Source organism: Eleutherodactylus coqui, chromosome 10 (genome assembly GCF_035609145.1).
Source record: "Eleutherodactylus coqui strain aEleCoq1 chromosome 10, aEleCoq1.hap1, whole genome shotgun sequence".
NCBI lineage: Eukaryota > Metazoa > Chordata > Amphibia > Anura > Eleutherodactylidae > Eleutherodactylus > Eleutherodactylus coqui.
The window spans coordinates 10,345,432-10,470,190 of NC_089846.1; the positions used below are offsets into that span (position 1 = coordinate 10,345,432).

General features: G+C 47.4%; 1 protein-coding gene across 1 annotated transcript; it reads left to right on the forward strand.

Annotated features, from left to right (window-relative positions):
- Positions 1–53,518: 53,518 nt before the first annotated feature.
- NCS1 (neuronal calcium sensor 1) lies at positions 53,519–111,796 on the forward strand. Its single transcript, XM_066580226.1, has 8 exons — positions 53,519–53,868; positions 77,636–77,660; positions 101,846–101,984; positions 103,338–103,416; positions 105,162–105,250; positions 105,950–106,027; positions 106,538–106,658; positions 111,185–111,796. Exons 1-7 carry the CDS (start codon positions 53,805–53,807, stop codon positions 106,634–106,636), a joined length of 573 nt encoding a protein of 190 aa, XP_066436323.1. The 5' UTR covers positions 53,519–53,804; the 3' UTR covers positions 106,637–106,658; positions 111,185–111,796.
- Positions 111,797–124,759: the final 12,963 nt, after the last annotated feature.

Consider the following 124,759-nt stretch of genomic DNA (forward strand, 5'->3'; position numbering starts at 1 on the left):
TACTCGTCCCATGTAAAGGGACCCTTTGTTAAAAGATCGGTCCAAAAAGTTACAAGAAGAGGTCATTTGTCTTGTACAAGCAAGGGAAAGGATACAAAAAGATACAGAGGTGCTGAACGTTCCTAGAGATGCAGCTAAAAGTAGTTCACAAGGTCAATGTTACTGGAACAGTGGCTGCACTACCTGGATGTGGTATAAAGAGGAAGCTATCACCACCAGATTCCTGAGGTGGCCGGTGGTCAGAACCCTCCAGTGACTGCAAAAGACCTGCAGTAAGAGCTGGTGGTAGCAGCACTGAGGTTTCTGTTTGCACAGTAAGGCGCCTACTATATGCTGAAGGTCTTCATGCCTGAACTCCAAGACATTTACTTCTACTGCCCCAACAGTCAAGAAAAGTTGCCTCCAATAAGCTCAAAACCACATAAATTGAGGCGTGGCATTGACGTTATCAGCAGCAAATGCGCGGGAGAAGATTGAGAAGGCAACCGCATTTTCTGCTGGCATTGGGCCTCCTGCTGCCTTTCCCACTTTAAGAAGTGCCTCCTTGGTCCACCGAAATGGGGACACACAATTAAGAGGCTCCACGAGCAGATCTGAATCCGCAGAGGTGTCTGGCCTACTGCAGCAGAAACCATGGGCTAAATAAGCAGGGACACCCACCCAGCTGCCCTTGATTGTATGCCGGAGCTTTGGGACCCCTTGGCCCCACATCAAAGGCCTTGGTAGAGACTCCCCAGACTTGGATTTACAGAACTGGCCAGCTATAAAACCATGGGGTACTGACTGTTGAATGAATCTCTACTCAATAATTAATTCGGGCAAAAGGAGATTCTGGATACCATTGAGGACTTCTTTGTGCATAACCTACCAGAGACACCTCATATGCCACCAATTGGGAGGCCCATAATGTAGTAATCGGAGGGAGATTCATTCAATTAGCTTCCAAAATAATGGCTCAACTGGCAAAGGAACTGCTGCAAAAAGAGGCCCACTATTCTTACCTATTAGAACAGCATAAAAATGACCCCTCTTTGGATCATCTGAAATTTCCAAAGCGTGTACGGAACTCAATCTATACCTAACTACCACAGCAGAAAAACAAGATGGTTGAGATACAAATTCTACTCTCAAGGAGATCGACAGGGTAGATTATTGGCTTGATGCCTGACTCCCAGACCCTTCCTCCCAGCTTTCCCCAAGTTACGCTTCCAGAATGGTAACCTGAGCCCAAAACCCAGTAGAGATCGGAAGACCATTTGGTCAATTATACAATAGCCTTTACACTAAAGAATGGTTGCCACTGCAAATGTGCCAGAAATTGCTCGATAAGGTCCTTCCCAGATTGACACCAAGACATGGATAGTTGAGATCCAAGGGAAAGAGGCAGCCGCAAAACCAATAAATACCACTTTCAGTGGGGGAGCAAAATGTAATCCAGTGCACGCTTCTCAAGAAAGGACATGGATATTCTCGAGAGGGAGGTGACAGTGGAGGAGGCCTGGGTAGCAGTAAAAGCACTTAGCCCCTGGCCCAGACGGCTTCTCAAATATATATTATAAAAAGTTTTTTAACTCCTTTTCCCAACCCCCATATTTATCCCCTACAGCCAAAAAGGCCTTTAGCCACTTCATCCCCAAATTCAAGAAGGATCACTCTATTTGTGAAAACTATCGCCCAATCTCCTTAATAATGACCTAATGATTCTCTCTTAAATTACCGTATATACTTGAGTGTTAGCCGACCCGAGGAAAAAACTGGTAAAACGTATTCAGGCTCTCTATTCATTCCCCTCTACCTCAGTCTGAATTCGTGGCCTTGAGTCTGACACAATAGCTACTGTGACGGGGACGAGGCAGGGATGCCCATTATCGCATCTTCTATTTGCGTTCGCAATCAAAGGGTTAGCTTGTATGTTTAGAGCCAGTAAGAGCGTTAGGGGCATCCACATAGGGAGACATGAATACAAGCGCCCCCTATATGAAGATGACGTGTTGTTGACCATCTGCTCCTCTCTTGCTTCTCTTCCCAATATATTTCAAATTATGGATAAATTTGGAGCGATCTCGGGTCTCAAAATTAATGATACCCAATCGCTGGCTCTAAACCTAAACTTACCCCCTTCCATGCTTAAGCTATTGAAACTTAACTTTAATTTTCATTGGCTCACAAAAAGCCTTCCTTACCCGGGCATACATCTCACCGAGTCTTTTGAGACATTATACCAAGCTAACTTTCCCCCACTGATTGAAAAGCTATCCTTACAGTCCGTGAAACGCTATAGGAAGAGATCTGGTCATCCTGGTATCAATACTCGCTCACTATGTGTCTATGGAACCCAACAGACAGATCTCTGACCCTTCCAGGGAAATCTAGCTTACCATCAAGTATATCTTCTAGCAACAAGCACAGCCCAACTCCCTTCACCCCATGATCTTCTCCTTATGTGTTTTTCCCATTGTCTTCTTTATTTGTTGTTCCCTAAATGTTACTTTTGTTTTTGGTCTACTCGGGCTGATTCTATTTTATATTACTAGGGGCTTATCTAATAAAGGAACAGAACCTTGAGTCTTACTTTACTTTGCTCTGTAAGAAGTAATACCTGGTATGTAATTCTGGGCATTTTGCTTAACTTTGTAACCCCCCGACTATATTCATGAATGTAATGTTGAAGTCATGATTAATATGCTTTGACCTTTTCAAAATTAATCAAAATTTTATTAAACAAAACCAGATAAATAACCACAGAAGTTCTGGAATTCTGTTTGGTGAAGCAATGAAACAAAACTGGAACTTTCCAAGCCTTTGGATCATCGGTATATCTGCAGGAGGAAGAATGAAGCACATGCTGCAAAGAACCCCGTACAGTGAGGCATGGCGGTGGCTCGGGGACGCCCTGGGGCTGCTTTGCTTTCTCGGGAAACCTGCAGCGTGCGGAGGACAAGATGGATTCAATCAAGTATCAGGAAATCCTAATAGAAAACGCCATGCCTTCTGTGAGGAAGCTGAAGCTCCGGCATCATTAGACCTTTCAACAAGCCCAAGCATGCCTCAAAGTCCACCAAGGCTTCAGAAGAAGTTCTGGAAGATTCTGGAGATCATTTTATTATAAAAAGATAAGAACAGAAATATAGTATAAAACATAAGAAAACCCAATGATTGCCGACTTTAATCAAACCAAACCTTAATTCAGGATACAATAAAATTAAAAAATCCTGAAGGTCCAGACCAATCTATACATTACTCCCCAATTATAAGGCCAGGCCCTTGTCATGTTAAAAGATCCAACAAAGATGAATCCTTTTAATTTATTTCCACCTTCAATGTGACCCGTCATCTGTCCAATTCCATTGGAAAACAATCTGAAATAAAAAAAAAAAAAAATGTGGTTGCATAAGTGTTCACACCCTCTTATATTTGGGGATTTGGTGATGTTCAGAATTAGCCAATCACATTTACCCTCCTGATAACTAGTAGTCAGCGCTCCGCTGCCATTATTTACAGGTATCCTGATTCCCCCCCATGTATAAAGCTTGGTTCTTCTAGGAGGATTTTCCTGACATTTTCTTAGTTGGTCCATAAAGATCTTACAGCCCATCAAAGGGGTCTGATTGTTGGAAGGAGTCAGTCAGGAGAAGAAGGCCAAGACATCTCCAAGGCATTACATCTACCATGGAGGACAGTGAAGATGTCATCAAGAAGGGGATTAATAACACAACAGTCACATTACTAAGGATTGGACGGCCCTCAAAAATTGGTGAAAAAAAAATGAAGAAAATTGGTCGGGTAGGCCGACAGCAACATTAAAGGAGCTGCTAAAGTTTCTGACAAGTACTGGAGGCCTCTACCTGATTGTACATCTCTGTATTAAAGGGGCACTGAATCAGGAAATGCTCCATGCTTTCCAGCACATCGCTGCACTCTACATGGGAACAACCCCAGAGCGCCTGTACTATGTTACCCTTCGTTACTTACATACAGTCTCCCTTGGTAACAGCGCCAAGCCAAGTCCCAAAACTTCAAGGGGATCCTGTCAGAATTCAATTAACGCAACTAGCACCAGGTCCCGACTTGGGCACTCCTTGAGTGCCAAGGGCTTTTGGAACGGAGTCAACCAGACTCTATTATCAAGGAGCTTCCTCGATTCCCAGACCCCACTGATGTACGATCCGCAGAGCCAAGGTATCGTAAGCTGTGTGACCTGTGAATATCCTTCACTTTTCCTCCTGTCTCCCATTCCTGGAAGAAGGGTAGAAACTATCCCTGACAGGAGAATACCCATGAAGGAGCCCTCTCCTACCTGATTTTAACACAGCTGTTTACAAGAAACCCCACGGGGTTGACCATAGATAACCCCCCTTGTCTCCTCGTGCGATATGTGACATCTCTCCTAATTAGGTTCAACCTGTTCCCCCACAACATTAGGAAGAACAGGTTGTAGACCTGGGTCCAGAGAGGCTCTGGCAAAATGCATACGCTGCCCAGGTAGATGAATAAAGGGAGCAGGTATGTTTTGATCAGATTAACCCTTTCCGGAAGAGTCAAAGACTACCCAATTTTGCATGGGGTAATCCACCTGGTCAAATTTAATGCTTAGAACTTTAGCAGAAGGGTATCTGGGAGGCAAAAAGTAAAATCCTCCCTTCCTAACCAGAGACTTTCGTACTTATCTCAGTTGATGTCGGAGCTGGATGCTTGGGAGAAGTGATCCATCTCCGCCATCATGTACTCTGCTTCTCCTCTTGAGGATAGAAAGGCAGTTACATCATCAGCGTACATCACCACCTTCCGGCGCCATCTGATCCATGTCCCCCCCTACACCCCCATAGGTTGACTATCCTCCTAAAGAAAAGATCAATGGCAAACACGTACAGCAAGGTGCTCAGAGGATAGCCCTTACGGACACCAGACTCAACTTTAAAAGGGTGGCTGACCCAATCATTTACCAATGGGGAAGTCTCAGCCTCTGAATACAATGTTCTAAGCCAATCGACAACCCACACTGCCCTTGCCAGAAGGCCATACCTCAGAAAAACAGACCATAGGTACTTGTAATTACCCAATTAAGCGCTTTGGCCTGATCCAGGGACAGTAAATACCCCTCCAAGTGACCAGTCCTACCTCCTTTATAGAACCACACTGTCCTATAAAAGGGATGCTTCTACTATATAGTAGCAGGCATTATAAGTACTTGTTCTCATAGTAGGACGTATTTCCACTTTTTAAATTAGGCATGTCAAGGCATCGTGTATTCAAGACTACTGAAGAAGCTATAGAATACCTATATTCAGAGGAAGTGGAAGCAGATATTTTGGCTTTGCCTCCAAATGGTATTGGCCTATCTTTACTAGAATTATTGATATGGCTGTGATCAATGCCTTTATCATCTACAGTAAGGTGTCAACTGATAAGAAAAGTGTCAAAGATTCCAGACGATATCTCGCTGTCACCTACCTACGTGACGCAGTATTGGTCAGCCAATGACCACACAATCTTCAGGGGCAAAAACATTAGATAGCGTGAGAAAAAAAGAGAAAAGCAAGGAAGGTGTCCGCTAACTGCAAAGGAAAACCTCTGACTTTCTGTACACAATGTGATGCTACCTTAAGTACACAATGTTTCCCGAAATGTCATAAATCCTTTTTGTCTGATATATATTGTATATTAGTAAGTTTCTGTCTATTTTTGAATAGGTTTTTAAATATATATGTAAGTATTGTAATCAAAATATTTTCTTAAACGAAAGCCCTGTGATTAATACATTCTTGCACATTAGGCGGCAGTAAATATTAGGACCGCTGAATGTCAGAATTGTTCCTAAATGTAAGTAAATGATATTCTAGACAATATAAACATATTAAACCAAGGATGTGTATCTGCTGTACTGGCACCTTTTAAGCAAAGATATCACTCTGGAGATCTCCTCGCGGCTACCTCCAGTCAAAACAAGATGTTCGAGTTTCCTCCTCAGGCCTTGATACAGGTGGTACCGGCTCAGGCTCCTGAGGCTAGAGAGCTGGCGGAAGAACCCTGCCGCCCTCCTCTTGAACATCTCCCACCACTCTGACTTACTACTACAGAGATCCAGTAATGGTACCTGGCTCTCCAGAAAATCCTCAAAGGACTGTCTTATCTCTGCTTCCTCCAGGAGTGACGAATTCAGTCTCCACAAACCTCTGCCCATCCGGGGGGTCTCTGCAACATTCAGGGAAAACAATTTTAGACAGTGGTCGGAGCATTTCAGCTCAAGGACGCTTCACCTTTTCCCCAGGAACCTCACCCTCTGACTCCTCCAAAAAAGAAGAAGAGAGAGCTTGGAACCTATTGCAGAGGATCCTCCCTATGGATCCTCTTGACCTCATTCAAATCATTCTCCCAGGGAGCCTCAGCCACATGATGTGCATCCGGAACTGGGTCCAGCATTGACCTTCTATGCTTCTCTAGGTGCCTTAACTTGGCAGCCCCAGTATGTTTGTTCCTCCTTGACCTCCAGGCTCCATCGCCTCTGCTGCTCCCTTTCTTCGCAGAAGCAAGCTTACAGCTCTCTCCCATTGCAGCTATAACTGCATTGGCACAAGAGTGTGAACAGCGGCTGTATGAGTGACCGAGGTCTCTACACACAGGTGACACCTGATCTTGGCACAAGATGCCGCAAGATGACTTACCTTGCCACACAGCGTGCACTTGATGAGTTTGCAGGTGGCACTCAAATATGTTGAGTCGCCGCACTTTTACAGTTCTTCAGCTCTCCCTGGTAGTGGTACAAGATACGACCCCTACCGAGGAAGGCAGCAGATGGTATGCGGGCCACCAGGTTCCCTGAACATTTTAGTTTGACCATAAATCTCCAGGCTCCGGACCAGATGCCATGTTAATTCCGGTTCTTTTTGGGCATGTCCACCACCTTACTGTGCCGACTGAGCCGTCATGATGTCATAGCAAGAGAGTGACTCGTTACGAGTCACAACGGTCACTTTCATGACTCCAATTTGGCGGGTTACCACTTGTGCAGCAAAACCTCGTCAGCCGGGCCCGTCCCTCACCAGCTCATAGTCCCCACAAAAGAGCTCAAGGCCCTCTGGGTGAACAAAGCTGATGTCGAACTAAGATGTGCCGTAGGTGATGGATGAGGGCATAGATGTCATCCGCCCTGAAACCCAGCTTCGGCAGAAGCTCCACCACCTTGCCCCTTGAGAGGCACGCATCAGCACCCGGGCATAGGGGCGTACCAGGGCTAGCACCCTGATCTGACATTGCCACCAGACCAGAGTGCTTTGTGACATAAATGTACCTCTCCCGAATGGTGGGTGGTCTTCTTTCTTTCTTTTTACTACCAGCTGTTTCATCAAGTAACTCCTCTCCAAAGTACAGACCCTGCATCCTTTCAGGGGATTCTCGCTGCCTAACTTGTTGCATAATCAAGGCCCCTTCTCTGCTGCTGTTCTGGTCCCCATCCTCAGCATCAGACTTCTCTGATGTGGAGAGCCGGCCATCCTGCTCAGCCAGAATGCTGGTATTTGCAGTCCTCCCTTGCAGCAAGGACTGCTGCTCACATCAGCAAATGCCCTGCCTGCCCTGTGCATCCTCAGAGCTGCTGACATTGTCACTGCTTCCGTGCGCCATTCTGGAGAATCGCTCGTCATTCAAAGGTTTTTTTCTGGCTTGCAGAATTCTCTCCCTTTCGAAAGTTGCAAAAATTGATTGCAAAAGTTTCAGTAGTTGGAAAAGTTGTCTTCAATGACTTTGTTGGACTATGGGAGCTGGATGGGAGTTCCTGCTCAGCTCACAGAGAAGATGCGTAAGGATGGTCGCCCCGTCCAGCACCCTACACTGCAATCTCATCTTATGTAGATTCAGTCTATTGGTGAAAGTATAGGTGTGAAGGGTGGGCTTGCAATAGGGGGAATGATTTCACCCCCAGAGTAATTCACATGCCTGTACTTGAGTGACAGTATGGAAAGAGCGTTAAGGAACTATGTTTTCCTCTATATGTTTTCTGCAGGGATTGCAGCACCTTCATAGCCCGGCATGTGAAGGGTTAGCATGGCCCTTCAGAAACCTGACTTGTGTATGTTGCACAGTGATGGCCAAGATGCTCGTCTGCTTTGTGTGTCACGGCTCAGCTTGAAGCGAGGAGGGTGCTGCATTGCAGTAGTTGTGTGTCTGGAGCAGGGATATCAATCCTTATAGAGGAGGAGACCCGGGAATAATCATGGTTTCCAATACTCTGCGACCTTTCCTGCTGCTTCTTCGAGGCCACATCCTCCAGTCATATATTCTCTCCTCTCTTCTTCCAAATGGGTGTTTGTGTTCCTCATCCACTAGGACCTGGGTGTAACTGCATGCTGGCCCGTTCATAGCTGACGGGGGCCTGACCCTGCGGAAATACTCAACAGCAGAGGCAACAATAGACGATAACATTTATCTTTACAGCACATGTACCGAGCCTATGTATAGAATACAGTGCAGTCACTGTGTACATACATTACTTATACTGTACTGATCCTGAGTTACATCCTGTATTATACTCCAGAGCTGCACTCACTATTCTGCTGGTGGAGTCACTGTGTACATACATTACTTATACTGTACTGATCCTGAGTTACATCCTGTATTTTACTCCAGAGCTGCACTCACTATTCTGCTGGTGGAGTCACTGTATACATACATTACTTATCCTGTACTGATCCTAAGTTACATCCTGTATTATACTCCAGAGCTGCACTCACTATTCTGCTGGTGCAGTCACTGTGTACATACATTACTTATCCTGTACTGCTCCTGAGTTACATCTTGTATTATACTCCAGAGCTGCACTCACTATTCTGCTGGTGGAGTCACTGTGTACATACATTACTTATCCTGTACTGATCCAGAGCTATATCCTGTATTATACTCCAGAGCTGCACTCACTATTCTGCTGGTGGAGTCACTGTGTACATACATTACTTATCCTGTACTGTTTCTGAGTTACATCCTGTATTATACTCCAGAGCTGCACTCACTATTCTGCTGTTGCAGTCACTGTGTACATACATTACTTATCCTGTACTGATCCTGAGTTACATCCTGTATTATACGCCAGAGCTGCACTCACTATTCTGCTAGTGGAGTAACTGTGTACATACTTTACTTATCCTGTACTGATTCTGGGTTACATCCTGTATTATATTCCAGAGCTGCACTCACTATTCTGCTGGTGGAGTCACTGTATACATACATTACTTATCCTGTACTGATCCCATGTTACATCCCATATTATACTCCAGAGCTGCACTCACTATTCTGCTGGTGGAGTCACTGTATACATACATTACTTATCCTGTACTGATCCTGAGTTACATCCTATATTATACCCCAGAGCTGCACTCACCATTCTGCTGGTGGAGTCACTGTGTACATACATTACTTATCCTGCACTGATCCTGAGTTACATCCTGTATTATACCCCAGAGCTGCACTCACTATTCTGCTGGCGGAGTCACTGTGTACATACATTACTTATCCTGTACTGATCCTGAGTTACATCCTGTATTATACTCCAGAGCTGCACTCACTATTCTGCTGGTGGAGTCACTGTATACATACATTACTTATCCTGTACTGCTGCTGAGTTACATCCTGTATTATGCCCCAGAGCTGCACTCACTATTCTGTTGGTCCTGTTGTATTAGGGGGCTATTGTATCAGAGCTGCATTATTGTCAGCCTGAGCTAGTTGCTATTTTAGAGAAGGCTACATCGCCTGCTGAAAAAGCAGAGGATGCTGGAAGATTTCTGCTCTGAAGCCAGTAAATTAGTGAATGTGTGCTCTGGCATAGATAGTGACCCTATAGACATTGTGTGCCACCTTAAGATGTTTGAATATGTCTATAAAGCTGGTAAGAAGCATGATTGTGCTGCCAGCTCTTGTGGAACTATAAGTCACAGCATGCCATCACTTGTGGTTCCGCGTTCGCGGTAGAACCACCGCCTGTCTACTTCTGCTTTCAGATGTGAGTTAATAACCTGCTTTCTTGTGCATATTCTTCCACCCTGCTGGGTTTGGCGATATGACTTACGCCGGCGAGTGATGGCGGTCTGACGGATACAAACACGAGGAAGTCAACGCTCTGGGAGTTTTTCTTAATTAAAATGTATTTTTCCTCCATGTTGCGGGGAGGCCGTCCCCAACCGGGGAGAGTCAGGATTGCCAGGCAACGGCTGTTATGATGCACATTAACTGCTGCAGACAAATGTTTGATGGATCCCTCCCCGCCCCGAGCGTGCAGGAGCCGTCATGTCTCAGCAGGCCGAGCTGCAGCCACGTCTCATGGCTGGTGGGGAACCCCATGTGCCCCTGCCCAGCCTGGACTGGAGGGCGGGCACAGTCCCTCTGCTCTGGTGAGCTGCTAGCAGACTCTGGGTGACAACCACTAATGGCCACCAATACACTGCCCGTAGGGGTTGTCACAGTGACAGGAGCATTAATGTCATGTATCCTCCATCCCTGTCACATGGGGCAGCATCTGTCTCTGGTGTGAAGAATATAAGTATGTTCTCTCCAGCGGTGATGATATGTGAGGAGGACCCAATCATAGGTTAAACCTCAGTGTTATCTCTTCCACTGTCTCCCTTCCTGGCCTCCTCCTCTACATTCTTATCTATCCATCCATCCATCCATCCATCCATCTATCTATCTGTCTGTCTACCTCCAGTCTCTCTCATCCTTTTATTTCCTCTCCTCTTTCACTCCCCATTTCCCTTCTGTCTTCCTCACTCTTCTCTTCTCTCTCCTTTCCCACTTGCTTTTATTTTCCTTCTCATCCTTCTGTTCTTCTTTATTCTCTGTCTCATCTCTTTCTCTCCCCTCTCTCTCCTCTCTCATTCCTCTCTGCCCCATTTTCTTTTGGCCCATCTCTCATATATTTCCTCTCTTTTCTCTCCTGTCTCCTATATTATTCCTCCTCTCTGGCTGCTCTCTCATACCTTCTCTCTCTCTCCCTCTCATTTATTTTCTCCTCATCTCTCCCCTCTTTGGCTCCTCTCTCTTTCTTATCTCTCCATTGTTTCCAATTGTCCCGGTTTCCTCTCTCCCCTCTCTTATCTCTCCTTTGGGTTCACCCTCTCTTTCCTTTCTGTCTATTTTCTCTTTCATTTCCTCTCTCTTTTCTCTCAACCCTTTCTGTCCGTCTCTCTGATTTCTCTCCTCTCTCTCTTTCCTCTCTCTTTTCTCTCTCTCTCCTCCCCCACCCTCTCTCTATCACTCTCTCTCTCCTCTCTGTGTATCTTTTCACTCTTTCTCAATCACTTTTGTCACTCTCTCTCTTTCCTCTCTTTCCCCACCCTCTCTCCATCACTCTCTCTCTCCTCTCTCTCTTCTCTCTCTTCCCCCACCCTCTCTCCATCACTCTCTCTCTCCTCTCTCTCTTCTCTCTCTTCCCCCACCCTCTCTCTATCACTCTTTCTCTTTCCTCTCCGTCTCCTCTCTCTTTTCTCTCTATCACCTTCAGCACGCTCTCTCTGTCTCTTTCCCCTCTCTTCCCTCACCCTCTCTCTATCACTCTCTGGTTTCCTTTCTCTTCCCCGTACCATCTCTCCATCACTCTCCCTCTCCTCTGTCTCTTTCCTCTCTCTTCCCCCACCCTCTCTCCATCACTCTCCCGCTGCTCTCTGTCTCTTTCCTCTCTCTTCCCCGTACCATCTCTCCATCACTCTCCCTCTCCTCTGTCTCTTTCCTCTCTCTTCCCCCACCCTCTCTCCATCACTCTCCCTCTCCTCTGTCTCTTTCCTCTCTCTTCCCTCTCTCTTGCCCGTACCCTCTCTCCATCACTCTCCCGCTCCTCTCTGTCTCTTTCCTCTCTCTTCCCCCACCCTCTCTCCATCACTCTCTCTCTCCTCTCTCTGTCTCTTTTCTATTTCTTCCCCCACCCTCTCTCCATCACTCTCCCGCTCCTCTCTGTCTCTTTCCTATCTCTTCCCCGTACCCTCTCTCCATCACTCTCCCGCTCCTCTCTGTCTCTTTCCTCTCTCTTCCCCCCCTCTCTCGCCCTCACTCTCTCCTCTGTCTCTTTTCTCTCTCTTCTCTCTCTCCCTCTCTCCATCACTCTCTCTCTCCTCTCTCTGTCTCTTTCCTCTCTCTTCCCCCTCTCTCCATCACTCTCTCCTCTCTCTTTTCTCTCTCCCTCTCTCCATCACTCTCTCTCTCCTCCCCCCTCTCTCTCCATCACTCTCTCCTCTCTGTCTCTTTTCTCTCTCTTCTCTCTCTCCCCATCACTCTCTCTCTCCTCTCTCTGTCTCTTTCCTCTCTCTTCCCCCTCTCTCCATCACTCTCTCCTCTCTCTTTTCTCTCTCCCTCTCTCCATCACTCTCTCTCTCCTCTCTCTTCCCCCTCTCTGTCCATCACTCTCTCCTCTCTGTCTCTTTTCTCTCTCTTCTCTCTCTCCCTCTCTCCTTCACTCTCTCTCCTCTCTCTGTCTCTTTCCTCTCTCTATCACTCTCTCTTTTCTCTCTCCCTCTCTCCATCACTCTCTCTCTCCTCTCTCTTCTCCCACCCTCTCTCCATCACTCTCTTTCCTTTCTCTTCCCCGTACCCTCTCTCCATCACTCCCCCTCTGCTCTCTGTCTCTCTCCTCTCTCCATCACTCTCTCTTCTCTCTGTCTCTTTCCTCTCTCTTCTCCCTCTCTCCATCACTCTCTCCTCTGTCTCTTTTCTCTCTCCCTCTCTCCATCACTCTCTCTCTCCTCTCTGTCTCTTTCCTCTCTCTCCATCACTCTCTCTCTCCTCTCTCTGTCTCTTTCCTCTCTCTTCCCCCTCTCCATCACTCTCTCCTCTCTGTCTCTTTTCTCTCTCCCTCTCTCTCTCTCCTCTCTCTTCTCCCACCCTCTCTCCATGACTCTCTCTTCTCTCTCTCTCTCTTTTCTCTCTCTTCTCTCTCCCTCTCTCACTTTCTCTGTGTTTTCCTGAATTGTCATCCCATTTATTAGAGCCGCTCCTCTGTCAGATTGCGGACTGCGCCGAGCCATTTCTGTAGAGTCTTATCATAGAAATATTTAACGAGCGCGTCTCATCGGTTGTGATGGCAGAACGCGGTTCGCCGCGGCTGTCAGAAGAGACAGTGTTGCTTGATAATAAACAGCTCCCCCCCCCCCCCAATAACCGAACGCTGCATGTTCCTTGTGCTCCGTCATATCTGACACCTGCCTGCAGATTATTGCTCTGTCCCATCTCCTGGCGCTGCGGGTTAATACGGTCTGATGTGCGGAGGGTCAGATCCTCCTGCCCCCCCTCCTCCATCCTCCTCCTTGATAGCACATTAGCCAGTGAGCAGATAAAGAGACGTCTCCTTGGGGACCCGACTGTTCTGTTATAATGTAGCTGGATTGTGACAACTCCCCGCTTTTCACCGTACACTTTTATTTCTAAGCTGGGGGGCTCTAATAAGCAGACGGGGGGCTTACGGTAAAGAATGGCTCCCTGCTGGCCGACCATGCATGTCTATGCATTACACCATTAGTTCCATCGTATCCTGGTGGGGACTTTGTAATGAAATGTACTTCTGCACCTTGGGCAATCGCCGAGAGTCCAACTTCTGGCATCACAGCACCGGCTATAAACCAAACCGATGTCTGTATCTTGGTGATGATGTCTGCAATGTGTGCGGTTGGAAAGTCTGACTCCTCCACCCCTCCAGAATTAGATAAGGAACCCCCAAAGTAAAACACACACAATGTAGGACATGTACTTTGTAGACCTGATCCCAAATGTAGCCAGGACAAGCCGGCCCCCCAACTCCTGCCGCAGAGTGTTCAGAGTGCCCATGTGAGGTCCATCGCCAAAAGTGTGGGGCGACGGAAGAAGGCGGCCGGTCTGATGGGTCACATCAGAGGACGGTCGGGTGCGGCACTTACCTGAAAAAGAAGCTAATAAATTAGAATTCGGATGCGACTCGTAGTTGATGTAGTCTGATAGAACTAATGAGTTTGGAGTCCAAATAAAATAGAAGTATGTGATGGGCTGCAGATTTGGAAATAAATGGGTTTTCGCCAAAAAATGTATGATTGGCTGGAAGTGTCTGAGAAAAAGGGATAAGGGTGACTGGGTACCGATATAATGGTGGGCTTACAAGAGGGGGAAGTGGGAGGGAGAGTACAAGATTACAGGTCTAGGAGCAAAAATGGCTTAACTATCAGGTTTTAGGGGAGGGGGGCGGTGGGGGTAAAAGGGACACGTCTACTCACCATTGGTCCGTTGGAGCTTCGTCTGGCTGGAAGCAACAGAATGATCACCAATGTGAACGGATACGTATATGCGAAAAAATGGGCGCTTTTGCTAGTGAAAATGGTGCGACCCGCCATGTCACGTGGGATTTGGTGCGTAAGGGGTTTGATTGTAAAAAGCTAGAGGCGAAGTGTAGGGAGGTTGTACTTTGTATGGGAGGAGTCAGAGAAACGGCTTGTTAAAAAGCAGAAGAAATAACATAATAAATATAATGAAGTGTATTATAGAAAGAGGTCGGGATTGGAAAAGAGGGAGTAGATACATGTATGTGACCACAGGAATGTTACGCCACTCCTAGTGTATATGGACACATGTCATATATATATATATATATATATATATATATATACACACACACACACACAGGCCCAGCATGTTAAGTAGAACCGTGAAAGTGCTAAACCACATCATTCAGGAGGATTCAGTAAAGTCAGAAAATACAAGAAAATAATTAATAAAATTGCATATTTGGGTAAAAACCATCAGATAAGTAAGGTACAGGATGGTTAAAAGCAATGATAGGACAAAAAGAAGAGCCTGACTCTACTATGCAGATGACATACTCCTATATTCTGTAGACCAGCGCTTCCGCACTGACCGCAGTGCGCCCCGGCTGCTGCTGCCAGGTAAACCACTTTAGACTGGATCCACATGGGGCAGATTTGCCGCAGATTTCCCACATGAACCCTCCGCAGGGAGATTCCACGGCGTTTACAGCAGCAGCAGCAAAGCAGATGAGATTTCAAAAATGTCATCTATAGGCTGTCCGGAATTCAATTTGGCAACATGTCAATTTTATCGCCATTTCCGCTGCAGAATTCACCTCTTCTCGATGAGGAGGCGAATTTCACACCGAGGGTGGACACCCACTGGCGTTTTTTTCTCCACTGCTCTGCAAGAGTAAAGTTAAAGTCTCGCAGTGCGAGAAAAAAGCTGGCATCATGCCGGGATATCGCCAGTCTTTTCAATGGGGCCAGCGGCAGCAGCGCTAGCCCCATTGAAGAGAGATGCGGAATAGCTAAGATATAGCTATTCATGAATGAATAGCTAAGGGCTATGTGTCATTGACTGAGCCCTCAGCCAATAGCTAAGCAGTAGCTGCTATTGGCTGAGCCCTCAGCCAATCTGCACAGCCCTTTCAGGAGGCGGGGATTTTTAAATCCCCGCCTGCTGAAAGAGCTTAATAGCAGTGACGGGGAGCCAGCAGGAGGACGTGTCTGAGCGCCGGAGAGGTGAGTACATTTTTTTTTTTTTTTTTACACACTTTTTGCTGATTATCGGGGAAGGGCTTATATTTCAAGCCCTTCCCCGATAATCATTCCGCGGGCCTTGACAAAGCAGTGCTTTCAATGGGATCGGCGGTCCCCGCGGGGATGAAGGAAACTCCTGCCACAGCTGTGGCTGAAGTCCGTGGCATTCTCCCTATGTTTTCAATGGGGCTAGTGCTGCTGCCGCTGGCCCCATTGAAAGCACTAGCGATATGCCGGTTCTATACCGGCGTCTTTCTTGCGCTGCGAGGCAAGAGTTTTCTTGTGCTCTCGCAGCGCAAGAAAAAATAAAAAAATAAAAAATCGCCAGTGAGCGTCCACCCTGAAATACACAATAAAACTCACATCAAAACCCACAGTAGGAAATCCTGGGGCAAAATCTGCAGCATTTCCGTAAGACAGAGTCATCCATCGGCACTGCGCTCCTCCTCACCTCTCAAGGCTTTACACTCTTTGTTACCGTGATTTTTGAGTGCCAGCGATGCTTTTTCCCAAGATTAATATCGCATCGCTGCCACCTGGTTTTTTTTAGCGCAAAAGTCAATAGGACTTTCTAATGTTTAAAACGCCTTGCTCAAAAATCGCAAATTCGTGCCTCGCAATGTGATAAAAAGGAGACTCCATAGGGAAACATGGGCGATAAAAAAAATCATAGAACAGAGAAAGATAGAACATGCGGCGGCGTCTTTAAATTGCAACATCGCAGGAGTGAAAACATCGCAAATGGGAATGAAAGCCTTGAAAATCATTGGTTTAATAATTCTGCGCTTTCCCTCGCTCTCGCATCGCGTGATTTTATTGCAAGTGTGAAGGCGTCCTTAGAAACTCTGGATTCAAGCGCTTGTCTGCGAGGACCCATTGAAATCAATGGCGGCGTTGTACCGCAGTTAGTGCAGTGCTCGGGATGCTGCATGTGTGAGAGCGGCGTTAGTAATGTTAGACGGTGCTGACTGATCCCACGGCGTGGAGGTTGTGGTGTCCGCCGGGTGCTGCAGTTTGCAGGAACATTCCAATAAGTCCATCACAGATTCTGATCAGCAACTCAGAAAGGATTTACCGGGATCAGGGGCGTAACTATAGAGGATGCAGGGGATCCGGTTGCACCCGGGCCCAGGAGCCTTAGGGGCCCATAAGGCCTCTCTTCTCCATATAGGGAGCCCAGTACGATGTTAAAGCATTATAGTTGGGGGCCCTGCTACAGGTTTTGCATTGGGGCCCAGAAGCTTCACGTTATATCTCTGTGCAGCATGGTTTAGGTATGGGTACGGGTACAGAAACAGATAGAGGGCGGCCCTGAGCCTTTAGTTACTCCCCTGACCAGGAGGATCGGCCGGCGGCGCTGCAGAAAGACCTTTTTTTTATTTGTGACATTGTTGCAACATAATTTGAAAAAGCGCCGACTACATTTGGAAAGATAGTATTGCTGTGTGATCTTGATCTCTTTGAGCTTCCTCGGGGCTCACACGGTTTTAAGGGGTTTTATCCTCCTGTATGCTGTTTTGGGGTTTTCGGGGGATTGGACTGGCTAGAAGGGGGTCAAGAAGGAGAATTGGCCAATGTTCTTCTGGTGATTCTCTGCATGGTTGTAGGTCGTGATGCCGTTGTCAGGATTCGGTATTGGCTGACTCATCTTCTTGGATTGATTTGCTATCTGTGGTTTCAAGGAGGCTTTCTTGTATGCTGTTTTAGGGCTTATTCAGACAACCATATGTGCAAAACCGCTCGCCGTAGCACAACGAATTTGTGCATGAACGGGGTTGGATGAAGTAGATTTGCGTGCCGCTCTTCGCATTGCACTGTACTTTTTGCGTATGCAGGGCCAGTTCACATTTGCGCGACATACCTTTTTTGTGGATTAAAAAGCTATTTAGCCTAACGAGGTCCAGATGTGACCTTTTCCTCGTGTTTTGTGCATTGTTTCACACTTCCCCTTGCGTAATTGCGCATCTCTCATAGACATCTATGGAGGCGTTTGCTGCACAAAAAGCAAAAAGATAGGGCAGGTCTTACTGTTTTCCATGTGCGCAAAACCCTCTCATGTCAGCGATGTCTTCGGAATCACTGCGTTCTATTCTCTGTGTTTTTCATGCAATTACCCGCATAAACATGGCGTGTGAAGAAGCCCCGAATCAGCGCTTTAGGGTGACCGTTTTTTTACTTGCCTTCTTTTTATGATCCTACAGTCCTTCCTGCAATGTCTTCTGATGATAAAACCGGCCGTACGGGATATTATTTAACCATTTCTTGCATTGAGCACTTTTATATTGAGGAGATTGTTACAGTCGACCTTCTTAACAAATGTGCTTGTACAGGTACCTTGTTTCCCTGAAAATAAGACATACCCTGAAAATAAGACATAGCATGATTTTCCAGAATTTTTGAGGATGCAAACTGATTTTTCAGGCTTTTTGAGGATGCTTGAAATATAAGCCCTACTCCAAAATTAAGCCCCGCTAACAGTTAATTAAAAAAGTCAATTTAAATAGTGTCCAGGAAGCTATACATGTAAAAAGGTTAAACCTTTTTGAACAAAAATTAATATAAGACACTATCTTTGCTACGGCACTCTGCCCCCCGAGCGCCAGGTGGGGTGCCCTGAACTTCCCGCACCCCACTGTCTCTGCCTACTTGCCTCGGCCCTGGCTAACCCCAGGAGGACAACTGGACGGCGGTCCCTGCGCTGGCTAGGGACCTGGCGACTGACAAGAGAAACTGATGGGGGAACAGAGTGCCGACAGAGGGGCGGATCGAAAAGACCAACAGGACTTACAAGGCAAAGCAAGGCTGGAGATGGAGCTCACAGGCAAACTAGAAGGAGACTGACTAGCAACTAGTACTGACTGAGACAGACTAGACTAGAGGCTAACAGAACCGATAACTGGCAGTGAGCTCAGGTTACTGCCAGCCTTATAAACGAAAGACTCCGCCCCGGGGTGGAGAGTGGGAGGAGCAGCTCCCCCACTACTGCACAAGAGAGGTGGAGGAGTGCGGGCGGCACCCTACGGGCGGACACGCCGCCGCACACCAGCCGTTCCACGTCGCCGGGAGAGCCCCGACGTCAGGGCTCCAGGACGCCGGAGCCGACGCCGAGGTGGCGCGTGCTGACCGCGGGACCCTGCGCTGCCCTGCATGGTAACAGTCTTATTTTCGGGGAAACACGGTATTTCTGTCCTCGTGGCTCAGAGGCCGAGATATTCTAAATTCCATTTATTATTGTTTAAAAAGGATAAAAAATTCTTCCAATCTTCCGTTGAGCCCCAAATAACACGATTGTCAGATCTCTTATAAAAAGTATTATTTTGGGATCAGGGATGGTTTCAACGGCTCCCATACATTGATTGGTGAAGCTCGGCGTGAAACGTGTTCCCATCACAGTTCTGAGTGTTTGTAGGTAAATTTATCAATTAAACATAAAATATATATATATTTAAATTAATAAGATACTTTTTGGGAGGGAAGCATTTGGTCTGGAAAAGAGGCAATCATTGTCAGTCCTATTTCATGAGGTCCGCTCGAATACCGAGGGGTAACGTCCAGCCTCAGGGGGGGCTAATGGAAATGATCGAGTAGCCTAATAGGGGTGGAGCTGCCCTACAAGTAGGAATCCAGTTCTTGAACATATCCATATATTGGGAGAGATTGCATGTGATAGAAGAATTGGTCTCCCAGGTGGGTGAGCTGCAGCTTTATGCATCTTGTGGACGTGATGAAGGATTAGGAGTCGGGGATTCTATTATCAGTTTTTTTTTCTCCACTTCTATGTCACTTACCTGGGAAGAGATGGCACTAGTATGGGAAGAAGACAATCCGGCAGTGCCATGTGATGATACTTGGGTTCTTGCATCATGTGGACGGCCAGGTGCATCACTTACCTGAGATGGCATCGGGATGGGAAGAAGACAAGCCCAGCATGGACCATGTGATGATACTTGGGTTCTTGCATCATGTGGACGGCGGGTACACTATTTACTCTAGGTGGCACCAGTATGGGAAGAAGACAAGTCGAAGAGGGCAGTATAATGGACAAGGTTCTATTGAGTACAGTACTTGGGTGCCGGCATTATGTGAAAAGCCGGGTGCATCACTTACCTGAGATAGCACCGGGATGGGAAGAAGACAAGCCCAGCATGGGCCATGTGATGATACTTGGGTCCTGGCTTCATGTGGACGGCTGTTACACTATTTACCCTAGGTGGCACCAGTATGGGAAGAAGACAAGTCAAAGAGGGCAGTGTGATGGACAAGGTTCTATTGAGTACAGTACTTGGGTGCCGGCAATATGTGGAAAGCCGGGTGCATCACTTACCTGAGATGGCACCGGGATCGGAAGAAGACAAGCCCAGCATGGGCCATGTGATGATACTTGGGTTCTTGCATCATGTGGACGGCCAGGTGCATCACTTACCTGGATTAGAGATTGCACACAGTTAGGAAGAAGACCAGCTGATGGGGGCAGTGTGAAGGGCAATGTTCTCCTGGGTCCTTGTGTCCTGGCATCATGTGGACGGCTGAGTGCATCACTTACCTAAGATGACACCAGTATGAGAAGAAGACAAGCTGGCAGGGACCTTGTGATGGGCAATCTTCTGCTGGGTATTTGGGTCTTGGCATCATGTGGATATAATGTAAGAGAGGTCCATGTGAAGGCATGGGCAAATATTTATACAACCATGCAATTACTTAATCGCCTGTGCAAACATTTACACAAAATATTCAGTCGCAGGTACGAAACCTCGCCCAGCCCCCCCCCCCCCCCGACCAAGTTGCTTGCAGCCATCTTGAATATAAAAGGAATTAGAGCTACGCCATCAACGGAGTGCAGCTCAGCATCAGATGATATTCTGCAGAGGACCGCATGGAAAGTGGTGGCAGTCACTGATCCCACATGACAGCACGAGCATCAGGGACAAAGAGGAGGACAAACAGAGCCCTGAGGATCGGGGCCTGTAATTAGAGAGCCAACCGGATAAAAGGATGGACTGGCCTCATGCATGGTGGAGGGTATGCCTCCCGACAACTCATATAAGAGGGGCCGGCCTCAGAAAACACCTGTGTGCATACACAATAAGAGCTATGGGCTCGGGTACTAGTGGAGGGCTGGGATTGTGTTATCTTATAGGAATCGAGCCTGGGATTATAAGACAATAGTGTGAGAGCCAATGCAAGTCCATAGGAGGCGGACCAAGAATAGGGATGTATGGCTGATATTGTGATGATGATCTGGTTGTGCACAGAACGCTACGACTTGTGTAATACCGCAGGAGGCCACCTGGCATGAGATAAAAAGTTGTCAAAAAGTAGTCGTAGCAGTACAGAACCCAAGATAAATTGTGACGTCAACGACATCTGGCTTCTCCGTGCCGAGACGAAGCCCCTACAGGGTGGAAGGAAGTCTGTGTTACATGAAGCAAACTTGATAGAGCCCAACGGTCAGCATTTAACGGACGGACGACTTGCTGCTGGCGAACGTCATACACTATGTACCTGAGATACGAGAAGTAACGTTCTGCGCATGAGGTTCTACAAAACATTTAAAGAGTCCCTACACTTTCACTTTGGAGCGCTCCTGCTCCGTCGGCTCCTGAAGACGGGCCCATATAGTGCTATATGAGGAGCTGCCGGAGGGGCTAAAAACGGTCGACGGGGCAGGAGCGCCCCCAAGTGGAAGTGCAGGAACTCTAATAACAGTTTGCTTGTCTCTCTATAGGAGGGCTTCAAATTACTTAAAGGGGTGTTCCAGGCAGCACTTGCCGTCAGTGCCGGGATCCATTGGGGTTGGAGCGGAAGCCGATGTTCCGTCCCCTGTGTAGTGACCGGCATTTGTAATTGCAGGTCGTGCGACGCCAGTTCAGGATGGCGCGGCGATGACAAACGGAGGCAGAGGCGGCACATTCGGTTTTATAAATATATAACTTTATGGAACAGTTGAGCTATAATCAGCATTTCTTCCCCTTAGGAGGGTCTGGGTTACTTTAACATTGGATGATAAACTGGAAGCAAGTACTCTTCAAGCGATAAAACTCTTAAAGCGACAGTAGCCTTAGAGTAACCCAAAACACACATCTTCATCATGCAGCGTCTCTCGCCAATGTATACATCTCAGTTCCTCATGAGTTCCTCCTGGCAGCATTAAGGCGCATGGCGTTTTCATCACTTCTTCACATAACTATCAGCATCTCTTGTCACTTCCCATTACGGCGGCGTAACCGCTAAATACATCATCATCCTAGCCGAAAATGCCCCGTAGGAGCAGCGTTCCTATATGAAGAAAGCATTCACACGTCTTTAATGTCACATAAATGCAGACATCATCTCCAATTAATACCGTCCCGCGTTGGGAATTTCTCGAATCCCATTACTGCGGCTCTGACCTGCGCCATTACGCTTACTGTGTCATAGACCCTTCATATATATTACACTCTGCTACATCACGTATATTACACTATTGTCATTAACCCTTTATTCATAGCAGTATAGCATCACACCACAACGCAGGTAACATTTCCCTAATTTATTAATCCTTGCAAGACCTTGCATAAATCTATGGCGCCCTAACTCCCATAAGTACCCCATAGTGGGGGAAGCTTCTCCCCATGCCTTCACATGGGACCCTTCTACATAATCCTAATCCTGGACAACTACAAACCAAGGAAGAGTCATTCCTTGCATCACTTCTCCAGTCCCTGGGACCTCCGCGCCGATCATTAACCGAAATGTCTAAAAAATGAAACACATTATCAGTAGTTACCCCGCGGCTGCAGAGAACAAAAGTGATATAAAGATTTCCCATGAACCACAATGACCTCCTCCATCACCGGCCATTAGGGCTTTCTTGACGGAGCAGGGACCCTGCAGCGGCGGCGATGCCGAGAGCGCTGGGCACTTGGCCTGTCAGTATGCATTATATGGCGGGACTGAGCTCAGCTTCACAATGGTTCAGTCAGTCCGTGCTTCACAAGCCTCCCTTACATTTACCCTAAAAGTTGTAAAAGTTCAGGCTGAGGAATAGTGTGACAGACGGTTAGGAAGGACCCTGACAGGTCTGAAAGCTCGCTGTAACATCATGTATTTTTGTGGGCCAGTAAAAGGTCTCATATCTACAAGATGACTTGGTTTCTCTTACTGAAAACAATCACAAATGTTTAAGAACTAATGTTACCCCAGACCAAACCCCTAAATTATACTGCACACTGCATGCAAATATTATCACCATACATACTACCTCCATACTGAACAAAACCATGTTGTACCGCCTCTAGCTTGGATACAAAATGTGATACGGGTGGACATGGAGCCTCTAGTACCCTGTTGTACCGCCTCTAGCTTGGATACAAGATGTGATACGTGTGAGCAAGGAGCCTCTAGTACCTTGTTGTACTGCCTCTAGCTTGGATACAAGATGTGATACGGGCAGGCATGGAGGTTCTAGTATCCTGTTGTACTGCCTCTAGCTTGGATACAAGATGTGATACGTGTGAGCATGGAGCCTCTAGTACCTTGTTGTACTGCCTCTAGCTTGGATACAAGATGTGATACGGGCAGACATGGAGGCTCTAGTACCCTGTTGTACCACCTCTAGCTTGGATACAAGATGTGATACGGTGGGCATGGAGGTTCTAGTACCCTGTTGTACTGCCTCTAGCTTGGATACAAGATGTGATACAGGCAGGCATAGAAGCTCTAGTACCCTGTTGTACCGCCTCTAGCTTGGATACAAAATGTGATACGGGGGCATGGAGGTTCTAGTACCCTGTTGTACCACCTCTAGCTCAGATACAAGATGTGATATGGGCGGGCATGGAGGCTCTAGTACCCTGCTGTACCGCCTCTAGCTTGGATACAAGATGTGATATGGGTGGTCATGGAGGCATACCGGTTCTGTATGGTATCCTGCAGCATATCGCTCCACATTTGCTGTAACTGAGCCTCTAGATCGTACCAACTTGTAGGCTGTGGAAGTTGGCGCCCCAGATCATCCCATACATGTTCTACTGGTGATACATCTGGTAATCGGGCGGCCACAGAAGTGTGACAATGTTGTGGGGGCTTCCTGTGACCCCCTTGTGTGTGCGGCCGAGCATTATCCTGCTGGAAGCCGCCATGAGAGGAACACGTGGCTGCAGGATGTCCTGAACATATCGCTGAGCTGTCATTGTCCCTCCTACCACCACTAGGGGTGACCGACTGTCATTAGCAATGGACCCCCAGAGCATCACCCCAGCAGGGGGCAGTGTGCCACTCCACAGGACAGGCAGGATTGAGGTGCTCACCCCGAGGTCTCCAGACATGAACACAGCCGCTGTCAGCCTTTAAACTAACCCTGAATTCATTGCTGAAGACAACCCGGCTCCACTCTGTAGTGTCCAGTTCCATCGTTCACTGCAAACAGAGGTGACGGTGGGTGTCAAAGACCATACGTGTAATGGGCTCCGTGAGACTAAATGTCCTTCAGCCAAGGTTTTGGAATGGTTCTGACAGACACAGGGGTGTAACGATGGTGCTACCGTGTTTCCCCGATAATAAGATCCGGTCTTATATTAATTATTGCATCAAAAGAGACACTAGGAATACATTACCTAGCAGACTCAGTCCGCGTCCTCCCGCTGCTTCCCACAGCTTTGCACTCTGTAGTCCTTGTTCGCCCACAGAAGATCACTTCCTGGTTACGGGATTCCTAAATCTCGCCTCCAGGAAGCGATGGCTCTGAGTGGTTCTCGAACTTTGCTCAGGCAATGAATGCAGCGCTCAATGAACCAATGTGATGGCTGTGATTGGTTCATCCAGCGCTGCATTGATTGGTTCTTCGACCACTGCTCAGCCAGTCACAGCCATCGCATTGTGGAGGCGGGATTTATGAATTGGCCAATCAATGCCATGGCTCAGCCAATCACAGCCATCACATTGGTTCATCAAGTGCTGCATTGATTGGCTGAGTATGGCTTCAATAAGATCTTGATAGTCTTCTCCTTGCAGACTGGTTCTATTCGGGCGCCACAACAGCATTTCTGTGCCAGGAGGTATGATGACTGGTCTTACATCTTTGATCCTTGCTCTTTCAGCATTTCCCCTGGGGTTTGTGAATTTCTATTGGGCGGAAAGAATCTCAATAGTCTTCCTCAGCATTTTCTGTTGGACTGGGGAAGCGGTGGAAACTTGAGTCTGGAAAGCTTCCAGCATTTTTCCAAGACAATTTCTGAGCATATTCATCCCCAGGATCATGGACGGGGCCATTCTCTACCACATCAATTACCAGTACACCCTGCTGTACTAGCTCAGTCTTTCCCACGCGGATAGTGGGTGCCTAATACTCTATTACTGGTACGGGGTTGCCATTAGTGGCGATGAGATCCAAGAAGTGATCCGAGGGTTGTATGAGAACTGCGGAGTCCCAGTATCACTTGAAGAGTGCCTTTCATATCGTTGTCACTTGAGAACCGGTATCAGGACTTCAGGGCAGTGGTCAACGTATTTGGACATCCACTGCTAGTTATACTGAGCAGGACCTACTTTCTTTCCTCCCGGGCAGCGGTCAATGGATCCGGGGGACGGCCTTTTAAACTCGGGCATTCCATGGAGGCATGTCCTGGACGTCTGCAATGCATACAGATACAATTCTGTTTTCTCCAGGGAGAGCTGGTCCTATCATCTCAGAATGTTTCAGCAGGAGTCAGAGAAGGCCAACGAGAATACGGAAGTGAGGCTTCCAAGTGATCCCAGGTGATGGAACTGGAAATGCGCATCTCCAGTTCCCCCATTTGTTCACACAGAGTGGCCGCACCCCATGCCATTTCCACCAGTTGTTTCTGCATTGTTCTGAGTTGCTGGCTCTGGGGAACTTTATCCTCCTCAGATTCAGTTGCTTGTGTGGTCTAGAATGAAATCCGAGATTTGGCAAGTCTTAGGGGTCTGATTTTTCCCAGTAAATCTCAGAGGTGTCAGGAGTTTCTATCTCTGTAGCTATAGGTTTGGTACCCATCACCCGATTGGCTAACTCTTTGAAATCTAGGAAACTGTAATCTGGATTAGACTGATAACATTCTCAATTGCCTCAGGAGGTCACCCCTTTAATAAATTGCACCCATAGCATTTGGTCAGCAGTGTCAGGTTCTCCTTGATGAACATGAATTACGGCTTTCATCCCTTCCTAAAGAGAGAGGGCATAGTTCCAAAGGGATTTACCTGAATATTGCTTCTTTTTTTGACTTCTGAAGCCGTACAGGTTGCAAAAATATAATTTAGAGTCTCCGAAACATCTGTTCTACAGTTCTTTTCTAGAACTTAGGCCAGATCTTAACTTTCCTTGAGGCAGCTCCCTCTAACTTTCCACTTGCTGTTCCGCGGCTATGGGATACAGTCTGAACGGAATTCTCTCAGGCTGTGTAATTCAACTTTGTAACGGAGTAACCAAGCGGCACCCGGATAACAGGGTAGAGTTAGAGGCATCATAGCAAAAGTAACGGTCGTGGAGTTTGGGATGTTGGAGACTGCTTGTTCCTCTGAATCTGACATTTTTAAGGTGCTAGAGGGCTTTTATAGGCTCTAGAATAAAGAGGATTGAATTTTGTCCCACTTGGGCGATTTTTGAAAATAGGGACGCTGGCCTTTAAACTTTTAAAATTGCGTAAAAAGGTCACAGAAGCATCAATCCTGTTTGTGATGCCAAATCCCTGCAATACGTGACAAAAAGGAAGAGGCCTGCATTCTCTGAGCGGTTTCTAAGAGCTGGCTGAGGAGCCGTGTCGCGGTGGCGATGAGTGTAGTGCGCTCTGTGTAATCTTGCACACAGATGAAGGTTAACAGGATATTCCAACTAATGGAATTAGGTGAACGTGACGTGAAAAGGTCTTGGCAGAGAAATAAGACTAACACATGTATTTGGGTAAACTGCAGGCACACCATTTACTATTGAACGTGGAAGTCTGCAAACATTTTAGACAGCAGTTTAAACCTTGATACACAGTTAGATAAGCCCTCGGGAGGCAGCATCTGAGATCTGGAAAAGCTATAGAGAGACTGACTGAAAACCTCTTATTAAACCCACTAACAGTAATTGCCAACCTGAAACACAAGCTAAGACTCTCCAGTACACACTCTGTGGGATCCTCTGGAGATCCTGGGATCTTTGCAGCCTGCAATGCTGTGACTGGGTTGACTGTTTAGTGGAAGCACAGCTTGAAAAGATTTCAGGTTTTGATGACAAACACAGGCTTCTCTCAGCATTATGGATGATTGATCAACTGCACACAGGGTTCTTAAAGTGGTCAGTAAACTTATCTCCTTACAGGACAGGGGAAGAAAGCCAGTGAGATGGCTTCACCAGGCTAAAAGCTTTCTCCACCTCCTTCTGCCTTTCTGTGTCTCAATCTCTCTTTACTGCCTCCACACTGACCCCTGCATTCCACTGACTGCCTCTCTCCCCCCTCTCAACTCTTTTATATTTTTCTGCTACTTCATAGATCAGGAGCACCAGAAATTTACCAGCCCCCTCCACTCAGGGAACTTGCATTAGCTCAGGCCCCTCCTCTCAGGGAACTTGTTTTTAGCTAGGCTCTCGTTAGCTATGTCCTTCAAACAATCAGGGAACTTCTTCCTCCCGCTGGTTCACGTGGTTCACGTGATCTATGGCAATGTAAGGTCCTACCAAGATTGTATTGCAGTGAAATGACTCAGTTACATTAACTATTTAGTTCCCTATCCTGACTCTATCTGCCTATTAAATGAAATCCAGCATCACTACCCTCTGCTAAATGAGCTGTAGCTAGGACAGTTTCTCTTGACTTGCAGTTAAGTACTTTTACTGTAGTGTCACACTCCAAGTCACTACACATTGAGCCCTGCATTGATTGGCTGAGCAGCACTCAAGAACAAATCAGAGCTATCGCTTCCTGGAGGTGGAATTTATGAATCTCATGACCAGAAAGTGATTTTCTGTGGGTGAACAAGGACTGCAGGATGCGCAGCGAAGCTTTAGAAAGCAGCTGGAGGATCCAGACCAAGCCTGCTAGGTAATGTATTCCTTTTTTTAAGTGTAATGCAGCCAAGGCTTATTTCTGGGGGAAGGGCTTATATTTCAAGCCTCCCCGGAAAAAAAAAATCAGGGTAGGGTTTATTTTTGAGGAAACGCGGTATCTGTCTCTGGATTGCGGACAACGAAACCATTGGAGATGCTTGTGTTTGTCGGATGATCAGACGACCCTATTTCATGGTGGTCTGTTGGGGGTGTCCTGAGCTTTGTCTATCCCTACACATCCACTGGTCCCAACACCTCCTAACAGTCTAGTCAGAACAGCCAGTGGGGGACAATTCATTGATACAACCATCCAGCTTCTCACATCCCAATAATGTGGAACTCTGGTAACAAGGTGAAATCTCTTCTCTGAGTCGTAGAGGCGTCTAGTGGCCAACAAGCTCTACACAAGTGGAAGAAGAGGTCCTTACACACAAGGAGCCTCCAAGAGCCTTTTATAGGCCAAGGTGGGAGCCTCCGGGGACCGTCCATCTAATCACCACAACTATCATCATTTACAGATCTGCTAAAGATGGAACTGCAGGACGAGTTTTGAATGGGTGAGATTGTTTTTATACTACAAGTGTAATACCCCCAGACCCTCATGACTACTTAATACTACTAGAGTGTTACTGAAAAAAAAACTATACAAAGACCAATATTACTCTAATACCGTGACTATGCAGCAGTATATACCAGTCCATGTAAGTGAATACAGTGCAGTCACCTCTAGTGATCACAGGTGATCTGCTCTCTGACTCAGAACATTCACTTTTCCTTTTTTTCCTCCATCCGGTCCGGACCGCCATTAAGACTCCTCCTGGTCACAATTTGTCTCTCCAAAATTTGACACACAGACATCTTTGCATCTTCAATTTTCCAGCAATTTGCCTTTGTTTCACACAACCCAGTAATAGTATCCCCCTTTTTATGCCACCTGTAGACTCCAAATCATAAGTGATGCTGCTTTTATTACCTCCTGCACAGTAAAACTGCCCCCACTCAGTAATAATGACAGCTTTTATGCCTTAATAACCCGCTCAGTAATAATACCCTCTTATATACTTCTCTCATGTATAATACCCCCTGGTATATGCCTCCTGGTATACATTAAAAGAAAATTCTCCTACTCACCTCCCAGCTGCCGCAGTCCACCACTGACCTCCATGTAGTGCAATCACTTAACAAGCACATGTGATCACAGCAGCAATCTTCTGCTTCACCTACACTGAGGATGGAGACTGGTCGCAGTGGTCACCTGGGCTTGTCAAGGGATCGCACTACGTGGAATTCAGAGGGAACAGGAGCCGCACAGACTGCAGCAGCCGGGAGGTGAGTATGAGAAGGCTTACATTTTTATTCACAAACTTTCATTTAAAAAAAATTAAATTGGTGGGTCGGGGACAGGAAATAGCAATCCAGTCCTTCTTCTCCCTGCTGGCTCTTGTGCAGCCGAACCGGCAGTATCATAGAATGGTGGAGTTGGAAGGGACCTCCAGGGTCATCGGGTCCGACCCCCTGCTCAGTGCAGGATTTACTAAATCATCCCAGACAGATGTCTGTCCAGCCTTTTTTTGAACAGTTCCATTGAAGGAAAACTCCCCCCTCCCATGGCAACCTGTTCCACTCATTGATCACCCTCACTGTCTAATATCTAATGTGTCTCGTCCCTTTCAGTTTCATCCCATTGCTTCTAGTCTTTCCTTGTGCAGATGAGAATAGGGCTGATCCCTCTGCACTGTGACAGCCCTTCAGATATTTGTAGACAGCTATTACGTCTCCTCTCAGCCTTCTCTTCTGCAAGCTAAACATTCCCAGATCCTTTAATCGTTCCTCATAGGACATGACTTGCAGACCGCTCACCATCTTATCCCCTTATGCCTCCGGTATACATTAAAAATAAAGCACTTTTTTAAAGTGGGGTGCCCAGAACTGGACACAGTATTCCAGATGAGGTCTGACTAAGGAAGAGTAGAGGGGATAATGACCTCATGTGATCTAGACTCTATGCTTCTCCTAATGCATTCCAAAATTGTGTTTGCCTTATTGGTTGCTGCATCACATTGTTGACTCATGTTCAGTCTATGATCTATTAGTATACCCAAGTCTTTTTCATATGTGTTGCTGCTTAGCCCAATTCCTCCCATTCTGTATGTGTTTTTTTCATTTTTCTTGCCCAGATGTAGGACTTTGCATTTCTCCTTGTTAAATACCATTCTGTTAGTCGCCGGCCGCTGTTCAACCTTCCCTACGTATTTGGAACTTATTTAGTTTTTATTATGCTTTTCACGCATGCAAAAAAAGAAACCACAAGAAGACCCCATTGATTTCTGCTGCCTTTATGAAAAATCTGCATGCATCATGTGCGCGATTTACACGAACGCATTGAATTTAATGCGCAATTTCAGTTAATACTATGGATCAATATGAGACATGCTGTTTTTTTTCCACGCGTGTAAAATTTGACTTGAGGAGGAATAAAGCTCTGCATCATTTATCTGCACCTGGTTTGCTGCCATTACTTTTCTCACCATTCTGTTAGTCGCCGCCCACTGTTCAAGCTTGTGTAGATCTTTTTGAATACTCTCCCTCTCTTCCCCAGTGTTAGCTATCCCTCCTAGCTTTGTGTCGTCTGCACATTTGATCAGTTTCCCATCAATTTCCTCCTCCAGATCATTTATAAAAATGTTGACCAACACCGGGCCCAGGACAGAGCCTTGTGGTCCCCCACTTGATACATTCTTCCACTTGGATGTGCAGCCATTTATGACCACCCTTTGAGTACCATCACTCAGCCAGTTGTAAATCCACCTAACAGTTGCCTTGTCAATCCCATATTTGGACATTTTTTCAATAACCATAGTATGAGATACTTTGTCAAATGCTTTACTAAAGTCAAGATATACTATATCCACCACATTTTCCTGATCAACCCAATCAGTGATTCTGTCATGAAAGGAAGTTAGATTAGTCTGGCATGACTTGTTTGTTACAAACCCATGCTGGCTCTGGTTAATTACTCCATTTTTATCCAAGTACTTGCATACATGCTGTTTAATAATTTGTTCAAAGATCTTTCCCAGTATAGAAGTCAGACTCACAGGCCTGTAGTTTCCTGGATCCACTTTCTTCCCTTTTTCGAAGATAGGGACAATATTTGCCCTTTTCCAATCTTCTGGGACTTCTCCTGTTCTCCGTGAATTTTCAATTATGGCGAGTGGCTAGGCAATTACCTCTGCTGCATCCTTTAGTATCCTAGGATGTAATTCATCTGGACCTTGAGACTTGAATTCATTTACATTAGCTAAGTGTTCCCTCACCATCTCTCTGCTTACAGATAGCCTGCATTCTTTTATTCCTCCAATAGCATAGGGAAGATCAGTTGATGTTCCATCTACTTTCTGAGTACGTATGTCCGCCCCTGCCCTGCTTACCTTGTGTGCACAGCCTTTCCACAGGAAGACCTGCGTGAAAATTTATAACAGGTACAGATTTTGACAAAGACTCAATTGTGAATCTGCAGCTGATTTTAGTATCAGTACAGTATCAGTTTTAGTCCATCTAATATCTATCTATCTAATATCTATCTATCTATCTATCTATCCATCCATCCATCCATGTGACTTCTCTTCTTCCAGCCCAGTAGGGGTCGATGTTGCGCCCATGAAATCTGTTCTCCAGCCTGAGGCATGATGGGAGCAACATTTAGAGTACAGAAAAAAGTATTTAGCCAAATCTGTTCTCTGAAATGTTTCCACCATGTAACTCAGCAGTGATTCTTGTCGCATCCATATTAATATCCGTTTTGGGTGGAGTTGCCCTTTAACTTATACTAATGTATATATTTTATTGGGAAACACATGCTGAGACTTGTAGTCCCATAGCATCAGCTATTTATTTTTCTCCTTTATATAGTGCATACATATACCGCAGTGCTGTACGGCTTACATACAGCTGTGACCATATATAGTATTTATACCTCTTCCCTGCGTTCTTCACACATCGGCGCGGCGCTCAGCCGCCGGAGTTGAAGAGGACGCCGCTGTCTTATTGCGCTTCCTTATCTCAAATAAAAATCGTCAGACTCCACACGGAGAAAGCTCATTTTGTTTTCCCCCGGCGATGTTTATCTGCGCGGTAATATATGTTCTTGGTGCTGCCTTGTGTTAATCAGCGGTTGGGGTGCAGCCAGCACACGCTGCTCCAATCACACTGTTCTCACCCACAGAGCAATCCAGCTCCAGAGAAAAACAGGCTCCAATCTCATCACAAACAATGTTATTTCACCGCCGTCAGAAGCGGCCAGAGACGCCGCCGGCTGCAATAAGGGCGGCGAATTCTGCTGCCAAGAATCAGTAATGTCCTGTTCAACTCTTAATGGCCCTATTGACCCCCCGATCCCCCATGGGATCCCCCATTAATCTACATTCCTTTCCTCTCTTTCCGTTGGTCCGATCATGTCAGGACCGCTGTCTACAAGATACTTCCTGTCCGCAGGGGCCGATGTTCCTGCAGAACGATTTCATCACCGATGAATGGCTGCGGTCCAACGCGATGGGGGTCTCAAATAAAGGGGCCGTTCAATGCAGTTATAGCTATCTAATACAATGGGAGAACTACCACCCCTATTATCAAGATCTGTAGCGCAGCCCCCACCTGCTATGCGCCATTTATAATATGGATTCCCCATTAAAGCACAACTATGATCAGTGACTTAGGCTGCATTCACATGGGTGATCATATCGGGAAAAAAACTGACCCAAATCGCACAAAAATAGAACCCATTGATTTGAATAGGGGTATTTAAATGGTTGTTTTTTACTTGATGGAGAGTCTGAGTAGAAATTAGTGCAACGTGTCCTATTGGGGTCTGATTTCGGACGAGAAGTGGTTAATGGGTGCGTTACAAAAAATGGATTGCACTCGCGAGTACGATTCGTTTTTTTAACGCATGTTGAAAAAATATTAAGAGCATCAGGAATGTTTTTTTTAACATACAAGAGAAACAGATGGAAAATGGATGGAAATCGTAAGAATTGCGTGAAATTCACACAATTGCCCATGTAAATATAGCCTTATAGTCTAAAATCTACATACTACAGGGGTGCTTTAACACGGGCGAATTTCTGGCGCACATTTTGTGCGTTGTTAACCCCAATTGTTCTCAATGGGTGTGTTTACATGTGCAACTTTTCCCTTACAGTGATGCTACAAAATAGAAAAATCGCAGCATGTTCCATTTTTCTGCGAGTCCGCAGAAATCTTGCCCTTTGTTTCCAATGGGGGAGAAAAAACATTGCATTGCAGTTGCACGAACATGTGAGTTTAATGCGAGTGCGATAACATTTTTCATTTTTCCTATGGAAAATACATGCGATTTTCACTCATGTGAAAAACGTGGGTGAAAATCACATGTTAAGCAATGCATTTGCAGTAAATATCACAATTTTACAAGCGCGATACTAGGCCCGCTCCAGCGCTCTCCTGTATGAACGCACCTTCGGAGCATAACAAGGAGCAGGTTGCACCCGATGACCCTGGAGGTCCCTTCCAACTCTACCATTCTATGAGTCTATAAAATGCAAGGGGGCAGAATTTGGATTTGAGGGGGTAGAGGAGAAAGTTGTCAGAGAGAAAGTGTGTGAGGTGGGAATAGACCAGGCATTCAAGTACTTTGGAGATGAAGGGGAGGCTTGAGATGGGTCGGTAGTTGGCAGCGTCATTTGGGTCAAGGGTCGGTTTCTTTAGCAGAGGGGAAATGATGGAGTGTTTGATGGAGGAGGGGAAAATACCAGAGGTCGGGGGGAGGTTGAAGATGGTGGTAAGATGGGTAATGATTGCTGGGGAGAGGGACCGGAGGAGGTGTGAGGGAAGAGGGTCGCTAGTGCAGGTGGTGGGGTGGGCAGTGGAGAGCAGTCTGATGACTTCTTCCTCTGACGTTGGTTCTAGTATAGATAGTGAATAATGGATGCAGTGCTGAAGAAACCGGGATCGGGGCTAGCCATGAAATGTTCAGAGATTTCTTCACGGATGGTTTCAATTTTTTTCCTTGAAGTGGGCAGCTAGTTCTCCAGCACTGAGATCTGTCACAGGGTCCTGTTATTTGGAGCTGAGGAGGGAGCGGAAGGTGTTACATAGTCATTTGGGGTTGTGAGATAGTGAGGAGACGAAGTAGGTGAAATAAACGTGTTTGGCATGGTGGATGGTAAGGTGCCCAATGAAGAAGGAGAGAAGGTTGTGGTCAGAGTGGGAGGGGGGAGTTAGTGAAGTGGGAGGCAGCGCAGAGGTGGAGGAAAATTAGGTCGAGAGTGTTGCCATCACTGTGAGTGGGGGAGTCTAAGAGTTGTGATAGGCCGAGGGAGGAGGTGAGCATTAAAAGCTGGGAGGCAGATGGAGAGATGGGGTCATTAGTGAGGATGTTGAAGTCACCGACGATAAGGGGTGGGAGTTTGCAGGATAGGAAATAGGGGAACCAGGTGGCAAAATGGTCCTGGAACAGGCGGGTGGGACCCTGGGGCTGGTAGATAACTGCGACACGTAGGGACAGTGGGCGGAAGAGTCATAGGGCATGGACTTCAAGCAACGAGAAGGAGAGGGAGGGAGCCAGGGAGGGGAAGTGACAACTGTTTTGACCACTTTTGTCATCACAAAAATACTTGGAAAATTTGGCCTGCAGATGAAGATACAAGACCCTCTGAAGTGTCCTGCGGTGTCTGCAGCAGGTCCTGGAAGTTGCTCAGTGCAGCATCCATGGATCGGATGAGATCTGGGAAGAGATGTCATCACCATCAACTCTTTGTCCTATTCCTGAGCAGTTTTTGCAGTGCGCCACATTATCTTGCTGAGGGCGCTGTCATTAGGGAATCTCGCTGCAAAGAAGGGTATACTTGTCTATACAATTTTAGGTAGGTGGTACATGTCACATCCACATGATGCCAGGACACAAGGACCCAGCAGAACATCGCCCATCACATGGCATCTGCCGACTTGTCTTCTTCCCATGCCAGTGCCACCTCTATCCCAGGTAAGTAACGCACTCATCCATCCACTTGATGCCAGGACACAAGTACCCAGCAGAACATTTCCCATCACACTGCCCCACCAGCTTGTCTTCTTCCCATCCTGGTACCACCTCTTCCCCAGGTAAGTGACGCACCCGGCCGTCCACATGATGCCAGTACCCAGCAGAACATTGGCCATCACACAACCCCTGCCAGCTTGTCTTCTTCCCATCCCAGTGCCATGCATTCCCAGTTAAGTGACGCACCCGGCCGTCCACATCATGTAAGAGGTGAACCAACAGACCAGCCACCGTCTTCCATTGCTCCATGGTTTGGTTCTTAAGCTCACATGCCCATTCTAGGCACCATCATTGGTGGACATGGGTTACATGGGCACTCTGCCCCGTACACCGTGCACTGCGATGTCCTCTGTGATCGGACACCTTTCTATCATCATCAGCAGGAACTTCATCAGTAAGAGTCTATTTCAGACAGGCATATTTCCTGGCTATGTGCTGTCACAGACTGAAATACACGGACAGCACACGGACTCATTATAACAAATCAGGCTATTTGCACAGAGGTTTTATCACATGGACCCATGATCCATGTAAAAAAAACTTGCAATATTTCGTATTCTAATCCATGTCACGGACCAGAACCGGACATACAATGTCCACTACCTGTAGAGCTCGGACAGCACATGGACGTGTGTCACACAAGATGGGTAGCCTGCACTTCCTGCGTGTATCAGTGAGTCTTGGGCGCCCATGACCCTGTTGCTGGTTTCCTGTTGTCCTTCCTTGGATGAATTTTGGTAGGTACTAACCACTACATACTGAGAACACCACACAAGACCGGCTATTTTGGAGATGCTCTGACTCCTTTGACTGCACAACACTAATTAGCCCTTCTTACAGTCATCCAATCCTTCCACTTGCCAAATTTTCCCGCTTCCAACTCATCAACCTCAAGAACTGGCTAGGCACTTGCTGCCTGATATATCCCATATATCACAGCAATTGGGGATAGCTGGTACATGGCATCTTGCGGTACCACGTGATGTCCACATCACGATCGGCTCTCAGATAATGTGCTGATCTCTCCTCTGTGCAGCAGAAGACAACATTTGGGAGTTGTGGGTAAATGAGTAACTTTGACTGCGGGCAGATTGTTGGCGCCCAGGGTTGTGGTGCTGGTATTTCTCAAACAGTCACACTTGTTGGTTGTTCCCGAACCCCGGTATCCATAGTGTACCAAGACTGGTTGGACCATGGACAGACATCTAACAGAAGATCACACAGCGCAGGCCACATGTGGTTGATCCTAAAGTCGAGCATTTGGGTTGAAAGTATAGTATCTCAGCAACAAGGTGCCATAGTGGACCCACTAACCCAGCAGTATAACAGCAGCAAACTTAAACAAATTTCCACAATGACCATGCGGCATACTTGTGTTGACTGGGGTTCAATAACTGAAGACCAACAAGGGTGACCTTAAAGAGCCTACGTCATCACAAACAACACCTCGCATGGGTCAGAAAAGACATCAATGGACCTTGGACACATGGCAGAAGGTCATCTGGAGGGATGAGTCCTGTTTCTTGCTGTACCATACAGTTGGCTAGGTCCACATCTGTTGTAAACCGCATAGTCGTATCCCATGGGTGTACCTTTTGGCTTCAACAAACCGGTGTTGGCAGAGTCATGGCCTGGGGATTATTTTCCTGGCATGGCCTAGTGCAGCATCCTGCAGGGCAACCCCAGACACATGGCATACTCTGAGGAGCTGGGAGGGCAAGATGCTGGCTTGTCACAGCGGCACTTACCATGCTCCCTCCCGGAGGGATGCACGCAGCCAAGGCCAGGGCAGTGCTGGGCCTCTTCTGGGCAACCACGGCATGGGGATGCTCAATAAACTGGGGAACAGGGGTTGTAGTTGTCACGGGTGATGGCACCGTACTGGTACCCCCTGGCATGAACATCCGCGGGGAAAATAAAGAAGCCACAGACAGCAGTATAGTACCTCAGGTGCCCGGGAACGGTCAGGGTCTGGAATAACTTTTACTTGCAAACTTCACTTAAGCAATACAAGGCACAAATGACAGAATTTGAATAGTGCAGGAATTAGAGAAACTAGAGTACCTCCACATGGCAGACCTAGACTTCAGGACGCCTGTGTGTGACTGATTAAAGACGTGTACCTCCACTCAGACTCCAACACGCTTGAGTGTGAACAATGACTATAGAGTACCTCCACCAGGCGATCCCTGACCTCAGGACGAGCGGGTGTGTAAAACAGATAATTGAGTACCTCTACACTAGCCCTTGACAGACTGAACTTGCTCTCTGCTCACTCTCTCTCTGGGGATCACTTACAGTTCATGCTGAAGACAAGCATTCCAGGGAAAAACCTCTCTTTTTCTTCCATCTTCAACACATGAGGGCTGAAGGTGCCCCCATGTGCCTCTGTGATGTACCTCCAGGTGGGACTCAAGATGGATGAACTCTGAGCACCTTTCCTGCTCTCATTCGCTCCCATTTATAACCTCATTCATCCCACCTGACAGGATAGAATTGATAGATTTACAGACAATCTCCAAGTTAACCCATCACACGCTGCAGCTGTGCAATACACCAACACAAGACATTACATGTATTACATTTATGGAGGGGGCCAGGAAAGCATGTACTGGGCCACTACACTAGGACTGTTGGTCATCATACCACAATTCTTGAATGGCGAACACTACAGGACCTGTTAGCTGACCATCTGCTTCTATGTCTTCAGGAAGTCTTCCCCGACCACAGCGCCATCTTCAGCAGGACAACGCTCCATGTCATCGATCTCGGATCACTAGGGGGTGGTTTGAGGAACAGGACAATGAATTCTCCACACTGCTTTGGCCCCCAAACTCATCAGACTGTAACCCCATTGAACATGTTCGGGATCTGCTGGAAGGGCTGTGAGATCTGCTCCCACTTATCCACAAAATGGGATGAAGCTGCTGCACGGAGGTGTGCATGGAGGAGGTTCTTCACCTCGGGGAATCTATTCCTTGATGTCTGAAAGCCGTGATTGCCCAAAAAGGTGGACCAACCCATTATTGAGTAGGTGCTCCTAATGCAGTGATCACTCAGTGTATATACACCACATAATATATCCTCCCTCCCACAGGCACCATTGTCGCCAGGTAATCCGTGTTATTCACCTCCCCTGTCCGTGGTATTAACGCTATGTTTGATCAGTGTATACAGACACGTATCCATTGGCAATCACACTACACCATTTGCTGTGCGTCCATACATTGCAGTTGTTCACGTAGTAGCGGAGCGGAGAAGAGACAGATGTTAGGGTCCCCTTGAGGGTCCGGACAGAGATGAATGAGCTCATGCTTCAATCAGCTCCAGAATGTTTATCAGCATAATGTAGAGGTCGCTTTACTTACACAGGACTGAGCCTCCACGCTTCTCCGAGGCCCAAGAGAGTCTAGAGTCAGCCTTAAAATAGCAACAGCAACGTATTCTCAGAAAGTCACCGCTTTGTGTATTTGTGTGTGGACGTATGTGAAATAACCGGGCCCCGACTGGCATCCTGGCACGTGGGTCTTTTACCATGGAGTAACATAGTAAGTAAAGCCGAAAAAACACCCATGTCCATCCAGTTCACCCTATTACCCCCAATGTTGATCTAAAGGAAGAAAAAAAACCCAATGAAGTAGAAGCCAATTTTCCACATTTATAACCCCCCTCTGCTTTCTATCACTGACCAGTTACCCACTTACATACATTCTCGCCCAGACCAAGCGTTTTCATTCAATGTACCAAGCTTTTATGTGGCTCAGTATCAAACGCTTTGGAAAAGTCCACATACACAACATCCAATGACTCCCCGGTCCAGTCTAGGACTTACCTTCTGGTAGAAGCTGATCAGGGTGGTTTGACAGCAGTGATCTCTCATAAACCTGTGCTGATACAGAGTTATACGGCTATTTTCCTTGAGGTCCTCCAAGATAGCATCTCTCAGTAATCCACGTGGTGCACCAAATTGCCATGCCTCAGCACAGACGCAAGATAATGTTGCATAGACCAATTGCACCTCTCCAGGTAAAGATGGAAGGACCCCTGTCCCTTACTAATCAGGGAAAGTGGGGAACACCTGCCTAAAAGTGGAGTGATGGCCCCGATAAGGTCAGCCCCACTGACTTAATCTGGGACCTGGCAATCCCTGATTAGGAACCTGGAAATATGCACAAAACACACGTAGGACACAACACTGTTCACACTGAACACTGAACACGACTGTTCACACCTCATGTCTGGCCACCTGCACAGACATACAAAACTCATGGCTGTTCACACCAACACACAGGGTTATGCATACCACATAGAACAGGAACCCCATCCAGAACTCACATGCATACAGATAGTAAACCACAGCTAGTCCAAGTGTCCTCACACCAAGGGTAAGGAAAGTCAGCCACCGTGCTAGCATGCAGGGAAGAGTGTCAGGCATCACCCATCTGACACACACATAAGAAATCTGGAGACCGCACCTGTAAAGGGATAGGAAGAAAACTGCAAGTGTACGCATCTTTGCGGTCACCGTACCACACACTACTCGATGCACACAAGAAGGAAAGGAGGGGATGGACAACAGGTGTCCAGACTGTCCTTAGGGAAGATGAGAGAGACACTTCAGACAAGCATGCAAACACCAGCTCTGAGTAGGATTAATACAAAGTGCAAAAACAAGATAAAATGACCAGCATTGTCTCACAAGAGAAGCTGGAATTTATGTGCAGCAGACCACAGGGGATTGGCTGGTGGAGGATACCACACCCAGCCAGTTTACCTAACCCACAGCTGAGAAGGTGTGCTCATGGAATCTTATAGAACTACAGATCCCAAAAGCACAACCTAACATCATGCCAGACAAATCTTATTTCATACTATGACAGAATCACTGACTGGGTTGATCAGGTAAATGTGGTGGATATAGTATATCTTGACTTTATAAAAAAACATTTGACAAAATGTCTCATAGCATCCTTATTTTTAAAAAATGACCAAATCTGGGATTGACAAGGCGGCTGTTAGGTGGATTCACAACTGGCTGAGTGATCGTACTCAAAGAGTGGTCATAAATGGCTGCACATCCAAGTGGAAGAATGTATCAAGTGGGGAACCACAAGGCTCTGTCCTAGGCCGAGTGTTGGTCAACATTGTTATAAATGATCTGGAGGAGGGAATTGATGGGAAACTGATCAAATTTGCCGATAACACAAAGCTAGGAGGGATAGCCAACACTAGGGAAGAGAGAGAGAGTATTCAAAAAGATCTAGAAAAGCTTGCACAGTGGTCGGCGACTAACAGAATGATATTTAACAAGGAGAAATGCAACGTCCTACATCTGGGCAAGAAAAATGAAGAAAGCACATACAGAATGGGAGGAACTAGGCTAAGCAGCAGCACATGTGAAAAAGACTTGGGTATACTAATAGATCACAGACTGAACATGAGTCAACAATGTGATGCAGCAGCCAAAAAGGCAAACACAATTCTGGGATGTATTAAGAGAAGCATAGAGTCTAGATCACATGAGGTCATTATCCCCCTCTACTCTTCCTTAGTCAGACCTCATCTGGAATACTGTGGCCAGTTCTGGGCACCCCACATTAAAAAATTCATCAACAAACTGGAGCAAGTTCAGAGAAGAGTTACCAAGATGATGAACGGTCTGCAAATCATGTCCTATGAAGAACGGTTAAAGGATCTGGGAATGTTTAGCTTGTAGAAGAGAAGGCTGAGAGGAGACTTAATAGCCGACTACAAATATCTGAAGGGCTGTCACAGTGCAGAGGAATCAGCCCTATTCTCATCTGTACAAGGAAAGACTAGAAGCAATGGGATGAAACGGAAAGGGAGGAGACACAGATTAGATATTAGACAGTGAGGGGGATCAATGAGTGGAACAGGTTACCACGGGAGGTGGGAGTTCTCCTTCAATGGAAGTCTTCAGAGGTTGGACAGACATCTGTCTGGGATGATTTAGTGAACTCTTTATTGAGCAGGGGGTCGGACCCGATGACCCTGGAGGTCCCTTCCAACTCTACGATTCTAAAACTGATGGCAGAGTTTTACGTATAATATGTCTCTTTCTCTGAGCTGTGTGGTCCCTTCCGATCTCCTAACATCATTTCCAAACCCCTCACTTCATCTTCATCGTGTGTAACAATCAATCCTTCTCTTCGGCTTTGTCTGCTCTAATCCAAAAGCTTTGAACATCAGAGGAGACAGAGTCAGGAAGAAGATTCATAGATGCACCTGAGGAAGATGCCGGGTGGAGGAAGTGAGGGCATCGGAGGGCATATAAGGGCCATAAAAGAGCATGTGAGGGAGATATGGGAGTATGTGAGGAGGTTCAGAAGGTATGTAGGGGGTTCAGAGAAGATGTGAGAGATACGAGGAGATCACACAACATGGAGGATGTGGGTGCAGATAGGAGGCACCATGAACGTTTGGAAGCCACAAAGGTGGATTAATTACTTTGTGGGACACAATTATTGTGTATGGGGAATGGAGAGATGCAAAGGTAGCAGCAGGATGGTGGGAGTGTGCAGAGATGAGTTATGACTAGAAGAAGTCGTCATAGTGGTCTGGACCTCAATAGAGAAGCAAAACAAAAAAGGACGTCACCAATCAGAGAAGACATCACATGTGATCACTGGGAGGTAAAGTAATTGCACTGTAATCACTATCATTGTGTAGCGCTCATATCTGACTATTGGTATGCTAGTGCTGATCTGCTGTATATAAGCCCGTTGTATCCTAACGCTTATCTTATGCTGCCTCTTATGTGTATAATTGTTTTATATTGTCTGTGAAGTGGGGGAACATGTCTTGACACTTATGCAACTGTTCTGTCCCTCTGTCCCCTCAGCAGGTTAAGATCACATTTCCCCATTGGCTTCTTATTAACCCTTGATGTCTTGATCTAGTCATTCATTCATCCCGTGGTACTTTCCATATTGATTGAGCAGTTTGGAAACGTGGCAGCCTGTCCGAGTGCGGCGGTCATGGTTCATGACGTATGAGAAGAAACAGCATGTAGCTAGATGCCTATTAACTTGTATCTTCTGCACGGTGTGAGCTGCTAGCAGCTGTATATGTCAATCTCATACCTGCGCTCGGCCGTGTCAGCGGGGCATGGCAAACAACACACTGCATTATAAGAAAAGCGTGATCTACTCGCCTTACCGGATCAACAAGGCCCTATGTATAAGCACCAAGTTATAGACCGTGTTACGACCACCCAGAGTGCCCACTCCAAGATGGAAAAATGACTGACTCCGGCCCGTAGGACCACAACTATTGCAGAGAGGGGAGATACTTTAAAATTAAGATTTATATTCAGCTTTAATGTACTAGAAGTATACCTGGGGTCAATGTGAGATAAAAGATAGACCATACAGATTTTGGGGAGCTCTTCCTTCACTAATAGAACATTCCATATATTTGGGTATAATATCATATTTGAAGATAAATGTTCATATAAACATTCTTGGTGTAAACATGGTAAAGAAACTCAATTATTACTATATTACTGCCACCTATGTACAAACATATATTACTGTTAGGTTGTGCTGCTGGGACCTGCTCTTCTATGGGTTTCCACCTGCTGCCCATTTACCTTCTGTCCCTCCTACTGGACCATATGAATGGTATCCTACCTTCCCTGGTTTTATTTGTAGGCTTAGTCCCAAGAGAGGAGGATTTTGAGAAGTAGGAAACCAACTTTCCCAGGTTAAGATTTAGCACCTGGTTTTAGCGTTAGGACCCATTTGAGAGCTTGGTCACCTGGACGTTGGTAGATGGGCCAATGTAATTCGATCGAATTATATACCAAGACCCTTGCATTATTTAATGTGGTTAGAGTATTAATTATTGGTATGTATACCTCTAATAGTAAAGTTATGTTGCATGCTGTTACCATTTTTGGTTTCTGCTTCTTCAGTTATTTCCAACTTCAAGCTTCACTGCAGAGGATGGAACGGTGGCGTCACGAGTGACAAAGGGCATTAAGGTAACTGCCTGGTTACTATTCCCCTGTGACCTCACCCAGCAGTAACTTGGTCAGGTCCCAAGCTAGTCCCTGGGGAGGAAATGGTAGAGTCCCATGACAAAGCCTTTATCTGCCCCGCTATCTTCTTGGCTGTGGGCCCACTCCTCGGACGCTGCATGGGCTCGTGGGCTTAAGTGATTAGGCCAATTCACGAAATAATACTTCACACTTTCATAGATATTCCATCTGGTTATGTGTGCAAGTATGTTTGGTGCCTGCTTTAGTCATCAGTTCAGCCCTTATGTTATGTCTGCCCATGAGTCCAGTTCGTAGTTCACTGTCCCTTAGTGTTCCATGCGTGTGTGTGTAGTATCTTAGGTTACGCAGACAGTGCGTGTCATGTTGCTGTTAAAATAACTACCATAATACTGCTCCCTATGTACACTGATATAAAAACTATAATACTGCCCCCTATGTACAAGAATATAACTACTATAATACTGCCCCCTATGTACAAGAATATAACTACTATAATACTGCCCCCTATGTACAAAAATATAACTACTATAATACTGCCTCCTATGTACAAGAATATAACTACTATAATACTGCCCCCTATGTACAAAAATATAACTACTATAATACTGCCCCCTATGTACAAGAATATAAGTACTATAATACTGCCTCCTATGTACAAGAATATAACTATTATAATACTGCCCCTATGTACAAGAATATAACTACTATAATACTGTCCCCTATGTACAAGAATATAACTACTATAATACTGCTCCTATGTACAAGAATATAACTACTATAATACTGCCCCCTATGTACAAGAATATAACTACTATAATATTGCCTCCTATGTACAAGAATATAACTACTATAATACTGCCTTCTATGTACAAGAATATAACTACTATAATACTGCCCCCTATGTACAAGAATATAACTACTATAATACTGCCCCCTATGTACAAGAATATAACTACTATAATACTGCCTCCTATGTACAAGAATATAACTACTATAATACTGCCCCCTATGTACAAGAATATAACTACTATAATACTGCCCCTATGTACAAGAATATAACTACTATAATACTGCCCCCTATGTACAAGAATATAACTACTATAATACTGCCCCCTATGTACAAGAATATAACTACTATAATACTGCCCCCTATGTACAAGAATATAACTACTATAATACTGCTCCCTATGTACAAGAATATAACTACTATAATACTGCCTCCTATGTACAAGAATATAACTACTATAATACTGCCCCCTATGTACAAGAATATAACTACTATAATACTGCCCCCTATGTACATGAATATAACTACTATAATACTGCCCCCCTATGTACAAGAATACAACTACTATAATACTGCCCCCTATGTACAAGAATATAACTACTATAATACTGCCCCTATGTACAAGGATATAACTACTATAATACTGCCCCCTATGTACAAGAACATTGATTTGAATGTTTAGGGTATGCAGTGACATATTTGGAGCAGTTCTCTGTAGGACGTGGCTGTCATTCCTCCTATATGGTTGCGCTCTCCTATATCCTTATATGGCCGCTGCTCCTCTTATACTTTTTGCAGCTCAGTATATGAGAGTTCCCATCAGTATAGACGCTCACTGAGCTGCACGGTGCGTGGAGATCTGGATGCACAGCATGCTCTGGAGGGCTGTACAGCCTTTGGCTCTGCTGTGTATCAGGGTCATCTGGAAGGTTTAGTGCATCAATGTCTTAAGTTTGACATCTTAATTGAGTTTAGGGGAGCGCATATAACTTCACAGGCCTTGTAAATCCTGAGGATTTATGATGAGTTCAGGACTATTGCTACAAAACCGCATGGATCTGTAACTGAGCGGAAGGCAATGATTGGATGACGCGGCTGGCCGCCCATGTGTATGCTCTACAAGGTCCCCTGTTACAGGGCTGGGTCACCTGCTGTTACAGTCCTCTAGAGCCGCAGCCTGTCACTGGATGTTACCTTGACCAGGGGTTTATCCTTCTCATGGGATTTCAGTTCATGGCTTTCCAGCTTTTGGGAACTACAACTCCCAGCATGCTCTGAGAGCCGTAGCCTCATTGTACAAATGCTTGCCTCAATCAGTCCCACAAGGAATACTGCTTCTAGTTTCATCCGTCTCATAGACATTTCTTGTATTTGCTCTTATTAATAAATGTTTCTATCCTCAGATTTTCAAGGACTAACGTTAGAATAGCGCCACCTGCTGCCTGTATTTTGTGTCCACCTCAGTAAATGTACATGGTCACCCATGCTCAGTCTTCTGCATGAACGCACATGCTGCAAGCACAGGAGAGGGCACGTTGACTTCTATGAGAGAGTGTTGTGGGCATTCTTTTTGGCCTGTGCAGAAATGCTAAGGAGGTGAGCTGTGACCATCAATTACTGTCTTCTATGGAAAAGTGTTGTGGACATGCTCTTTGATCTGTGCAAGGAGGAAAAGGAGGTGAGCTGTGACCATCAATTTTAAACTACTATGGGGAGATTGCTGTGAATATGCCCTGTGATCTCTGCAAGGAGGGGGAAGAGGTGAACTGTGACAATGAATTATAGACTTTTATGGTAGAGTGTAGTGGGCATGCACTGTGATTTATGCAGGAAAGGGAGGAGGTGAGCTGTGTCCACCATCTATAGACTGTTATAAGAGTGTGTGGTAGGCATGCTTTGTGACCTATGCAGGGATGGGGAGGAGGTGAGTTGTGTCCATCAATTATAGACATCTATGTGAGAATGTTGTGGGCATGCCCTGTGGCAGTGCATAGAGGGGAAGAAGGTAAGTTGTGATCATCACCTATAGACTTCTTTGGGAGTATGTTCTGATCATGCTCAGTAGGGAGGCCAAGGGAGGAGGTGAAGTGTGCCCATTAATTATAGACTTATATGGGAGAGTATTGAGAGCATGTTCTGTGACATGTGCAGGGAAGGGGGAGGAGGTGAGCTGTGTCTATCAATTATAAACTTGTATGGAAGAGTGTTGTGGGCATGCTGGATAAAGCAGAGCATGTCCACAATTATAGACTTTTATATTACAGTGTTGTGAGTATGCTCTATGACCTGAACAGGGAGGGGGAGAAGACGAGATGTGTCCGTCAGTTATAGATGTCTATTGAAGAGTGTTCTGGGCATGCTTTGTGACCCACGCAGTGAGGGGAGGAGGTAAGCTGTGATCATCTGGATCCTATGTTATCTTTACACAGGTGTCCTGCCTGTGATGATAATGAGATGACAGCTGGGACGTTTTCTCGACAGAACAGGAAGTGTCAGACTATTACTAGGCCTAGTGGTTGGTGTGAGAACTGCAGGATTTTAGGAGTTTTTTAACTAGATTGTGACATTGTGAAAAAAATCTGTAAAAATTCTTTAAAAATATGTTTAATATAAAAACAGCATTTATAGGAGGACCAATGTTCTGATGACCCGTCCCTTTGAACTATCAGTAGGGCCCCTCTATGTCCGCTGCCATCCCTTCTATCCTCCGATCACACAGAAAACTGAAATAAATGGCCTGCAATAAAGCCAACGGGATCGTGTCATTACTCGAAGCAAAAAGTCCTCAAAAAGTCCCCATGGAAACAGTTGGCAGAGTTATAATTACAGAAATTATATACCAGCGAGCATATCATCCACCGCAGCGACCTTCTGTCCAAATCACACTGCAGAACACTCACTAATCTGTGCACAAATCTTCAACCATCTAGAGCCGGAGACCCGCTGGGATCCTGGGGGGACAAGGAGGACGGCGGCCGCCACATACAGGGGTCTGCATCCAGTATGGGACCCCAGCCATGGTCACCAACACAATGTGTCTCTGGGAGGACTTCTGTATATATTACATGCCAACATATGGTACAGGGGGCCGATGGCACCTTGCAGGACTGGCATCATGGGCACACAATAATCCCTATTGTCACTCTGTATTATAGAGGAATGGCCACATCAGGAAAAGGGGTCAAAATATTAGTGGGGGGCAGCGACCATTTATGGCACTCATCCCACTACAGTCAGCTATACCCTCACCTTTCTCCCAGTCCGAAGTGGCTGATAACAGGGAGAAAAGATTGTATTTACAGCCAGAAATTACTGACTGATAACAAGGGGCAATAGTCTGCAGGCAGCTGTATAGTATATAGTGAGAAGTACATAACATGCAGGTTTTGTACTGCTGGTACCTGACATCCAGCTGCAACCAGTGACTGTAATAGCCTTATAATGTACAGAACGTGATGCAGTACCAATCGGTCGCTTCCAAGCTGCAGTAACTGTAATAGCCTTACTCCAGTCCCATTCAGAAAGTTGTAAAAATGCTGCTTTTTTAAACGCGATGTTTTTGAACAGCATCTTCAGATACACTTGACGGTATTTTTAAAGCACCCCATTATTGCAACGGGTGTTCGGGTGCATTAAAAAAATCGCTGAAGCGCACTAAAATCGAACAGACGGTGTTAGAAAAGTGCTGCGTTAGAAACACCGCGCTAAAATGCTCATCTGCAAAGCCTCACTGAAATCAAGTTAGGATTACGCTGTGAGAAACGCCTATATGAGAGCAGCCACGGGAGGGGGAGGGGGGGCGGGGGGCGTGTCTTACATGAATGGATTCTGAATTGTGGTATCAGTGGTCGCCATCCACGCAGAGGATCTGCCGCAAAACGCAGACATCGAAAGGCATGAACTTTCAATTTTTTTTTCCTTCCCACTCGTGGATACGAATTGCGTATTCCATTATCGGAAGAAAAATCGCAGCATGCTCTATTTCGCCACGGACGGTTTCCATTAAAGTGAATGGAGGCATCCGACCCGCAGGCTGTACACAACATACATTACATATGGACTGCGGGCATCATTTCTTAGTGATGGCATGGGAAATACAAACAATGAAAAGAACAAATTGTACTGCGCATGGCTGACGACGAACCGCCGCGGTCATCCACAATACAGAGAAATCAGGTATGCAGGCTGAACAGCCGGGGTCACAGCCGGAATCAGCTGCAGGCCTCCTGCATGCGGAATCTGACCCAATTGTGTGAGCCCAGCTATAATGTAAAGCATGTGATGCGTTACTGCTCTGGTCGCTTTCAAGCTGCAGCAAGTGACTGTAATCAAACTACTAATGACCACTTGTCAGTTAGTATGTGAGTGCTCCCAATGCTCCACCCCCGGTGACGTTATCGCTCCGCCCCCCCAGCCCCTGGTTATATCATCGAAGGCCCTACAACATATATAAAACACAGAGCATGACCAACAGAAGAACAACACAGTTCATGCTCTTAAAAGCAGGAGAACAAAAATAACACAATCAGAATACAACTAAGCCGTTCTTATCTCAGACACAACTCAGCAGTGCTGACAGAAGACACTGACCTACCACCACCACAGAGATCCTGTGGGCTGAAGGACCTGTGGTGACGTCACTGGTGTGGGAGGAGCCATTTTTGCAGTTTGGTAGAAAGTACTGTATACTGGATAAGCCAACAGCAGCTATTACCAGGACTTTTGATGATGTTGCCATCATGTGATCATCTGTGTGGGTGGAGTCAGGAATCACATGACCAGGGGTGATCACTGTATCCAGGAGTCTGGTGATGTGTGGAATAGCAAAGCTGTGTGTGTGTGAATCAGGATATAGCAGAGCTGTGTGTCATGTGCTGTGCGTGTGATCTGTGGGGTCAGGATGGATGCAAAGGGATATACAATGTAGCAGAGCTGTGTGTGTAATGTGTTGTGCGTGATGTGTTGGGTCAGCATGCATGTAGTAGAGCTGTGTGTGTCATGTGTGGGAATCAAGATGGATGTAGTAGAGCTATGTGTGTGATGTGTGGAAATCATAATGAATGTACAATGTAGCAGAGCTGTGTGTGTAATGTGTGGGAATCAAGATTAGTGTACTGCAGCTGTGTGTGGCATGTAGTAGAGCTGTGTGTGTAATGTGTGGGGTCAGGATGGATGTAGTAGATCTGTGTGTGTGATGTATGGGGATCATAATGCATGTACCATGTAGCACAGCTGTGCGTCACATTGCTCCACCAGAAACACTGATCCTATAATTTCCTAATAATTACTAGTAGCCTTATAATGTACAGCATGTGATGCATTACCGCTCTGGCTTTTCCAAGCTGCAGTGATTTTCCACAAGGACAACATTACTCCAAAATGTGTCTTTGGCCTTGAGGAAATGAGAGCGTTGAACCCTGGAGTCAATAACCAGCCTCTCCTGATGGCTGCACACAGAGAGGTAATAGCTGAGCTCCTCTACAATGCACAGAGGTCAATGGAGAGACTCCAGCAGATACCCTGCAGGAGGACACGAGAGAGCAGCGGTGCTGGTGCAGCGGGGAGAGAGGCGCAGACCCCAATATTAATGACATATCCGCAGCTAGTATTAGGAACAGAATTGTTTCCTCCTGCTCCGGCCGTTCCTCTTGTATCCACCGACATTCACCTATTCCCTCCCCATTATTCACATGGGCGAGTGTGATTACATTCCATGAAAAGCGCAGCAATTTTTTGTGCAGTTTTCATGAATTTTTGCTTTTTTCACACAAGTGTCACCCATGGCCAGCAGATATACTTACATATTACCAACGGGGCTCACCTGCATCATACCAGTGCAATCCGTAACCCATTGACTTAAATGGACCTCTTACACTGAATGATAATCATTCAGATTCTCGCTGGATCGCGGGATTCAGAATGATGATCCTTTAATGTAAACGCCGGCAGCGACTGAACGACGAGTAATAGCTCATCAGTCATTCAGTTCATAAAAATGGAATGATGATCGGTCCATGTAAACCTCACCTATGAACGACGGCCTGGTTACTGTGAATAGAGGAGGGTGGCCGGAGCGATCTGTGGCATGCTGTGCCTCCATTCACGGAGCGATCCTCGCACCCCTGTAATAGCAGAGTAGCGGCAGTTGTCCTGTGTTGAAGGACCCTTACTGTGGTTACTTCATCATTAGCATCCCCTAACGATCCATCCATTATCAGACTGCCATTCTAATGCATGAAGCCTCTCGGGGCTCGTTCACATCAGTGCTTTAATTTCCATTTTGAACTGATCCGTTTTTTTTTTTTAATGGCAACCAGAGTTTCTCTTTTGTTAAGGAACCCATTAAAAAAAGTTTGCTTCCGCTTGCTTCCATTTACATCCGTTTTTTTATTGTTTCGCCTTCCTAATTTTCTGCGCATGCTCATTAAAAAAAATCCATTAAAACGGCATCAAATTAGAAACAAAAAAATGAGTGTTTCCATTCAGCTCGGTCACCCACTGACCACAATGGAAAGTAAGGATGGATTGTTGGATTTCCATTTTTTTAACATAAATAATAGCGCAGAATGCTGTACGGCGTTTAGGGAAATAACAGCAATGAAACGGAAGAGAAGTGATCGGAGGCGCAGAAAATGCCACTGAAATCAATGGGACTCATGTAGTAGACGGCCGGGCGCCTTCCAGCTGTGCAGCTCATTGTGGAGCAATTAGTAGTGAATAGCAACAATGATACAGGCGGGCATGGAGGCTCTAGTACCCTGTTGTACCGCTTCTAGCTTGGATACAAGATGTGATACTGTTGGGCATGGAGGCTCTAGTACCCTGTTGTACCGCCTCTAGCTTGGATACAAGATGTGATACGGGGGGCATGGAAGCTCTAGTACCCTGTTGTATCGCCTCTAGCTTGGATACAAGATGTGATACGGGGGGCATGGAAGCTCTAGTACCCTGTTGTATCGCCTCTAGCTTGGATACAAGATGTGATACACACGGGCATGGAGGCTCTAGTACCCTGTTGTACCGCCTCTAGCTTGGATACAAGAGGTGATACAGATGGGCATGGAGGCTCTAGTACCCTGTTGTACCGCCTCTAGCTTGGATACAAGATGTGATACGGATGGGCATGGAGGCTCTAGTACCCTGTTGTATCGCCTCTAGCTTGGATACAAGAAGTGATAAGGGTGGGCATGGAGGCTCTAGTACCCTGTTGTACCGCCTCTAGCTTGGATACAAGATGTGATACACATGGGCATGGAGGCTCTAGTACCCTGTTGTACCGCCTCTAGCTTGGATACAAGATGTGATACGGATGGGTATGGAGGCTCTACTACCCTGTTGTATCGCCTCTAGCTTCGATACAAGATGTGATACAGGCGGGCATGGAGGCTCTAGTACCCTATTGTATCGCCTCTAGCTTGGATACAAGATGTGATACGGGCGGGCATGGAGGCTCTAGTACCCTGTTGTATCGCCTCTAGCTTGGATACAAGAAGTGATAAGGGTGGGCATGGAGGCTCTAGTACCCTGTTGTACTGCCTCTAGCTTGGATACAAGATGTGATACGGGCGGTCATGGAGGCTCTAGTACCCTGTTGTATCGCCTCTAGCTTGGATACAGGATGTGATACGGGGGGCATGGAGGCTCTAGTACACTGTTGAACTGCCCCAACTTGGATACAAGATGTGATACGGGTGGGTATGGAGGCTCTACTACCCTGTTGTATCGCCTCTAGCTTGGATACAAGATGTGATACGGGGGGCATGGAAGCTCTAGTACCCTGTTGTACCATCTCTAGCTTGAATACAGGAGGTGATACAGATGGGCATGGAGGCTCTAGTACCCTGTTGTACCACCTCTAGCTTAGATACAAGATGTGATACGGGTGGGCATGGAGGCTCTAGTACCCTGTTGTATCACCTCTAGCTTGGATACAAGATGTGATACGGGTGGGCATGGAGTCTCTAGTACCCTGTTGTACTACCTCTAGCTTGGATACAATATGATACGCGTGGGCATGGAGGCATACAGGTTCTGTATGGTATCCTGTTGCGTATCGCTCCACATTTGCTATAATTGAGCCACTAGATGTGCAAACTTGTAGGCTTTTAAAATTGTCATCCAAGATGTTGCATTGGAGATAATTCTGGCAACCGGGCAGCCACAGAAGTGTGACAATGTTGTGGGGCTCCTGTGACCCCCTTGTGTGTGCGGCCGAGCATTATCCTGCTGGAAGCCGCCATGAGAGGAACACAAGTGGCTGCAGGATGTCCTGAACATATCGCTGAGCTGTCATTGTCCCTCGTACCACCACTAGGGGGGACCGACTGACGTATGCGATGGCCCCCCAGACAATCACCCCAGCAGGGGGCAGTGTGCGGCTCCATACCAAAGGCAGGATTGAGGCGCTCACCTCGAGGTCTCCAGACACGAACATGGCCATTGTCAGCGCCCAAACTAAACCTGGATTCGTCGCTGAAGACAACCCGGTTCCACTCCATAGTGTCCAGAGTTTATTGTTCACGACATCACTGCAAACAGAGGCGATGGTGGGGGTCTGAGGCCGTACATGTAATGGAGCTGTGAGAACAAATGTCCTTCAGCCAAGAGTCTGTTGACACGGGATGGATTTGCCGTGGATTTTACGTCTGGACCCTCTACATTTACAGTTTCAGTAATGTGGTTGAGATTTTCAAAATCTAGTCCAAACGCTGTAGAAAAATGTGCACAATCTTCTAGCAACAGATTTCAGCTCTTCAAATGAGGGGGTGAATTCTGCACCACACTGTGGATAGTCTGTAGCAAATTCCGCACCGTGTGCAGATAGCCTGTGGGCTCATTGAAGGAGAACTCTCCACCTCCCGTGGCAACCTGTTCCACTCATTGATCCCCTCACTGTCTAATATCTAATCTGTGTCTCCTTCCTTTCAGTTTCATCCCATTGCTTCTAGTCTTTCCTTGTGCAGATGAGAATAGGGCTGATCCCTCTGCACTGTGACAGCCCTTCAGATATTTGTAGACAGCTATTAAGTCTCCTCTCAGCCTTCTCTTCTGCTAAACATTCCCAGATCCTTTAACCGTTCCTCATAGGAAATGATTTGCAGACCGCTCACCATCTTGGTAACTCTTCTCTGAACTTGCTCCAGTTTATCTATGTCTTTTTTAAAGTGGGGTGCCCAGAACTGGACCCAGTATTCCAGATGAGGTCTGACTAAGGAAGAGTAGAGGGGATAATTACCTCATGTGATCTAGACTCTATGCTTCTCTTAATACATGCAGAATTGTGTTTGCCTTTTTGGCTGCTGCTTCACATTGCTGACTCATGTTCAGTCTATGATCTATTAGTATACCCAAGTCTTTTTCACATGTGCTGCTGCTTAGCCCAATTCCTCCCATTCTGTATGTGCTGTTTTCATTTTTCTTGCCCAGATGTAGGACTTTGCCTTTCTCCTTGTTAGATACCATTCTGTTAGTCGCCGCCCGCTGTTCAATCTTCCCCACATATTTGGAACTTATTTAGTTTTTATTGCGCTTTTCACGCATGCAAAAAAAACACAAGAAGGCCCCATTGATTTCTGCTGCCTTTATGAAAAATTTGCATGCATCATGTGTATTTACACGATCGCATTTAATTTAATGCGCAATTTCAGTTAATACTATGGATCAATATGAGACATGCTGTGTTTTTTTCCCACGCGTGTAAAATACGTGTACGAACAAGGCAGGTCTGAATACCCCAATGCAAACCAATGGCGGTTAAGCTCTCCGTAGTAGGCATGTAATAAATACGCGCATAATAGCGCCGCCGGTGTGAATGAGCCCTTTTTCAGCTTTGTCAGGAAAGAGTTAAGCCAAACTCCCACCCACTTTGACATGTGACCGCGGCTACTGAGGGCTCTCAGCTATTGAAATGGACTCTGTCAGCCGCCTATTGTAAAGCTGATGAAGTGCCGCTGCGGAGCACTTAACGCGGCGTCCACCTCCAGCGTCGGCAGCCCGTGTAATAGAAGGGTCTGCGGCTGCTGACATCGGAGCCAGCGGGGGCCAGCCTGTAGTCTGCAGGGACAGAGGGGCGGCATCTGCAAGGAGGGTGGGGGAGGGAGTCAGGAAGAGGAGCGCTGCAGCCAGTGAATGAGGCACATAGGAGGAGACTGCGGGGACGGAGCGTGTGTGACCGAGTCCAGTAACCAGGGACAACCACACAAGCAGCGCTCCGGGCAGCGGCAGCTCCACCGCCTACAGCGCGCCGGGCAGCGGCACCTCCACCGCCCGCGGAGAGCGCAGTGTGCGGGGCCTGCAGCGGGCAGAGAGGCGGAGACCCGGGGCGCAGGCGGCACATCGGCGCTCACACCGCCCGGAGCTTCATGAATTAATCACCAGGGACAATGGGCAAATCCAACAGCAAGCTGAAGCCGGAGGTGGTGGAGGAGCTGACCAGGAAGACCTACTGTAAGTGCCCGGCGTGGTGGGGGTGAAGGGGCTGGCAGGGAAGACCTACTGTAAGTGCCCGGCGAGGTGGGGGTGAAGGGGCTGCCAGGGAAGACCTACTGTAAGTGCCCGGCATGGTGGGGGTGAAGGGGCTGCCAGGGAAGACCTACTGTAAGTGCCCGGCGAGGTGGGGGTGAAGGGGCTGCCAGGGAAGACCTACTGTAAGTGCCCCGCGTGGTGGGGGTGAAGGGGCTGGCAGGGAAGACCTACTGTAAGTGCCCGGCGTGGTGGGGGTGAAGGGGCTGGCAGGGAAGACCTACTGTAAGTGCCCGGCGTGGTGGGGGTGAAGGAGTCAGCAGGGAAGACCTACTGTAAGTGCCCGGCATGGTGGGGGTGAAGGGGCTGGCAGGGAAGACCTACTGTAAGTGCCCGGCGTGGTGGGGGTGAAGGGGCTGGCAGGGAAGACCTACTGTAAGTGCCCGGCGTGGTGGGGGTGAAGGGGCTGGCAGGGAAGACCTACTGTAAGTGCCCGGCGTGGTGGGGGTGAAGGGGCTGGCAGGGAAGACCTACTGTAAGTGCCCGGCGTGGTGGGGGTGAAGGGGCTGGCAGGGAAGACCTACTGTAAGTGCCCGGCGTGGTGGGGGTGAAGGGGCTGGCAGGGAAGACCTACTGTAAAGTGCCCGGCATGGTGGGGGTGAAGGGGCTGGCAAGGAAGATCTACTGTAACTGGCAGGTGTGGTGGGGGTGAAGGGGCTGGCAGGGAAGACCTACTGTAAGTGCCCGGCGTGGTGGGGGTGAAGGAGTCAGCAGGAAAGACCTACTGTAAGTGCCCGGCGTGGTGGGGGTGAAGGGGCTGGCAGGGAAGACCTACTGTAAGTGCCCGGCGTGGTGTGGGTGAAGGGGCTGGCAGGGAAGACCTACTGTAAGTGCCCGGTGAGGTGGGGGTGAAGGGGCTGGCAGGGAAGACCTACTGTAAGTGCCCGTTGAGGTGGTGGTGAAGGGGCTGGCAGGGAAGACCTACTGTAAGTGCCCGGTGTGGTGAGGGTGAAGGGGCTGGCAGGGAAGACCTACTGTCACTGCCCCGTGTGGTGGGGATGAAGGAGCTGACCAGGAAGACCTACTGTAAGTGCCCGGTGTGGTGGGGTGAAGGAGTCAGCAGGGAAGACCTACTGTAACTGCCTGGTGTGGTGGAGCCAAGGGAGTCGGCAGGGAAGACCCTCTGTGAGTGCCCGGTGTGGTGGGGGTGAGTGGACTGGCAGGGAAGACCTACTGTGAGTGCCTGGTATAGTGGGTGTGCAAGCTGACCAGAAAGACCTACTGTAAGTACCCGGCATAGAGGGGATGATGGGGCTGACTAGGAGGACCTACTGTATGGGAGGGGGGCGGGGGCAACAGAGAAGATCTACTGTAAGTGCCTGGGGTTGAGGGGGATGGCAGGGAAGACCTACTGTAAGTGAGAGGGCCAACAGGGAAGACCAACTGTAAGTGCCCAGCATTGTGGGTGTGCAGGCTGGCCAGAAAGACCCACTGTAAGTGCCCAGTGTGATGGGGGTAATGGGGCTAACTAAGAAGACCTCCTTTAAGTGCCTGGTGTGGTTGGGGCAAGGGGGCTGCCAGGAAACACTTACTGTAAGTGCCCTCCATGGTGGATGTGAAGGGAGTGAGGGGGCTGACAGGGAAGATCTACTATATGATCCAGCATTGTGGATGTCCAAGTTGAATTAGGAGGTGAGGGACTGAAAAAAGGGTTCTTACTGTAAGTGCCCCTCAATCTGAGGGTTGAAGGAGGCTGAGGGGCTAATGAAGAAGACCTACTGTATGTGCCCAGCATTGTGGGGATGCAGGAAAATGAGGGGGCTGACCAGGAAGACCTACTGTATGTGCCCCTCAATGTGAGGGAGAATGAGGGGCTAATGAGGAAGATCTACTATAGGTGCCTGGCATGGTGGGTGTCCAGGAGGAATAGGGGGTGACAAGGAAGACCTACTGTAGGTGCCTGGCATTGTTGGCGTGAAGGGGCTGACCAAGAAGACCTACTGTAAGTGCTCTGCATTGTGGGTGTCCAGGGGGAAGAGGGGCTAGAAGTGCCCCTTAATCTGAGGGTGGAAGGAGGATGAGGGGCTAATGAAGAAGACTTACAGTAAGTGCTCCGCATTGTCGGGTTACAGGAGCGATGAGCTGACCAGTAAATGCCTGGTATTGTAGGGGTGCAGTAAGAGAGGGGCTGACCTACTGCAATCACCCCAATTTGTAGGGGGAGTAGTGCTATACTGTCTCGGAACAAATAGTGTAAGTGTCTCATAATTGGGGGGCAGGAGAGGGAAGAGGGGTTAAAGCTGACTAGTAAGACCGCCGGTAAGTGTCCTGTATTGTGTGGAGAATGAGCGATACAGCAGCATCATATCCGAGATATAGGGGTCTCCTGCATGGACAGTGAGGGGCCGACTAGGAAGACCTACTGTAAGTGCAGGTCCTGATCCAGTGCATAGTGAGGAGCCAATGATGGGGTATGGGGAGGGGGTGTTATGGGGTACAAGAATGGGAGGTGAAGTTGTGGGTTGCAGATGATTAAGATGTGGGTGGAGGCTTGTTTGTGGGGTTGTCAGGTGTGTGAGGGGGTGAAGTCATCTGTGGGGTGTTCTGCTCAGATATATGGGGGCTCAGGCTTCTATGCTGGCTAGTAGTTTTTGAGATATAGATTTGGATGTGTGCGGAAGGTTGGCTAGTCACTGACAGGTATCAGAGCTGTAATACACTGATAACAAGGACAGGGTGATGATAATCTTTATTTGTATAGCGCCAACTTATTCCGCAGCGCTTTCAAGCATCGGAGAACACAGAGAATGCAACAATCAGTCTGAAACAAACGGGGTTGGGGTGATACAGGAGCTACATGGAGGCATGGGAACACGGGCAGTACGGGAATTACATGTGGAAATCAGTTATTAGATGGCAGACAGGGTTGGTAAGGAGGTGCAGGGGTAGAGGTTGTGAGCGATGGGCAGGATGGAAGCGGTGGGGAGCCATAGAGAGGGGTGGGGGACTAGGTCAGGAGATTTGGTATGCCCCCCTGAAGAGGTGGGTTTTTAAGGCACGTCTGAAGTTTTGTGTGTCGGGATTGTCCGGATGCCTTGGGGTAGAGCGTTCCAGAGGATGGGTGCTGCTCTGGTGAAGTCCTGTTGGTGAGCATGTGAGGTTCGTGTTAGAGGGGTGTTTAGTCTGAGAGTGTTAGCGGATCGGAGTGAGCGAGCTGGGTGATGTACGGACAGGAGGGAGGCGATGTATAGTGGCGCGGCGGCATGGAGAACTTTGTGGGTGAGAAGTAAAAAATTTAGTTCTGGAGTGGATGGGCGGCCAATGCAGTGACTGGCATAGTGAGGAGGCGTCTGAGAAATGGCTGGAAGAAAAATGAGTCTAGCTGCCGTGTTTTATATGGATTGGAGAGGGGAGAGTCAGTTTTTGGGGAGGCTAATGAGCAACGAGTTGCAGTAGTCGAGTCGGGAGTAGATGAGGGCGACAGCAATTGGATGTGGGGGTAAAGGAGCCCCCTGATTCGTTGTATGTTGGATCCAGTTCTTATGATGACAGAGTGACGTGTGTGCAGGAGGATGACGAGGGCAGAGCAGACTGTAGATTGTAAGCTCTTCTGTATAATCTGCATGATGTCTTGCTTGGCTCGCTGTTTTGGCTGTCATGATTGGTACATTTCGAGAGTTTCTGTCCTGATCGACGGCTTTCTGGCTGCAGACTGGCATTTCACACATTTGGGAGGAAATCTCCTTCTCTCCTCATACTGAGCCTCCCCCTCCGGCCCACGGCTGTCCTGCTGCGTTCTCTGTGAGGCCTAGTGTGCAATGGCTTCCATGTGTGCAGCATGTGGGGGTCTCCTTACACACCATACCTGATATTTATGATGCCCCAGGGGGCCATATGGACACTTTCTATGTGTTACACTTATTCTGTGTATTGGTTTGAATGTGGGTCCTGAACGTATGAACCGGTAACGCTACTGACCAGCGGGTCACACTGCTCGTGCTTCCGGGTCCGTTTACACCAAACGACTATTGTTCGTGCGAACAATGTCAGAGTTCGATCGTGCAGGCTGTTTATACAGGCGGATACATTGCTGTATAGTGAATGAGAACGACTGAACGATCAGGGTTTTAACCAAATGATTAGCGAGCGAGCCAACGATGATTTATATGCCTGCGTAAAATGAACGAAATGCAAACCATTTTGTCATTCCTCATTCGATCATTGGCTGCAGTAACCCTAAACGATTATCATTCATTTTCATTCGTTTGAAGAATAAGTGTTCCATGTGAAAGAGCCTTCGGTCAGATCCCCGTTCCTTCGTGTTAATGGCTTGTTACTATATGATGGGCCCTCTGAGGGTGCGTCCACACAGGTGATTTTCTCACGCGAGTGAGCAAAACTTGTATGGAAATAGAACCCGTTATTTACAATGGGTATGTTTACGGGGGGGACAAATCACAGTTTGCCCCCCCCCCCTTTTTTTTTTGCGCTATCACCCAATATTTTTTATGCGTTTCATGTGAGTTCAGTGCAGCTTCACTCGCTCACCTGCATGAATACGGCCTGAATTGTGAAGTGTTGTGGAATATGAAGAGGTTTATAAATACAAAGTTGATACATAACAAACAGGCTACACACTGATACATTGTAACTCCTCCCGCAGAGGCTGTAATGGAGTCAGTGACTAGTAAATATCATTTTAATGTGCAGGTCCTGAGCGTCGCCGTGCGTGTAATCACAATTGGGGCTCGTCCCACCTGCGCTTTTGTTTTCCGCTTAGCTGTTCCGTCTGAGGAGCAACCAAGCAGAAAACTACGGCGCCATTGATTTCAGTGGGATCTCAAGTGCTTCAGTTCAGCTCCATTTGTCTGTGTTCAGTTTAAAAAAAAAATAAAAAAAATAATTAAAAATAAAATTTTTGCCGATGGATGATGGAATGAAAAGGTTTCCGTTTGATATCAACCCCCCCCCCCCCCCCCACAAAGTTGAAAGCACAACAAAAAAAACCAAATGAGGTAGAAGCCAAATTTCCCCAATTATGGGAAAAAAATCCTTCCTGACTCCAATCTGAATAATCCACCGACCCTCCGGAAGTAATAAGTGCCTATAATGTATAATATTGTATCACTTAAGAAAGGCATCCAGCCCCTCCTGTACTCTTATTTAGTTCTCCATCACCACGTCCTCAGGCAGAGAGTTCCACAGTCTCACTTCTCTTACAGTAAAGAACCCCCTTCTATGTCGGGTAGAAACCTTCTTTCCTCTAGATGTAGAAGGCACCCCCTTGTTACAGTCCAGGGTATAATAGATGATGGGAGGGATCTCTGTACTGACCCCTGATATATCTATACATTGTTATTAGAGCGCCCCCTTGTTACAGTCCTGGTATAGTAGATGATGGGAGAGATCTCTGTACAGACCCCTGATATATTATACATAGTTATTAGAGCGCCCCCTTGTTACAGTCCTGGGTATAATAGATGATGGGAGAGATCTCTGTACTGACCCCTGACATATTATACATAGTTATTAGAGTGCCCCCTTGTTACAGTCCTGGGTATAATAGATGATGGGAGAGATCTCTGTATTGTCCCCTGATATATCTATACATAGTTATTAGAGCGCCCCCTTGTTACAGTCCTGGGTATAAATAGATGATGGGAGAGATCTCTGTACTGACCCCTGATATATCTATACATATTAGAGCGCCCCCTTGTTCCAGTCCTGGGTATAAATAGATGATGGGAGAGATCTCTGTACTGACCCCTGATATATCTATACACAGGACTGTAACAAGGGGGCGCTCTAATAACTAAGTATAAATAGATGATGGGAGAGATCTCTATATTGACTTCTGATCTATCTATACATAGTTATTAGGTCGCCCCTCAGTCGTCTTTTTTTCTAAACTAAACTGTCCCAATTTTGATGACCTTTCTGGGTATTGTAGTCCGCCCATTCCATTTATTACTTTAGTTGCTGCTCTTGTACCCGATCAAGCTCTGATATATATTTCCTGAGTGCCAGTGCCCAAAACTGTCCACAATATTCCATGTGTGATCTGATCAGTGACTTGTAAAGAGGAAGAGCAATCTTCTCATCATGCGCCCCTAGACCTCTTTTGATGTACCCTATGATCCCATTTGCCTTGGCAGCAGCTGCCTGACACTGGTTGCTCCAGTTAGGCATACAGTTAACTAAAACCCCCAAGTCCTTCTCCATGTCGGCGTCCCCAGTGGTTTCCCATTTAATGTGTAATGGTGACATGTATTTCCTCGGCCCGTGTGCAGAAGCGCGCATTTATCAGTGTTACACCTCATCTGCCCCCCCCCCCCCCCCCCCCCATGTATCCAGATCCTCTTGTAATCTCTCTTGTTTTCATTTTTGTGTCCCAAACATTGTTGGCTCTTGCGAGTTTCATCGATGATCGTTCAATATAAACAGGCAAACGACTGACAAACGAGAATTCATTTGCCTCTCGCTCATTTTATACAGGCATAAAAATAATTTTCCGCACATTGTTGCGTGTGAACAGCGATTGTTTGTTCATTCACTGGTCTAACGAATATAAACAACTGAACGACATCCAAACGCAATTACTGCCTATATAAACAGGCCGCTCGTGCAAACTATTCATTGCCCTGTGTCATGTATGTCCAGTGCTGAGAATCCCATCATACCGTGTTTCCCCAAAAATAAGACAGTGTCTTATATTAATTTTTGTTCAAAAAGGTATAACTTTTTTTACATGTATAGCTGCCTGGACACTATTTAAATTAACTGTTAGCAGGACTTAATTTTGGAGTAGGGCTTATATTTCAAGCATCCTCAAAAAGCCTGAAAAATCATTTTGCATCCTCAAAAATTCTGGAAAAATGATGCTATGTCTTATTTTCAGGGTATGTCATATTTTCAGGGAAACAGGGTATGTGACGGATATCGGCCACCCATCTTATAACGCTCCAGTACTGATATCGCATATATGATGTCTCTGGAGGTTATATCAGCCGCCCCTCCTATAACGCTCCACACTGTGAGGGTTAGTGGCCCTTTAAGGCAGTAACGATCCTATGAGTCAGTTCTTGATATCTCAGGCAAATAGTGCCTCCAGATTGCCCGCTATCACAGAGATTACAATTAATAAAGCCGGTAACAGTATTATAGCGGTTCACGGCAGATATGGCGCCAGACGTTTATATTAGTACTGACACCGGTCAGTAAATTCGCCAGCAGCAAAACCGCAATGATTAGAAGTATTAGACCCCGCTGCTCCCAATAAGCGTTATAGCGGATCGCTCCTCCGCCCGGCGCTGCAGATGATTCCCAGAAATGCGGGAACTCTCACCCCGAAGGCTGCGCATCTGTCACATTGGCAGAATTACTTGTGTATCTACGGGTTTTCTTCGAGATAATGGGCCACCAAAAAACAGGAGGTTTCTATGGTAACGAGGCGTGAACGCCCAGGCAGCAGAACGTCAGATCCAGAAAATCGTCTCCGTCATGATCCATTCTGCGGGATCCATTCTCATCTCCAAAGCAGAAACTGGTGTAGTGGAATGAGCGGCGCTACGTGTCGCTGACCCCCCAGCCCGCACGGGGTTAATGTGCCATAAGAGTAGTTGCTGAATTACATGCATCTGTTTGCCATCGCTGTGAGGCTGCAGCAGCGGCCGATGCCTCCTCCTTGGGAGACGTGTGTGCGTGGGCACAGGGGGGGGGGGGGGGGGCTGCGCCGCCTGCTCCTCGGTCCCGGCAGATGTCTTACTTTATTCCCTGAGACGAGGCGCAGTGTGTGGCGAACGCGGCGCTGGTTTAACGCGGTAGACGATTTAATGAAGCGTCCAGATTGAAATGAACCTGGGACTTTATGGCCATTTTATACATGTTTTTTTGAGCCAACGCTCAAGCGGGAGAAGTAGAAGTCCTTCTTTTATACTTCACGCTCCCTCTGGGGTTGGCCCAAAAAAGAAAAACGACCACAAAAATGGTGGACGTTTTTAGAAGAAATAAACTGTGTGAAGTGTACTCTTGTACAATAGGGACTCTGTGTTATCCGTGGAAGGTGCCCCCCCCAGCAGTTATGATTGTGAGTGTTGTATTGGGGACAGTTTTTACCATCTGTGGTCATTTTTACGCTTAAAGGGGTTGCCCAGCTTTAAACTATTGATAGCCCATCCTCTGGATTTGAAGGGGTTCCTTGCCTGGGACTGTTGCCGATACAACTGTTTGCTGGGCTGTCTGCTTGTGTACAGGAAGCAGACAGCGCCGTTCCCACTGCAGTGGCCAGGTTTGGTATTACAGGCAAAGTTTTATTCACTTCAGTGGGAACCTCACCTGTAATACCAAACATTGCCACTGCAGTGGAAACAGAGCCGTCTGCTTCCTGTGCACATGGTCTGGCTGCAAACCTATACCAATCTTGAGTATCGACCATCAACAGATTAAAGCCGGACAACTCCTTTTAAGATCCGAACACACATTAGGTGTCTGAACCTGTCAATAATGGTGGGGCCAGATTACTCTAAGGCTGGGGTCACACGGGACAGAAATGACCACACTGAAAAACTGCAAGATTTCCGCAGATAAGCGTAGCTTCAAAACGGTCAGCCTTTAGCCGCAGGTTTTAGAGCAATTTCACCTTCAGCATTCCGCTGTGGCTTTCTCCCCCATAGAGAGGAGAGAGGCTGCTGCGGAAACGATAAAAGAATTGACCTGCTGCGGAACTGAATTCCACACCGCACGTCAGTTTTTGTACGGTTTGGCCATAGCGCGTGGACGAGATTTTTGCAAAATTTCGTCCAGTTTGCTGGCTAGTCCTGGGATTAGGAGCCGCAGGCGCAATGGCCGTGCGGAAATTCTGCCCCATGTGAACCCAGCCTAAGGGCCCGGACACACTGCATTATCCGTTTCACGTACCGAGTGCAGCAATGTGTCCCATCTGACCGTGAGTCTCAGAAGCCAAACTCGAAGCATCATACACACGTGCAGAAAACTGGGTGGCATGCTCACCTGTGTATGAGGGAGGCTCAACTTTCCACCAACAGATGACATTGGGGATGTTGAATTGCAGCACCATATCCTTTTGTCCCCTGAGCCGTCTGGCTATGGCTTACCTCCCTAAACACACGAACATTCAGCCGAGCCATATGTCTGTGTATGGGGGGCAGCAGTTGGGCAAACCATTATTCGTATGTCAGTTATAGAAGGTGTCTGGGCAGGCTGAAGTGAATGGGACGCAGCCTGCAGTACCAACCTGGGCCACTAGGCAAAGTACGGAGCTGTCTGCTTCTTGCAGCAAAACGGCTAGAAGTGAGGCAACCTTTTTAAGCAGCCGCAGGAGGTTTCATAGGTATGGTATACAGAGTTCAGCTGATAACTGGGAGCAATAGCATATAGTCACTGTGAGCTCTGTATCTGTTAATGGATATGTATTTGTGCATGGGGAAACTTCCTGCCAGTGCTATGCAATGTTGAATTGACTACATTGCTACAATGATCTCTTTGCAATGCTATCATGTGTCTGTGACAGGCCAGAAGCAGGAAAATTAGGCCTTTGTGTGTTGGAGGGAAATTAGATTGTAAGCTCCTGTGGTAAGGCCGCCTGTACACGAAGGGGTCGGAATCCGACTCTGTAACTGGCCAGCATCTGTGCGTACCTATCTTTTATGTTCTTCATCTGTACTGGGGATGGACCTGGAGGCTCGCCGTCGGACATGCGTAGTCCAGATTTAAAAAAAAAAAAAATAAATAAAAAATAAACATTTTCCCGTACCGTCGCTAGGCGGTGATGTGGAATCTGCAACCGATCCGCGATCAGCCATGGCATAGTGTGAAGCAGTGGCTGTGAAGGTCGAGGTGTGCCCAGAGCCAAGGAAAACGCAGGGTAATAGTCTGTCTGGCTGACGACTAACATGGCGTTCATGGCTGGTCACCCAGCTTTCCCAGACTCCTGAGCTGCCTCGTTATGTGCTAATCCCCACATCTTCTCCCATATAGCTGCATAGCACTACAACTCCCATCCTCCTGCGGACACTCACCTATATATGAGCTGTAACATCCAGCTCCACAATCGGTGTGATTATAGCGGCTGAATTTCCAGACGAGGAGGGGGGGGTCACATACTTTTGGCCTGGCGCTGGTTAACCATCAGACGCTGCAGCCCGGGATCTGAGTGCACTTTGCCGCAGGTAATGAACAGCTTCGGCGCGCTGATCGCCTCTTAGTTTAGATAAATCCATCGGAGTTGGACAATCCGTTTATAAATCTTCCGCTGGACGGGATTTGTGCCGTCCGCTGTCAGATGAGCACGGCTGCAGGGGCAGGCAAAACGTAAAGGGGTGATTAAAGGATTACATGGCGGCTATCTTCCTGAAACTGCGCCAAACCTGGTCTGCATGGAAGTGAATGGGACTGAGCTGCGACACCAGACAAGCCTTGTTCATGAGCAGGGAGGGGTATTGCAGGTCATAACTAATCAAGTAAGTTGGACTGAACTGCAATACCGGACACAACCTAATGACTTGAGTGGCGCTGTTTCTGGACTAAGCGGGCAGTGTTTTTTGTCTCCCCCCCCCCCCCCCCCTCTAGTCCTGTACAACCCCTTTAATGTTGGTCATCTGCAGTTTCACTGGCAGCAAACACCAGGATGATGACATGCTTGTTGCTTTGGGTTGTCCCAGCCACTATGCTATAGGCAATTATTGCTCCCGAAGCCCCAATCAATCCAGAGCATAGGGGTCTCCGGTCCTCTTCTTCTCCTCCTGAATGGAGCTGCAGTAAAGCGCGTTCTCTGCCACTTCATTCATAGTCCTGGGACTGCTGCAGATGGCAGACTGCAAGAATTCAGCCGGGACCGTGACTAGGATGGGCGCAGAGGATGCGGTCACACCGGGCCCCGTATGAGGAGACCAGTACTCCGTGCATGGGGCCCTTACAGCTTAAAGTTAAGTTTCTCCACTTGGTTATTTTCAGCATCTGCATTGGAACAAGTGGAGGGCAGGGCGCACGGGACCCCCGATCCTGGGATCAGTGGGGAACCTACCAGTCAGATGTCCTGTGCATGGGCCATAATAACCCCTTTTAGGGTGCGTTCACACGGAGTTGATCTGCTATGGATTTTCTGCAAATTCCGCAGCAATTCTGCATCATAAAATGCGGATTTCACCCTCTTCAGGTGAATTTAATCACTTCATGACCGCATAATGTAAATACCCAGCAGGCACCAGCTGATGCTGACAGCCGCCGGTAACTGCCACATTGGAGTTGGCACTGATCGTGGCAGTTAAGGCCTCATGTCCACTAGAAAAATACAATCCGCGCAGAATCTGCCGCGGATTTGCTTTAAATGGTATTTTTTTTGCATGCAGATATCCGCACACATTGCTATCAATGTGATAGCAATGTGGCCGATCCGCGTGGAATCCATAGCAAAATGGAGCATGTCGCGGTTTTTTTCCCGCGCGTGAAAAACGCAATTCTTTTAAAATGCCATCTGCGGGTGCAAAAATCAATTTAATGGACCCGCAGATGGCAATGATTCCATATGGGCAAAATCCGCTGCGGATTCCGCAATTCCATTTACCAAGTGGACATGAGGCCTAACTGTTAAAACTAGACATGTGTCTAAACAGTCAGCATACTACAAGCCATCAAATGAGTGCCTTGTGGGATTCTAGAAAAGGGTTAACTTTTCTATAAAAGTTTTTATACAATTTTAAAACAATTTATATATATATTATTGTCCCGGCTCCCAAATAATAAAACCCGATCAAAAGATGTATGCTTCCCAGAATTGCACTAAGAAAGCCCACAGCTCGCCCTGCAAAAAAAACGCCTTCGTCCTCCCCAATCGCCCCCAAAAAATTCAAAAGTTGCGGGTCTTAGAATACGGAGGTGTAAGGGGAAACAATACACTCTATACGTTCGGTATGGCTGTAATCGTCCCGACCAATGGGGTAAGGCAGGTGCATAAATGATTTCTACTAGATTGGCAATGCTGCAAAACCAACCAACGCTTCCCGCCCCCCCAAAAATGGCACAATTGCATTTTTTTTTTATATCTCCCCACTTAAAATTTTTAAAAAATTTAAACAGTACGATTAAAAATGCAACTCATCCCGCAAATAAAACAAGAGCTTCTACAGCCGCGGCGATGAGAGAAAATAAAACGTTATGGCTTTTAGAAGGCGGAGACAAAAAACCCCCTATTAATGACATCCGGTCCTGAAGGGGTTAAATTGAACAGTTTAAATCTTCTGTGAATCCACTTAAAAATCCATGATACAATCTGTACCGCGGGCCGGGGATTTCCTACACTTTTTTTTTTTTTTTTTTTTCCCCCACCGTGAAAAACCCACACCAGATCCGCCAGGTGTGAACGCAGTCTTTTTTTGCAAAGCGCCATTGATCCCAGTTCACACGGTGCGGCTTCTCCGTGAGTCCAGAGCGTGCGGTCCGCGCTGAGAGCTGCGTGTCGTCATCAGTGGGCAGAGAAGGACGGATGTTCATAGCTTGTGAGATGAGCGGATCGAGCGCTGGCTGAGCAGAGGAGGAAGCGTCGCAGCCGGAAGACATGGAGGCCAACCATGCGGCTGTGCAGCGGGCGCCTCGGGGGAACGCAGGAGCGAGGGCGAGCGCTAAAAACAATTAGGGCAGCTTAGGTCTTCCTTCGGTGAACAATTTTTGAAAATTGGATAACTTTTAGGGTCCCGCAGAACCGTGGGAAGTCCATACTACAGAGATTGTAGTCGTACATGGCCGTTTTAATGATCAGGTGACGGGTGCTGAGCATGGGTATCGGTCACAAACAGACCATCGGATGATTTTAACAGTTTCTTTGGCTTGGGTTCCAAGAGATGTTTTTGGGGTGTCCTCAGTTATTCCACGTCATGGATTGTTACATGTATGGATTCTGGTTTGGCTTTCAACTCCAGTTCATTGTTACAAGGCTTGTATAAAGAGTCTAACATTGACTTGCAGGAATGCGGTCTTCCAATAGGTGGCGCTGCGGAGTTATTGTTCCATCTTCCTTATTTGCATATTACCCAGAGGAGCATGAATGGCCTTATAAGTCTCCTCACTCCCCTTCTAGGTGCTCTCCCTAAGGAAAAAAGCTAGCATTCCCCAGAACATTACATAAGACGTGTCTTCCCCAACCCTTCGGGATGCGGCTTCCACCTCATTATCACCTCATCCTGTCTGCTGCTCACCGACGCGGCAGCGAGTAGACTGCGCACTTCGCTTTCTCGTCTCCTTCATAATTGAAACGTGTTTAATACGTCGCCGCTTCTCTCGCCGCGCTCATCCCCAATTATTCTGCGTGAAGCTGAAAGGCTTTGTAGGTTCTCTCCTTCTTCAAGGCCACTTGATGTTGGAGGATAGTGATGGTGATCCCGCTGTTAGCAGGGCGCGAGCCTGCTGACCTTGTGGGGGGCGATGGGATGTGGGTTGCGGGGTTCACAGTGTACAGAACATCTCGGGACAGGAGGACCTGTGTGATGGGTAGGGGGGCCGCGGGCGGAGAGGGGTGGGGGGGCCGAGGGAGGAGAGGGGTGGGGGGGGGCCGAGGGAGGAGAGGGGTGGGGGGGGACCGAGGGAGGAGAGGGATGGGGGGGAGCCGCGGGCGGAGAGGGGTAGGGGGGCCGCGGGCGGAGAGGGGTAGGGGGGGCCGCGGGCGGAGAGGGGTGGGGGGGCCGCGGGCGGAGAGGGATGGGGGGGGCCGCGGGCGGAGAGGGGTGGGTTCCCACAGGCATCGTCTGTGTTTCGAAGAGGAATTCCTATTTGTAATCACGCGTTGTTGCCGTCTTGCGGTTAAGATTGAAGTGCGCTCGGGTAATCTCGTCGCTGTTGTCCCTTTTACTGTTGGGAATTAGAACAGTTTCTTGTAAATTGCTTCTGTGAAATTGCTTCTCTCTCCCATGGGACCGCCCCCCCCCCCCCCCCCCCGCCGTCTCTCCATCACCCCCCATCCAACCCTGTTTATTTTCTCGTTTTACGAGGCCTCTTCAGTAACAATGGAATCGGCTCTCGCGCCCGCGGCGCTCGTCTCGCGTTCTGTCCTTTTGATGCCTGACTGCTCTACAAGTCTGTGTATCCTGAGATAATATATGTAGTCCTCCCTGATGCCATCCACCTACTGACAGGTGACCCCGTACGGGTGTCGCCCGCATCGTTCCAATACCTGTAAGTTGTCACCAGTCCATCCCTGTAATATTTTGTTTCAAGGAGACGTGTGACTCACAACTTTGGGTGTAATTAGTGTCATTAAACGGTGCCATGCGATTCCCAACTAACCCTATCATGCAGTGCCCATATAACGGTGCCACACAGTAACCAATACCACCATACAGTGTGTAATATGTGGCACAAATATACTCCTGTGAATGAGCCCTAATATCACCATCCACTGCCCATATAATAGTGCCCAACTAATATGATCACATACCAACAAACCAAGATCCTAACTGACTTGTGTCAAAAGGTCTGGAGCTCCAAATCGTGGCCCAAGGACCGGACAAGATCTGTCTTCGGTACACTTCCGAAAAAACAGGTGGTGCTCCAGAATGTTCCACTTACCGCCCCATCGCCATCATGTAAGCAAAACTCTTCTAAAGATCATACAAAAACGCATAACGACTATTGTTGAACGGGAACTGCCGGACTTCAAGCTGGCTTCTGCAAAGGACGTGACACCAGAGACCAAATCGTGAACCTGCACTGGATCATGGAGAAGACCCGAGAGTATCAAAAAGACGTGTCCATGCGTTTCATCGACTACAGCAAGGCATTGTATTGTGTGGAGCATGACAAGCTGTGGAAGTGTCTGAAGCAAATGGGCGACCCAGAACATACTGAACAGCTTATAAGGTCGCTTTACAACAACCAAGAAGCAACAGTCAGGTCAACTTATGGAAACACGGATTGGTTCAGGATCGAGACAGGCTTACGGCGAGGCTGCATTCTATCACCAGTCCTTCTGTATGCAGAAACGATCAAGAGGCGATGCAATCTGGACCAATCAGAAATCGGAGTCAAAATCAGTGGCAGACAACAACCTGCCATATGCAGATGACCCCACCCTGCTGAGGGAAAGTGAAAGGACCTGGAATACCTTATCCAAGAGTGCAAAAGGAAAGCGAAGGCATGGGACTGGACCTCAACTGCAAGAAAGCAAGTCATGACTGCGGTAGGCAACGGTACAGGAAGCATAATCATCAACAGCAAAGAAGTCGGGTCGGTCCAAGATTTCATCTTCCTTGGATCCAAAATCGATTGCAATGGACCTGAGATCAAGAGGTGGATCACACTTGGTAGGAATGCAATGCAAGGAGTGGAAAAGATCTGGAAAAGCAAGTGTATTAGTATTGCAACAAACATCAGACTGGTCAACGCAATTGTCTTTCCTGTAAGGACGTATGGCTGTGAAAGTTGGACGCTCAGGAAAACGGACAGAAGGAAAATTGATGTGTTTGAACTCTGGAGCTGGAGGAGAGGGCTGCGGATACCTTGGACCACCATGACATGAGTGTTGGGTCGCGTCACACCGAAAATATCACCAGAGGCAAAATCATCAAACAGCGGATCTCTCTTTGGACACGTGATGTGCGCTAACTCACTGGAAACAGTATTGATGCTCGGCAAGGTCAGTGGGAAGAGAAGATCAGGACGGCAAAGAACAAGATGGCGAGATACAATCAAGGCCACCACCAACATGACAATCACCGAACTGAAAGAAGCCGTGAAAGACAGGAATGTGTTGAGAACATTGATCCACGGAGTAACTGAAGGTCGGATGCGACTGAACACCTAATCGCCACCAGAGTGCCCAACTAATAGTGCCATACATTGCCAGATAATGGTGTCATACAGTACCCAACTACTACCACCATACACTGCCCAGATAGAAGTGCTCAACACCATCATGCAGTGCCCATATATCAGTAACCAATACCACCATACAGTGTGTGATACGTGGCACAAATACGCTTGTGTGAACCAGCCGTAATACTACCATACACTGTCCATATAATAATGCCATACATTGCCAGATAACCGTACCATATAGTACCCAGCTGAAGTCACTATGTACTATAACAAGCATAATATACTATAACTATAAGAAGCAAGTGTTCAGCTACTACCACTGGGGTTGCATATCCTCTCTCCTTGAGGAGAGGACCTAGTTGGTGAGTGAGGAAACTTATAAGGCAATGCATGCTCCTCTGGGAAATATGCAAATAAGGAAGCTTGAACAATACCTCTGCAGCGCCACCTATTGCAAGGCAGCATCTCTGCAAGTCAATGTTAGACAAACCTTATAACAATAACTGGGAATTGAGAACCAAGCCAGAAAACCATCTACAGACAGCTGTTTCGGGGTGTTTGCGCCTCCTCAGTGTGCAGTAGGATTCTGGCTTGGCTAGTGAGAGGCCTGTGACGTGGGCTGGGAAGGGTATAGTTTCTTCTTGGGCCGAATGCACACCACCGGGTCAAATTCCGCATGTGGGATCCCGTAGCGGAATCCGACCCGGTGCCTGGCCAGTGAGCCCTGTATACCTGTCCGGATGCTTTTTCTTCTGCACTGCGTAAATACGGGCCAGTGCACAAGTACAGGTGTGACTGCGCTGTCGCTAAGTGATGACGCGGATTCCGGATTCGGTTACTGCGGGTAACAACAGTATTAGGCACCATTCCCAAGGGCATAACTATAGAGGATGCAGGGGATGCAGTTGCACTTGGGCCCAGGAGCCTTAGGGGGCCCATAAGGCCTCTCTTCTCCATATAGGGAGCCCAGTACTATGAATAAAGCATTATAGTTGGGGGCCCTGTTACAGGTTTTGCATTGGGGCCCGGGAGCTTCAAGTTACGCCTCTGACCATCCCTGTTACCTGCCGTGTGCCCCTCCTCCACCCCTGCTACCAGTCACCTAGCTCCTTCCCACATGCAGTGCAGTATTTGCTGGGGGTCCCACTTAGTGAGCCCCCAGCTTCATATGTGTCTCGGGCTGCATGGAGCTTTCTAGGTTTACATAAAACCATTTAATACCATTTAATATGGTTTTAGGGTGCAGCCGCATCCAGCAACAAAATCGCATCATTACTAACTGCAATACCTGCACTGCAATACCTGCACTGAGCTGCACTTGGGTTTTGCCTGCGATTACACTCAGTCTTAAAGATTCATTCCTATTGCATAAGGGGAGATGTAGTTCTCTGCCACAGTATCACATGTGAGCAGCTTGGATACATCCGTTCAGCATCATACGGCAAGGGTCTCTGCAGTAGTATCACACATGATGGAGATGTAGTGCTTGATCTCTGCGACTGTATCGCACATGACCAGCTTAGATACTCTGCCTCATCAGCATCATATGATGTGGATGTAGTGCTGTTTTTCTAGGACTGTATCACAAAGGATCGGCTTGGATACACTGCCTCAACATCACTATATGGGGATGTAGTACTGTGTGCTTCTTGCGAATACATCACACATAAGCTTAGATACATTGCTTCAGCATCACATGATGGCATGTATGCTGGTTCTGTGAGACTGTATCCTGCATAACAAAAGCTTGGATACATTGTCTCATCACATCATCGGCTTAGATACATTGTCTCATCATCACAGTATGGCGACGTAGTATTATGTGGTTCTCCAGAGACTGCATCACATAAGATAAGCTTAGATACATTACTTCAACATTAAACAGTGGAGATGTAGTCATGTTTCCCTGGGACTGTATCACACAATAAGCTTAGATACACTGCTTAAGCATTATATGATGGGGTTATACTATTGTGATTCTTGGAGGCTATATCATCCATGATTGGCTTAGATACACTGCCAAAGCATCATGTGATGAGGCTGTAGTGCGGTTCTCTGGGACTGTTATGCTTAGGTACTTTGCCTCAGCATCACACAGTCAGCTTAGATACGTTCCTGCAGCATGGCATCCTGTGGATGTAATACTGGTTCTCTGGGACGGTATCACACATAATCAGCTTAGATACACCGCCTCAGCATCACATGATGGGGATGTAGTGATGGTTCTCTTGAACTGTATAGCACATTATCCACTTAGATACACTGTTTCAGTGACATACAGTCCCTGCAGATGCCTTTAGAGGACACGGCTGGTAGATCAGATGTCTGGGCTCTGGACCGTTGGCCGTATTCCCTGGGCTGTAGCGCCGAGGATTAGAAGGGACCTTTGTGTCCACCAGAACAGGACTCTGCGCCGAAGCTCTCGGGGATTCTCAGCAGAGGAAGATTTAAAGCTGACCATTTTAGAAAAACACGGCTGCTTTCTTCCAAACACAGCGCCACCCTTGTCCGTGGGTTGTGAGTGGTATTGCAGCTCAGCTCCTATCTACTTCAATAGAGCTGAGCTGCAATACCAGTCACAACCCACAGACGAGGGTGGCGCTGTGTTTGGAAGAAAGTAGCCATGTTTTTCTAACCCTGGACAACCCCTTTAATTCACATAACGCAGCAGGACCGAAAAATGAGAAGGACTGGATGTTGGCCTTATTTTCCACAGGAGACTCTATACAAGTTCTTGTGCCGTCCGCAGGTTTATGCTGCAACATAACCTTAAAGGGGCAGTAGTGCTTATAGGTACATCCTGCCCGTGATCATGGACATTGCTTGAGCTAATATTTCAAAAATGTTTATACCTCTAGGTTAGAATAGCGCCAGTGGGGATATAAACAGCAGATGGCGCTATTCTAACTGCAGGGCCCTTTTCCAGGTGTCGATAAATCGTTTAGATTCTGTATCCAGCGATAATTTGATGATTGATCCGTGTAAATGCAGCCCGACCAATGAGAATTTTTTTCGCTTCTTGTTCAGTTTCTGCATGCATAAAGCTGGACGCCGGATCGGCCGTGTGAACAGGCAGTATCACTCACGAACGACGGCCTGTTTACTGTGAATGGAGGCGGTGGGCTGGAACGATCCTCCGCCCTTCACTAGTGATCATCGCTCCTCTGAAATCAGAGAAGGGATCATCGCTATGGCGCCCGAGAGTCCTCGCATCAGTCAGGGGGGATCCGTGTATAGAAACGTTTTGTTACATAAGTGTAAATACAAAAAATGTTTATTATTTTGGGCCAGATGGGACGATAAACATTATTTTTCACAGGACATCCCCTTTAACATCTGTGCCATGTCTGAAACTCCCACAGTCCCAGTACAGTCCTCTGTGCCCATGGCGGTCCGGCTCCTTCCGCTGTGTATCACTCAGAGAATCGTGATACTCCTCCTGAAATACTCTGTGCTGCTCCTTCCTCCAGGACCGCAGTCTCCTGTTACTTCTGCAGCGGTCCCTAAAGGTCACCTATAAATGACATTGCTGCAGAGATAGAATTATGCTTGCGCCGTCAGCATAAGAGAAATCCAGACACATCTGTCCGTGCGTGGCCGCGGTCTGTACAACCTTACGTTTTCTCCTGCGCCCCGAGGCTCCTTGTTTACATCTGTTGGGGAGGGGGGATGCGTAGCCGACCGTTCAGCCTCCATCTGTGCATCGTAACCCCCAGTTGGCCAAAGTAATGATCTGCTTCACTGTCATGGCTCTTCGTCTCCTGACGTCTGTTCTATGTTGGAATGATGAAGACTAGAGTAGCCCTTTAAGACATAATGACTCTGGGGGTCCGCATGCAGAGCGCCACCAACTACTACACCGATGGGGCATGTGCCAATCCTAATATTGGGATCTCCCATTGACTTCAATAGGAGTGTACATGCATCAGTACACCAATGCTGGCACATGGGAGGGGGGCGCTGTCACACACTTTGTGCCAAGGTCCTCATGTTACACCGCTGTCTTCATCTGGGCTACCATGTGTACAGGAAGAAGGGGAAAATAGAGAAAATTTGGCGCAAGCGGCATGAATTGTTTTGACCCGCTGACAGGAAGGGATCCTCAGTGGAAATACGCAAAAAGAATTGATAAAATCTGCACTGCCGGTCAGTTTGTGAAAATCGGATCTACTTTGCTGGTTCTGTATTACGCCATAAATGTTCCATTGCCGATTTGGCCCCGTGTGCCGGTGCTGCCATTACAGGGCCGCGCTCGTAGAGGACTTACGAGGGGAGGATCGCTCCCGGCGTTGCAGTTGTCGTTCGTATTCAGTACTAAGCATCTATATGGAATTTTTCAGGCGCCATTTCTGCGTGTTGCTAGAAATCGCACGTAAAAAGAACCTATTATTGTAATGGGGTAATCTCTACGAGCCGCGTCCTACTTTTGGGCCATTTTGTTTAAGAATCACCCACTATTTTGTATAGAGCCAGAAAAGTCGCATTGCATTCGCCTGTAAATGTGATTCTCATCTGAGTGTGATGCACTTTTTTCTATTTTTAACTCTTTCCAATCCAGTTTGTAGCCTGGCTTTCCTAGGGGGCTTACTCTTTTTCTGCCGTTATACAATGGCGCTATCTGCTGGCTAAAGCCAGTACTGCATGAGGTGACACGTTGGATAGGCTCCGACAGCAGAGAGGCTGGCAATATACAGTAAGAGAACCCCGACGGACGTCTTCCAACAGCGAAGCTGTACAGCCTTAAAGGGGTTGTCCCGCGAAAGCAAGTGGGTCTATACACTTCTGTATGGCCATATACATGCACTTTGTAATATACATCGTGCATTAAATATGAGCCATACAGAAGTTATATACTCACCTTCCCTGCGCTGGCGTCCCCGTCTCCATGGTGCCGTCTAATTTCAGCGTCTAATCGCCCGATTAGACGCACTTGCGCAGAAGGGTCTTCTCCCTTCTGGTCGGTCCGGGCACGAGCGGCGTTCTGGCTCCGCCCCCTTCTATGCATCATCACGTAGCTCCGCCCCATCACGTGTGCCGATTCCAGCCAATCAGGAGGCTGGAATCGGCAATGGACCGCACAGAGCCCACGGTGCACCATGGGAGAAGACCCGCGGTGCATCGTGGGTGATGATCCCGGCGGCCATCTTGGAGGAAAAGAAGGAAGAAGTTGCAGACAGGGGATTCGGGTAAGTAAATTTTTTTTTTTTTAAATTGGGTTTGTCCTGCGCTGAACGGGGGGGGGCCTATGCAAGAAAAAAAAACAACCCGTTTCGGCGCGGGACAACCCCTTTAAATCATAATGTCTTCAGAGGTCAGACAGTGGATTGGAAAGGGTTAAAGGGGTTTAGTCACTACAACAAAACTGTCCGCTGGGCCCGGCCTAAAATAAAAAGAGGGCAATCGGAGGCTAAAGGGTCACCATACATACTAAGAGTATGTACGTTGCCGCCGCGGCCTCTGTTTGGCCACAGTGGACATCCGGGGGTGAGCAGGGGGTTGCAGAGGGGAGTGGGGGGGGGGAGAGCTCCCCCCTATTCCCCACTGCTACCCCCCGCTCCACCACGCCGCCCCCCAAATCTTTTCACCCGAGTAGTCAGTTACTCGAAAAAGCGATGCTCGATTGCGAAATCGCCCTTAACGAGTACGTTCGCTCATCTCTAGTAGCCACGTAATACAGGAATCTTGGGTTGAGTTGAGCGGCCGCACATTAGTCCGCACTGAACATTTAGCTCCCTCATGTTGCAATCTGGCTTTCTGCATGCTACTAGGGGATCTGGTGAATGTGCCGCCCTCATGTGATGCATATTTGGCTCCTTTTGCTGTCTTGGGGTATACTGACATGCGGCAGACTTTAATAGGGATTTGCTGCAGCAAGCACATGGATTTCTGCAAACTTCATGAGGAATGAGGCGGTCTAAGCCAATTTTTCAGACTGCAGCAAAATTGCTGTCCGCCTAATATATTTTGTGCTTTAGATACTTTTTACGCCTCTTTAGACCATTTTGAAAAGTTTTTCGAAAAGGGGGCATGGCTATGAGGAGTCATGAAATCCGGCTGCTCTATTAACCTCATGTGCCATTTTTTTTCATTTGGCGTAAAGTAAGGCAGCCAAGAGAAAATGGGGAAAATGGCATTTAACAATTGCGCCAAATTTATCCCCTAGCGTGCAGCATTGTGATACGTTTGGCGCAGCTTCCGCCCGCCTCGTTTATTCCTATTCTAGGACAATATTAATAAATCCGCCCCAATCAATGGAATGATGAACTTTCGTGCATGAGATGCTATTCGCATAGATACGTATGTCAGCTCAGCGCTTCGTACAGGAAACGTACGGCCTCATCTATATTCTATGAATGAGTGCAGCGGCAGTTGGCGTTGAATGCCGTATAGCAAGCGGGCAGATCTCCGTAGCCAGCGTGTGATACCGCCAGCCCTGACACCGTCGTATTAAGCCTTCGCTTAGCGAGAATCTATTGTGCCGTCACATCAAGGAAACCCTGAATGGTGGCGGCCGCTTTGATATGAAGTACCTGAGCCTCATGTAAATCCCCCAGATGGTGGAGATCAAAGACAGAGACTTGTGCTAGATCTGTAGTTCAGGCCCGGCTAATCTCCGCCTGGATCAGCAGCACAATAGGATGACTGGTCAATGTACTCCTGCACCAGGGCAGTCTGTAGGGGAGGGCAAGCACCCCCTAGATTGTACGTATATACAGCACTGTGCAAAAGTTTTAGGCGGGTGCGGAAAAAATGTTGCAAAGCAAGAAAGCTTTTAGAATGCAGAGTGACTGAATAAAAGAGAACTATAAATCCCATCAATATTTGGTGTGACGCCCTCTACTGTCAGCATCAGTTCTCAATACACTTGTACACAGTCGGGGATTTTGTAGGATTATAGTCAGGTGTATGATTATCCAAGCAAGTGATAATCATCTGAAACAGAAACAGCTGTGTAGGAGGCTTAAAACTGGGTAAGGTACAGCCAAACTCTGCTAAAGAGGTGAGGTTGTGGAAGACAGCTTCATATCACAGGTCATACACCATGGCAAGACTGAACACAGACACAAGGAAGGTAGTTATACTGTATCAGAAAGGTAATAACGTCTGATTGTGGGGATAATGCCGCTGAGAACCCCACCAATCCTGAGAATGGAGGTCCTGGTTTCCCCTCTTCACATCACCACCCCCACAGTGAGGAGGAGATTAAATGGAGCGGTGGTCAAGCATGCGCTGTGCCACCCCATTAATTTTCAATGGCACTGCTAGAGGTAACTGAGTGCTTGTAATTTGCCATTTCCGTCAGCCCTACTGAAATGAATGGAGCAGCGCCGCGCATGTGCAACCGTCGCTCTGCTCGGTCGGATGTCCCTGTGGGTGGGTGCAGGAGAAGTAGAAGGCCAGAGCTGCCAGGGGGCATTACTGCCCACTGAACTGTCTCTCATGGGCCGTTGAGTCATAATAGAGCAGCAGTCCAACCTGTAGCTCTCCACTTGTTACAAACTTACTACACCGAGCAACGATGGATGGAGTACAGGAAGCCAGAAGTGAGTGAATCTCGGAGTTGTGCCCGGCCGAGCGGGAGATAGATGGGAATTTTATTGTTGTGTTGGGTCATAATAAAGTGAAATATGTCTCAGCCGTTGTTTTTGATGCCGGGTGTGGAATCTTCATGAACCGCTGCCCAGACGTCGAGCGTTTCCCTTTTCTTTGACTTGCGTTTGGATTCAGATGATCCATGATAATGTAATTTTTTTTCCTGAAAGCTCCATGATTCATTGATAAAAACTTCACGGGGTGTTAATGATTCATCCTAAAATAGAGCCGCCGCTCGCTGTGAGGTCTGATGTGTTGGAACCAGGCGTGCCGGGAGGGGGGATACCGTGGAGCTTGCAGTCTAATTGTATTAATCTTCCTGTCTTGTGTCTTGCAGTTACAGAGAAAGAAGTGCAGCAGTGGTAAGTCGCATTGTTCTCTGCTTGTTGCATGTGAAAACATTGATGGAAATTTAAAGTGTAACTCCACCTAAAATACTAAAAGTTGTCACCGCTTCTGACTTCTCAAGCTTCAGCTGTCAGGCGCTCAGTTATGGTCTTAGCTCCGCCCATTTACCATAAATTGCGTCAGTTGTGGCCGTGTGGCTTATATGGAAAAAGCACAGGGTTTCATAGTTTCACTTGTACAATCCATGCATACTAAAACCTTACAAAACTGCTGACATTTGTGGTGTGGTTCCTGGCCAAATGGCACATTACTGATACGTCTTCGGGCACCTTAATGGGCATTTTGGAACTTTGATTTATACAATTACTGTAAGTTCTGAGAGGCCACAATCTGTGAAAGTTATGTCAGCGCTGTGCTTTGAGTATTATAGAAGATATGAAATGGATGTCATCACTATATAGTTACATCTGTATATCTTTCTCCTTTTCTTCTTTCCTTCCCTTTCCTTCCTCCCTTTTTCTTTTCTTTCCTTACCTCCTCTTCCTTTGGGTCCCTGCCCTTTCCTCTTCCTTTGGGTCCCCGCCCTTTCCTCTTCCTTTGGGTCCCCGCCCTTTCCTCTTCCTTTGGGTCCCCGCCCTTTCCTCTTCCTTTGGGTCCCCGCCCTTCCCTCTTCCTTTGGGTCCCCGCCCTTTCCTCTTCCTTTGGGTCCCCGCCCTTTCCTCTTCCTTTGGGTCCCCGCCCTTCCCTCTTCCTTTGCCTCCCCCGCCCTTCCCTCTTCCTTTGCCTCCCCCGCCCTTCCCTCTTCCTTTGCCTCCCCTGCCCTTCCCTCTTCCTTTGCCTCCCCCGCCCTTCCCTCTTCCTTTGCCTCCCCCGCCCTTCCCTCTTCCTTTGCCTCCCCCGCCCTTCCCTCTTCCTTTGCCTCCCCCGCCCTACCCTCTTCCTTTTCGGACCTCCCCTTCCTCTTACTCCCTCATGTCTCACTTTGCCAGGTCTGCAGCCTTGCGTTGTGTGTAGATGGTTGGTTTCTATAGATGGTCGGTCCTCTTCCTCTCCTGCTGCTTATTGTTTATATTTCAGTGTTGAATCTTTATAATTTGTTGCTATGAATGCTAGAACTGGCCTGACTGTCCAGTGGGGCGCTGCGGAGCGTCACACGATCAGCTGGAATTACAGCTAAGATATTAAAGTGATTCTCTGTAAGATGAAACACGGATAATGTATAATGATGGCTTTATTCTTGGGCTGTGTACGGTCAGTGTATTCTATGTACAGCCCACCGACTCATAGTGGCCCGCGAGGCTATTCAGATGGCTGTTTTTTTTTCACACAGACCTTTTTTTTTTAATGTCACTATCTATATTTAAAAAAAAACAAAACTCCTAGATTTCTGCAGTTCTCACGCCGACCACTAGGCCTAATAATAGTCTGACACTTCTTGTTCTGTAGAGAGAGCTTCTCAGCCATCATTTCATTATCATCACAGGAAGGATTACACTGGGAGGAGACGCCTGTATATAGATCACATCAAATCCACTATTCACAATAGGTGATGTTCACAGCTCACCTCCTCCTCTCCTTGCACTGGTTAGGCCCACAACATTCTCCTATAAAGGTCTATAGGTCATGTCATTGCTCACAGTATCTTCCTCCATGCAGAGCATGCCCGTAACATTCTCCCATAGAAGTCGTATTCATGATGTCACAGCTCACCTCCTCCCCTCCCTGGCCACAGAGCATGCCCACAACACTTGCTTGTACAAGTCAATGAGTTGGGTCTTATCCATTGTGGTTCTGGCCCATGAGACTTCTGTAAAGTATATCCTTAAAGCCGTTAACTGCAGCTCAGGCGAGATGACCGTCGCCATAGTAATGTTACAATAAAAACCGATAAGAAAAATGGGGAATATTTCACTATTTGGTGATAATTAGTAATAAATACAAGTGATACATTGTGTGGGGCGTTTGCTACATTTTCCCTCCGTTATTATCAGACTTGTATACTTCATGAGATGAATCACATCCACCGTATACAAGAAGTGGGTGAATCGATGAGGGGTGAGTCATTGTCACCGGGGTCCATAAGATGAGTGATGAGACAACAAGCTGCAATGCCACAAAAACTGCTGTGTTTATGGGTGTGTTTAACACATGCTAGTAGCGTGCCGTGTGATTTACATGTGATTTTCATATATGAGTGCAATGCGCTTTTAATGCCGGTTACTATGGGGACCACATAAAAAAAGACCAGGAAGTGCAGAGCAGAGAAAACGTGCAATTAAAACCAAAAGGCATTGAAATCTGACCAAATCCCATGCGCCCGTGTGCATACAGCCATGGGCTATTGCAACACCCCAGACACTTGACTACTGTGCAGAGCTGGGAGGGGTAAGTGTTGGCTTGTCACGGCCGCACTTACCAGGCTCTGGTCCTGGAGGGATGACACGCAGCCAAAGCCAGAACAGGACTGCAGGCCAGCTTCGACACCCCTAGGATAAGGCATGCCAATAAACGCAACGGGGGGAGTAGTAGTAGTTATCACTCGTGACGCCACTGTTCGCACACATCGGTATGCTACGTGGCAAAGAAAATACAACAGACTTCTGTGTAGTACCTCGGGTCCCCAGGAATGTTTAGGGTCCGGTATAACTTTACTTAAAGAATAACTTTTACAAACAGGTATTCAAGGCAATGCAGATACAATTCTCTTTAAGTGCCAGCAGGCTAGAGCTCAGAGGTAGGCAGGATACACAGGATGATTGCGGTCCTACAGTCCATGTTATCTGCCGCTCCTGGACTTGGAGCACTCCAGAGGAGGAAGGGGGTAGAGGTCACTCCACAGACACTCCAGCAGACAATTATTTGCATGAAGGCTTAAACAAGAACACCCTGCATGGCAGGCACGGCAGCGTGACTGAGTAGCGTACCTCTGTGCGGGGATCCTGACTTTGGACGGCCACACAGGAAAAGCCTGTAGTGTGAATTGGTACCCGTATGGTGGGTTCATCTATACAGAATTATTTGGAATGCTCTCTCTCTTTCTGATCGTGCGTCTCACTCCATTCACATGCAGACTTCACTTGCTATGTGATGTCGCTCCTCTTCCTCCATCTTCACCTACACAGAAGCTAAAGATGCTTCCATGTGGCTCTGTGTTAGCACTCTCTCCGAACTCCTGAACATGGACTCTTCTCCCGCTCTCAGGCACTCACATTTATACCTTCTGAAACACTGCATAACAAGACAAACTGATACATCTACATGCAGGCAATGATTTTATTACTGTTAACCTCTCAAGCGCCGCAGCTGTGCAACACACACACTGGATATGACAAGAGAAGCTTTACACAGTGCATCTCCATAGGACAAAACATGTATGACGTTTATGGAGGGACCAGGATGGTGTTCTGGACCACTACACTATGTGCAAACCCTGTGGATACAGGCTACACCTGAGATTCTCAGGCGTAACTCGCATCGGACATCCCGAGTGAACGCCGCACATCCGTAAATCGGACAACAATAGGTTATGCAATTTTTTTAAAATTTTTTTAACCCTTCTCCTCCCGTGTACATACACGTGTATATAGACTGCGGATTTTGGTTCTGAATTTACTGCAGCTTGCGGGGAGACGGATCCCTTACCGCATATTAGAGCTGTTTTACAATGAGTCATGTCCCTGTGTGAGCAGCATATACCAATTAGCAAACCCATCGCTCCCCTAGAAGTTGTCGAACTTCTCTGTGTGATTGTAACATTGATATAAGCAAGTGATTACAAAACCAGAGCAAAAGGATAATTTATTGCAGAGAACTGACTTCTTGTAGGAAAGCTCTAGTACCCTGTTGTACCGCCTGTAGCTTGGATACAAGATGTGATACAGGGGGCATGGAGGCTCTAGTACCCTGTTGTACCGCCTCTAGCTTGGATACAAGATGTGATACAGGGGGCATGGAGGCTCTAGTACCCTGTTGTACTCCACCCCACTCCCACTGGGATACAAGATGTGATAGAGGTAGGCATAGAGGCTCTAGTACCCTGTTGTACCACCTCTAGCTTAGATACAAGATGTGATACAGGCAGGCATGGAGGCATGCCGGTTCAGTATGGTATCCTGCGGCATATCGCTCCACATTTGCTCTAACTAAATCTCTAGATTGTGCGTCCCAGACGGTCCCATACATGTTTTATTGGTGATAAATCTGGTGACCGGGCAGTCATGGAAGTGTGACAATGTTGTGGGGGCTCCTGGGACCCCCTTGTGTGTGCGGCTGAGCATTATCCTGCTGCTTCTTGGAAGCCACCATGAGAGGAACACACATAGCCTCTACTGGTGGTCTGTAAGGGGCGTCATGAGCCCAATCACCTTGTGTGTCTTCACATATCCACTGGGCGCAACACTCCCTAACAGTCTGGTCAGACGCTCCTCTCTACTGGTGGTCTGTAGGGGCGTCCTGAGCCCAGTCACCTTGTGTGCCCTCATACATCCACTGGTCCCAACATCTCCTAACAGTCTGGTCAGAACGGCCGGTGGGGGACAATTCATCGATACGACCATCCAGCTTCTCCCATCCCAATAATGCGCCCCCTCTGGTAATGTGGTGAAATCTCTTCTCTGCGTCGTAGAGGCGTCTAGTGGCCAACAAGCTCTACAAGCGGAAGAAGAGGTCACTACACACAAGGAGCCTCCGAGAGCCTCTTATAGGCCAAGGGGGGGACCACTTTTAGGGCCTCCGGTGACAAGACTGTCCATCTAATCACCACAACTCCCATCATTTACAGATCTGCTGAGATGGAGCCGCAGGACGAGTTTTGCAGCAAAATGACAACTTCTGGGGGCGGATGGTTTGGACAGAGGGTATATTTTCACATAGGTTCCTGTTCGCTCCTCATTATTGCCTCTGTCCAGGAGTTCTGTGAAGGTTTAGGTCTAAAATCCTTAATATTAAACCTGTGGACGGTACCGATTTCTGCCATTGTTGAAATCTGCTGAAACAAGACCCCAACAGGTCCTCATTTTGGCAGGTTTCCGGCTTTTTCTGTAAGATTTAATAACAATGGTCGACCACATTATTCATTCCAGCAGAAAATGCTGGAAACGAACAGAAACCTTTCAGAAAGAGGATTTATTGGTCTGTTGCAGCAGATTCCAGCAGCGGTACAGATGGGTACAGTTGACTTTCTGTTTTCGGGTTTTTAGACTTAAAAGGGTTTTCCAGGCAAGTACAACTGATGACCCATCATCAGAATAGGTCATCAATAGTTAATTGTTTGGGACCTGCTGATCGGGAACTGGACCGATCACCTGATCGAACGCCCGCAGTCAGCGCCGCAGTACACCGGGGTCGGAGCAGAAGCAGATGGCCCTGACCCTGTTAGTGGCAGGCACTAATGATTGCAGGTGCAGCTGTCATTGAAATCAATGCCAGCTGCGCCTACAGTTACAGGCACCGGCCACTACATGGGGGTCAGGGCCATCTGCTTCTGCTCCGACCCCGGTGTACTGCGGCGCTGACTGCGGGCGTTGTTCAGCAGACTCCAGGCGATTAATTATTAATTACCTATGCTGAGCCTTGAAAACTCCTTTAAGACCCGACAGAACCCTTGGACGGAGGCCATAATGAGATGTGAGCAGGCCCTAATGACAGCAAATGGAGACTTTTTACATTGCCAGGGTACATTCACTTGGGCGACCGGTATCGCAGTCTTAGCCCGCAATTGTCATGTATGTCTGCGCATTTATCATGCGTGTAAAAAAAAAATTGTAAGCGCTTCCAATCATTTCAATGGTAAAAACGGCATCGCACTTACATGAAAATTGCATGGCAAGCGAGTGCGATACGATTTATTAATTAATTTAAAGAGGCCTCAGGAAATAATGGGCGATTCTGTACGAGGAGTCGGCCAAAAATAGGACACGCAGGTACATTCCACTTTTTTTTTTTTTTTTGTTACATTGACCTAAAATGTAACTAATGCCGTGGATTACCCTTGTTGTCACTAGAGGAGATTTAAGTGCCCCTTCCCCCACACTGGCCAATATGCAAAAAAAAAACGTGCGCCCGCAGAGGGCATCCATGAGAAGAAGTGAGCCTGGTAATTGAAGGCAGCCATCCGTGTCCTGGGAGGGTTAGGAGGCATCATTGCCTGCGCTGGCAGCCTTTCCCGGAGACAGTATATTCCGAGGGAGGTGGAGAAATGTAATGCACTTATCAAATATTAATTCTGCAGCGCGGTGTATAAATGATGCAATATATGCTGCTAACGAGGGGGCGCAGCCGCCGCAGTGCTGGATGACGCGCTGTAATCAGTGACTGGCGGTGCGCGGGAAGGCATCCATGTCTACACCTGACGGGTGTCCTAAGGACATTATAAGGTGATTACATTGTTGTTTCTTCCCCATTGTGGTGACTACTTACAGGAAGCCTCCATCTAGAGCTGAGCCATTGTTACATGCAGGGATTTAATAAGGGTTCGTTCACACTAGCGCTAAGGAAAAAACGGCACCCGCTGACCGAACGGAACAGTCATATGACAGAATGGAATGACCCCATTGACTATAATGGGGTCCGTTCCGTTATTGGCCATCTGGCATTTTACAGGTAGATATAACACTGCATGCAGCACTGTTTCTACCTGTTGTTAACCACTTCAGGGCTGCCTAACGACTATAAACTTCCTGCGGCACTGGCGTGTATATGGAGCCGGGTTGGGAGCCAAGTCCGCTCCATACCCGGCAGCTGAGTGCCACAACCGGCATTCCCTTTAATCATGGCAGTTAATTTTTTTAGGAGCCGCAGTCATGGTGTGTCTAAACAGTCAGTAAGAGAGGAGGAGCCCCTGCCTGCATGCAATCAAAGGGTGCCAATGAGCTAGCATGGCAGCCCGGAGCCTACTGGAGTATCCCAGGGATGCCAAACATAGATGCTTTTCAAGCCCTTGAAAGGCAACATCAAAAATCACTATATACTGCAATATTGAAGTATTGCAGTATATAGTGCAAGTAATTAATATCTAAAAAAGCTGAAACACTTTCATTATAAGAGTTTAAAAAAATATATATTTATATTTTTTTTATATTTATCATTTTATATATATGAAGCAATTATTGTTTAAGAAAAAAATTCACTTTTGAAAAATTGAAAAACATTTTAAAAACTATATAACTTTTGTATCACCGTAATCTTATTGACCCATAGAACAAAGTTCATGTGTCATTTTTACAGCACTGAAAACGAACCCCTCCCCCCCAAAAATGGTGGTTTTTAAAAAAAATTTTTATTTCTCCCAATTTAAAAAGTTTTTCTGTACATTACATGGTACTATTTAAAAAACAAACAAACAAAAAAAAAAAAACAGTCCTCATACGCAAATGTCAATTAGAAAAATTAAAAAGTTTGGCTTTTGGAAGGCGGGGACAAAAAATAATTAAAAATAAAAAAAGTGATAAATCCAGCGAGGGATGATCTGAATGGAACCTCCAGCACAGATGTGAACAGGATAAATATGCGGCACTGGGTCCTGGACTTTACTTTTGCACTATAGTAAATATAGAGTCTGGGATTGAAGCTCCTGACACCTATCAGGGCCGGTCGGGTGTTGGAGACCCGAGGATCGAAGGACAGGGCAGAACCCGTTTTTAACCGTTTCTGCCTTCTCTGTTTTTGAGGATGCGTAGCGCTTAGAGTTGAGCGAACGTACTCTGCCGAGCTTGATGCTCGTTCGAGTATTAGCGTGCTCAGTACTCGAACGAGCATCAAGCAATGTTCGACTCCGCCCCAGTTTTTGGCTCCTCCCCGCTGTGACGAGAAAGAGAGAGATCAAAAAATAACTAAAAATAAACTTTAAAACAAAAATAGAAATAATTCTGTGAGCTTTGTACAACTTTGCTGATGTGAGAATTTGGTGTTCCGTTACCCCCAACCACCCCCCCCCCCCACCACCACCACCACCATGGATCACTAAAAAATGTCTGGTCCTTTAGCATGGAAACACTCTGGTCCTTAAGGGGTTAACATATCATTTTATTTGTCCTGCACTGAACGGAAAAAAATACACAATGGCGGAATTACTTTTCTTTCTTTTTTTTTATTATCACGCCATCTCCAAAGAAGATTAAATAGAAAGTCATCAAAATAATCCTAAGTGCCCAAAATGGTACAAAATAATAATTATTAAAAAAAAAAAAAAACACTCGCCCCACAAGCCTAGACGACGGGTGAATAAAAAGTTCAGGGTGCAGGGAGGGCATCTGCCTGTATATACATTCCCATGTCCGGTCTCTGATAGCGCTGTCCCTGGATGTCTCCTTTACAAGACGGCGTGAAACAAGCAGCAGGACGGAGAGTAAACTGCGGCGATGCTCCTGAGTTACCATGACAACCAGGCGCATCATGGCCGTCTCCCTGACCTGTCCCCGTTCATCAAGTGCATAAAAGATGATTTCCGCAGTTCTGAAACGCACTCTATTATTACAGCAGCCTCATCGTTTCAGGACCTGCTTGGAGTGATGACGGCGCTCTCCTGCCTACGCACGGTGGGATCAGACGCTTTTTTTTTTTGCCTCCACCAATATTTTTGATACAGTGACTTTTCAGGTGATTAGTCGCCCGCAGTGCCGAGGAGGCATGAGGCACTGACTTCACTACTTCTCGGAGGCGTCATTCTTTTGCCACCTACGCATATTTTTGCCAACGCCGCCCGCTTACCTCCGATCGGATTCATCATGCCGTCTAAATGCTCCGTCCTTATTTTCATAGTGTTATATGAGAATGTCCGTGTGACGATTCTGTACGGGGCCGACCCAAATCCGAGCCGCCGTCCGGTTATGATTTTCGCTTTCTCTGTGAGCAGATCAATCTGACGCTCCCTGCTGTTTAATGAATGGAAACTGAGATCCGCTCACGCTGCCGTCCGTCTGTCGACTGCGTGGATCTGCTGAGGCGCAGACTGCTGCCAAAAATGATGTATCTAGCCCACCAGCGTGGTCCATATCGCTATATACAGGAAGGAGTATAATAATAGCGCTAGTTGCCAGGTCAGCCCAGCAATTCTTGGGGAAGTACTCGCACTTACACCCTTGTAATACCCATGTATACCAGCTGTACGTATATATTAGTGCAGTAGATAGTCGTAATCCAAATCATCCAGCTGTTGGCCTCACTGTAGGCAGGGAACTCTTCAGTATCTGCTTCATTCTTCCGGCTCCAGATATACCGCTGGACCATGGGCCCAAAAAGTTCCAGCCAAAACTTCTGTGCCTTATATACCGTATTTTTCGGGTTAAAATTTGCACTTTTAGCAAGAAAACAATCTTGCTAAAAACTGTACGTTTTTTGGTCCAATGTCAGGAGGGTGCAGCAACGCCAGACCCCTCTGACCGCTTCCATAATGATCAGGCACAGCGCTTTTATGCTGTAGTTGATTAATAGGACCACCAGGAAGTACTTTACATCCCTCCATAGCTCCCATACAGCTGATGATGAAGATCAGAGACTATGAGCTCTGACCCTTCCCTCCGGCGTCTGCGCTGCATGTACAGGACGTGCAGGAACACGGATGCCGAGGGAAAGGTCAGGGGTGAGTCTCCTTATGATCAGCGATGGCTGGACTGGAGCTATGGAGGGAGGAAAATTACTTCTTGGTGGGGTTGCATCCGATCTCGAGGTACAGGGGGCCACTTTTACTACTGAGCATACTATTAACACTGGGGGTCACTATTAATATTGCAATCGCTGGGATCCACTTTTTCTACTGAGGACACTACTACTAGGGGACCAGTGGTGTCCACTATTACAATTGGGGCACCTATTATTACTGGGACCAGTGGAGGCCACTAGATGGGCAGCGGGTCGGACGGCTTCCATTGACTTCAATGGAAGCCATCCTTGTGGAGTCCGCACAAAAATAGAACATACTGCGATTTTAAATCCGCTCGTGAGCAGACATGCGAATGTTTTATTTTGTCAATGGGTGCGGAATACCACGGATCGATTGCGCGGGTGACCATCGCGGATTCCACAGTTGAAATCCGGTCGTGTGCAGGCGGCCTTACTGTGCAAGCAGAGACCTCAGTGCTGCTGCCACCAGATCTTACTGCGGGTCTTTTGCAGTCACTGGAGGGTTTTTGACTACCGACCGCCTGGGGAATCTTGTGGCAGCCGGTGAAGGCTTCCTTTTTTGCCTCATCCAAGTAGGGTAGTCTGTGTTCCTGTAACTTTTAACTTGTGATCTGCTACAAGTTGGATCTCTAGGAACATTCAGTGCTTCTGTATCTATTTGTATCCTTTTCCTTATTTGTACAAGAAATGATCTTATAATTTTTTGGACTGCTCTCTCAATTTGCCATATTTCTAACATGCAGTCACAGTCAGCAAAGCCCTCGCCAGTCCAGGTATGTGATGTATTTTATCTCAAGCACACCTGATACAACTAATCAAGGGCCTCATTAGTTATATCAGGTGTTCTTGTGACAACACCTGGCATGCATATCTGTGATCTTATAAGGGATTCTATTGGGGAGGAATAATTATGAAGCTGCAGAAGTCATTAGACTGCGTTCGCACATGCAGGTTTTGTTTAGTTATTTTGATATGGTTTTTGAAGCCAAAATCAGGTGAGAATCATAAAAAGGAGACAAAGAATAAGAGCGTCTCCTGGTTTTGGCTGCAAAAACTGCATTAAAAAACCTGAACCAAACCAGCCGGTGGGAACGCACCCTGAAAGTGGCACTTTGTGTAGAATTTGCAGATCCCGCTCGTTATATTAGACGTGTTGACTTATTTACTTATTTACATTGTTCTTGTTTGATTCTCTGCAAAAAGCTGAGAGTGTAAACTTGGCAAATAGATGGAATTTGTAATGGGGGAGGGAGGGGGGTGATTTTGATTGTTCCTCTATATAGCTATAGAGGTTTGCTGAACGTTACCGTGATTCCTGTGTAGAGATGATAATTAGGATCCGGGTTCGCAGCTGTATTTACGGATATGATCATGTGACCTCTTCTAGAATCCTTTGCATTTTCTTACACTGTATTGCTAGATGGGTGTATGTGGCCTCAGCTGTATACACTCTGTGATGTTTACCCCGGATGTAATGTAACGCCGGGACCTACACACATCCTGGTGCCACAGATCCACCTGCAACATAGTAATCAACACCAGGAGTCCGTGATACTGTGTATCTAATTCTGTCATCCGTGATACTGTGTATCTAATTCTGTCATCCGTGATACTGTGTATCTAAGAGACCTTTCACGCGGCACGGAGCTGGCCACACAACCCACCGCAGGCTGCCCGCTGATTTTGATGCATCAACCTGCCTGCAATTCTTAATTAAAATCCGCAGTCAGGCCGGCGGCACAAGAACAGATTTGCATCGAGGAATCCGCGCTTGGCGTCTGCACCACGGCAAATGTCGTTCGTTACATGCTATGGAAAAGCAATTCTTCCTGCACACTTGCAGAATCGAGTTGTGATTTCCGCAAGCGAAGGAAAAAAAACGCAGCATGCTCCATTCTTGTGCGGTTTCTGCACGGATCGCTTCCGTTGAAGTCAATAGAAGCCGTCCGACCTACAATTGACATCACCTAGCGAGCTGCCATGTCTATCCGCTGTACAGATTTTCCATCCGCAATACAGGTACTCGCGGACGCCGGGCATGCCTGCTGTGGGCTGCTGCATGCAGAATCCAACCTGTTCATATGCAGGCAGCCTTAGACCTCATGTCCACGGGCCGGTCCAGGACGCATATATACCTGTGCGGGTCTCCTGCGTCCCGTCTAGATCTTCTTTCTCTTTCAATACAGATGTGCGCAGAAGCGTGGCATGTGCAGTCTGTTTTTTTCCTTGACTCCTACTTTCCCGCGGTATTTGCGGCCCGTCCGCAATTGCAGACGGCCCGCAGATCCGACGGCTTCCATTGACTTCCGTGTGGGATCCTTAGCAGAATGGAGGCTGCTGCAACTTGTTTTCTGGACCGAAAGGTCTGCAAAACCAATCCGCATGCTTTAATGCATTTGCGGACGCCCATGTCTCCTTAGGGGCGGATCCTGCAAATCATATCTGCTCGTGGACATGAGGCCTAAGGCTGGGTCACATGGGACGGAAATCTTGCGGAATGACCGCACTGAAAAAAACTTGAGATTTCCGCGGGACGAGGGCAGCTTCAAAACCTGCGGGTTTTGGATTGGTTTTGCTGTCGGCATTCCGCTGCGGCTTTCTCTCCCCATAGAGAGGAGAGAGGTCGCTGTGGGAAAAAAAGAATTGGCATGCTGTGGGACTGAATTCCGCGCCACATGTCAGTTTTCTTGCGGCCTCGCTGCAACGGATTGTCCGCAGCGTGTGGATGAGATTTTTTTTGAATATCTTGTCTACTTTGCCGGCTTATCCCGGGATTAGAACCCAACCTTAGACTTGCAGATTTTGGTGTGGAGTTCCACAATTGCGGCGTAATGCCATCCTGTGTGAAAGGTCCCTAAGCCTGCTGTGAGTGATACTGTCTGCTGAGCCGTGTATCTAATCCCATCATGTGTGATACTGTCTGCTGAGCCGTGTATCTAATCCTGTCATGTGCGATACTGTCTGCTGAGCCGTGTATCTAATCCTATCCTGTGTGATACTGTCTGCTGAGTCGTGTATCCAATCCTGTCATGTGTGATACTGTCTGCTGAGTCATGTATCCAATCCTATCATGTGTGATACTGTCTGCTGAGTCGTGTATCCAATCCTATCGTGTGATACTGTCTGCTGAGCCGTGTATCTAATCCTATCCTGTGTGATACTGTCTGCTGAGTCGTGTATCTAATCCTATCCTGTGTGATACTGTCTGCTGAGTCGTGTATCCAATCCTATCATGTGTGATACTGTCTGCTGAGTCGTGTATCCAATCCTATCATGTGTGATACTGTCTGCTGAGTCGTGTATCCAATCCTATCATGTGTGATACTGTCTGCTGAGTCGTGTATCCAATCCTATCATGTGTGATACTGTCTGCTGAGTCGTGTATCCAATCCTATCATGTGTGATACTGTCTGCTGAGTCGTGTATCCAATCCTATCATGTGTGATACTGTCTGCTGAGTCGTGTATCCAATCCTATCATGTGTGATACTGTCTGCTGAGTCGTGTATCCAATCCTATCATGTGTGATACTGTCTGCTGAGTCGTGTATCCAATCCTATCATGTGTGATACTGTCTGCTGAGTCGTGTATCCAATCCTATCATGTGTGATACTGTCTGCTGAGTCGTGTATCCAATCCTATCATGTGTGATACTGTCTGCTGAGTCGTGTATCCAATCCTATCATGTGTGATACTGTCTGCTGAGTCGTGTATCCAATCCTATCATGTGTGATACTGTCTGCTGAGTCGTGTATCCAATCCTATCATGTGTGATACTGTCTGCTGAGTCGTGTATCCAATCCTATCATGTGTGATACTGTCTGCTGAGTCGTGTATCTAATCCTATCATGTGTGATACTGTCTGCTGAGTCGTGTATCTAATCCTATCATGTGTGATACTGTCTGCTGAGTCGTGTATCTAATCCTATCATGTGTGATACTGTCTGCTGAGTCGTGTATCCAATCCTATCATGTGTGATACTGTCTGCTGAGCTGTGTATCTAATCCCATCAAGTGTGATACTGTCTGCTGAGCTGTGTATCTAATCCTATCATGTGTGATACTGCTGAAGGAAAGTGTCTAATAGTATGTGTGATAATGTCTGCTAAGGTGCGTATCTAATCCAGTAAAGTGTGCTACTGTCTGCCCAGTGGTGCATCTAATCTTATACTCTATAATGGCTCCTGAGCTGCTGTATCTAATCCTGTGAGGCGTGTTACTCTCTGCCGAGCAGTGTATCTAATCCTATCATGTGTGATGTTCTCTGCTAAGCATCTGAGGATGTATTTACACGGCGGCGATTTTTCTATTTTCGGGGTTTTTTTTAGCGTTATTATCGCCCATTATTTCCTACGGAGTAAAAAAACACAACACGCCGCACACGCGTGATCATGTGATTCTCATGTGGATGCAATTTTTACTTTTCCTGCAGAAATAACATGCGATTTTTTCATTTGCATGGAAATCGCATGATCTGCGATGCAACGCAGGCAAAGTCACATGTTTGATATTCGTCTGATGTTGCGTTCATCCGTGTAAATGTGGCCGAAATCTTTCCTGTTGTACTTTAGGCTGAGCCCGTACCCATGGTGTGATACTGTATGCTGTATCTAAGCCTGCCATGAGTGATACAGTCTTGGGGAATACCAGCATTTACCATATTCTTGGGGTGGATCGGCGGCTGTAGAGAGAGACTAGACATATATGGAGATATACTGTAGATGTATATATTCCCTCCTAGTGCAGCCGCAGATGGACAGACTGCTCCCCTCCCACACGCTGTTTCCCAAGTTCTGGCACGCTGTGAGTGTTTTGTATTTTCGCTGCATCTTGCGCTCCGTCTTCTGCAGTTTGGGGTGATGTTGGGCGTTTTCCAGTTTGTTTAATTAGGAGCCGGAGGGAGGAAGTGAGAGTTGGATGACAACGGTTATACGGAGGAGGCGTCTCTCCTGCTACCATCCGAGGCGACAGAAGAGCCAGAAATATAACACATTAGTGGTATCCAAAGTATCCTTCTGGGGGCGCTGTAAGGCAGTCCAGTAATCCAGGACCGTGGCGGCAAGACCTGCTAATTCACTACAAGGCCTCCAGCACACTTGCCGTACGTCCAGGTGGCGCCTGAGAGCTTTGGGCGGATCGCGCAGACACCCGTCCGTGTGCGGTCTGATATACAGACACCCGTCCGTGTGCGGTCTGATATACAGACACCCGTCCGTGTGCGGTCTGATATACAGACACCCGTCCGTGTGCGGTCTGATATACAGACACCCGTCCGTGTGCGCTCTGATATACAGACACCCGTCCGTGTGCGGTCTGATATACAGACACCCGTCCGTGTGCGGTCTGATATACAGACACCCGTCCGTGTGCGGTCTGATATACAGACACCCGTCCGTGTGCGCTCTGATATACAGACACCCGTCCGTGTGCGCTCTGATATACAGACACCCGTCCGTGTGCGCTCTGATATACAGACACCCGTCCGTGTGCGCTCTGATATACAGACACCCGTCCGTGTGCGCTCTGATATACAGACACCCGTCCGTGTGCGCTCTGATATACAGACACCCGTCCGTGTGCGGTCTGATATACTTGACACCCGTCCGTGTGCGGCCTGATATACTTGACACCCGTCCGTGTGCGGCCTGATATACTTGACACCCGTCCGTGTGCGGCCTGATATACTTGACACCCGTCCGTGTGCGGCCTGATATACTTGACACCCGTCCGTGTGCGGCCTGATATACTTGACACCCGTCCGTGTGCGGCCTGATATACTTGACACCCGTCCGTGTGCGGCCTGATATACTTGACACCCGTCCGTGTGCGGCCTGATATACTTGACACCCGTCCGTGTGCGGCCTGATATACTTGACACCCGTCCGTGTGCGGCCTGATATACTTGACACCCGTCCGTGTGCGGCCTGATATACTTGACACCCGTCCGTGTGCGGCCTGATATACTTGACACCCGTCCGTGTGCGGCCTGATATACTTGACACCCGTCCGTGTGCGGCCTGATATACTTGACACCCGTCCGTGTGCGGCCTGATATACTTGACACCCGTCCGTGTGCGGTCTGATATACAGACACCCGTCCGTGTGCGGTCTGATATACTGACGGCCGGAACATTGACTTGTATTTGCATGTCCCAGTTCTCTTCCGTGATGCAGACAAGAATAGGACATGTGATGAGTTTTTGCATGTGGACCAACAACCGTCAGTGTGAACAGCCCCGTAGGTTGCAATGTGTCGGTGTGCTGTCCTCGGGGCCAATGTCCAATCAGTCCCAGTGCCGTCCCTGCAGCGTCCTGGTCCTCCGACTACGGCCTGGTCCGTGTCATCCAGAGCTGGATCTACAGCTACACTTGTTGTCAGTAACCTCCCTCCCCTAGAAGAGGTGTATATATATTAGTACCCTGTTGTGCCGCCTGTAGCTTGGGTACAAGATGTGATATGGGCGGGCATGGAGCATGGGCAGTCTTCCCAAATGTGTGTGTGTGTGTGTATATATATGTGTGTGTGTATGTGTATATATATAATATATTCACACTGCACATGTCCGTGAGCGCGTCATTCACAGGCATACGCGGTCTCTGCTGGCAGAGCAAATAGGCTGTAATGTGTAGAACGCTACGTTCTATGCATATGGTCATGTGAACAAGCCCTTTGACTTGTGCAGGGAGGAGGAGGAGGTGATCTGTGATGGTCACTTGTAGACTTCTATGGGATAGTGCTGCAGGCGTGCTCTGTGATCTGCGGGAGTGGAGGAGGTGATCTGTGACAATCGCCTTGTGATCTCTATGGGAGTGTGCTGTGGGCGTCCTCTGTGATCTGTACAAGGAATATGAGGAGGCGAACTGTGACCATCAACTTTAGACTTCTGTGTGGGTCGATGTGGGCATGCTCTTTGACCTGCGCAGGGAAGAATAGTTGAGCTGACATCACCTATTGTGAATGGTCAATCCTGTGTTCTCTATGTAAATCTGTCCGACGACGATGATGATGATACTGAAAAGGATTCTCTATAGAACAGGAAGTGTCAGAGTACTGTTGGGATTAGTGGTCAGTGTGCAGGGAGGGGAGGAGGTCAGCTATGGTCATCAGCTATTGTTAATGGTGGATCCTGTGGTATCTAGGTGTCGCCTCTCAATATAATCCTGCCTGTGATACGACACAGTTCGCAGCTAGCGTCTATGTCCCCCTCTATGATCTCCCAGGCGCTGCAGCAAGCGCTGTAATCCTCCCCGCTGTCAGAGGATTCTCTCTATGGTACATGGGGCTTTGAATTCCCCCAGCTTCAGCAAGTGAGCGCCAGCCAATCACAGCCGGCACTCTATGAACCAATAACAGCCATTCAGTGATGTCATTCACTGAATGGCTGTGAATGATCGAACGCTGTCTCTGATTGGCTGGAACTCGATCCAATCACAGCTCTCACTTGCTGAAGCCAGGGGAATGCAAAGCCCCGTGTACAAGAGAGAATCCTCTGACAGCGGGGAGGTTTACACAGCAGCCTGCCTAGCGTCTACGGGATCATCGCAGGGTACACAGACGCCGGCTCCGAGGTAAGTGTTTTGCGGGGGAGGTTCACCTAGTGTAATTAGGGCTTATTTTCAGGAAAGGGCTTATATTTCAAGCCCCCCAGAAAATCAGAGTAGGTCTTATTTTCGAATAAATATGGTATTAAGTCTCAGCCTTCTTTTTTGCAAGCTAAACATTCCCAGATCCTTTAACCGTTCCTCATAGGACATGATTTGCAGACCGCTCACCATCTTGGTAACTCTTCTCTGAACTTTTCTCTTCTCCAGTTTGTCTGTCTTTTAAAGTGGGGTGCCCAGAACTGGACACAGTATTCTAGATGAGGTCTGACTAAGGTAGAGTAGAGGGGGATAATTACCGCACGTGATCTAGTCTCTATGCTTCTCTAATACATCCCAGAATTGTGTTTGCCTTTTTGGCTGCTGCATCACATTGTTGACTCATGTTCAGTCTATGATCTATTAGTATACCCAAGTCTTTTTTCACATGTGCTGCTGCTTGTCCCAATGCCTCCCATTCTGTATGTGCTTTTTTATTTTTCTTGCCCAGATGTAGGACTTTGCATTTCTCCTTGTTAAATACCATTCTGTTAGTCGCCATCCGCTGTTCAAGTTATTCTAGATCTTTTTGAATCCTCTCTCTCTCTTCCCTAGTGTTAGCTATCCCTCCTAGCTTTGTGTCATTAGTAAATTTGATCAGTTTCCCATTAATTCCCTCCTCCAGATCATTTATAACAATGTTGACCAACACTGGGCCTAGGACAGAGCCTTGTGGTCCCCACTTGATACATTCTTCCACTTGGATGTGCAGCCATTTATGACCACTCTTTGAGTACGATCACTCAGCCAGTTGTGAATCCACCCAACTGTTGCTCCGTCAATCCCATATTTGATCATTTTTTCCATAAGTATGGTATGAGATACTTTGTCAAAAGCTTTACTAAAGTCAAGATATACTATATCCACCGCATTTCCCTGATCAACCCAGTCAGTGATTCTGTCATAGAAGGAAATTAGATTAGCTTGGCTTGACTTGTTTGTTACAAACCCATGCTGGCTCTGGTTAATTACTCCATTTTTATCCAAGTACTTGCATACACGCTGTTTAATAATTTGTTCAGAGATCTTTCTCGGTATGGAAGTCAGGCTCACAGGCCTGTAGTTTCCTGGATTCGCCTTCTTCCCTTTTTGAAGATGGGGACAACATTTGCCCTTTTCCAATCTTTTGGGACTTCTCCTGTTCTCCAGGAATTTTCAAAGATTATGGCGAGTGCTTCAGCATTTACCTCCGCTGCTTCCTTTAGTATCATAGGAAGTAATTCATCTGGACCTTGAGACTTGGGTTCATGTAAGTTAGCTAAATGTGCCCTCACCATCTCTCTGCTTATAGATAGCCTGCATTCTTTTATTCCCCCAATAGCACAGGGAAGATCAGCTGAAGTTACATCTACTTTCTGAGAGAAAACAGATACAAAATAGGAATTTACAGGTTCGGCCTTCTCAGCTTCATTCTTAACCAATTCACCATTTTCATCTTGTAAACATCCAATAGCATCTTTGATGTTTCTTTTGCTTTTGACATACCCCCCAAATCCTTTTTTTATTGCTTTTGGCCTCTGTTGCAAGTCTCAATTCATTATTAGCTTTAGCTTTTCTGACACTTGCCCTCCAGTTTCTGCAGACCCCATTATATTCTTCTTTAGATATTCCCGCATCTTTCCATTTGATAAACATATTTTTCTTCCTCTTTAACATGTGTACAAGTTCTGTGTTCATCCATCCGGGTCTCTATAAATGCTTCCCATTCTTCCTTCTTTTAGGGATTGTTAACGATTTGTGCTTTTGAGACACTCATTTTGCAATATTTCCCAACCTTCTTGGACATTTCTGTCCTTAAGAACATCCAGCCATTGGATCCTTCCTATCTTCTTTCTGAGTCCATTAAAATCTGCCTTTCTGAAATCCAACCTTGAGGTCTGAGTTTTTTCAGGTCTTCCTGCTCTTTTTATCGAACATTCAAGGCTAACATGATCACTGCCTCCTAAGGTCCCAGCCACCGTAACTTCCTCAACCATCCCCTCCCTGTTGGTAAGAATTAGGTCCAAGATAGCAGATCCCCTTGTTTTCTCTTCAACCCTCTGGAAGATAAAGTTATCAGCAAGAACAGATAAGAATTTGTTGGATCCATTACTTTTACCTGAGAGATTCCCAACAAATGTCTGGATGGGTAAAATCTCCCATGATCACCATGTTGGGCTTCTTTGAGAACTTGGCCATCTGATGTAGAAAGAGTTCCTCCATATCTTCTGCTTGTCCAGGTGGCCTATAGTAAATGCCTACAATGGTGTCCTTTCTGTTGTTCTCTCCTTGTATTCTTACCCAAACAGTTTCTACAGAACTCCCAGCTCTGAAGCTTGAATCTCTGTGGAGATGAATGTTTTTCCTAACATACAATATGAAATACTATTGTAGCTTGGAAAGCTGTAAGGGAAATCTATAAGCTTCCGTGTTACATATCTGAATATCTTTCCCTATATGGGTCATCCGGAATTTAAACAAGGGCTGGACAGTAGTTTGTTCAGGCAATGGCAAACAAGAAGTGTCCATATGGTTAAAGGGAATCTGTCACCTACTTTTAGCCCTATGAGCTAAGCTTATGAGCTGAAAGTAGGTGAAGCGTTGAGTCCGGGGATGTAAGTGTTATATGCATTGAGCGGCGCTGCTAAGTAGTCTTGCCATTATAAAATTAGAACAGACGAACTACTTAGCAGCGCCGCTCAATGCAGCGAGCAACATCTTCCAGCGCTGACACCGGGGGAACGACGGGGGAGATAAGTATAACACTTACATCCCTGGACTCAGCGGGTCAACTACTTTCAGCCCATAAGCTTAGATCATAGGGATAAAAGTAGGTGACAGAGTCTCATTAAACATACTCTTCAGCTGCAGGAAAACGCAGAGTTTCCACCTTCTCTGAACTACGGGAACAATATCCTCTTTCTCCAAGCCACTTTTTATGATGTTAACAAGCGTTTTAAAATCCAAGGTTTTCGACTTGACAAGACGGAGTAAATGAAATGTATAGAACATGATCTATTGGTCAATACTCCTGCAAGAAAATCCCCATTGTCCTTGCATTAAGCGATAGAGGGGCCCATTGAGTTGAAAATTTAGTAGTAAGATTCTCCAAACCTGGGTAATGGCGTTCAGGAACAGGAGGTGCAACAAAAGGTTTTGCCCGGCTGGAGCTCAGCTGGAAAGTTTGTATTAAATGATGGAAGGAAATTCACTTTAAAGGGAATCTGTCGCCTACCTTTATCCCTATGAGCTAAGCTTATGGGCTGAAAGTAGGTGACCCGCTGAGTCCGGGGATGTGAGTGTTCTACATGTCTCCCTTGTTGTTTCCCTGGTGTCCGTCCTGGAAATCGCCACTAAATGCATTGAGCGGCGATGCTAAGTAGTCGGGCCATTATAATATTAGAACGGGTGGACTACTTAGCGCGCCACTCAGTGCATTGAATGGCGACTTTCAGCACTGACAGCAGGGGAACGACGGGGAAGGTAAGTATAACAAGCTGAAGATGAAGAGAAATTTCACCTTTCAACATCACAACAACCTAAAGCATACCTACAAATCACCATAAGAACGGCTTCGCCAGAAGAAGGTCACAGTTTTGGAATGGCCCAGCCAGAGCCCAGACCTCAATCCCATTGAAGATCTGTGGGGTGACCTGAAGAGGGCGCTACACAAGAGATGCACTCGCAATCTGACAGATTTGGAGCGCTTTTGCAAGGAAGAGTAGGGTGTGCATATTTATGCAACCACATTATTTTAGTTTGTACAATTCCATTGGGAAACAAACTGAAATGTTTTAGAGTGGAAATAAATCTGAAATGTCATTTTTATGGGATGTGTAGGCTTTTTATATCCACCGTAGACCGGTTGCAACCGAAGAGGGTAAAAGAGTCTCTTGCAAGAAAACCTTTTTCTTGCCATAAATTTCCTAAGTGATGGGTGAGGCGGTGATGTCTCCATGTAGATGTGCACAGCGGTACTTACAGACTGATATAGCAGGATCTTTGGGGCGGCTGAGAAGATATTAACCAGGGGGCAGGGGCGTAACTAAAGGTTCAAGAACCTTGATGCAAAACGTGAGCTGCCCCCCCCCCCCCCCTCTATCTGTATCTGTACCCGTACCCATACCTAAACCATGCTGCACAGAGACATAACTTGAAGCTCCTGGGCCCCAATGCAAAACCCGTGTAACAGGGCCCCCAACTATAATGCTTTATTACTGGGCTCCCTATTTGGGGAAGAGAGGCTTTATGGGCCCCCTAAGGCTCCTGGGCCCGGGTGCAACCGCATCCCCTGCATCCTCTATAGTTACGCCCCTGCCAGGGGGCTACCGGGTGGTCCTGACATTTTCTTGTCTATTCTTTTATGCTCTCTATTTTAAATATATATTTTTTTTTTGTTCTGTTACTTTTCAATCTTTGAAATACAATGTGCCGGGTATCCACGGAAGGGCTTGTTTTTGTTAAAGGGTTACTACACCTGAAACACCGTTTTTCCATCCCTGCCTCCCTCACCTGATTGCCTGTCACACTTTGGACATCTATGTATGTTGCAATCACTTCCATGCAGTGCAGCCTCCTGCCTGATACTTTTCAGACACCATATTGATTGTTCGATATCTCCCTTGCCTTCTCTTCCTCCATGTTACGCTAGCAATCTCATAATGCATCAGCACAGCATCACATAACTAGCTAGAGCCAGTACCATCTCTGCCTGCAGGGAAGGCAGTGTGATTATCATTACCTTCTATAGTCTCTGACATAATATACAGTTATATATCCTAACTATGTGACGGGAACCTCTAATCAGGAGCAGTAACTATGATAAAAGTTTCTGTTCCTCCTTGTGAAGAGCCTGTGTGGTACAGTCCATGTAATACGATCACACAGGAGTTATGCTGACTAAGTTGACTCCTGGAGAGAACAGAAAGACAAGAACTTCCCAGGTGGTCAAAATAAGATCGCAAGACCCACCTGAAGGAAGGACTCCAGGAAAGTTCAGATAGAAACGAATACCTCAACCAGGTCATACTAGCGGACTTGTATATTCTGGGGGACTGGTTGCCAAGTAATTGAAGAACATTTTTCACTGGAGTGGCCCTTTAATGTTACAAAGCTATATAACTATATTACCTAGATCTAATATCTAGCTCTATGGAAATCTGAATAGTAAATGATGCTATGTTGGCAATATGGATTTATTGCACAGACATCACTGCTGTCTGCTACATGTTAACTTTTGGAAAGTGTAATAAAAAGATAAAGACCCCCCTTCGCCGCCCCCCACCCCCACCCCCACCATGTATTCTAACAGGTAGACATGCAATATGCGTGGTAGCATATAGCTGGGGTGAAGGTTTTTGCAATCGTGACTTTTCGTGATGTCAGCCTGACGTGAGCGCCCGTGGAGCGAGAAACTCCAGATCACCGGTTGTGTATACAAAGGGAAAGGTTCTGTAAGACACCTGCAGCGGAGGAACAAGTGCGTCGTCTTCATGACAAGGCTCACAGAATATTTGTAACCTAAACATGTCTCTTTTTTTTTTAAAACAACCCAAATTCCAAAAAAAGTGGGGCCGCTGTGTAAAATGCAATTCTTTTTAAACATTTATTTACAACAGAACATAGAACAGATATCAAAGAGGGGGGGGGGGGGGAGACTTTTCTATGTCATTAAAAGAATGCACTGCTTTGAAAATTGATGGCAGCAACACATCTCACAAAAGGGGGCGGGGCCGTGACTACCATTGTGCAGCATCATCTCTTCTGGGGAGGGAGGAGACCAACTCCTGGAGTTCTGGGAGAGGAGTGTTATCCCATTCTTGTCTGATGTAGGATTCTCGCTGCTCCGCAGTCCTCTGTAGTCTTTGCCGGGTTCTTAGTTCCATGAGGTTTGCTCTTGTTGGATGGTCTGGACTGCCGGCGGCCGGTTCACCCCGGACTCTTCTTCTGTGCAGCCCTGCTGTTGTGATGGATGCAGTATCTGTTGTAGCATTGTCTTGCTGAAGTATACAAGGTTTTCCCTGAAAGACACATTGTCTGGATGGGGCAGATGTTGTTCTACAACCTCTATATACTGCTCCGCATGTGTAAGCTGCCCATGCCATAGGCACTAGTGCCACCCATAGCATCAGAGATGCAGAACTGTGCGCTGATAACAAGCTGGATGGTCCCGCTCCTCTCGAGTCCGCAGGACATGGTGTCCATGGTTTCCAAAAAACATTTCAAATTCTGATTTCCTCTGACCACAGAGCAGTTTTCCATTTTGCCTGAGCTTTGGCCCAGAGAAGACATCGGTGTTCCTGAATCGTGTTGATCTATAGCTGCTTTATCTTTATCTTATCCCTCTGATGTGTTATCTGTCCTGTTGTGATTAAGATTTCCCAATTAGTGCGTTCTTTTTTTCTTTACATTTATTTATATTTTACTCAGCATCCCAACTTTTTGGGATTGGGATTGTAAATCTTTGTTTTTAAGGCTTCTTTTGGCTTCTTTATCACATTGCTGGTGCCTGTTTGCTTTATAGTAACCCTGTATATTCCCCGCTGTCTACCATTTAACACCATGAAATCGTAAATAAAAAGATAAGAGGATGAGATAATGGACATTATTATGGTTTACAACACTGAGGGGTTGATGGGGGCCGTTAATCTGCGTAGAATGTACCTGACTGCTTAACTGTAAAGGGATACAAACCCCAAATAATTGACATTTTCAGCTAGGGACCGTGAAGGTAATCTGCATTCTTCCATGCCCTGCTGATGTATTACAGATGGCTGCAGCTTTAGGGTGGCCTCGGCTAAGTCTGTAAAGGCTTGTAATGTGACAGGCCAGTGGCTGAGGCCTTATTGATTCACTTGGAGGGTCCTATAGATCCTCCCATATAGACCAGGTCTGCCTCCCCACATGTATTGGCAATTTATAATGGGAATGTACGTAAACCTCCTTTCTTCTTCCTCCTACAGGTATAAAGGCTTTATCAAGGACTGTCCTAGTGGTCAGCTGGACGCTGCGGGATTCCAGAAGATTTACAAACAGTTCTTCCCATTTGGAGACCCCACAAAATTCGCAACTTTTGTCTTCAATGTTTTCGATGAAAACAAAGTAAGTCACTAGCAGCCCCTCCTGGGAGATATGCAGTCCTTGCTGCATCCCCTCCTGGGAGATATGCAGTCCTTGCTGCATCCCCTCCTGGGAGATATGCAGTCCTCGCTGCATCCCCTCCTGGGAGATATGCAGTCCTTGCTGCATCCCCTCCTGGGAGATATGCAGTCCTTGCTGCATCCCCTCCTGGGAGATATGCAGTCCTCGCTGCATCCCCTCCTGGGAGATATGCAGTCCTCGCTGCATCCCCTCCTTTGGAGAGATGCGGTCCCCGCTGCATCCCCTCTTTGGAGAGATGCGGTCCCCGCTGCATCCCCTCCTTTGGAGAGATGCGGTCCCCGCTGCATCCCCTCCTTTGGAGAGATGCGGTCCCCGCCGCATCCCCTCCTTTGGAGAGATGCGGTCACCGCCGCATCCCCTCCTTTGGAGAGATGCGGTCCCCGCCGCATCCCCTCCTTTGGAGAGATGCGGTCCCCGCCGCATCCCCTCCTTTGGAGAGATGCGGTCCCCGCCGCAGCCCCTCCTCTGGAGAGATGCGGTCCCCGCCGCAGCCCCTCCTCTGGAGAGATGCGGTCCCCGCCGCAGCCCCTCCTCTGGAGAGATGCGGTCCCCGCCGCAGCCCCTCCTCTGGAGAGATGCGGTCCCCGCCGCAGCCCCTCCTCTGGAGAGATGCGGTCCCCGCCGCAGCCCCTCCTCTGGAGAGATGCGGTCCCCGCCGCAGCCCCTCCTCTGGAGAGATGCGGTCCCCGCCGCAGCCCCTCCTCTGGAGAGATGCGGTCCCCGCCGCAGCCCCTCCTCTGGAGAGATGCGGTCCCCGCCGCAGCCCCTCCTCTGGAGAGATGCGGTCCCCGCCGCAGCCCCTCCTCTGGAGAGATGCGGTCCCCGCCGCAGCCCCTCCTCTGGAGAGATGCGGTCCCCGCCGCAGCCCCTCCTCTGGAGAGATGCGGTCCCCGCCGCAGCCCCTCCTCTGGAGAGATGCGGTCCCCGCCGCAGCCCCTCCTCTGGAGAGATGCGGTCCCCGCCGCAGCCCCTCCTCTGGAGAGATGCGGTCCCCGCCGCAGCCCCTCCTCTGGAGAGATGCGGTCCCCGCCGCAGCCCCTCCTCTGGAGAGATGCGGTCCCCGCCGCAGCCCCTCCTCTGGAGAGATGCGGTCCCCGCCGCATCCACTCCTCTGGAGAGATGCGGTCCCCGCCACATCCCCTCCTGGGGACCAAAGGAGAAAAAAGTATAGTCTTGTTTTTGCTTTTTTTTTTCACCTCTTTCTCCCATTTAATGCAAAAACAATGAAAGCCGCTGGACGACCCCTTTAAGAGGGCTGTACTAGAAATAACGGTGTTGAATTCCTTTTTGCAGGATGGGAGGATTGAATTTTCAGAGTTCATCCAGGCTTTGTCGGTCACTTCTCGCGGGACGCTGGATGAGAAGCTGAGATGTGAGTGTACAATGTCGCTGTGTTGTGATTGGTCCGGCCGCGGACGCAGCGGGTTTTGTATTCTCTGACTTGGTAACCCGCAGCGTCGGGGTGATTCCACAATGACATCTTCAGCGGTTTATATTGCAGTACAGGTAGATTAGGCTGACATGTAGTGGAGGACATTGGCGCGGCGTTCAGGACACGCCGCAGACTTCCTAATCCGCAGCATGGCCGCTCAGTCACTGATTTGTTCCGGATTACACTCTTTGCAATGTTTGGGGTGAAATCCGTACCTAAATCCACTTGCAGAGGTGCTTTTACACCCAACCATTTATCGTTCGCACGAGCGGACAAGCGAATTATGCCAGCGCTCAGCCGTGCAGCCAGCTCTATATGGGCAGATAAATCGTTCGCTGTACGGGGAACGACTGAACGATCGCTACTTAAAACGAACGATTTGCGAAAGAGCAAATGCTGATTTTCACGCTCGCATGAAATGAACTTTAAGCGCAAATCCTCGTCCGCTCGCCGGCTGCGTTCGCACTGAATCATTATTGTTCATTTTCGCTCGTTTAAACGATTTTTTTTGACCGCTCGTCGCTCCGTGTAAAAGGGTCCGCACCCTCGCAGACCTCCTGAGGATTCGGTTCGCATCTGCTGGGAAGTCGGCCTGAAGCCCTGCTCACATCTGCATCATAGTTCAGAACCACGACGGCGCGTCAAATCCAACCCGACGCCGCAGCCGCGCCGCCGCCAACGTACTCCACTAATTTATAGCGGGGTCTCTCAGGTGGACGGCACTCGGATGGGAGGGACAATGCGGCACGGTCTCTACGGCATCTGCCATGGAGACGGCACCGAGCCCCCAATGCAGATGGCTTCAAAGCCTTAGATACACCAGGGCAGCACACAGGCTTAGATACCATAACTCTGCAGACAGTATCGCACAGGATAGGAGTATGTAAACTTCTCAAGAGAAAGTATCACACAGGATAGGATTAGATACATGACTCAGCAGACAGTATCGCATAGGACAGGATGAGATACAGCAGCTGAGAAGCCTGAGATCGGATTAGGTACATGGTTCAGCAGAGTGTATCATAGTAGGTTTAGATACAGAGGATCAGCAGGCAATATCCCATGATAAAAGTATATACACCACTCAAAGTAAAGTATCTCACAGGAGAGGATTAGATACAGCAGCATGGCAGACAGTATCACACATTTTAGATACAGCAGTTTAACAGATAGGATCACACATGATGGGATTAGATACACAGCTCAGCAGACAGTATCACACGTGATCGGATTACATACAGCAGTTCTGCAGACAGTATCGCACCTGACGGGATTAGATACAGCAGCTCAGCAGACAGTATCATGCCATAGGATTGGTTACAGCAACCTGGCAGACAGTATCACACAGGATAGGATTAGATACAAACGCTCAGCAGACAGTATCCCACATGATGGCATTAGATACCGCTGCTCAACAGATAGTATCACACATGATGGGATTAGATACAGCAGCTGAGCAGACAGTATCATACATGATGGGATTAGATACAGCAGTTTCACAGATGGTATCACACATGACGGGATTAGATACAGCAGCTCAGCAGACAGTATCACACATGATAGCATTAGATACAGCAGTTTCACAGATGGTATCACACATGACGGGATTAGATACAGCCGCAGGCTGTGGCTGGATCGCTGGGACTGATCTATCTCCCCGGTGTTGATGCTTCTCCTCTCCGTAGGGGCGTTTAAGCTGTACGACCTGGACAATGACGGCTACATCACACGGAACGAGATGCTGGACATAGTGGACGCCATTTATCAGATGGTGGTGAGTAGTGAGGACACGCGTGTACAGATACCGTCTGACCGCTGCCATTATTCTGTGTTCACGTCAGTCGCTACTATCGAAGTGACGGACAATAAATGTAAAGCGTTCTGCAGAGTATTGCACCAGAGCGGCTATCACTGGAGTCCTGCAGTCCGTCACCACCCCTGCTCAATACTGGGAGGAGTGACTCCGCGGCATTAATAGTTGTAGTCTAATGCCCGCCTCTTGTATGACTCTGGCTGCTGCTCTGTTCCTCCTTGCTTTGCACTGCAGCTCAGCCCCATTCACTTCAATGAATCTGAGCTGCAATGCCAAAGATGACCTGGGGAAAGATCTGGCGCGGTTTATGGAAGAGGGCAACTTTGCTCCTAAAGGCGTTTTCCAGACGAAGAGCAACATGGCTCCTTCCTTCCAAGCACAGCGCCACCCTTGTCTGTGGGTTGTGTCTGGTATTGCAGCTGAGCTCCCATTTAATTAATTAGAACTGCAATACCCAGACACCACCCACGGACAAGGGTGGCGCTGTGTTGGGAAGAAAGTAACCATGTTATTCTAACCCTGGACAACCCTTTTAATACCAGCGGCAGATTCCAAGGGCTGGCAGTGCATGGTCAACAATTGTTCATGAAGCTGCCCTTGTGTATGGGTGGGCATGTCAGATGGTTAGTGGGGTTCATATTAATGTGTCTGTCCTGGCAGGGGAACACAGTAGAGCTTCCTGAGGAAGAGAACACCCCCGAGAAGAGAGTAGACCGGATTTTTGCAATGATGGACAAGGTGAGAGGGGCGACGCGTGGCGGGGGTCATTACACGGGACGGGGGGGGTCATTACACGGGACGGGGGGGGGTCATTACACGGGACGGGGGGGGTCATTACACGGGACGGGGGGGTCATTACACGGGGCGGGGGGGGTCATTACACGGGGCGGGGGGGTCATTACACGGGGCGGGGGGGTCATTACACGGGGCGGGGGGGTCATTACACGGGGCGGGGGGGGTCATTACACGGGGCGGGGGGGGTCATTACACGGGGCGGGGGAGGTCATTACACGGGGCGGGGGAGGTCATTACACGGGGCGGGGGAGGTCATTACACGGGGCGGGGGAGGTCATTACACGGGGCGGGGGAGGTCATTACACGGGGCGGGGGAGGTCATTACACGGGGCGGGGGAGGTCATTACACGGGGCGGGGGGGTCATTACACGGGGCGGGGGGCCATTACACGGGGCGGGGGGGCCATTACACGGGGCGGCTGACTGTTTAACCTTTCCTGCACCTTCTTTCCAGAACTCGGATGGCAAACTCACCCTGCAGGAGTTTCAAGAAGGATCAAAGGCCGACCCCTCAATTGTGCAAGCGCTATCTCTATATGACGGACTGGTATAGGGACCACCGACCACAACTGTGTGTAAGTGACCTGATGGGGGAGCTGTGGATGGCATTAGCAGAATGCAGTGGGATAGATATAGAAAAGCCTAAACTGAACGGCTCCTTTATTAGACCCCACCTAGTAGCGCGTTGGACCTCCTTTGGTCTTCATCATGGGGCAGATTCCACTGGATGGTAAAATCATTCTGCAGGAAGGGGTCATCGAATCATGCAGCTTGCACAAAATTCTGACCTCCCATCAGCATAGAAACCTGCATTCACCTGACCAGACGCTCTTTTGCCCCCCCCCCCCCCCCCCCCCCCACCGCCTCACCTTGCCTTTCTGTCTCAATGACACTGGACATATGCTGTTATGGGGGGATTGCTAGATGTCTTATGGCAGTAAAAGGGGTCCTGCTCACACAGATGACATCCTACTGCTATCACTGGTGAGGGTGGTGATACCTGACGACACCTTGTGTTGAGCTCCCCCTGTAATCCTCACAGCCCCCGGCCCCCCTCGCCTCACATAGCAGCACTGTGAGGATGTAGGTGTGAACTATCTCACTGACGTCATTGGTGACAACCAGCAACCCAAATACTGCATATGATGTGAGGAAATCACTTATTCTGCCTCTGTGTATATCAGATCCACTGCTAGCCCCGGCCCTGAAAAGGAAGACTGAGGATGTGGTTCTATGTGCACTGCAATAATTGCATCACCACAAGAGGGAGCTACAGTGCCATAATCCTTAATTATACCAGTGCTGGAGCGTTAGAAGAGGATCGGCTGATATCGGTCACACACAGGGACCTTTCACATAGATGGATTATTTCCGCAGCAGAATTTGGGGCCGTGTAGAAAATTCTGTGCCAAAATGTGCAGCCTGACATGTGGAATCGAAGATGTTAGAATTCTGCATTTAGAATACGGATTTCAGGGCAGAATTTTCTGCACAGCAAACTTCGTTGGGTGTTGTGGAAATAATCCACCCGTGTGACACTTCCCATATGGATGTGCATGTCTCAGCACTGAAGAGATGTGGTATAAAGTAGTAATCGTGAGGGGACCTGCTGAAAAATGCAACTTTTCCACGGGACGATTATCGCTCAAAATTCGCTGTCTTTTGAGCGATAATCATTGCGTGTAAATGCTATCATTGATTGCTTTTCGGCCGAACGATGATTTTATGTTAAGTTTAAAATCCATAATTCAGCCAGGCAGCGGATAGCAGGGATCTCACGCTGTGATTCTCAGAGAAAGCTCTGATAACATTGTTTTCAGCTGCAGTCCTATGGCAGAACAAAGGGGGTGTATGCACATAATAGACCACCTGCTGTGATCTGCATACATGCAAATGAAGCTGATAAGCTACTAATGGGGAATTAATGTCCATTAGCAGCTTATGCAAAATGATCGCACCGCTATCTTTTGAACGACTTTTGAGCGATCATCTTTGCGTGTAAATGGGGCTTAAGAAAAGGGCAGGAATATCCTGCTGGGAGATCAGAGTCCTTGTAAATAAAGGCAGCGGAGTGCTGACTACTAGAGATGAGCGAGCGTACTCTCTAAGGGCAAATACTCGAGTGAGTATTGCCTTTTGCGAGTACCTGCCCGCTCGTCTCAAAAGATTCAGGTGCCCGCGGGGAGGAACAGGGTAGAAATCTCTCAATCTCGATCGATCTCTTGATTGATCGATTGATCTCTCTCTCGAAACTCACCGCTCACCCCTGCCGGCAACCGAATCTTTTAAGACGAGCGGGAGGTACTCGCATAAGGCACTACTCGCTCGAGTATTTGCCCTTAGCAAGTACGCTCGCTCATCTCTACTGACCACTATCTAACATCAATGTAAATGTGATTGGCTAGTTCTGAACACATCACATCCCCAAATATCAGAGGGTGTGAACACTTATGCAACCACATTATTTTAGCTTTCTTATTTTTATTTTTCCTCCCTGAATGATTTCTGTTCGTTTTTCAGTGGAATTACCCAGATAACGGGTCACATGGGAGGGGGGAGTAAATCAGCAGTGATTCATCTTGTATTCATACTGAGGGGTCATTAATGTGTCTATATCCAGGGTTGTTAGAAGTGGGAATCCAAGGTTACCGCATACAAATGGAGTAATGCAAAATGTTGTATGATACAAGCAAACCCAAAACTCAACAGTCACAGCTGTACAGGAAGTGCCGTCCACATGTCTACATATGTAGCAACTTGTTGTCATTGGACACATTTCCGTAACTTTGTAACTATGAGGTTTCATGCACTATTGTGATCTGACTTAAAGGGGTTTTCCAACTACTTAAAATTGCTTCACAGCCACTCTGTCCTTCCTGGTGGCTGCTGACCAGGACATGTGACCGCTGCAGCCAATCAATGGCTAAAGAAGCTCGCTGCTCTGACAGTGATTGGCTGCAGCAGTCACATGTCCTGGTCAGCAGCAGCCAGGAGGGACAGAGTGGTTGTGAAGCAGTTTTTTAAGTAGTTGGAAAACTCCTTTTAAGAGTAGCTGCACTTTCAACTAACTTTTGATATGTCATAGGAACAGGTTAAAATTGATGATCAGTGGGGGTCCTGCTGCTGAGACCCCCGCTGATCGCTAGAACAAGGGGGCTGCAACACTCATCCAAGCGCTGTGCCCCTCCTCGGCTGTCTTCGCTGCTTTCCGGCGCCTTCCAGCTGCTGAAGACGGCCTCATAGAGGACTAGAACGCTTTTAGTTCACCTCTATATGGGCGATCAGCAGCAGCCTTAAGGAGCCAAAAAGCAGCAAAAACGGCCAAGATGGCGCAGCGCTCAGCCGAACCGTCCCATATGGATGAACGTTACTGTGATTGTTACTCTCCATACAGAATGCATTCGTTAAGGGCACATCTCCCCGGGTACACGCACTGAGTAAAAGGGCCCTTAAAGTACGTTCACCTGCGGATTTTGGTGCAGATCTGTGGCTGATTTCATCACTTCTAGTTAAAGTCAATTGAAAGAGTAAAATCTGCAGCGTGTGAACGCATCCTAACTAGACTGATATAGTGTATACTAACACACACATCCACAATGTGAGCAGGACTGGGTCAGCATGAGCTTACACCCTTCTTGTTCATGAGTTGTGTCTAGTATTCACTTGGAACTGAGCTGCAATACCAGGCATGAACCATGGACTAGGGTGGCGCTAATTCCGGAAGGAATTTAATAAGTCAGGGCAGGAGTCCAGTGTCACAGTACCTCAAGTCTCTAACTCCCACCTAGCCGCATCTCAATGAATAATGGGGGCTAAGATGCTAGTTGCTGGTCTCTGCGTCCGGGGATGATGTTACAGTGTAGCATGGTGCAGTGGAAAGGAGCTGCAGGAGTCAGGAAGGGGTTAACAGCAAAAAACTACATTTATTGTAGCTCCAAGTGATAATCTTTACAGTTTCCAACATCCAAGTTTAGAGTTGGCGACTGGAGATACCGTTCTTTATAACCAAATTCCCGCACTGCTTGTCCAGGTTTTTCACTGCAGCCCTGGCAGAATCCTGCACCGTTGTATCTGCACCTCGCATAGGGCTGACCAGCTGTCTGCACTTGTTGATGCTTCTGGACCTGGACAGGGGTTTTTAGAAACTTTTGGGGTCTTTCTAGCAGCACAGAGCGGAGGGGTCTGAGAGGAGGGACAACTACACTAAATAATGGCGAGTAACTGAGGCCGTTCTGTCCCTCCATATTAAACGTCTCCTCCAGTCACCAACTCCAATACAGCCGTCACTTCAGCCTACAAAGAGGATATTAGACCATCAAACGGTGACTTGGTGACAACTCTGGGTCACTGCAGGATGCAGCAATGTTCCTATAATCTCTTACAACACGTTAAAAGGTGTTCTCTGGGATGCGTATATATAAAAAAACATTAAGTGGGCTTAAAATTAAGGAAAATACCTCTCGCTGCCCGTCGAGCGCTGCAACCCTGGTACCTGCAACATAGAACCCAAGAACCCATAAGAAGTGCTGGGCGGTCACCTGCCATTCATTGTGCACCTCACTGCTCAGTCAGTTGCAGGCTTCAGCAGTTGCGCTGTGCTTGGCTGAGCAGTCAGGTACACAATGAATGACCGGTGACCACTCAACCTTCTCCCGGGTTCCGTGTGGCAGGTGCCGGAGCTGCAGCACTGGATGGGGAGCTGCTGGGGTTAGGTCTTCATTTTAAGCCTTTTTCATTTTTTTTTTTATGCCCCAGAAAACCCCTTTTACATTTTGTACACCCTGATGGGATCACTCAAAAACTGCCCTCCATCTAAATAGCATCAGAGTTGGCCTGCAGCCCAGACGGCGTCATCCATAGCCACCTTTGCGCCCAATGGCAGTGCTTCTACATGTTGTGACAACTTGCTGACTTTTGGCGCTTGAGCTGCCATATGGGTTTACATTGACACTTCCTCTGCATGACGGTCTTATGCCAATAAGGAAGCTGGAACAATACCTCTGCAGCGCCACCTATTGGTCTTATGCCAGGCATGAGTGTATTATATGGTGGTTCTTACACTATGTGCTTCTCACTACTGTTTTTTCTGTACCTCTTGCAGATGCCCTGGGTATTAGTATCTTTCCTGTGCCACCAGACCAATGTCAGCAGCTTATCTCCCTCTTATCCGTCACACCCATACCGGATGAGGACGCCCATTTTTGACATGCCCTCTTCTTTCCTGATCACCATCACGCAGCACTGGCGGCCTGCAGGCGGCGCTGCGGCATCTGCCTGTATGTCCCGGTACCAGACATGCTTCAGTTCTGACAGCGTCCCGTCCTTTTCTTGCTGCTTCTTGTGTCATCTTGCACTCGGAGAGGATTGCTTATTCACAAGGAAGAGCTTGCCCCCCTAATCTCCAGGACCGGAGACCGCCAGACCTTCACACCTCCTCAAACTGTCCCTTCTGCAGAGCATTACCCCGGGAGGCAGAAGGGGAGGATTGGAAGAGACTACGGATGAGGCTGTCCCACTCCTGCAGTATTGTAAGAAACACAGACTTCTTGGAAGACGGGATGTCGGAGGGCACGGACGGATCTGAGTGGGTGCCCCAGACCCAGCGATGAGCGGCACGCCGTGGGTCCATCCACATGATGCTGAATTGTGCTTTTTTTTGTGAATAAGTGATTTTTTTATACATATCTATATATATAGCATATCTTTTTATTTATTTTGTATGTATTTGTGTCACACGCTGGGGGGGGGGGGCATATTGGCTGCGATTCATCTTCTTTTGTTCTAAGGCGTTCACGGTACATTAATGCATTTATACCTTAGGCAGCAAAGGGGTTAAGGAGAAAGGTACCGACTCGATCGGCTCAGTCTGCAAGGACGTTTTTTTTATTTTTCCGGTCGTCCCCCCTTTTTAATTGCTGCGTCCCGATTCATGGCAGAAAATTTGAAGAGGTTTTTCAGGCACAAATGCTATTGATGAGCCGGCTCAGGATTGGTCATCAATAGTTGATCGACGGGTCCGCTAATCGGGAATCCGGCTGATTAGCTAAGCGGGCGCATGCTGTCAGCGCCGCTATACACAGGTGTCAGAAGCCACTGCTCCGTCGCTTGTGTAGTGGCCGACGCTTGTAACTGCAAGCACAGCTCCTATTGATTTCAATGAGACCCAAGCCTGCAGTTACGAGCACTGGCCACTACACTTGGGACAGCGCAGCGGCTTCTGCTCCAACCCCCGTTTATAGTGGCACTGATAGCATACGCTCTCTGATCAGCTAGGTTTCTGAGATGCAGACCCCGACTGATCAACTACTGCTGACCCATCTTGATAATAGATCATCATTAGTATTTTTGCGCCTGGAAAACCCCCTAAAGAACAGTCCCTAAGGATGGTAAATAAATAAGGGGCCATGCGGTTATATTTTGTGGGCTTCTTTTTAAGCAAAAAAAAATAAATGTAATTTTAAAGAATTTGCTATAGGAAATTGTGTGCAGTACCTGCCTGTCACCATACGGGGTGCTACTGAGAATACAGGAACCTGACTTTGAGGCCATTCACACTGGCATTTAAAGGGAACCTGTCCTCAACGATAAGAACCACAAACTGAGTTACGGTGCTTCTAGTTTAGGTGACGGAGAGCCTCTTTACATACTCAACCGATTCCCCGTTCCTGCAGCGTCCTCCGGCGCCATCGGCCCACGCAGCAAGTATGACTCTCTTTCAGAAGGCTGCGCATGCCCTTGGAAACGGATCTGGGTAATACAGGTGGCATCAGTCTGCTGTCCGTTTTTTTTCCCGTTGACTTGAATAGGTGAATCTCATCCGTAAATCAGAATGGCGCGTGATGAGATGGTTTAGGTTTTTTTTTTCACGCAGCTCGTGTGAAGTGGCACATTGACTACTGGGGGTCCGTCTGCCGGCCTTCTGGTCTGTTGTAGAATTGGCTCTAAGGCGAGGAATCCCGCCACACGTTACGAGTCCCCCTGGGGACGGCGGTTTGTCGCGATTTGCACTTGATGGCGTTGCGCCAGAATTAACCCCCTTTTTTCCTTCCACCTGATGCATAATAATCCCCGTGGCTCCTCCGGCCGTGTGGCGTTATTAGCGCCCAGTGCTGTAGTGAACGCGTTATATTTTCGTACGCCTCCGGGCGTTTCTGCAGATTATGAACTGTTTAACCCCTTTGCTGCTGGATAAGTCAGACCATTATGAATGTATTCTTCCTTGTTTAATGCTCGGACATTCGGAATGAAATCTTACTGCAGTGTGTAATGCTTCTTGATCTCAGAGCTGTGATGTCATCGCTGCCGGACCGCAGTCTTGTTCTAGCGGCTCGTCGGACCGCTGAGTATTGCAGCCGGTGACCACATTGCCTTCCACCCATTCACAAACATAATGCCAAAGACTATGCCCACGCCAGGGATGCAGTGTTACTATGGACAGTTTCATACAGCTGTAATACCTCTACATTTTGGGGTCAGCAGCAATAGACGGACCCCCTTCCCCGTAGACCACCATAGGTGGTGATTGCAGGACAGGACCCTGCTGAGTGTTGTATATGGAGGGTATGCTGTACATGAGACAGGAGAACATCCCAGGGAGGTGAAACATATCCGCTAGTGTAGAGGCCGTCCACACTGGTATATGTTCATCCGTGAACCGGGGGAGGGGGGGGGGTATAGTGAAAACCCCTTTTTTCATATAAAACCGATGAAAATGTATACCAGGTATCCGATTTTTAAAAAATGTATGCGTAAAAAGCCTGCGTTTTTACACGTACGTTTCTTGCATACGTGAGACGTACATAAAAGTGTCAGTGTGGCCGGCCCCTTATCTGTGACTGCTATGTATAGCAACTCTTGGCTTCTCCCTTCCTCACGGATGCTGATAAAGTTCTAGTTTTCTTCGTGCGGGTCCCTTACGCAGTCGCCAGTGACGTCACAAGTGGTGCCATTAGATTATTGCACGGATTTATTCAAATCGCATGTTGGGTCATTGACCTTAAACGTTTAATGGTGGCCGTCTCACAGGGTTTTATGTCCTGATTGTGTAATGAAAAGTTCTGAAACTTCGGACTTTGTTTCAATACCTGAGCGTTTTCAAGATCTTTGCTTGCTTTTAGTGAATGGAAGCATCATTGTCTCAGGGGTCCTGACTATGGCAAAGTAATTGGGTAAACCAGTCCTGCACCTACGGCACTCGGACACAAAAGGACGGGAATTTCAGTCCATAAGAATGTTTCAATTCACTGACAGCAAGCCAATACCATTGCAGAGCTTTTTGTAAACTCCCTTATAAAATGTGCTGGCTCAGGAGCGTCGCTTGCAGGGTCCGTTGAATGCAGTTTGCACATTCCAGTTTTTTGGCTGTCAGGCCCCTAGTGGTGTCCCGGGGTGTTGGGCACTCCGCCGTGGCGACAGACAAACCCTAGTTTATGAATATTGGCGTATATTGCAGCAGTTCTATTTGGAACTTGACAGCCATGAACTGCGCCAAATTGATAAAAGTGGCGCAAGATTTTTAAACTTGGCACAATTTGCAACGCACCAAAAATAAGAAAGATGCGCCAAAAATGTACCAATTTCTGCACAACACTACTACGGGCACCAAAATTGCGCCAGTTTGCATTCGGACATATGTTTTACTCCAAAAAAAAAAAAAACGGCATAATCTACTAATTTAAATAATTAGTCAACAGTCAAAATAATGCTAATAATAAAAGAAAGGGGGCAAAATTAAGAAAAGAAATGCGCCAAAACAAGCACAGATAATTTGCATCAACTGCCTTTTTTTTATTTCCACCAACCTTCATTAGGTTTTATTTGCGTCAGTGTAGACTGACACTTTCTTGTAGTAACGCTTTAGAAACGTATCGATAAGACAGCAGCTTGCCCCGCCCACAATTAGGGAAAAAGACTTGACCGGCTTGTCAGATCTTTTTTTTTCTCCCTTTTGACACAAAGTATTTGTAAATTTGTCTAAAACTCCTTGCACGGTATAAAGCCGGGCTCACACGACCGTGTCCGTACCGCGTATTCTGCGCGTGCGTCTTGCGCTGTACCAATCTGCTATAGGGGGCTGCGTTGCTGCTCACATGACTCGCGTGAAATATGCTGCAAGAAAAGTCATTGCATGTTGATCTTGGCTCGTATAACGCATGCATAGACTGCAATTAGTACATGGCGATGGGTGGCACGCAGCACGTACACAATGTCAGTGTGAGCCTGGCCTTAGACATAGATCTGTCAGTGCCGCTACATACAGGGGTCAGTGCATAAACTGCTGCTCCAACCCCTGTGTAGCTGCCAGCGCTTGTAATTGAAGGCTGTAATCCCATTGATTTTAATGAGAGCTGAGTCTGCAGTTACAAGCGCCGGCCACTACACAAGGCCTGGAGCTGCAGCGGTACCCAGACCCCGGTGTGTAGCAGTGCTCCTGCTCAGCTAACTGGCTAGTGTCCTGAGCAGTGGACCCCAGCTGATCAACTATCTTAAGGGTAGCTCATCAATAGGGGGGGGGGGGGGGGTGAGAAGTGAATTTTAATGGGGTTTTCCAGGCAGTACTGGGGTACACCGGGGTCAGAGTGGAAGCGACTGTACTGAGCCCTGTGTAATGGACGGTGCTCGTAATTGCAGGCTGGTGTCTCACTGAAATCAATGGGAGCTGCACCTGCAATTGCAAGCACTGGCCACTATGCAGGGGACGGAGCTGCAGCTTCTGCTCCAACTGTGGTGTATCCCGGCACTGACAGTGGATGCTGCCTGCAAAACCCCTTTACTAAGCCGCACCAGACTCATCCCTGTTGCTTGCTGCACACTTACAGATGTGGGTTTGTGACGGACTGTCGGTATCCCCTAGTGCCCGCAGCCCTGGCACCTCTAAGGACCTGACAGGCTCCCTTTTAATGCATTGGATGACATTGGCGCTCTTGGCACGGACACTAATCTCCTGGATTTGTGGCGCCTCCTGCACACTGTGATAAAAACGATTCCACGTATCCTAAAATATTGCCGTCTGTCTCCGCATCCACGGCCTCTGGAAAAACCATTATGGAGCGCTGCACCTGGGGAGCAGCATAATGTAAGCCATGCTGTAGTCCTGCGATCGGAGGAATGCGGAAGAACAGAGGAGCCCAGAGGAACAGATCTTCCTTTAGTGGAAGGAATCTGGAGATACTTGCAGACGTTCCGGAGCCGCTTCTTATAGAGTCGTTGCTGCTCTCGCTTCCCAGCAGTTTCCGTAGTTTTAGGTCTTCACTGCAGAACAGACAGTGTTACCCTAATGGGGTCAGATTGGCTTGTACACTACAGGAGCGTAATGTGCATTCGATGGGGGTGATGGTGGGTGGTAATGGCGTCCGGTCACCCCAGCATTCGGCAGGGTAATGGTGGGTGGTAATGGCATCCGGTCACCCCAGCATTCGATAGGGTGATGGTGGGTGATAATGGCCTCTGGTCACCCCAGCATTCGACAGGGTAATGGTGGGTGGTAATGGCCTCCGGTCACCCCAGCATTCGATAGGGTGATGGTGGGTGGTAATGGCATCCGGTCACCCCAGCATTCGATAGGGTGATGGTGGGTGATAATGGCCTCTGGTCACCCCAGCATTCGGCAGGGTAATGGTGGGTGGTAATGGCATCCGGTCACCCCAGCATTCGATAGGGTGATGGTGGGTGGTAATGGCCTCCGGTCACCCCAGCATTCGGCAGGGTAATGGTGGGTGGTAATGGCATCCGGTCACCCCATCATTCGATAGGGTGATGGTGGGTGGTAATGGCCTCCGGTCACCCCAGCATTCGGCAGGGTGATGGTGGGTGGTAATGGCCTCCGGTCACCCCAGCATTCGATAGGGTGATGGTGGGTGATAATGGCCTCTGGTCACCCCAGCATTCGGCAGGGTAATGGTGGGTGGTAATGGCCTCCGGTCACCCCAGCATTCGATAGGGTGATGGTGGGTGGTAATGGCGTTCGGTCACCCCAGCATCCGGCAGGGTAATGGTGGGTGGTAATGGCATCCGGTCACCCCAGCATTCGGCAGGGTAATGGTGGGTGGTAATGGCATCCGGTCACCCCAGCATTAGATGGGGTGATGGTGGGTGGTAATGGCGTCCGGTCACCCCAGCATTAGATGGGGTGATGGTGGGTGGTAATGGCGTCCGGTCACCCTCGGTAATTATGAATTTGCGTTTTGTTGCAATGTTGGCGGTTTTAGGGGTATAAGGAAAGTGTAGGTTGAAGGTGGAAAATCCACAATAGTGTTACCGGTTTCCATCTGTTAAGGAACTACAATTCCCAGACCTTGCTGAGAGTTGTCATTCCCCAAAAGGCTCAGATATTACAGACTACTTACCTACGGTGGACTAAGGTAAAAGTACAAATTTATGGAGCGACCAATCAAGTAGGAGCTTTTATCAGATGACGGTAGGCGTTATATGAAATGCAGGCACCTGATTGGCTGCTCTGCATATAATAGTCTATTCAGAGCCAGAGCCAATGAAACTACTGATCTATGGACATCTGGTGGTTTAGTATGATGTCCGGTCCCTCATTTTTGGAAAGTGTTGCATAGTGAGGAATGATGATGATGATGATGATGATGAGATTCTAGAGGGCTTCGGGCTCGTTCACAGCAGCGCTGGGGCTTTTGTTTTCCCCGCTTCATTTGGGGAGCAGGAGAACAGCAATCCCTCACTGAGCTGAACCGCCCTATAATAGAACCGAATGGTGCCGAACGGACTACACTGGGGTACGTTTGGTTCCCAACCAGCTGGCATTTTGCCGGATTTGACAGGACTATTTCATCCTGTTTTTTTTAATCGGAACTCCGCTGGTGTGAATGAGCCCTTAATGAGGGGGAGCATGGGGTTAAAACTTCCCCTACAAAAGCTTGAGCTGCAGAACAATGTCATTGAGAAATGGCTATTAGTCATTTTCTGCATTACTGACTGTGATGCCTGCTGGGAGTTTTAGTTTCACAACAATGTTAATATCCTGTCTAGCTGCAGTCACCACTAGGGGGAGCTCACTGTATACAGATTCATACAGCCATCATTAAAGGGAGCTTACTATATAGAGCCACTCCCAAAGGGAGCTCCCTGAATACAAATATATGCGGCCACCCCGAGAGGGATATCCCTGCATATGGATATATTTACAACCACCAGTCACTACATACAGATTTATACAGTACATTATCCACTGATTTATATGGCCCCCAATAGTGGTGGCTCACTGTATAGAGTTACACAGTCACCACTAGGAAGAGCTCACTGTATACAGATATATATACAGCCACTACTAGATGGAGCTCACTATATACAGCCTCCTGCAGGGGGAAATCCCTGTATATGGATATATATATACAACCACCAGTAGGAGTAGCTCACTACATACAGATTTATACAGTACATCGTCCATTGACTTATACAGCCATCACTAGAAGGTGCTCACTGCATAGCTATACAGTCACCACTAGGGGGAGCTCACTGTATACAGATTTATACAACTCTTATTAAAGCCGTATTGTGTCAGCTTCTAAGCCACATTTGTTCCTGCTGCTGCGACGTTTTACAGATGGCTTTTGGGTTTATGGCTGGATGACCATTTTTGTTGCGTGAGGCCTGTTGAATGTTGCAACTTTCATGTGAACCCAATCAAGAAACTTGGCTTTCCTTCCCATTAAAATCCAGTGGGAATGTAATTGTAGTTCTGCATGACATTTATGCAATGATGTAAGTGACTCGTCAGGTGCGGGAGATTTATGCAAAAGTTGGAACTTTTGGTGATTAGCACTTTGCAGAAGCTGTGAGCGGAAATATACTGCACTGTCAGAGCCCAACCTACATGGCAACCAAGGAAGAACTCCCAGTAACCTGCCCATGCCATGCAGAAGATGAACGCGGCTGATTGCTCTACTCCAGGGTTCTGCATTATTGAGTGCTTTCCTCCTAATGGAAGGTGATGGGAAACAAAAGTGCGCCATTTACCTATTGTAGGTTTATTAATGAGATGAATTACATAAAACATAAGCAAATGGATCTATTAATACAGCGGAGAGATCTCTAGATCATGTGACCTGGCTGTGATGCATCGCTAGGTGTGAACTCGTCCCTTTCACATCAATGTGACGTGTTTGCAAGACATCTTGGCTGCTAATACATGTAGAATCGGACAGCATGAGACTGACCAAGGAGCTGGCAGACCCCGCTGTTCTGTGGACCACCCTGTTGGTTTTCCATCTCCCTGCCTATGGTGCTAGATACGGATGAGTAACAGCAAAGCTCCGGCCGCTGCGCCCCACCGGTATAACAAGTCATTGGGGGCTTCAGGGTTGAAAATTGATAATTATTCTGAACAATTGTCTAAATTTTCTGGTAACCTTTAAGTGAATCTCCACCTTTAACATCAGATCATTCTCAGTTCTACACTGTGTGTGGACTAATGCTGTATTATAACTTTAGAATAGCTGGAATCCCATCTTTTAGATACAAATTTCCAAATCCCTTCATAAAAATAGTAGATAAAATTCTGGCTACCAGCTGCCGCCACTAGAGGGTGCTCACCGCAGACAGATCTATACACCCACTATTAGGAGGAGCTTGCTGTATACAAATATATACAGTCACCACTAGGGGGAGCTCACTACATATAGATTCATATAGCTACCCTAAGGGGGAGCCCAGTCTATACAGATATATACAGGCACCCATAGGGGGAGCTGTGTGTACACAGATTTATACAGCCATCACTAGGGGGAGCATACTGATATATACAGCGACTCCTAAATGGAACTCGCTGTATACAGATGTCTACAGCCAACACCAGGGGGAGTTTATTACATACAGATATATACAGCCTTTACTAGGGGAAGTTCACTATAAACAGATTTATATAGCCACCACAAGTGGGAGCTTAATGTATACAGATATATACAGCCACCAGGAGGGAGAGCTTTGTGTATACAGACTTATATAGCCACCACTAGGGGGAGCTCAATGTATACAGATATATACAAACACCTCTATTTTGGGGCTCACTGCATGCAGATGTATGCAGCCAACACTAGAGGGAGCTTACGATGTTCAGGGGTGGACAGTTGCTTTAAAAAATATTGATATGTGTGAGGAGGTGTGGTCATTGTGATGTGGGCGTGGCTTGATGGGGTCAAATCCATTTTCCATAAACGGCTTGCGCCAGCTCCATGCGCCGACGGACTCTGCTTCTCTTCTGCATGTCTTGTTGCCTTGTCTGACTAAATCCGAGCCAACTTGGAGGAATGACTTACTAAACGCTCGTCTGTCAGTGTTACAATCCGCATGTGGGAAATGCTACAAATATCTACAGATGCAAATATATTTTACCAAAATGGAGATAAGCGGAGGGGCTGCTCTGTGCGACGCTTTACCTTGTGGTTTGGTTTGGTTTCGAAGGGAACAAAAAAAATGTACAATATTTATAAATTGTATTTTTATTTTATTTTTCTTTTGGATTTTCTTTTATTTTTTATAAATGTTCAATAAAACACGTCTGTCATTCCGCACTTTACATTCAGTCTGTGTTTTATGTGTTTGGGATGTGCTGAGGTTTTGGGAAAGGCGCGCTTCTTGTAAGGTCAGCATTGTATGTGACTGTTAGAGATGAGCGAACGTACTCGGTAAGGCCGATTTCGCAATCGAGCACCGCGATTTTCGAGTACTTCACTACTCGGGTGAGAAGATTCGGGGGTCGCCGGGGGGCGGGGGGAGGCGTGGGGGAGCGGAGGGTAGCAGCGCGGAACAGGTGGGAGCTCTCTCTCTCTCCCTCTCCCCCCCCACTCCCCTCTGCAACCCCCCGCTCATCCACGGCGCCCCCGAGTACTTTTCACCCGAGTAGTGAAGTACTCGAAAATCGCGGTGCTCGATTGCGAAATCGGCCTTACCGAGTACGTTCGCTCATCTCTAGTGACTGTCCATTTATAAACGAAGTGTAATCTTTATATCCAGCTTTCTGTGCTGATTATTTCCTTAATATACATCTAACAATCAGCTCAGATTTTCTAATACAGAGATCCAAACCCTCTGCATAAGTCATAGAGTTAGATGATTACATTCTAGCTACCTGCAGCCACCACTAGGAGGAGCTCAATGTATACAGATACAGTATATACAGCCACCGCTAGGAGGAGCTCAATGTATACAGATACAGTATATACAGCCATCACTAGGAGGAGCTCAATGTATACAGATACAGTATATACAGCCACTACTAGGAGGAGCTCAATGTATACAGATACAGTATATACAGCCATCACTAGGAGGAGCTCAATGTATACAGATACAGTTGATACAGCCATCACTAGGAGGAGCTCAATGTATACAGATACAGTATATACAGCCATCACTAGGAGGAGCTCAATGTATACAGATACAGTATATACAGCCATCACTAGGAGGAGCTCAATGTATACAGATATAGTATATACAGCCATCACTAGGAGGAGCTCAATGTATACAGATACAGAATATACAGCCATCACTAGGAGGAGCTCAATGTAAAGAGATACAGTATATACAGCCATCACTAGGGGGAGCTCAATGTATACAGATACAGTATATACAGCCATCACTAGGGGGAGCTCAATGTATACAGATACAGTATATACAGCCACCACTAGGAGGAGCTCAATGTATACAGATACAGTATATACAGCCATTACTAGGAGGAGCTCAGTGTATACAGATACAGTATATACAGCCACCACTAGGAGGAGCTCAATGTATGTAGATACAGTATATACAGCCATCACTAGGAGGAGCTCAATGTATGTAGATACAGTATATACAGCCATCACTAGGAGGAGCGCAATGTATACAGATACAGTATATACAGCCACCATTAGGAGGAGCTCAATGTATACAGATACAGTATATACAGCCATTACTAGGAGGAGCTCAGTGTATACAGATACAGTATATACACCCACCGCTAGGAGGAGCTCAATGTATACAGATACAGTATATACAGCCACCACTAGGAGGAGCTCAATGTATGTAGATACAGTATATACAGCCATCACTAGGAGGAGCTCAATGTATGTAGATACAGTATATACAGCCATCACTAGGAGGAGCTCAATGTATACAGATACAGTATATACAGCCACCACTAGGAGCTCAATGTATACAGATACGGTATATACAGCCACCACTAGGAGGAGCTCAATGTATGTAGATACAGTATATACAGCCATCACTAGGAGGAGCTCAATGTATGTAGATACAGTATATACAGCCATCACTAGGAGGAGCTCAATGTATACAGATACAGTATATACAGCCACCACTAGGAGCTCAATGTATACAGATACGGTATATACAGCCACCACTAGGAGGAGCTCAATGTATACAGATACAGTATATACAGCCCTCAGTAGGAGGAGCTCAATATATACAGATACAGTATATACAGCCCTCACTAGGGGGAGCTCAATATATACAGATACAGTATATACAGCCATCACTAGGAGGAGCTCAATGTATGTAGATACAGTATATACAGCCATCACTAGGAGGAGCTCAATGTATACAGATACAGTATATACAGCCATCACTAGGAGGAGCTCAATGTATACAGATACGGTATATACAGCCACCACTAGGAGGAGCTCAATGTATACAGATGCAGTATATACAGCCATTACTAGGAGGAGCTCAGTGTATACAGATACAGTATATACACCCACCACTAGGAGCTCAATGTATACAGATACGGTATATACAGCCACCACTAGGAGGAGCCCAATGTATGTAGATACAGTATATACAGCCATCACTAGGAGGAGCTCAATGTATACAGATACAGTATATACAGCCACCACTAGGAGCTCAATGTATACAGATACGGTATATACAGCTACCACTAGGAGGAGCTCAATGTACACAGATACAGTATATACAGCCCTCACTAGGAGGAGCTCAATGTATACAGATACAGTATATAGAGCCCTCACTAGGAGGAGCTCAATATATACAGATACAGTATATGCAGCCATCACTAGGAGGAGCTCACTATTTTGTTAAGTTTCACATAGTAAATAGCATGCATTAAGCTTCCTCTAAGTAATGGCAGCCTGCAGTTAGCATTTTAGTGCGCAGCTGTAAGAACGGAGCCCATGTTTGACTTTGTGCTGTAATAAGCTCTGTTATGGTTCCTATAGTTATGTAATTTAGTTGGTATAAGGGCGACCTCCACTGGCTATCATACCCTACTGCTGTTTTCGTGTGTTTTTCTATGGAGTGTTGTATGTGAATTCCCATTGACTGCAGAGACAGGTGTGACATCTGGAGGGCTTGAGATCATAGAGAGCTGCAAGCTGGAGAGCAATTCCAGTGATACTGATCCATAAGATAAACTGCTTTGCCGGGAGAGAGCTGACAAAGACTAGAGGAGTTGGCTTAGGGAGCGGTGGAGGACATGTCCTGGAGAATCTGTGCGTGCTGGAGAGGGACAGTGGCACAAGAAATCAGATGGTGGTTGAGAAGCACAGCTACATAATGAGCCAGAACCAATGTTGCTGAGAGAACAAAGCTGCAAATATTACAGCTAGACTGCTACAAAGGATTAATTTCATCCTGCAGCTCTAAAAATTAGGGTTCCTCCAGCAGAAACCCAAAGATACATCACCTACATCATGGTACAGAACACACTTGGGTTTTGTAAGTGAGGTTGGCCCTCATTTGGACACTCACTTCTAGCTGCATAAAGACTGTTCAGGTACAAGTCAAGGACGTACATTCTACAAAGACAGCACCTACAACTCCTATGGGGCTGTTGGAAAGTAAGTAGCACCCCCAACTTGTGGTGCATGCCATGGTCCTAAACTCTGGAACAGGTGCCCATGTGACTTGCTGATCATGGGGTCCTGCTGCAGGTAGGGTGGTAGAGCCTCTCAGTGAGTATACAGGGGATGCATATTGCAAACAGTGTGTGTAAAGTATGGCTATAAGCTGGTGAATAGGGTTCAGCAGAGGCTCTCAGCGGAGTTCTCATGGATTTTCCGTGTGGACCGTCCACAATGGATGGTGAGTGTGATATGGGGACGGGTTTCACAGCCCCATATCGCGCTCGCCCGTGTGAAGTTTGCCTAAGGATCTTCACATTCCCCAGAACGCATCGCCCATTGATTTTAATGGAACCTTTAATGCATCACATGGCTCCTGCATGCCGGCGGATGTGCATGTGATATTTACTATTGAAATCAATGGGAAGCACTTCTGATCCTCTGTCGCCCATGGACTCGCGTGAGAGCGTCAGAATTTCATAGATGCCATTTGAAGCCTTTTTGCCTGAAAATCACCCCGCATCCGTAGATAAAACGCAGGTTGCTGAGTGCGATATCGGACAAGTTTCTCGGCCCAATACTGCGCTGCCCGTCTGTAGGTAGCCCGAACCCTAGAATGAATCTGTGTGGCTTATATTACATAATTTATCCTCTACTAATCTTTAGTTTCATCCTATATTGGCACCCCTTCACATTTGCGTCAGAGGGTCCTTTCGAGGTTTCTGGCTCAGAATCAGATGAAAATCCTGCAAGAAATAGCGCAGCATGCAGTGTTAGTAAAACGCCAGCTGGAATGCTAAGTGAACCCCATTACTGTCAATGCGGTCTGTTTGGTTCCAAAATGTGCCAGATCTTGCAGTTCC

Excerpts from the sequence above, each read along its gene's own strand:
- NCS1 (XM_066580226.1), top strand. The coding sequence starts at position 53,805 with ATGGGCAAATCCAACAGCAAGCTGAAGCCGGAGGTGGTGGAGGAGCTG. Across the intron at positions 77,661-101,845 it reads GAGAAAGAAGTGCAGCAGTG|GTATAAAGGCTTTATCAAGG; the intron begins GTAAGTCGCATT and ends TTCCTCCTACAG. Across the intron at positions 105,251-105,949 it reads ACGCCATTTATCAGATGGTG|GGGAACACAGTAGAGCTTCC; the intron begins GTGAGTAGTGAG and ends CTGTCCTGGCAG.